General features: G+C 41.4%; 5 protein-coding genes across 10 annotated transcripts; 4 read left to right on the forward strand and 1 right to left on the reverse strand.

The window, feature by feature from the left end:
* Positions 1 to 11,446: 11,446 nt before the first annotated feature.
* LOC136674790 (5-hydroxytryptamine receptor 3A-like) lies at positions 11,447 to 14,097 on the reverse strand. Its single transcript, XM_066651006.1, has 9 exons — positions 14,016 to 14,097; positions 13,783 to 13,931; positions 13,647 to 13,691; positions 13,382 to 13,491; positions 13,035 to 13,204; positions 12,800 to 12,939; positions 12,060 to 12,270; positions 11,792 to 11,956; positions 11,447 to 11,676 (listed from the first exon to the last, which is right to left on the reverse strand). The coding sequence occupies exons 1-9, from the start codon at positions 14,095 to 14,097 to the stop codon at positions 11,447 to 11,449; spliced, it is 1,302 nt and encodes a 433-aa protein (XP_066507103.1).
* A 2,233-nt stretch (positions 14,098 to 16,330) lies between these two features.
* Positions 16,331 to 20,671, forward strand: LOC136687716 (5-hydroxytryptamine receptor 3A-like). The gene is made up of 7 exons (XM_066662252.1): positions 16,331 to 16,365; positions 16,445 to 16,554; positions 17,147 to 17,316; positions 17,465 to 17,598; positions 17,951 to 18,161; positions 18,714 to 18,911; positions 19,972 to 20,671. The coding sequence occupies exons 1-7, from the start codon at positions 16,336 to 16,338 to the stop codon at positions 20,220 to 20,222; spliced, it is 1,104 nt and encodes a 367-aa protein (XP_066518349.1). The 5' UTR covers positions 16,331 to 16,335; the 3' UTR covers positions 20,223 to 20,671.
* Positions 20,672 to 25,328: 4,657 nt separating this feature from the next.
* On the forward strand, positions 25,329 to 30,128 carry LOC136686720 (tubulin beta-4B chain-like). Its single transcript, XM_066660656.1, has 4 exons — positions 25,329 to 25,510; positions 26,873 to 26,981; positions 28,161 to 28,271; positions 29,067 to 30,128. The coding sequence occupies exons 1-4, from the start codon at positions 25,454 to 25,456 to the stop codon at positions 30,122 to 30,124; spliced, it is 1,335 nt and encodes a 444-aa protein (XP_066516753.1). The 5' UTR covers positions 25,329 to 25,453; the 3' UTR covers positions 30,125 to 30,128.
* An 897-nt stretch (positions 30,129 to 31,025) lies between these two features.
* On the forward strand, positions 31,026 to 56,887 carry dennd1c (DENN domain containing 1C). 4 transcript variants are annotated; one of them, XM_066660652.1, is made up of 23 exons: positions 34,889 to 35,191; positions 37,441 to 37,505; positions 38,295 to 38,338; positions 38,443 to 38,492; positions 38,639 to 38,758; positions 40,060 to 40,129; positions 40,419 to 40,499; positions 40,853 to 40,930; positions 42,953 to 43,006; positions 44,228 to 44,338; positions 45,949 to 46,049; positions 47,218 to 47,263; positions 47,528 to 47,629; positions 48,026 to 48,151; positions 48,274 to 48,375; positions 48,736 to 48,826; positions 48,924 to 48,964; positions 49,406 to 49,462; positions 50,009 to 50,056; positions 51,771 to 51,890; positions 52,744 to 52,829; positions 53,562 to 53,760; positions 54,086 to 56,887. In XM_066660652.1, exons 1-23 carry the CDS (start codon positions 35,175 to 35,177, stop codon positions 55,061 to 55,063), a joined length of 2,787 nt encoding a protein of 928 aa, XP_066516749.1. In that variant the 5' UTR covers positions 34,889 to 35,174; the 3' UTR covers positions 55,064 to 56,887. The 4 variants fall into 4 exon arrangements, with proteins under 4 accessions (XP_066516748.1, XP_066516749.1, XP_066516751.1 ...); XM_066660651.1 differs by lacking the exons at positions 34,889 to 35,191; positions 40,853 to 40,930 and adding an exon at positions 31,026 to 31,322; XM_066660654.1 differs by lacking the exon at positions 40,853 to 40,930 and having other exon boundaries at positions 34,890 to 35,191.
* Positions 56,888 to 60,699: 3,812 nt separating this feature from the next.
* Positions 60,700 to 111,244, forward strand: LOC136686721 (complement C3-like). Of its 3 annotated transcripts, XM_066660657.1 has the most exons (40): positions 60,700 to 60,807; positions 65,321 to 65,516; positions 71,156 to 71,324; positions 71,424 to 71,497; positions 72,011 to 72,099; positions 72,218 to 72,300; positions 72,382 to 72,469; positions 72,629 to 72,731; positions 73,149 to 73,269; positions 81,393 to 81,508; positions 81,587 to 81,733; positions 82,083 to 82,286; positions 82,368 to 82,559; positions 83,376 to 83,528; positions 83,636 to 83,765; positions 85,566 to 85,637; positions 86,126 to 86,240; positions 86,364 to 86,455; positions 87,073 to 87,212; positions 90,169 to 90,381; positions 90,723 to 90,786; positions 90,938 to 91,024; positions 96,543 to 96,746; positions 97,211 to 97,286; positions 97,411 to 97,570; positions 97,663 to 97,758; positions 97,856 to 98,006; positions 98,113 to 98,276; positions 100,830 to 100,988; positions 102,299 to 102,358; positions 102,771 to 102,861; positions 104,459 to 104,507; positions 104,657 to 104,747; positions 105,649 to 105,738; positions 106,329 to 106,434; positions 107,253 to 107,345; positions 107,446 to 107,520; positions 109,393 to 109,476; positions 109,579 to 109,714; positions 110,693 to 111,244. In XM_066660657.1, the coding sequence occupies exons 1-40, from the start codon at positions 60,737 to 60,739 to the stop codon at positions 110,853 to 110,855; spliced, it is 4,767 nt and encodes a 1,588-aa protein (XP_066516754.1). In that variant the 5' UTR covers positions 60,700 to 60,736; the 3' UTR covers positions 110,856 to 111,244. The 3 variants fall into 3 exon arrangements, 2 of the variants coding, with proteins under 2 accessions (XP_066516754.1, XP_066516755.1); XR_010800365.1 differs by lacking the exon at positions 110,693 to 111,244 and having other exon boundaries at positions 107,446 to 107,539; positions 109,579 to 109,634; XM_066660658.1 differs by lacking the exons at positions 60,700 to 60,807; positions 65,321 to 65,516; positions 71,156 to 71,324; ... (2 more) ...; positions 72,218 to 72,300; positions 72,629 to 72,731 and having other exon boundaries at positions 72,405 to 72,469; positions 110,693 to 111,240.
* Positions 111,245 to 126,125: the final 14,881 nt, after the last annotated feature.

Genomic DNA, 126,125 nt, shown 5'->3' on the forward strand with positions numbered 1-126,125 from the left:
ACCCTGGGGAGCTAGCCCTTGCCTCCTTTTCCACTTATTGGGGCGGGGCCTTGTACTTGGAGGTTCACTGCTGCTTTTTTTGCAGGCTGCACCGGGCTCCTGCAAGGGTTACAGCAACCCTTCTCCTCCTGCATCTTCCTGCTCCCATGCCGGCCCCCGTGTTGCCTCTGCTTCCACAGGCTTGCCACAACCTCAGGATGGCACCTGAGTACCTTGCCTCTCTCTGAGCTGGAACTTCTTTGGTCTGGTTTAAAGTCTCCTCAGCTGAAGCCACCCAGAAGATCACTTCACTAGAGCTACTGTCTCTGACTTTAGAACTACCAGGTGGACCAACGAGGGAGGAGTGTCTCACAGAGCGGACAGTGAGTGGACACAGGGTTTAAAAACTCCAGCAGCAGTGCTGTGTCTGATCCACTCACAACACACACTAACACATCACCACCACGTCAGTGTCACTGCAACACTGAGAATAATCAACCACCACATCACACCTGCTTTATGGGGGTCCTGTTCATTGAAAAACAGGAGGAAAGGGGGCTCCCAAAGTATGCAGAGCAATGTAGAACTACAAAGTGCTCCTTTGTGGTCAGTGGAGCTGAGAGAATGGACAACGTGTAGAAATAAGGAGGTTGTTTTGCGTGTGTGTGTGTGTGTGTGTGCGCACAAGTTAGAAACTGGCAGTGTTGTTATTTTGCTGCTCTTTTTGTTCTTATTATTTTAAACAATTCCACATGGAGCATGTTTCCGCACGTGTGTGTGTGTGTGTGTGTGTGTGTGTGTGTTGTACCCTCATGTGGTTTATATCTGTGGTTTTGTATGGGCAATGTGTATAAGCCAATAAGACAAGGCCAAATATAAATAAAAACAGAGTTGAATGATGTGCAAATCATTAAAACGCTATAGTACTTTAAAATGGTGCAAACACACTAAAAAAAATGTGCATAACATTTTTGAAATACATTTGCAAATTTTCTATTTAATGCCAGCAACCGGTTCCAAAAACCATTGGTTTGTGTTTACCACTATGTTCATCTCGTCTTCTTTAACAACACCGAGAGCATGAGGAGAATTGAGGAGACCAGTTGCTGTAGTTGTGAAAGTAAAGTGTTTTCTGATTCTTGCTTGTTATAAGATTTCAGCTGCTCAACAGCTCTAGGTCTCCATTGTAGTGTTTTAGGTTTCATAAATCACCAGATATTTTCAGTGGGTGAAAGGTCTGGATTTGTTTAGCCCCCAGACTTTTTCTAAAGAGCCATGCTGCTGTAATCCAAGCAGAATGTGGACTGGCCTTGCCTTACACAAAATAAACAAGGCCTTCCCTGAAAAAGATGTTGTCTAGATGGCAGCATGTTGCTCTAAATCCTGTATATATCATTCCCCATTAATGGCTTCTTCACAGATGTTGAAGTACCTCATGCCATGTGCAATAATGCACCTCCGGGCCAGTCTAATGTGTTTATAACAAACTGGATGGTCCTCATCGCAACATCCAGGATTTCAAAAAAGAATGACCTGATCACTGACCTGTAGCCGAGAAACCTCATTTATTTTTTGTAGACTTACACATCACCAGTCTTCTGTTCCCCATATGAACTGTTTTGGAACATGTTGCTGGCATCAAGGGTTTAAATGATTTGCAGGTCATTACTTTCTGTTTTTATTTACATTTTGCTCAGTATCCCAGCTGTTCTGTGAATAAAGTTGTGTGCGTATAAGTAATGTATTATAATGAATTCATAGGGTTTATAAGCGTTTTACCTGCAGCTGAGCTTTAGAGCTGTTATTTCTGAAGAGGTCAGTGATTGTGGACGCATCTGGACTCGGATAACACCAACAACTCCCCCCTAACTCCCCCAGTGTCTGCGAACGTCATTATTGTAATTTGTGTGTGTGTGTGTGTGTGTGTGTGTGTCTGGATCTGGATATTATTACCATCATTACTGGTGTGTGTGTGTATGTGTGTGTGTGTGTGTAATTTTATAGTGTGTTTATCCCAGCCGTCTGAAGTGTGTTCTTCCTTTGTTCTGTGTTGTTGCCAGGTGTCGGTCAGGAGTGGTCTCTCTCTCTCTCTCTCTCTCTCTCTCTCTCTCTCCGTGCTGTAGACCATGCTCTCGCTCCGATGACGTGTGTGACCAGGCGCTGCGGCTTCTCCGGGTGATTATGTAAGGTCAGGCAGCTGAATGCACTTAACAGAGAAGGATAACTGCTCCATTTTTATATACGTGACCCAGCAGACATCTACGGATAGATCTCTTCACCCTCGGGCCTCTGGGTGAGCGGGTTATGGGGAGGGGTCTCCCTCCATACATTACTTTTCTTTAGCTGTACACTTGGGCGTAGCTTTCTGAAATATATATTTATTCATTGAATTTGACAGTCAAGATGGTAATCAAAAAAGCAATTTTTTTTATTCCGATATTTCTTTATTATTTGCAGCTCCCCATTGTGTTTGCACTGGAAATTTGCCTCTATTTTTAAATTTGTCTCTACTCGGTCTGGTATGCTAGGTTTCTCTCTCTCTTTCTCTCTTTCTCTCTGTCTCTCTCTGTCTCTCTCTCTCTCTCTCTCTCTCTCTCTCTGTCTGCTTATGGCAGAGAAACAGTATCTGGAGGTTCTTAGACAAAAGTGAGACCTTCAGACATTGAAAAGCATGGACTGAGTTGAGGATATTGCTCTATTCCTGCTCCATAAGTGGGTAATATTTTCTATATTCTTTTTGCTTTAGTTATTACTTAAGGTGGAAAATGTCTATAATTCAGGAAAGCACTGACTGTACGAAAGAAAACACAGAGTGAAAGTGTTAAAAAGAACTAAACAGCTCAAGTTACAAATGAGTTTCTGTGGTAATTCAAATAGTGAATAAAAACTCAAACACACATATCCATCTTAAAATATGCAGAGCTTCCGAACATAAACAAACCAGAGATAACTGTGTTTCCCCACAACGGTTGATGTCCCCTTTAAGTGTAACCCAAATTCCCTGTACTGGTTTGTTGTGGCTGTACATATGTGGAGTTATGTGACCTATCATGTGGGTGGGCGACCCACTGGTCCACCCGTCCACGTCCCATCCGTCCGCTCAGTGGGGGAAAACTTCAACCAAGTGGAAGTATTCAGAGCAACCAATGAGCTACAGTCTGTAAGGGTGATTGTTGCTTTTCTTTCTTTTCACTTTCTCATATTCACCTCCTCTTTGTGCCAGAGCCCTTTCTTTCCTCTCTGTGGAACGAGGGAGAACAGAAGTAAAAGGAAAGTTTTGGAAAGATGGAGAGAGTCGGTTTTTCCTGCTGATCCTTCTTTGGCGGCTGATCGAAACGTTTGGCAAAGCGTTCACTTCCTGATCCAATACATGGACCACAACCAAGGCACATGCTTATTTCCACGGCAACAGCCACCCACCCACACAGACACACGCAAAAACTTTTTTCACACTCACAGCCTCTCTCACACATACACTCTTACATCTCATATACACTCCCATTCACACTTAATCACTTATAGTTACATACACCCTCATTCACTCAGGGAAATACATACTCACTCCCATTCACACTCACACATTCATACTCATTCATATTCACACTCACTCACATTCATACTCGCTCACTCACATTCACACTCAAACACTCATACTCACATTCACACTCACACATTCATACTCACTCACATTCACACTCACACATTCATATTCACACTCACTTACATTCATACTCACTCACTCACACACTCATACTCACATTCACACTCACACATTCATACTCACTCACATTCACACTCACACATTCATATTCACACTCACTCACATTCATACTCACTCACACACTCATACTCACATTCACACTCATACTCACTCACATTCACACACTCATACTCACTCCCATTTACACTCACACATTCATACTCACTCACATTCACACTCACACACTCATACTCACTCACATTCACACTCACACACTCATACTCACTCACATTCACACTCACATTCACAGTCACACACTCATACTCACATTCACACTCACACATTCATACTCACTCACATTCAAACTCACACACTCATACTCACATTCACACTCACACACTCATAATCACTCCCATTTACACTCACACATTCATACTCACTCACATTCATACTCACTCACATTCACACTCACACATTCATACTCACTCACATTCACACTCATACTCACTCACATTCAAACTCACACACTCACTCCCATTTACACTCACACATTCATACTCACTCACATTCACACACTCATACTCACATTCACACTCACACACTCATACTCACTCACATTCATACTCACTCACACATTCATACTCACTCACATTCACACTCACTCCCATTTTACACTCACACATTCATACTCACTCACATTCACACTCACACACTCATACTCACTCACATTCACACTCACATACTCATTCCCATTTACACTCACACATTCATACTCACTCACATTCACACTCACACACTCATACTTACATTCACACTCACACATTCATACTCACTCACATTCACACTCACACACTCATACTCACATTCACACATTCATACTCACTCACACTCACACACTTATACTTGCTCATATTCACACTCACACATTCATACTCATTCATATTCACACTCACTCACATTCATACTCGCTCACTCACATTCACACTCAAACACTCATACTCACATTCACACTCACACATTCATACTCACTCACATTCACACTCACACATTCATATTCACACTCACTCACATTCATACTCACTCATTCACACACTCATACTCACATTCACACTCATACTCACTCACATTCACACTCACACACTCATACTCACTCACATTCACACTCACACACTCATACTCACTCCCATTTACACTCACACATTCATACTCACTCACATTCACACTCACACACTCATACTCACTCACATTCACACTCACACACTCATACTCACATTCACACTCACACATTCATACTCACTCACATTCAAACTCACACACTCATACTCACATTCACACTCACACACTCATAATCACTCACATTCACACTCACACATTCATACTCACTCACATTCACACTCATACTCACTCACATTCACACTCACACACTCACTCCCATTTACACTCACACATTCATACTCACTCACATTCACACTCACACACTCATACTCACTCACATTCATACTCACTCACATTCACACTCACACACTCATACTCACTCACATTCACACTCACACACTCATACTCACTCACATTCACACTCACATACTCGTTCCCATTTACACTCACACATTCATACTCACTCACATTCACACTCACACACTCATACTCACATTCACACATTCATACTCACTCACACTCACACACTTATACTTGCTCACATTCACACTCATACTCACTCACATTCACACTCATACTCGCTCACATTCTCACTCAAGACACTCATACTCGCTTACATTCTCACTCACACACTCATACTCGCTCACATTCACATTCACACACTCATACTTGCTCACATTCATACTCGCATATTCATTCTTGCTCACATTCACACTCACACATTCATACCCGCTCACATTCCCACTCACACACTCATACTCGCTCACATTTAGGAACTGAATCACAGGGGGGAGCTATTTTGCTTCCCTTCAAGGACCTAATTTTTCCAGTGTGTTTGATTAGGTAGTTACCAGAAACAGTGAAGTGAAATGGGACAAACCTTGCCATAATGGTTAATAATAATAATAATAATAATAATAATAATAATAATAATAATAATAAGATGTTGATGGCGGTGACAGTCGATGTGTTCTGTTCTGATCATGATTTATCGATGCTATAAGAAATATAGCAACAGAGAATATGTTGGTAACCCCCCCCCCCCCCCCCCCCCCCAAATTGTTTGTTTGCTTTTTAGACATGTAACTACCAGTCATGCAGGAATCCTGAATCCCAGGCAAACACACACACTCACACACACACAGAGTAAAGCACAGAGTCACTGCCGGGTCTTTAATCCAGGGTTTATGAGGGTAGGATGGTGCTGACTCATGAGAAGTAAAATTTCAGTAATACAGAGAGAACTCCCTCAGACGGAGCAGGACACGTCAGTAGCCCCTTCATTTCATTAACCGTCATCTATGGAGGGTGGGTTTATCTCCGAGCCCACCGGGGTGAAGAAGACTGGGACATTTATGCTTATCCTGTGTATAAACTATATATATATATATATATATATATATATATATATATATATATATATATATATATATATATATATATATAAAGAGAGAAAGAGAGAGAGAGAGAGAGAGTCATGGAAAAAGAAGAGACCACCCACTGTTTTATTAAATTAGCCGCTCCTTGCATGTGGCTGCTGCGTAGGAAACCTGAACCAAGTCTTGTTTGACAGGGGAGAGGGTAGTACTACTGCTGTGGTCATCACTATCCTCTTGAAGTTAGTGATCTAAAAAGTGACATGAATCAAGGCCATGACTACTGACCACACTGAGCAAAAAAAGGGTCCAGTCCTGGCTTTACCGGCAGAGTGATACATGGGAGTGTAATCACCCAACTGCTGGGCAACAAGAATGTGGCTTACCTTCCTCCAGATGTTACATAGTGCAGTTTGTGTGTAGATGCTGAGGAATGGTTCGATGCTGCTTTAAAATTCAGTCTGATTAAGGTATCTCAGTAGGCAGCATATTTAAGGTGTCTAAGAACTGGGACAGACTGCATAGAGAGTGTGCACACTGCATCGAAGGAAAATCCACAAATCCAGGTGGAAACCAAAAGTCAGTGGAACTGACCATCTCTCTAGACCACATAAATATACACAGGGCATTCATGATCCAATACAAGTGTTATTTCAGGTCAGGACACACTCAGGATGACACTCTGTTCTCTCGGGCTGTGAGAGCCGTCACACTCTCTTGCTCTAATCCAGGCAATGAGGGCGGAGTCTATCAAATTATTAATGAGTCAATCAAATAAGGCCATAATTAGAACCTGCGGAATATCTTGAGCCGTTCTGATTCTGCTCCAGTTCTGACATCAAGCAAATTCTCATTGGAGTCTGTTCAATCACAGCTCTGGACCCACTTTTATGTGAGAGCACAAAGATGAGGTTAAATGCAGCAAAACGGACACAATGAGTGCGGAGAAATATGAGCACTGAGTGAAACCGGAGAATGGAGATGAAAGAGGACAGAGTGAAAATGGCTAAAACCCAGAGCTCCTGCTCCTTACTCCTGTTTACTCTGAGTCGGGGTGAACAGAGAGCGGCTCATCATTATTTAAATAAGCAAGCGCTGAAAGTGGGCATTGTGGACAGGGCTGTTTAGACGGGGAGAACTATCTCTATCTCTTCACTCTCACATCCTTGTTGTCATTAGTGAACTGGTCTCACAGAGTCATCAATCAATTTGATTGGCTCAGCTAAAAAAACTTTACTGTATTAACTGGATCATCCACATGTGAGTCTTCTCGAGTGTTGTGGTCCATAGACAAGAAACAATATCCACTCTTACACACACACACACACACACACACACACACACAGGACAGAAAGGAATGAATTCTGACTCAGTCTTTGATGGAGTGGGAGTTTTACCGAGGTTTTTCACCTCTGACACTGTTCTCTCCAGCCTTCCATCTGTTAGATTCATGTGCTTTACACTCTGTATATGTTCCTCAGTAAGGGTGAGAGACAGAGGGAGAGAGTGGGGGTGGGAAAGGGAGAACAAGAGAGTGAGCACAGTGTAAGAAATATGGTGGATGGTTGTCCTTGGCAGATGCTCTTATTCTGATCCTGTTGGGTGTTTACTGGTTTGTTTGTTTGTTTACACTGTGCATTTCAATAAACAGTTGGAGGCACATTTTCCTTTTCCACAAAGGGTTCTGTCTTGGATGATAAAATAAACCGAAGATGAAACAGGAGACAATGGTGGAGATAAAGAACCTGAAATTGCTTAGTATTTGTATGTTTGTGGTATACATTTGTATCAGTGTTGAGTCATGCTCCCATATTTCAGTTCTTTAGAGATGTGGGAAAACCGTTGTAAGTTATGGAGGTGCGGTTGAAGTAAGATTGTGCCACAGGGGTCCACGCCTACAACTAGAGCCAGCCTCCCAGACTCAGAGGAACTTCTGAAACTCGAAAGGTGAGAACATCTAGTAGTGAGGGAAACCTCCATGCATGAGAAACAGAGATGCCTTGCCCTTAAGAAGGGAACACCTGAACATTCACCAGAGAAGCCACCACCTTCAGCTTGTCAGCAGTGGGACAGGTGGGTTAGCTCAGTTGGAACATCGTCCTGTACAGGGATATCCATGTTTACAAAAGGGACATATCATCTAAAGTCCAACAAGGGTCTAAAAATCCAGTACTGTACCTTTAAAACCCATGTATACGTCCCTTTCTCCAGAAGGACTGTTGAACATCTGCAAGTGTTCTATACAGAAAATACTCAGAAAATAGACAAATTAAATAAAAGTCTCATTAGTGAGTGAGTGAGTGACCTTCTGAGAGTTTAGAGATTTTGAGCCTGAACTGATCAGACTCAGGTGACTGGTAGAGCCTTGGATGTTCAGATTACACAGAGTAAAGGTTTGTAAATATTTATAATATTATATTATTGTAATGTACAGTGTTACATTTGAATTTTCTAGGCCATTAATTAATTAATTATTTATTAAAACCCTGGGAATCTGAAAATAATATCTATCAAGGTTTAGGTTTTACAGTTTCCCCTGGTGGAGGATTGAGCTATTACAAGCCTTATATATTAATATCCCTTTATAAAGTCTTAATGGGACTTTAAGGTACTTAAACGTACGCTGTTCTGGGGAGCTACTGTCCTCACCACAAAACAAACTCCCTCCATTTCTTTTCAGAAGATTTGCATATTTTAAGGTGGAACGGTGTGTTTGAGTAAGATGCCAACTAACTTGTTAGGTTGTTGAACTTGTCTGTAAGTTGTTATTCACTGTGTGAATTACCTCATAAGCTCGCTTATAAATCAAGTTGTTTTCATTTTGTACAACTTTCACTCTGTGTTTAGGTTCATGCAGTTACCTCACCAAGCAAGAATAGAGCAATAACTTCAACCTTTTTCATGATTTTCAACGTCTCTGCCGTCCAAATGTTTCCAGATGCTGTATCCCGACCATGGCTCGGTCAGCAGCAAACGGAGAATAAAAGCCAGAGTCAGTTTGGAATGAAACCCTTAGTTTACAGAGCCAGGGCTGTGTGTAAACACCAGAGCTTTATCCAGAAACAGAGTGGAGAGCAGCAAACTTTTTTTTTAATTCACAAACATCAGCTTTAATGAGAAAGAGTAACAGTGAAAACTCATTTGCATATAATCAGTAGTTCTCGTTGATCCCATTTTAGGGATTGAAATTGTTTTACATAATACATTGCTTATATCTACAGTCTACAGTATGAAAATCTACTGCACAGTATTACTCCCTCAGTGATGAGGTATGGATCAGAACGGCTGAATAAATCTGCTCATGGATTTAATTACTCACCCTCAGGAGAGCCCACCTTTACAACACTTTACTCACACAAGTGTTCAACACAAACACACACACACACACACACTTGCTCAGTGAGACGCTTCAAACAAGCGCAATTTACCACAACACTGCACACACACACCGCTCCAGACCAACCTGAGGAAATAGAATGGTCTCTGTTTCCTTCCACTGCACTCTTCCAACACCTGGTCCTTCAAGGGTTCTTGACTAAAAACAAAGGTTCTGTTGAGAACCATGGGTTCTGTACAATACCATTTGTTTACTAGTTGATTCTTTGGCTGTTACAATAATGTGCTGCACACTGTTCTACCTCCAGCAGCTTTTTACAACAGACAAACCTTTCTTGGTGCTTTAGAGAACCATGTTCCACACGATACTTACACAGAACCATATTTAACACAATCTTTATCTGTCTGAAGGACCACCTCTCTGTGTAGAGCCATTGTCTTTACTGAAGAACCCTCATTTTTCAAAGCGTGGAGCCTGCTAGCATCTGTGAGATGACAAGGGGGGGGGGGTGTTTGGTTCAGACGAAGCCCCTGTGTTGACCTGTGTCTGGTTTTGAGGAGCTACTGCTCGGCAGAGCTGAGATGGAGAGCGGTCTGGAGAACTAAAGTGGTCCTCTGCTTGGAGGCTCTTCTGGTGAGTGAGGAAGCATCACAGAACGTGGTCAGTGCTGAGGGGAAACAGCTTCACTTTATTAGTAATTGGCCCAACACACACACACACACACACACACACACACACACATACAGTCTTGTATATGTGAAATATGAAGGCATTGCTTAGGCTTTTATGTACTGAAGACTTGCCATTAGTTTTCCATAAGTACAACTAAAAGACCCCTCTCCCACTCCCTAATGTTGTTTTATCACCTGATTTACGTGCAGGTGTTAGGAGGGAAAGGAAATGTACTGTCATAAGAATGAATACTCTACACATACCCAATAATAATAATAATAAAAATAATGTTTCTTTAGGGCGGTACGGTGGTGCACCAGGTAGTGTTGCAGTCACACAGCTGCAGGGACCTGGAAGTTGTGGGTTAAAGTCCCGCTCTGGGTGACTTGTGAGATGTCTGTGTGGGTTTCCTCTGGGTGCTTCGGTTTCCTCCCACGGTCCAAAAACATGTGTTGGTAAGTAGATTGGTGACTCAAATGTGTCTGTAAGTGTCAGTGTGTGTTGCCCTGTGAAGAACTGGCGCCCCCTCCAGGGTGTGTTCCTACTTTGCACCCAGTGATTCCTGGTAGGCTCCGGACTCATCGCAACCCTGAACTGGATAAGGATTACAGACAACGAATGAATTTAATTGTTAAATTGAGTGCAACAGTTCATTATGTTTTAAGTGAAAACCACTCAGTCCAGTTAATGATTCCGAACATTAGGGTTTACAGTGTAGCTTAACACTTACCCAAACTTTAACCCAATGCGATATATTCCTGGTACACTCCCCACAAACCCACAAACACAATATCCAGGCCAAATAAACAGGTGTCACCTGCCCCCTGCTGGTCAATCAAAGTTGTGAACATGTATTTTAGAACACAAAGCTGATTCTGATAAACGTATGTATCTATAATGTTTAGAAAATGTAAAATATGTTTATTTTAAACCCAGAAAATATGTTTAATTAAGAAAAGAAAAGTCAGGAAATCCCAAGCCCTCCCTATATGCCCCCAAGTGAAAACAAACGCTCTCTCTTTCTCTTTCATATTCTCTCTCTCTCTCTCTCTCTCTCTCTCTCTCTCTCTCTCTCTCTCTGAACTGATCAACCAGATTACTTAAGCCTGAATTTCAGGATTGTCCAGTAGGTGTGTCCTGTCCCTCTGCTCCTTTCCTATTGGACAAGCTTAACTTCAGGTATAAGTTATCTGACTAAACTGAGAAACCCTGCTGGAGTGCATTTCCTCATGCAGTCGTTCTCCATTTGCAGTAGAGCACAGCGCCCCCGGTGGCCAGGACCAGGCAGTGCACACAGAGGTAAGTCCGGTCTAGAGCCAAGCTCAGCTCTCTGCACATGCTCAGTGTGTTCCTCTCCTCCCTCAGGCTCTGGAGGAAGTGGCAAACCTGAGAGAGCTCCGTGTTTAGCGCACACACACACTCCTCCATCTTCACACACTCACACACACCACCGCCCCCTACAGGAGAGAACAGGGAGGCGTTAGTCTGAAGTTAGTGACCAAGCAAATACTGACCAATCAGCTGCACTTAGGGAGAGGGGAAGTGATCAGGACTAGTGTAATAGACACTCACTTTGCATCCGAGGCTCCTTCCACTGACGCCGCCCCACCAGCCGCCACAGGGTGGGGAAAAGGTGCTTCACCACCCATGAGTTTCTGTCGCTGGACAGCTGGAACAACACAGCTGTTTCCACGGCGCCCAAGGCCAACAGCACCAGAGAGCCGGAGAGGTAAGTTTCTGGAAGAGAAGGATTCTGATTGGTTGACCAACTGCAGATGTTCAGAAACCATTGGACGGTATTAAAAACACTGACCAACTCTTAGGTCTCTCTCTCTCTCACCGATCAGTGGAAGCTGGAGGGTGAAAGGGGGGAAGAGGGTGAAGATGGTGATGATGAAAATGAAGTGTCCAGTGTAGACGGCAGCCATGACGCTCAGGCGCTGTTTGAGGTAGACGGGGATGAGAAATGCCAGCAGGTCCAGAACCAGCACCAGGGCACTGGGCAGCAACAGGGTGACCAGGTAAAGGAGCGGAGACCTCCGTACCGTCACCTACACACAAACACACACACACACAAACACAGAGAGAATACACTATGCATGATGGTAGTAGTAAAGCCCCAATCCTCTCCAAGTGGTGGTACAGCTTTAGGTTCAAGTCAGAGTGAGAGCTTGTTCCTCCCTCAAGTCTGAGGTGTCATTCTAATCCTACAGCAAATCTGTTATCCAACCTACTCGTCCAAGATGGAGTCAAAAGGATCCCACCCTTCAGCCACAGTTGAGTTTCCAGGGTCAAGGCAATGTCATTTTAGCTTTGAGTCTACAAGGTCTAATTCATGGCACACTCAAGTCAAAGTCTAGGGTACAATAATGTAGTAAAGTCCAAACCAAGGTCTGAAGTCTACATTACTGCACCCTTGTTTTCAAGTACACACTTGGTTGTGGTGGGCTGGGGTCAGGATCGAGCCACATCTAACACCCCCAGGGCCCCCAGCTCTGTTCTACTATAATATATGCAAATACACATGCAGCTTAATTAACCTTTAACGAGTAGCTTTGGTGACCACACACACACACTGACCTGGACTCTGATGGCAGATGTGTTAAAGTGAGGGATGGGCTGAATATGAGGAGGAACCGAAAGAGAGAGAATCTCCCACTCTCCCCTGGAGAAAACACGGTCCCTCTCTCTCCTCCCCCAGTACAACTCCACCTCCATCGCTGAGAGAGACAGAGACAGAAATGCCATGAAGTAGATCATGTTACCAGATTTTGTGTGTGTGTGTGTATGTGCGCTTGTGTGTGAGTGTGTGTACCTGTGTGTGACTGAGAGAGGAAGGTGAGGTTACAGGTTTGTTGGTCCAGGGGAAAGTGGTAAAGGTTCAGTGGACAGCTGGACTCCAGAAGGCGGGGCTGCTGTAACTCCACCCACCCATCATTAGTCACTGACACAGACCTGGACTGAGGATCCTCATCAACATTAGCCCTACAGCAGAGAGAGAGAGAGAGAGAGAGAGAGAGAGAGAGAGAGAGAGAGAGAGAGAGAGAGAGAGAGAGAGTTATATCATAGTCTAATACTGCCGTCTACTGCTGAAAGTACGTATTTGCAATTTCAGATAGAGAGAGAGAGAGAGAGAGAGAGAGAGAGAGAACGAAGGCTTACGTCTCATATAGTATAATATCAGGCAGCCATATTCTGTTTGCTGGCACAGTAACTTTATGGACTCCTCCGTACTGAGAAGAATCCCACCGCAATCGCTCATCCCTCCATCCCTAGAGAGGGAGAGAGAGAGAGGGGACATCTTACATCTTACATTAGCCAGGGTAAATTAAGAGTCCCCAGACAGAAAGAGAAAGAGTGAAATGATAAACAGAGATTATTTAAACTGGAGTGTTAATCAGTGTGAGTGTTACACCTCACACTGTACCTGTGTGTAGAGAACATACAGCTGCAGACGCTCGTTCTTCTCATCCTGAAACAAAAGACCACTTGACATCTTAGATCTCTCTCACTCCTGTCCCTCTCTCTCTCTCTCTCTCTCTCTCTCTCTCTCTCTCTCTCACCACTCCTAGGATGCTCAAGATGCTGAGGTCCACTCTAACTGCCACACAGCTCCTCCAATCAGAGACTGGTCTGATCCTGGCTGTCTCCACCTCCATCACATTGTCCAGCCAATGGATGAGTGAGAGGTGAGGGGGCTCAGATACAGCACCTGATGGGCAAATATGCACAGTCTGAACAGGGGAGCCTTGCTAATCATGCAGACCTTTGGAGCTGCTTTATCTGAGTGTGTTACCATGGACCAAAGGTGGGGTCAGTAAAAGAAGTGCTGGCATCAGCAGCATGAGTCCAGCGTCCTCCTTCTGAAACACAGCCATCTCCTCAGTCTCTGTGAGGACACCACCATCAAAACAATCAATGTTCTGCACAATGTGTGAGTGTGTGTGTTTCACATTTTTCAAACAATCATAATCCTGTTATAGATGTATAAGTCTCGCCCAAAGACACTTATTGTAGCGTAGTGCGGTTGCTTGAGCTGGGAATCTTGTGTGTTGGGTGTTGGGTAGAAATAACCAAGGACATCTACAGTGCTTCACAAACCTCCTACATGTTTAACAGTCAAAATCATGATACAGATTTAGGCAAATATAGCAGGAGTCCTGCCCAAGTACTTTTATGAGTGGAATTTATTTTTATTTATTGATGGAAGTAGCCAGGTCATCCACTACCTCCCATGTTTTCCTAAGAGTCATAGCTACATGCTGTAATGTACAGCATTGGGAGTCTTGTCCAAAGACTCGTGGGTGTAGCATTGTTTGGTGGCCTAGGTTGAGAACTGAACCCTGATATGTAAAGTGAAGAGCAGTAGTGTTGCTCACTTTAAAACTGAAGCCATGAGACTAACATGTCTGACATGTAAAAGGAAGCAAATACTGTGAACCCAGTTAGCACTGTGCTAAGTGTATACCTGTGTGTAAATATGGCCTAAAATGTGTAACAGAGCAGAAATAGTGAAGGTAGTATACCATTGTCAATTCCCAAATCATCAATTGAGTTTCCAAAACATGCTAGACACATTAGCCTCATAGTCCTGTTGACAGAAGAGGTCATTTTTACACTCTAAACTCTCTTGTAATAAAACACAGCGGTAAATCTCAAAGCTTTCTGTTCCACTAAGATACTTTATAAGAAATGGAAGAGTACTCACAACACTGCTTCTGTTCAGAGCATCCTAAAGCATCTGAGGGACAGAGTTTGGACGGCTAGACGCTCAGCCCTGCCCCCAGCTGCTGGAGAAGATGAGGTGCTATCTCTTGGCATATTCCTGATAACCAAATTAGTACATATTCACACACACTTTACGCTTCCAGAGTTTGAATATCTAAACGAGCCATATACCACCTGGCCAGGAGTCCAGAACAGAAAAAAAAGTGAGGAGAAAGAGCAGTGATGTAGAACGAGAGATGAAAGAATGGAGATGCAGAATGGCTGCTTGGATAACTCTGCTAGCAGTTTTTCTGTCCTCCACAGGTAAAGAAAGATTATATGAGATTCTGTTGTAGTTGTACTGTGTTTATATTAAGATAATTAACCTTAAAAAATGCATATGTGGAAAATGCTAATGTTGCTATCATGGAAAGCAAATGCCCTTCAACTACCATTATGACCATGATGCTAGGCTAATTGGTGGCTACTGGTATCCATTCAATGCCTCGATTATGTAGTGTTACACCATATGTCTAAATCCAACATCTATAGAAGCTTCTAAAACTGTGTGGATGGCGAATGCTGAGGCAGGAGGAAACATTGTTCCTTCACTCCAAACACCCCAGGTTTTCCTTGTAGTCGGACCATGGGTGTGCACATATAAGCTAACCTGTTGTGCTACAGTGCCATCAACAACAATGAAGTAGACAATGGAATATGAGTGAATTCAAAGAATATAATAAAATATTTTTTTTTGTTTAATTAGAAATGAGCAGGACCTGAAGTGTGAAGTCACACATACGTTTTGGTCCAAAGTAATATTGCTTGGAAACATGTTATGAGCTAAAATTGCCTCATAACTTGTGGTGTTCCACAAGGATCAATATTTGGCCCTTCTCCCCTTATGATTTAATTATGTTATGAATAGTCTGCTAAGTATTTGTATTCAGAGTATTTTTGCTGTGTGTGTGTGTGTGTGTGTGTGTGTGTGTGTGTGTGCGTGTGTTTGTCAGTGTGCTGTGTAATGTCAGATATGATCTCTGCAGTCAATAACATAACGCAATTCTCCCCACCGTGGGTCAGACCTGTAAAAGACTGGACTTCTCCTCTTGCACTTTACCTGGACCTGCACGTCCTCAAAATTCTGGATGTGGTGAGTTCTCCCACAATCATATAGAAGTGTGTACTGCTGTGTGTTTGGAGTTGTTTCTGCTCTAAACCTAAACTCAGTTAAACTCAACTTAAACTGAAATATCAAGAATTTCATTAGAAAACAGTAGGTTATTTGTCCCTATGTACATTTAATCCTATCTCCATAGGACTTCTGAGACCGTTAAATCTGTTAGAATTTGACTACAGTATGCTAAATTATGCATTTCTTTGTTTGCCTTCAGAATGAAAAGGAAGAGATGGTTAAACTTCACATTCGTCTGAGTCAGGTAGGCACCTGCAGGATTAAAGCTACACCTGAGACTGAAGTCAGAGACCTGAGTTTTCTTTTATTCTGTCTTTGTGTAGAGATGGAAGGATGAGTTTGTGTGGTGGGATCCTTCGTGGTACAATGGTCTCCCTCATTTCACAGTGCCCACCTCCAGAGTGTGGACCCCTGACATCATCATCAGAGAGGCGTAGGTCAACATTTCACCTTTTCAGATAATGTATCTTAAGGAATTAATTGCAGCATTAAACCTCATAATTAACCACAATACCCTTTGATTTGATTGGTTTGAGGTAATATTTATTTTAAAATAAACTGAATGCACTGTTACTGCCAAACAATGCAATTTTATTCATGCAATTTTTAAAAGTACCTTTTATTCAAAATTATATTAAGATAAATAATGGTGGTTAGAATATCATTACCCACAATAATTATTCTACATAAACATAACTGCACAAACTCTTTATCTGGTATATACAATAAAAACATGCATGATATTTATGGAATGATGCTATTGTAATACAAACTGGAAATTGTAAATTTGTTACTTATTTTTGTTGGCCCAACCCCTTTGTAACAAATAAATGCAGTATTTTAAGGCAGTTAATGCTGGCTGTAGTTAAAGGTTATTCAAGGTTAACATCTCATCACTGGTGGGGTTCCACAAGGCTTAATGTTAGGACCATTTCTCTTCTTAGTATAGCTCTGTTATAAATCAATAAAGCAACTGTGTGTGTGTGTGTGTGTGTGTGTGTGTGTGTGTGTGTGTGTGTGTGAAGCATTGAAGTTCACCATCAGTCCTCAGAAGGGTACGTGTGTGTAGAGTCAACAGGGTGGATTAACAGGGTGGAGGACATAGTGCTGACTCTGCACTGTGATATGGCCATGCTCCTGTTTCCATTTGACCAGCAGAAATGTAACATTACATTTTACCCTCAGCAACACATAGGTAAACACCCCCAAAACATTATTAGTTTTACAATAAATAACAAGTATTAATTTACAATAAATACACTAGGTTATATTTAATGACTGCAGTGCTTTTAGTAAAGGTTTATAGCTGGGTGTTAATCCTGGTTTGGTTTCATTCTTCACAGAGCAGGATGTGTTACTTCTGGTGGACCCCAGGGGGCGCTCCAGGTCTGAAAGAAAAGGCCATGGTGAATGGGACTTATTGGAAATTAAAGTGTACACTTACAGCCAGAAACAGTATTCACATCTCAGTTTCCAGGTACACACACACACACACACACACACATTGACCCATTAATCAAATATTAATCTAATGGTAATATGTTTTGAACTGAAAAGTGTAATATATTTTAAGGTGGATTTGTGGAAACACTTTTTCACTACGTGCTGAACTTAACTATAACACAGTAGTGCATGTGTATGCTATTGTTATTTTAAGGTGGCATTGGGAAGATACAGTTTGTTCTATATGCTGAATCTGATGATGAATATGTTTCAAAGTGCAGAACATGTCCTGGTTGTGTTTTAAGGTGGAATTTGTCTGTTATAGTGTTGAATCTTTTATTGGATGTGTTTTAAACTGTTGACAGTGTTCTGATGGTGTTTTTAAGGTGGAGTTGGGAAGATACAGCTTGTTCTATGTGGTGAATCTGATGGTGCCCAGTGCGATGGTGATGATAATCGATGTGGCAGCGTTTGCCGTGCCGGTAAACTGTGCAGAGAGGATCTCGTTTAAGGTCACTCTGCTCTTCGGCTACACCATCTTTCTTGTCCTCATCACAGACATCCTGCCACCTTTCAGAGACTCCACACCAGTGCTGGGTAAGAGAGCAGTTGTATGGTGTTGGTGTTGGGGAGGTATATTGTGAGTAGACATACAAAGTCTGAAGCGGTTATTTATTGTTTTAGCCATATCCATCAACAATGTCTCACATTGATTTTTAATGACATTTTAAATCATTTACTCACTATCCAGAAATGTCAGCACTAACAGAATGTGATGAACTTGCTGTCTTAATTTTGCTTCTGTAGTATTAGCACTGGAGCTAATACTACAGAAGCTAACCTAGCTAACAAGTCATGGAGGCTGAGGAACACCAATTAGCATGGTGCTAACAGCATAACTAATTACGTCAAATACGGGAGAGGTAGCTCTAGCAGAATTATGTGGTTTATTACACTGCATGACATATCTTTACCAGTGAAAAATAGGCAACAATGTTAGCATAGCTAAAAACAGTAGCAGGAAGTTTAAACATATTGTTGCTCCAGTGCAAAATGACCATAGGAAACCTCACACACCAAACTCATCTGTTTTACTACATCTGGGATATGGATGAAACTATCTCCAACTGGCCTTTGTGTGTGCGTTAGGTGTGTATCTGGTGGTGTGTCTGATCCTGCTGTGTGTCAGCATGGGGGAGAGTGTGTTGCTGCTGACTCTGGGACAGCCAGACTCTCACACACACTCCACTCCTCTGGAGAAAATCATCCAGAGAGTTTCTCCTCACCTCCTGCAGACAGATGACACTAGTGAGCACCTCAGAGCTTACAGACGCCAAGTCAGCAGAGGTACGACCAGATCCTGTGTCTGTCCTACAGTACACACTCTCAGTTTGTGGTTTTAAGTGTACTAATATGAGACATACGTACATGTGTATTAGATGTGTGTAGGTGATATTTAAGGTGACTTGTGTGTGTGTGTGTGTGTGTGTGTGTTTGTGTGTGTATCTTTGTAGAACATTCAGCTGCTACTACTGCTATGCTAATTTCCTTAAAGTATAAAAGCAATATACTATAACAATAGCATGTTTGATTGCAATAGCATCCCAACTAGCAGGACACGTTGGCTAATATTACTCAAAAGTTGTAATAAAGTTTTAAAGAAAACAGTTTAGTCTAATGTCCAAAGGGTGTTTTTTTTTCAAACAGTAAAGATCATTAAAACCTTTGTTGAATATTAGACTAAAAGGTTTTATTTCAGTAAAGCACTGAACTGTGGATGTACATGTTGTCCAGTATCACTTAGATACATTTTATTTAATGTGTGGTTAGCAAGATTAGCATGATCTTATGCATCGTTTTAGCATGTTTAAGAAATGGAAAACCCAAAGTACACAATACCACAAGTGTAAACTTTGGGACTACTCCACCAGTTCAGAGCTGTGCGTTCCAAACTTTGACATTTACATATTTAACTAAATCTAATTAAATAAAATCTAATTATTTATTTGTTTATAAATTTATTTTTAATTATAAAATATTGAGCATTAGCACCAGGTGAATGGAGGTCCAAACTCATGGAGTCTGAGTTGCTGGTGGACATATGTTAATATGTGCAGAAAATAAGTTCTAAAGTTGATTTTAATATATTTTAAGCCATTTAATAAAATCCTAATAACCTAATAAAATCCTGGACAAATAAGGAGTAAGGATATGAGATGGTTGTTGTTTACATACAGCTGTGGTATTTGACACAGTGATCAGTCTGTTTAGTTTGAGGTGGACATTCAGGTATATTTAGATCCCATGTAGCTTTATGAACACAGTAGTGACCAACATTAAAATGTCACCATGAAAATGTCTGCTGTTTTACAGTTTTTAATTCCATTTCTACCCTTGTCTCCTACAGGGCTGAGGAGGTCTTTTGCGTTAGGTCGAGTTTATCCCAGGCTGTGTGGACGGTGCTGTGTGATGGAGCGACTGAAGGAGGAATTAGAAGACGTGACAGAGGAGCTGAGGAAGCTGAACTGGGTGAACTCTCTGCGCAGTTCTAGACTCCACCTGATGGAGGCGCTTGACCGGATCTGCTTCAAACTCTACGTCTGCACGCTGGCTACGTTCGCGCTCTCTCTCACATTACTCTGGACCCTCAACAGATAAATGGAGAAGAGCGGTCAAAAGGGACTAATGGCCAAAAGTTTGTGGACGCCTGCTCACTCAGTCTTTCTAATGTGATGGAGGGAGTCAATTGCTCCAATAACAGCCTCTAATCTCTGGCTAAAACCAGGTCCTAAGTAAAAGGGACTAGATTTGGAAAAACCAAGGCAACTCATAAACCTCCTAGTTAGTATTTTCAGAAATTCTGTAAGACATTTTTAGGCCTGTGATATTTTTTCTTCAAAATGTAGTCTAAAGCAGCATAGCAACTGTTGTATTGCTTTTGTATTGGTTTATTTGTGACAAAGCAAACAGCGATTCCTCCTGGAATGTATGACCACAAGTAGTTTATAACATTTGCTTCTATGACTTTAGGAACAACTGCATAAGAAAATAGAAGACCATGCTCCCAGGTTGAGGTCAAAACAGACACAGACATTGCAATAAAATAAAATTTTACAACCCCTTTTCCACATGTGAATACAGTTCTTCATGAAACCTCTGTGACCTTCTTTGGTCACAACACTACAATCCCCACAGCACCATTCTTCCCCTGTTCAGAAGCTTATGAACCGTATGCAGCTCATGCTCCAGAGCCACACATGCACTACAACATTTATATATGTGAGATACACTAAAGGAATTGTCTACAACTATTAATTTACAACTGAACACTGACATGAATTGAGGAGTTCTAGATTTCCTAACTCAAGATCTATTGGGATGCTGTAAAATAACCTGTGATTCCTTAAATTATCCTGTGATTTGCTGCTGTAATATGAAACCGAAAATGAGAAAGGTGTGATCTTAGTAAGCCCACGTTGTAAGAACATGTGCTAGCTGGTTTCAAGTTAGGCTTAGGCTCTAGGTGGATCGGTACATGGGCGTTTAGTGGAACCCTGGTGGGCAGCCTAAAAACTCCACATATGACGCCATCATGGGATCACAGAGGGTTGTCTTAACCTAAGGATGGTGTTTTGAAATGGGCTGACCACTTTGGAATCATGTTGAATCCACCCTCATCCCATTACTGACCCGGCATATGTGAGGTCAGCACTTAAGAAGTGGATGGAACTTGCTTGTGCCCAGCTGTGCTACTTATACAGGCCCCACATCTGTGTGCCACCTATATTTTTGTGACAGAACCCCTGGTTATTAGCATCCCATCACTGGATCTTCCAAACTCATGAGAAATTCAGCCCAATTTCAGTCTATCTTTTGTCCAGTGGATGTGTCTGTTGCCCTCTTCAGCAGCAGAGGCAAGGATGCCGCTAGTCATCATTGCTTTTTGTACAGGGAAGTTTCCGTGCCTTGGAGATGAGGAACAGTGCATGTAGAGCTGCTCTGAGGGTGATGAAGGCATTGCAGACAGGGAAAACTTGACACAGAAAAACATTCCCGGGTAGGAGATGTCGGAATGGTAAGACCATGGCCGCTGGAAGGAAACAGATGATGATAATGAGAAAGATGGTGAGCACAGTGTGGAAGGCTCGTTTTTTGATAGGATGCAGTTCTTCCCTGGAGGGACCACTCTGTCTGAGAGCTCGCAAAAGGAAAATGTTACAGATGAAGATGACCTGGAACGAGAACAAGAATATCGCAACAAACATACTGTCCACGGGATTTAACGACCAGCCCATGAAAAGAGCGTGACCCAGAGTAGTTAACCACATCAGAGCAGCAATAACAGAGCGATGATGGCCATGACTGAACTTCAGGAAGGTGACCGGGTGCGCCACAGCGATGTAGCGATCCATGCATATACACGACATAAAGAGGGGCCCTCCGGTCTCATTAAGACCCAGCAGGAAGAAGCCGAAATGAGCGATGACCACCTGGTTTAACAGGTAGTGGTTCAGAGCGTGCAGAGGCAGGGACAGGGAGTAAGAAGCGTCCAGCACGGCCAGACTGAGTGTGAACACGTCAGAAGTGGACCGCTCCACCACCCCACGCACCATCAGGTAAATCACATACACATTGGCAGGGAAACCTACAGTGGAAGTGAGGATCTCCATGAAGATCAGAAACAGCATGCTGAACCACGGGTCAGAACATGAGCTCGCAGACGTGAGGTTATTCAAATGAGCAGCCGTTTGATTGGCAGATGAAGAGTTCACATAAACACCATCCATGACTTAAAAAAACCTGTGGATTGGAAGATGAATGTTTCAGTCACTTACCAATACACATACCACAGCTAAAGGACCATCTGTAACTCATCAGCACAACTTTATCTAGGAGCTGGAGTTTAGAGCGAGGTTTAGGCTGGAGACTACTGCTAAAGTGAATACTAGGTTTAAAGCTAGGTTTGCAATTAGGTTTGGGTTAAATTGAGAGGTTAAAATTAACCTTCTAGTGTGTGTTAAGTTTAAGTTTGATTATTGAATTGAGGTCAAAGGTAACATGAGAAAAAGTGTCAAGTATGGGTTTTAAATTTGAGATTAAGATCAGAGTGAGTGTTAAATTTGGATTTAGATTGAGTTGACGAATTTAGCTTTAGACTGAGTGTCAGGTTTAGGTTTAGAGTGTGAGATAAGATCAGATTGAATATGTAGTTTGGGTTTAGATTTTGAGTTGAGGTTATGGTTAGCCTTTGAGAGTTAGGTTTGGATTTGGATTGAGGTGATATTATATTTAGTGTTAGACTAAGTGTCAGGTTTAGGTTTAGAGTGTGAGATAAGATCAGACTGAGTTTGTAGTCTGAATTATGATGTCAAAGTTAGTGTCAGTACGAGTGTGGAGTATGGGTTTAACGTTGAGATTAAGGTTAGAGTGCTAAATTTGGGTTTAGAATTTGATATTAAAGTTACAGTGTTAGGGTTAACATTAGAGTTAAAGAGAGAGAATAATCATCAAGCCACAGCTTTAAAAATAAACATGTAATACAGGATCACACCTAATGTACACACTTAAAAATATTGGTCCTTTGATAAATAAATTGGTTCTATATAGAACCCTGTACACTAATCTTTGGCATGAAAGGGTTTTTCTAATGTCACAATGCCAAGCTCATAATAATAGAAGAACTGGCTCTGGTGCCGTATAGAGCCCTGTTCTAAAAGATGCTATAATGAACCATCTATAGCACTTTCTCCATCAATCTGGACCCCTTCATGGTGCAAAAAAACCTTTTATGATGAAAAGGTTCTTCAAGTGTTCAGGGTTCTATACATAACCATTTTCTTTCCTCAAGAACCCTTGCAGAACCTTCATTTTTAAGTGTGTAGATAATCAGATAATCTAGATACAGTGTAAAATATCAAGATGTTCATATAGAAAAGGTAACACTGAAGAATGGTGTATAAAGATTACCTTGAAACCTGGGGGTCTGAAGTCAAATGGTCAACATGTGTCTGTGTCAATATCTCAGTGTTATTATACTAGACCCTCATTTTAATAAAAGCAAATGTAACCACAGTGAGGCAGGAGATTTATCTCAGCTCTCTAGTGTGTGTGTGTGTGCGTGTTTGTATATGACCACAGTTCTAACATCTGCCACACACACGTACAGATGTCATGACTGGTGAGTTCTCTCTGTGGTTTGGTCAGTCACTTTGACCAGTCTTTTTGTTTCTGTAAACATTCACTTTTGCATGCGACCGATCGGTCCACACCGAGACACCACGCTTCAGTCCCAATCTGTTGATTTCGTAAATGATGCAAATGCATGATGTAGATAGGTCTAACATCAACACAACCGCGGTTCAACACACTTAGAGGAAATCACTAACTACAAAGTCTCTTACACATGCTTGGAGGAGACCACTAATTGCTAACTCTGTTACATCATAGCAACATGCTCACAGGAGAATGCTAATGATAATTATGTTTCATCAAATTAACACAGTTTGAGGAAACCACTAATGGCTAATTCTGTGACAGTGGCAAAAGAGTATTCTAACTGCTAATTCTGTTACATCAGCTCAAAACACTTGTAGGAGAACACTAAATGCTAGCAGCATTAGCAGTAAGAACGCTTTCCTGTGAGACAGAAGTTCCTCTGTTGCCATGGCGACAACATCATGTTGATCATAGATTGATGACCATTGAAATGTGTCGACCAGGAGTGGACAGTTATATATTGCTCAGTATTATTTGCCACAACCCCACCCTGAAAACCGCCAACACTGGACACCCCTGCCCCCCATCCCCCATGTCCACCTTTTACTAGACCATTACTGTTCTCATGGAAACCACGTCACGTCTGCTGGGATCCTACTGCTATTAGTAAGGTCTCATATGAGCACACACAAATGTATATAGGCATTAAAGGATGGCACTAACACATAGGTAGTCTGCATTTGCAGGAACATTGCTGTGTGGATTTGATGGCAGTCATTTCTGAGCTGAAGTGCTTATGTCAGGTGATTGGTCCTGAATCATTAACACACCTAAATGTCATCCCAGAGGTAACAGATAGAGCTCTTTGTTCCACTGTCCCACTGCACAAAGGTGTTGGAGTGTATCTCTATACTCCTCTAGCATTGAGTGTTGACCACCACTGAGCAGGTATAATGTGGTGGTGGATCATTCTTAGCGCTGCAGTTACACACTGAAATGGTGGTGGTGTGTGTTCCACTGATGCAAGCGGATCAGATACAGCAGTAATCCTGGAGTTTTTTTTTTTTTGTAAACTTTGTGGACAACATCCCATGTGCACTGATGAGTATGATCAACACAAACTGTGTATCAACAAACGCATCAACATCTCTTACTTTACATGTAAAAGTGGACGAGGTTGGAGTGGACACCATGTTTAAAAACACTCCAGCAGCACTGCTGTGTCTGATCCATTCATACCAGCAAAACACACACTGCAGCACTGAAAATCATCCACCACTAAATCATACCTGCTCTGTGGGGGTCCTGTGAAGGTCCTGACCACTGAAAGAACAGAGTGAAAAAAAAAGGCTAGCAATGTATGCAGAGCAACAGATAGGCCACACTGTGTAATTGTACAACTACTAGAACTACTAAGTGCTCCTGTGTGGCGAGTGGAGCTGAGAGAAGAAGCAAGAATGTGACTTTAATGTAAAGATTGATCCCGCCTACTCCTCGGGAGCGCGCTCCGTTGCCATGGCGATGACGTCATTCTGCAGTAGGGGCAGCAGAGCGACGGGAGCGCGCAGACGTGCTGTTGTCTGGTCTCCTCATCCTCCTCTCCTCCTTTCCTCCTTCTCGTCGGTTTCTTCTTCTCCTTCTTCATCCACAGCTTTTCTCCAGCTCGGGTCAACATGCGTGAGATCGTGCACCTGCAGGCGGGTCAGTGCGGGAACCAGATCGGAGCCAAGGTAACATATTAATACATTAATATTAGTAATAACGGGATGTTAGAATATTAATGAGGAGCTCAGGATCACAGGGAGAGCCTGGAGCGCGAGGCACAGAGGTGTAGTCTGCACAGCGGCTGAGATGACGCTTCCCCATAATTATTTCAACAGGAGACCGTTATAAAGCAATTTTGTATTATTATTTTATTTTATTACATGATAAAACACATCTGGACATAAGTATGTGGACACGAGAGCTCACTCCAGCATCTACTACATGATTTAAGACAGTCTGCCATAAACATTTATCCCATGATTAAAGACAGGTGGAGGTGCTCACGCCCTGCTGGTGTCGTGTTGGTGGCTGTAGACAGGGGCTGCGGACCCCGAGCTGCTGGAGGCTGTGCATTGTGTCTGACCGCGGCTGAGCGCAGGGGTGTGGCTCTACTTCAGTCGCTCCAAACACGGTCTTTTATTCTGGAAATATCCCCGTTATATTTCCCCTGCTGCAAACCAGCTTTAGGTTATTAAAACAGATCATATACATTTTTTTTATACATACATCTTCCACTCTGATGTCGAAAGCCGGAATGTGTTTGCTTTTATATTTTCTTACGTTTAGCGTCATTTTGCCGACTCTAACCATCAGTCAGATATCTTATCTTTAATTGTAATAATATTTATATTAATATTTTATTTCATTAACCTGGGCATGAATATTTTCTCCTTGATTTCTTTCTTCTTTTTTGGCATATCCAAATCTACAAGTTAGTAATCCATTTTTTATGAATTATGTTTTAGTTAATTTATTTTTTTAATGCTTGTTTATTTAATTAATAAAACGAGCTTAGAATAAATGTAATCCATTTGTTTCATGTTTTGTTCAATATTTATTTTTGAACACATTCAGATGTCAATGGTACATTCATTCATTCATTCATTTAATATATATATATATATATATATATTTGAAGGGTTAGGTGTTGACTCCACTGTCATTAAGGAATTTGCTGGTTGAATATCTGGTTTTCAATACGCAGGCACGTTTCCATCTCTTCTCCATCTTCCAGGCCCCACTGGGCCTTTATTTTTTTCAGCTCCAGCTGTGGCATCAGGCCTGGAACGACAAGACTTCACTTCATTGTTCTCTCCTCCCCCCCACCCCCACCCGCCCCCAGACCCTCCCTCCATCAGCCCCTCATTCACTCTCACATCACACCAGTTCACTCCGTCACACGCTCAACACTCACTCATCTGCAACCAGAGAGCAGAGGAATATACACATCGCAGCAGAGTGAGAGAAAAAGAGTGATCTCTCTCTCTCTCTCTCTCTCTCTCTCTCTCTATCTATCTATCTATCTATCTCTCTCCCTCTCTGTCTAGTTCTGGGAGGTGATTAGTGATGAGCATGGGATTGACCCAACTGGAACATATCATGGAGACAGTGACCTGCAGCTCGATCGCATCAGTGTCTACTACAACGAGGCCACGGGTAAATACACGCCATACTACACAGAAAATACAGTTGCCAATGCTACACAGAAAATCTAGTTGCCATGGTTACGGAGCAGTATACTTGTGTATTACTGAACATTGGTGCAGCACTGTCCAATAACACAGACTTATCTGCACTCAGGTAGCACCAAACAGATCACTCGTCTGGATATCACCATCTGTGGCTGAGGCTAATTTACTCAGACACAAGGTTTAAACCACAAAAAGCACCCCCACTCTCCCCCCTGCCCCCCAGGACCAATCAAGCATAAACAACGCCAGCCTCATCCAGGACGCCCTCTAGTGGTCATTGAGGATATTATAGTGTTAAATCCGGCGGCTTTGCTGAGTAGCTAGTGAGTAACGAGGTGTGATTAAACTAGAAATGACATTTAAGTGATGTGAACCCACACTGCGGGCGTGTTTCTGGGTGAAGCTGGCTATTGGGGAGGGTCTTTGAGATAACTAAGTTACATTTATAATTATAGCCCACTTTTATTGTTCTTTTTATTTTCTCGGATGGTGTTCAGTGTTGAGCTGTGCCTCAGTGGCCCACTGTCCTCCACACGGCTGTGCACTCTGTAGGAGGATTGTCCATAGAGCATTGTCCATTGAGAATTGTCCATAGACCATTGTCCACAGAGGACAAGGGAAGAGGAATGTGCTGATTACCAGTGAACCCTCAGCATCTTAGAGTTATCACTGCTGTCACTGAGGCCATGCCTCATTTATGGCACAGGATAAATTAGCTGTAATTATGTAACAATGTAATTATTACATATAGATATAAAATTATGTATATAACTGGCCTAATAACGTCATCATACACTCAACACACACCTATCTACAAACAGGAAAATACACACCACAGAATGTGATTTCTCCTTTTCTCAGTTCTGTCTCTCTTTACCTTTTTTGCTTTTTCATTATCTTCTATTCTGTTTTTGTTCCCTTTTCTCTCTCTCTCTCTCTCTGTCTCTCTCTCTCTTTTATTTCTCCTTATTGTATCTCTCTTCCTTTTTTTGTCATTGTCTTTCTCTCTCCTCGTCCTCTCCTATGTCCTTCACGGTCTCTTTCCGTGTGTTTGGCCTAAACGTGCTTCCATACTTTAGCCCTGTAAGTGTTCTCAACCAGATCAAATGCTGTTCAGTGCTGATGTGGTTCTCCATATTCTCAGGTGGGAAGTACGTTCCTCGTGCTATTCTGGTGGATCTAGAACCTGGAACCATGGACTCTGTCCGCTCTGGACCTTTCGGACAGATCTTCAGGCCGGACAACTTCGTCTTTGGTAGAGTACAGGAGCTCCATTTTGTTTAGGACATTCTTACAGTTGGATCATTATTGAATCAACATATTTATTTATCACAGGGCTCTCACAAATGATTACAAATGTAATAAAATTAATCATTACAGGATGAAGTTTGTTAAAATGTACAAGATGTTCATAAAAATATAATGAAATAAATATTCTAATATAGTCTAATGTATTTAAATCTGCAGTGTGGTCCTGTTCATTCACACTGAGGTTATAAGGAGTGTTTCAGCTCAGAATGTGTTCAGTGTAGAACACACCACTTAGTGGCACCAATGCACTGCAAGCAAGTAAACCAGTCAAATCCAGCACTAATTACAAATGTCATGTAATCTTCTGGATTTCTCAAAATGTCCAGCCCCTTTACCATCAACCATTTTTACTCAGTTCTCTTTCTGTTCTGATTTAACTTATTTCTCCGCGCTTATTGAAACACAGGCCTAGCACTGTGATTGGACACACTCAGACGAGAGGGGGGGGGCATTCTAAAGTCTCTGCACTTGACATCAGAAGCAGAGCAGAATCAGAACACCTCGTTTTATTCTGTGATTTCTGACTTAGGCAGCTTTCAGAAAACTGACTGGGTGGTGGTGTTTCACAGTGTGTGTGCATTCTGATTGCTTACCCTCATTTAAGAAGTAGGCGGGGATGAAACATTCCTTAAAACTTCAGAGCTAAACTGATTTAGGCTGAATAGAGGGATGCATATAAAGGATTTAGTGTTAGGGTTGTTTTCAGAGCAGTAATAGACTCTTGTATTTCTTTTCTAAGGCCAGAGCGGTGCTGGCAACAACTGGGCGAAAGGTCACTACACAGAGGGGGCTGAGCTTGTAGACTCTGTGCTGGATGTGGTGCGAAAGGAGGCTGAGAGTTGCGACTGCCTGCAGGGCTTCCAGCTCACCCACTCCCTGGGAGGAGGCACTGGGTCGGGAATGGGAACCTTGCTAATCAGCAAGATCCGTGAGGAGTATCCTGACCGCATCATGAACACCTTCAGCGTGGTGCCCTCTCCCAAAGTGTCCGACACAGTGGTGGAGCCCTACAATGCCACTCTGTCTGTGCACCAACTGGTGGAGAACACGGACGAGACCTACTGCATCGACAATGAGGCTCTGTACGACATCTGCTTCCGCACGCTCAAGCTGACCACACCCACTTATGGAGATCTCAACCACCTGGTCTCAGCCACAATGAGTGGGGTCACCACCTGCCTCAGATTCCCCGGCCAGCTCAATGCTGACCTGCGCAAACTAGCCGTCAACATGGTGCCCTTCCCCCGTCTCCACTTCTTCATGCCTGGATTCGCCCCTCTGACCAGCAGGGGGAGCCAGCAGTACCGTGCGCTCTCAGTCCCAGAGTTGACCCAGCAGATGTTTGACGCCAAAAACATGATGGCCGCCTGCGACCCTCGCCACGGTCGCTACCTGACCGTCGCTGCCGTCTTCCGTGGGCGAATGTCCATGAAGGAGGTGGACGAACAGATGCTTAACGTCCAGAACAAGAACAGCAGCTACTTTGTGGAGTGGATCCCCAACAACGTCAAGACCGCTGTCTGCGACATCCCACCTCGCGGCCTCAAGATGGCAGCCACCTTCATCGGCAACAGCACGGCCATCCAGGAGCTGTTTAAGCGCATCTCAGAGCAGTTCACTGCCATGTTCCGCCGCAAGGCTTTCCTGCACTGGTACACCGGAGAGGGCATGGATGAGATGGAGTTCACCGAGGCTGAGAGCAACATGAACGACCTGGTGTCCGAGTACCAGCAGTACCAGGATGCCACGGCCGAGGAGGGAGAGTTCGAGGAGGAAGGAGAAGAAGAAGCCGCCTAATCCCTTCTCTACTGTTTCCTTAGTCTCAACTCTTCCAGCATCTTCCAACTCTTCTTCAGTCACTTCATTTTCCTTTCTGTGCTTTCTTTTCTTCACCCCTAGTTCTGTCTCACAGTCTCACCCTCTGGATCTTGTTTGTGGTGTTTTGTGAAGGTGTATCTGTTCAAGACAAAAAGAAGCACGCTCTTGCTTACACACTCTCACTGCAGCAGTGGTAAAGAAGGGTGATGAGTCGATGTTCAGTGTCCAGAAGAAGAACCTCACCTACTTTGTCAAGTCGATCCCCAACAACTGGAAAATGACAATGCGCAACATCCCTGACATTGGCCTCATGATAATCAACCACCTTCATCAGATGCTTGGTTGAGGTGGAGCACCGTGACTGACCCGGTGTCAGAGTACCAGCAGAACCAGGACGCCATGGCCAAGTAGGGCAAGTTCATTGAAGAGGACGAAAGAAGAGGCGACCTATTCCCTTCTCCATCTTCTCTTTTACCTCTCAGATTCTCTTCCAGCTCCTTCCATCCCTTCAATTAATCGGTTTCCTGTTTCCTTTCCCCTACCTACTGTCCCAATCCCTGCCTCCCCAGACTCCCTACCTCTCTCTCCCAGTCTCCATCACTCGTGGTGTTTCGTGAAGGTGTATCTGTTCAAGATGAAAGGAAGCAAACTCTTGTGGACACATTCTCACAGTGGTGACCCTTGCCCCTCGGTCCATTACTTGTTTTCCTCCCATCATCTGAACCACACATTTATTTCTTTTCACCATTACAACAACATTGGATTCAGCTTAGAGTGAATAAAGTTGTGCGTGAACCCAAGCGTGTTATGCGTCATCTTTATCTAGTGCCTTCTTCTTACTGTATATTTTAAGCTCCACCTTAAATGATGCAGGAGTTAAATTCTGGCGCCTGAAGTATTTAACGTGGAATATAAAGTCTGAGCACATCGTGGTGGATGAAAAGCTAACTTTAGCTTTATCAAGCCCTAATGTCTTTGTTTTGCTGTTGCACTTCCGGACTCTGACCACTAGAGGCTACCGTATGCATACAACCAATGGCAAATGTAAAATGGCAGCTCTGTCTGAAAGAACAGACGTTAATGGCAGCAGCAGGGATTATATTTTCAGGAAAGATGCTACTTCACAACGTGGAGGAAGAAATATTCCACTCCCTAAGATTGTTGACCAAGTTGGCAGGTAATCCTGGTGTAGTGTTGGGGCTGCTACTGTAAATAACACACTGTATTGTTCAGATACTTGTGAAAAATGTAGTATTTTCAAATGAAGAGTCCTTAAATCTTTGCTGATTCTGTAAGTATTGTGAATATAATAAACCAAAATCATGAACCCAGGCTACTGAGCAACCCATATATGACTTCAGAGGCCAGAACTGAAGCTGGAAATAAAATCAAGAAGTAAAATAGTGAGCTGATGAGAAATATTGATTTCTAACACTGGGTAATAGTGGCTTAGAGTTCAGAGGAAGTGGATGTGGGAAAGGAGAAGTGGGTTGACTCTAGAGAGTAAATAAATAAAAGGTCAGTAAAATAAAGATCTGTTTGATCTTATTTGACAATGAATGAAGCACTCCCACCTTCTTACAGCCATTTTAAAACTTCATTATGATACGCTGTATGTCCAAATATTTGTGGACACTCCTTCTAATATTTGTTAGATGCACCCAAGCATCACAACGGCACACAAGCCTAAGAACACCAAACCAATGTTAAACCTGGACTAGAGGGCTATAACACCCCCCAGCATTGGTCTAAATAGCAGTGGGACTGTGATGGAGCTTCATCCACTACTAGGGTGATCAGATCTAAGATGGTGAAAAAGAGGACACATCTCGGGTGGGTGATCAGGTCCGTTGTATGCTTAGCTGAACCTATGTGTGTTTTTAGGTCCTTTACACCTTTATTTGCTACACAAAACATGGAAATTTCTGTTTTAATTCATCCGAGAACTTACTTTTACGCTTTGGCATAGCTGGTCGATATGAGGGTAGGTACATGAGCTTTGCCTGACAGGGCAAACAGGGAATTTTGACGTGCAGACTGACCAATTAAATGTTTACAGAGAATATTATCGACCAATAATGGTAGCTCTGCAGTCAGACCATCCAATCAGAAGATTTTAGGCTACTTCACCACTCCCTCTTCTCACTCAAGCGAACTGAACGGAGTAGGGGAGGGCGGGACTAGTTTGTGATCGAAACGCTTCTCGAAATTCTATGTATGCTCTAGAAAAACAAAATAAAAGAGGACGTCTGGTCACCCTATCCACTACCTTTGGGATGAGTGGTGTGGGAACCAGAACTAATCTTCCGACACCTCACTGATATTTATGTGCTTGTCATCAGATCCTCACAGCAATGTTCTAACATCTAGTGTAAAGGCTAGGATAAGCAGGGAGACTATTCCACAAAGCAGGATTTCTCAGTTAGCCAGCTAACTTAAGCCTGTCCAATAGCAAGAGAGCTGAGTGTCATACCTATTGGATAGCCTTTAACTTTGGGCTTAAGTTAGCTGGCTAACTGATAAATTCTACTTTGTCAGCCAAGTCAGGGCCTCGGAATAAATTCAGAATCAAAATGAACTATCATATTAGTTCATGAATCATTAATATGACCAGAATATCTGTTTGATTACTCTGAACTTTAGCTTAATATTATTTTTTTAAAATGACTAATGCTTATGTGTTGTAAATGTATGCTTGATTAAGTAAACAAAACCTGGGTCTTTAGCATGCAGCAATGTGATTGGGGGCTTATGCTCATGTCACCTAGGAAACTTAAGCCAGAACCAAAATGCATTAGCATGATAGCACTGGACATGAGTCTTAGCATAGTTTTGGATTTAGATGGTTTTGCTGTCAGGTCAGGTGTTTATAAGATGTTTCTGAACATTAAAACAAGTGCACATTGTAGTTCTCCAATTACAGATTGTGGTTGCTCTGCATACTTTGTATGATTCTATGAATATTCCAGCAGCACTGCTGTGTCTGATCCAGGCTTACCAGCAGGTTAGTGTGACTGCATTGCTGAGAATGCTTCATCACCTTAACCATACCTTCTCTATGGTGCTCCTCTGAGTGTCCTAAGCATTGCAAAACAGGGTGAAATGGAGTTAACAAAGTATGCAGAGCAACAAATGCCAAGATTCTTTAATTGTAGAACTGCAAAGTTCTCCTGTGTGGTCTGTGGGGGTGAGAGTGTAGAAAAAAGTGTTCATTTTAATGATTGACTGATGTGGATAACTGATTGGTGTGGATGATATTTTCCCCTTCTGTATTATATTAATTTAGCATCTTTTATTCACATCAGACTTGTGTAGGAAGTGGAGTTGTTGAATTTCTACAAAAAGAGTGAGTGAGAGAGAGAGAGAGTGTGCAGAGCTGCAGTGCAATAGAGGAAGTCTATTCCTGTCCTCGATTTCCTCTCCACACTGACAGTGAGTGTGAAGGATACAGACTGAAATATAAACATATTTATTAATACACTCTGATACGTAAAAAGACATTACACATTATACACTGGAAAAAATGATGTACTTAATTTTTATATAGTTCGGATATCAACATCATTTCCACACTGAATAAATATATCACACCTATGATGTTCTGCTTTGGAAACGGCTCTGTTGATGTTATGTATACATTCACATGTTTACTTTGCATTCAGTGAGTGATATTTTCAGTGTTCATTAGTTCATGTATTCATGTATTTTTTTTTTCATTCATTCATTGTAACCACATTTACATTTCAGGGTCACGGTGGGTCTGGAGCCTTGCCTATATCATTGGGCACAAGGCAGGAACACACCCTGGACAGGGCATCACACACTCACCCAGTTACTCACACAATCACACCTCTGGACAGTTCACATATTCACCTAGTCATTCACACACTCACACCTGTGGATAGTTTCACACACTTACCCAGTCACTCACACCTGTGGATAGTTTCACACATTCACACCTGTGGACATTTCACACACTCACCCAGTCACCCACACACTCACATCTATAGATAGTTCACACATTTTCCCAGTCACTCACACCTGTGGACAGTTTCACACACTCCCCCAGTCACTCAAACGCTCACACCTGTGGATAGTTTCACACATTCACCCAGTCATACACACACTCACCTGTGTATCTGCACAGCCAATCCACCTACCAACACGTGTTTGGACTGTGGGAGGAAACTAGAGCACCCAGAGGAAAACCACACAGACACAGAGAGAACACACTACTCTCCCCTCAAGGTGGGGTTTTAACTCAGATTCCCACTAATAAATGTAGCACCACTGATGCCCCAGAGACTCCTAATTATGTTACAAATGTAGGCAAATGCAGTCATAGTTAGGAGTGGAGAGAAGCGTGGTTATCCACTACAGTAACCATTACAGACTGCAGACATCTTAATTCAGTACTCAGTGATTTTGTGGCAGAATGTAGTACAGTGGCCTGTGGAGTCCCACAGGGTTAAATAATGGGCCCATTAATTTTCAGCCTATTAATGCTGCAGCTAGCTGAAAGAACACTATGATCATCATTCATCGCATTTTCTCTGTAACTTTAATTTTATATGTTTTGCTTATTTTCTTTAAACTTTAATTAAAAATGAGTTTATATCACATAAAAATTAAATAAATAAACCCAATAACAAGTTGCTTGTGATTTCAGAAGGGAAGCAAGCAGGGCAATGATCATAACTACCTTGTGATAAAAGGGGAAGAGAGAGAGAGAGAGACAGACTGGAGATGTGAAGAATAGGAAACAACCACGCATGTCACAACGACACACACACACACACACACACACATTTTCACCCTGATCAGGAAGTAAATCTAAGTGTCTGCTGCTTATTCACCCAGTTCTGTGTGGGTCTCTGTGTGTGTATGTATGTAAGTGTGTGTGTGTGTGTGTCTGTCTGACTATGTGTATGTGTGTGAGTGTTTGACCAGCTGCTGTAAGCTGCACAATGATACTCTCGGCACTAAATCGCACATAAATCACTTATGGACTCCATCCTCTGGCTACAACATGGGATCCAGACTCAAGTAAGTCAATCTCTCTTTCTCCCTCTCTCTCCCTCTGGTAAAGCTCCGAGGTTGCATAAACAGTTAGTACGTTTTTATGTATGTACCACGTAGGCCTCTGTGAACTCATTTAAATATGATTATTAAAAATGAACAGTATTTAAATGTGTACGTTTCATCAGTGCTTCATTTCCTGGAGCTCGTACACTGTCGCTGTGTCATACCCGCAACATATGGCCACCATCAACTCAAAACCTGTTTTTTGTTTTGTATACATACACCGTTTGCTTCCCTTTAAATTGTTTCTTTAGATATGGTCCACATTTATATGGACTGCATTTTAAAAAAAAAATATTTTTTGAAAAATATTTTGGAAATATCCAGAGAACGTCATTTAAATATTTGTTTAATTTTGTACCACATTGTCCTTTAACCATATCATATACTCTACACTGTATGTTTGAACTTCATTGAGGTCCCTTGTCTTTTTTTTTTTTTTTTTTTACACCACTTGGAAGCACCAGCAAAATCCACACACTGTGGAGCAGTCGTAAAGGTCTAAAAATTTATTTGACATACTCTTCAAGGTCTAACCCACACAACACACTGTGTTGAGCTTGTATGGGCAGCATGTCCTGTCCATGAGATAAATACAGGTCCCATGGATGGATGATGCCCTTCAGGATCAGTGGTGGGACCAGGGTGGTTTAAACCTAGGGCCAACATGAACATCCCACTGTGAGCCCATGTTGGACACAATGTTACTGGAGCACTGTGTGTAAACAGACTATTACTGTTTAATGGTTATTGTCTTACTCTGTTGTAATTGTCTTATTCTTGTGGCTGTTATTGATGATATGGATGTGGTTGATTAAAACATTAAATTTAGGCATTTAGGGCACAGTAATAGAGTCCCTACCACACAGCTCCAGGGTCCTGGGGTCGTGGGCTCAATCCCTGCCTCTCGGGTCACTGTTTGTGAGGAGTGTGGTGTGTTCTCCCTGTGTCTGTGTGGGTTTCCTCCAGGTGCCCCACTTTCCTCCCACAGTTGAAACACATACACGTGTTTATGTGTGACATTATCCACAAGTGTGAGTGTGTGAAAATGTCCCCAGCTGTGAGTGTGTTTACTTCATTGGCTGCTTCATAATGGACTTAAGAGGAAACTCAGTCAGAGAGTGGTGTTGGCTGTAGGACTTGAGTTCAGCTCTTGTCTGAAATGTGTTTGATGATGAGAGGATGTTTGTTTTACGAATATGGCTCCAAGTGCATGATGGGAGGATGTGGCCTAGCAGAAATTTGGGTATACCCACACATACACACACACACACACACACACACACACATAGAATTGTAGACTGGTATATGTATGTATGACCACAGTCAGAATTTCACTGACTAAAATAAAATTAAGTTAGTTGGAAGCTTAAAGATAACGTATAACTAAATTAAAACAAATCAAATTAATTTAGCACTTAACCCCAAGGCTGCATCAGCATTGTGCAGCTGACCTTACCTGATCTGGAAGCAGTTCCACCTTCTAAAGCAGGGGCATAGCCATGAGTGGGCCTGGGTGTACCTCTGGCCACCTAATTGGGGCCAAGCCCACCCAGCCAGAGCTAATTCCCTGTGTGTGAGAGTTCATGTGCAGGGACAAATATTCCTTCCTGACACACACACACATATTCCCGCAAGTCCCTGGAGCACAAGACCCAGCGTAAAGCAGTGCAATGGCTCAGTCAAAATCCCTTTTCCCAAAGTGAACACAGTACTGGGGTCATATTGAAAAGTCTGTGACCTGCTTTAGTCAAAAAACCACAAGGATCCAAGCCCACAGCATCATTCCTCCCCTATCTAAACAGCTCTGTGTAGAAAGGCCAGTTTCAACACCTTTAAATGATAATTAGCTGCTTGCTTTTGGCCCCAACCCAAGTGCACAGCAGTGAGGAGCAGAAGCTGTTTTATTTTATTTTTTTTTTAAATTTTTCACTCTCTGATTGGAGACCCAGGCAAGGGGGCTATTCTATAGTTTCTGCACTTGATGCCAGAAGCAGATTTTATCCCATGTTTTATGACTTAGACAAAAAAGACTGACTGATGACCTTTTATAACACACGTAATCTAAGACTGTTGTCAGTGAATTACTGTTAAATCATTACCATGTTAGCATTAGCATGACAAGTTCAAATAACTACCAAATGTAACCAAATGTAAAATAATGATTGTATTTTATTTATTTGTGACTTGTTTGTGTTGTTTTATATTTTTAGAGAAAATCCAGAAAGTACATTTTACTGGTTCTTTCAAGCCTCGTGTCCAATTGCCCGAGACAAAGGTGAGCACACTGACACTGCAGAAAAAAAAAAAAAAATCTCCAATATTTTGGGTCCTAATAAATCAAAATTATTTGGATATTAACCTCTATTTAGACAGTAATAACACGTACAAACACAATTCTCAGTTGTGGTGCTGTTAAACTTCACATTTCTTTCTTGTACATGACCCACTCAGTAAACCACAGGGCTTTGCAGGTCACCATAGCAACAGTGGGAGGTCGGCTAGCATGCCAGGATTAGCTGCAGCTAGCATTAACTCAGTAACATCCCTGAAATAACAAAAGGAAACCAAATAATTAGAGGCTCAAATAAATCTGATTTTTAATAAAATAGGGCTCAGGAGTTTGAGGGTTATTTCTGGAGTTATCTGCTGATACAGCTTCAGGGTTTCGCTGCACTCTGCAGCCGTTAGCGTGCGCAGGAAGGTGCTGTTTGTGCGACAGTGTTAGAAACTCGATGACTTCATTCAACCACATCCTCTGTGCGCTGGCCTGTGGCCTTAAGCCAGAACTTCAGGAGAACTTAATGATGGTTTAATTGATGTTAAGGTTTCACAGCTAAAGTGTTCTGGAAAACAAACCTGACCCACTGGACAGAGTAAATATTCCTGACACACAAACAAGAACAAGTGAGCCTTAGATATTCTAACTCCATATACACTGTCTATATGACTGTTACCATGTTGGATCATTGCTGTGGGGCTTTGATGGCATTCAGCCACTGAAACATTAGTGATATAAGATTTATGAAATATGATCCACCATGTGTGTGTGTGTGTGTGTGTGTAGATCCTGGGGTATTGTTTCAGTTTCCAGAAGACTTCAATGATGAGGTTAGTCGCTAAAAAATAATTTTGTAGGGTTTATTACATTCCTTTATATTATTCATACCCCCCCCCCTCTCTCTCTCTCTCTCTCTCGCACACTCTCTCTGCAGGAGTGTCTACAGTCACTTCCACGTTTTTGCTTCCCCTATGATATAGAGAGGTAACAGTGACTCACACATTCATTCACTCACCCATTTTCACTACCATTTACTCACACTGACTTTCAAAGACACAGATCTTCATTCTGTAAACTGGTTGTGTTAATGAATGTTTTTTAATTGATTGATTGGTTGATTTATTGATAAGGGTGAGGGATGGAGTAGCTGTGCAGCACTTCACATTCGTACTGACAGATCTTGAGGGATGTCAACGCTTCGGTTTCTGTCGACTGACCTCCAGCTCCCAGACCTGCCTCTGTATCCTCAGGTAATTATGATTTTATTTCATTTCACTATTCAAACCACACACACAAATACACACAAGTAAATAAAAACACACATATTTGCACCTCATATTTGGTGTCAGAAGCGTTGATTATACACACACATCAAATCTGAAGTGTCGGATTGCAGCAATATTCAGAAAGAAGATAAAGGTTATAGTAGTATTTAGACAGATATGGGCAATATTTACTGATTTGTATTTAGAAGTGTTGTATCTCTCAGTATGCCGTCTTTGCCCAGCTATAATCCAACCCACACCTTTAATGAACACCTAAGGTGATGGTATGAAATTACCACCCACACTATGACCCAGGCCTTTTTGACGTGTGAAAACAGACCTCTCATCTCGGCGCTGACCGCAGTGCTTCCACACACAGATTAATTGGTCATCTACACCAAGACGACAGGGGGACTCATCACTGAAGACAACCTGCTGCTATTCTGAGTGACTTCATTACAATCTGCATGACACCACTGCACTCTTGGGGGATGTCGACGTGGTGTTAAAGGCAGCCATCTGCCAATAGTGCTGCACTAACATGGTGATACTCATGGAGAGCATCGCTGCTGATTGAATGTCCGCTTTATTGAATGTCTGTTGTGTTACTCCGAGCATGTCAGACAATCGGTGGTTTGTCCCTCTTCATGGTTTGTGTGGGCCTCTCTGATCCTTCGTGTAGCATGTATTCGTCTATTCACTGCCTTTAACACACAGCTGATTTGATGGGCAATACACTGATAAACCCACCTCACTTCAGAAGCCTAAAATGCAACTCATCTCGAACACTTCCAACTGTTCAAACTACTTTCAAAATGTTTTCCGTGGCAGATGTTGCTGGCAAACTATGCTACCAACACAACAGCAGGAAACAGAATGGAAGGCGATGCAATGGGGATATCTTATATAGTCAGTCAGGTACAGTAAGGCCTGTACTTGCCTAAGTCAAGTGTTACTGGAGCTACAAGGCCAGTTAGCAAGGGTAGTTAACAAGTAGTAGAAACCTAATAGCAGCACCAACTTTCATAGTGTTTAATTAATCCCAAATGTTAAATATTAACATATTAACATAATTATTATTATTATTATTATTCATATATTTCAATTTATTTCTTATTCTGTACCACACACTAAAATGAATAAACATTAACTAAAATAAGCTGTCTCAGTTACAAACAGCAGCAGCCATTTTGAAGTCAAATATTTAAAGTTTGAAATCAGAAATTTGTTTTTAACTCTTGCCAAAAACTGAGGTGCTGAACTAATTTGCATATTCTGTTTCTCAGTTATCTGCCCTGGTTCGAGGTCTTTTATAAACTGTTGAACACTCTGGCAGATTACATGACTAAAGGCCAGGTAATGATGATTTTAATCATTTTCTACATCTATTAAACTGCTGGTTTTAAACTCCCATATTCCAGGTAAATTTTGTGTGGTTGGTGTAGCATGTTATGTGACAGAGTAGGGTTCTGTTCCCAGCTCGGGTAACTAGACCATGTTACATGCAACACCAACTGGTCCTTTGGCAAGACTCCTAAAACTGAAATAGTCTATGACTGCAATAGTAGTACAAACACCTGCCAAAAGCCATGACTGTAAATATAGTGTATAAACTGTGTCTGTGTATATCTCTGAACCTGAACAGACCAAAGAAATGCAAGAGCTGCTATCAGCGCTTTATAAACACCCTGTACCATCGACTAATGGTTCCTTCACTCTACATCTGGTAAGTCCTCTTAACTCTGACCCAATGATAACAATGCATTCAGACCTTCCTCGTAGATTTGTGAGTTTCCAAGTTTACTACAAGGAAGTTGCTATTCAGTGACTCAACAGCAGGAAACAGAAAGTTTCTTCATCCAGAACTTTCTTTGTTTTGGTGCAAGTCCACTTGACTATGTCAATGCACATGTTCTTTGGACACCTTTAGTGATTTGATAGACACTGCCCTTATTTATCAAACACAAATTGCAATTTTGTTACAAACAGTTGAGGATGTCTGAATGCACCGTGAGAACCTTGTGATGTAAGAGATCCTCACCAAATGACCAATGAGGTTCCTGTATGTTCTTCTGTGAGGGAGAACAGCTGCAAATTGGGAGTGAGGTGCCATTGACCTGTGGCCACACACTGTCCTCAGAGAGAAAAGGGTCAGGGGTGAGTCACTGACCCGCCTGAATGTGATTAACGCTGGGAAATCCGGGCTCAACTAAACCTGAAACTAATCCTAATCCTGGTCCTAATTTTGAGGCAGACCAGGCCTGTGTAAACTAACCTTAGTGAAGCTAGGCTTAATCCAGGCTCAGAGCTTAACTAATCCAAAAACAAAAATGTTTGTGAAACTGCCACTAAACCCAGCAGCTGAAACTACACACTAACGCTGTCTGTTGTGGTCAAAAGGGATCAGTGGAACTGTTAAATAGCTTAGTTTCAAATTAATGCATATTTGAGCTGAATCTGGAGGCTGGGTCCAAACAGTCAAATGAAACGGTCCATTCCTGTCTGCTGTCATTGATTTTGCCCGATCCACATGCTAGTCATCTAGGCTAATATTTTTAGTGAGACTAGGAGTAACTCATCATGCCAAATCAATTCACACTGTAAATTGTGGAAGAGGACTGAAGTTCTTGTGTGTTTCAGAGATTTGAGGTAAAATGCAGTGGCAATTTCAATAATGAAATATGTGATGAAAATCAAATGAGATCTAAATAAAAATAATCATGTGAAGACAAGAGATAGTATGAAATATTTTTCTCATTTTGTTAATCAATTAAAAACAATAGTCACATTATTACTAAAACAATAACGTAAAAGACAGATATATAACTCATTATTTCTGATTTGTAAATGGAAAATCACAAGGAATTAAAAACAGGAAAATGCTCTGTCTGTTTGCAGTTGTCAGGGCAGTGATACTCAAAGAAACAATTCTCTGGGAGTCACTCATATCAAATGTTGGCGAATGATACAGAGTTGAAAATCTTGTCCACCAGCACCTTGTGGACAATATTAATGATTAATATATGCAAAATTTATTTGAACAAATAAGTGTCCACATTCCTTCCAAAATTTTGCATGTTAACGTGTTTAAATATAACATCCCTTTTAAACTATTTTTATTAAAGTTAGTAATAAATAATCACTTTAAAATATTGAAATCATTTAAAAAACATGACTTCAGTTTGATTTTTATATTTAAAAACTATAATGTTTTTTTTTTGTTGTTTGTTGTAGTTGACTAAAATCAGACTAAGTCTAATAATTATTAAATTATTACAGTGAGACTAAAACTAATATGCATTTTGATTAAAATTAAATCTAAACCAGCCAAAATAAACACTGGGAAAAGAGTCTCTGAACTAATGAAGGACGTTTCATTCGACTGCTCAGGATCTGTAACCAAGGCGCCATCTTGTGATTTGGCTTCAGTTAGCCCTGAAGATGTGTATAACAGAAGAGTTGTGTCTGTATTCTGCCCATGAACAGACACACCATGATCCCTTCACCGTGTCCTAAGTGCAGCAGTGTGAGAAACAGAACACTCCAGTCATAATAAACACAGCTGGCTACACAGGCCACGAGAATTAGCAGACGATGCTACACATCGTTCTTCACAATGTCTCAAACTGTGTTCTGATTGGCCAGTAGCTCACCAGTAGGTGACAGACTTGTGGTGTAAACATACAGTGACACATCAACCCTCCTCACAGTGTCACTCACTTAGCTTCCATTTAGGACACAGTGTAAGACTGTAATGATTTCAAAATGGTACCAAATTAAATCCAATTGAATTACCAATCCTTTTATTCTTCAGTCATTTATTTATGGAGCTCGTTTTACGCTTAGTTTTTGTCACAAAAAAGCTTTACCCAGTTCCAGGTCCGAGCTCCAAGTGAGCACCACAGTGAGACAACAGTGGCAGAAAACACCCCCTCAGATCATGAGGAAGGACCACTGAGAGGACTCAAGAGTTAGAAATATGTGTAATTCAAAAAATGTTTTACACTGGAACTAAATAAAAACTCATATCAGACCTGAGACTGGGGGATAGTTACAAACCTAAAGGTCATCTTTCTGACCTCCTGTCTCACAGGGGTGTGACCAGTAAATTGGGTCCTGTGTGTTTGGGGAGTGTTAGCTTCTCGCTAACTCTGAATTTCTCTCTTTTCTTCTTTTCAGATCCCATATTTTATAGCTCCAGATCCAAAGGCTTTACCATCTATACCAGAGAGTGTGAGTGAATCTGCCTGTCTGTCTGTTTCTGTCTGTCTGTCTGTTATATTGTCCGTCTATCTTTTATCCTTCTGTTTGTTCATATGCAGGCCACATTATTAGAAATGTAGGTATTGTTTTAGATGTTGGTTATTGATGCTGTGGTAGTTTAACACACCATGGGTTCTCTCTACTTTATCTCTAATATCTAGAAGAGTGCGTTGGTCTGGATGTTTAGTGAGCGTCAAGGTCAGCCGTCTAATCACAAACTGACCCTTTAGAGTTGACACCTACTAAACTGGAGTTTTAGTTAGTGTTAGTTTAGGTTTATTGTTTGTTTTAAAGTGTTTTTATGTAGCATAAAAACATGACACATTCTCCCGATCTTTTGTTATTTTACGGTAACCAGCGCAATATTAAAAATGAACAGTAGTCATTTTATACAGCAAAAAAACTCCTTAAAACATTAGTAAAAATAGCAAGTGTGGAGAATAAATAGAGAGTTTAATATTCATCAGGAGAAAAGTGCTGCAAAAGCATGGGCATCAATTTCTTCTTAGGGATAATACTGTGTGTGAGTTTTAGTTTAGACGATTTAAATACGGGGTTGTGTCAGTGTTAGAGATTGTGACTGTATCGTATTAATACTTAATTTTTTGGTTGTTTTTTGTTGAACAATATGATAATTGTCATTTTTAATAAAATACACCAGTTACAATAATATGACAAATAGGGTGTGGATCAGATTTAGGGTTAGAGTAAGTTCAGGGTTGGGGTTATAGTTGAACTAAGGTAAGCCACACTTACATTTAGAGTATTTAGCAGACGCTCTTATCCAGAGCAACTTACAAAAGTGCTTAGTGTTCAGACAGAGTGCGTATCCTTGCTACTACAAATAGACTAGAGTCTAAACTCTCTCTGAATTCAGACGCGGCCAGAACAAGGGCCAGTGCTGGAACCTAGAAAGCGGAAAACGTAGTATTAATGCAATACACAGCACCTAGTCAGTGCTATACCTAGAAAGTTTTAATTGCAGTATTATGGCATGCACTTATTAATGCTCACTTAAGTGGGTAAAAAAGAGATGGTCTTCAGTCTGTGTTTGAAGACTGTGAGAGAGTCCACTGTTCGGAGAGGCAGTGGAAGTTCATTCCACACTAAAATGAATGGGAGTCTATGTAAAGTCTGAGTAATATGTGGAAGTAAACGTATGTGTGTGTGTGTGTGTGTCCGTGCGCACAGAGGAACCTGACAGAGCTGGTGGTAGCGGTGGATGTGGGGAATCTGCTGCAGCTCTATGCCAGTATGCTGTTTGAGAGACGGATCCTGATTTGCTGCAGTAAACTCAGCACGGTGAGAGTACGAACACAGCGCCCGAGCCATTAATTAAAGCTAATAATACACCAGAGCTAATCTGTAATCAATGCACCCTGGGTCAGCTTAATTAATCCATTATCTTCTGACAAGATCTAAAGTAAAATGGTATTAATCATCACCAATTTGGCTGAGCCCTTACACAGTGTAGAAACAAAGAGGCGGCTTTACCGTTTTGGCTGGTTAGTGTTGTAGGTGTAGTTCAGATACCGAGAGAGCGGCTGAATTGATATGAAACTGATCTTACAACCCACCCTTAGATTCTTCCCGCGAGTTTGAGGAAGCATATCATAACACAAGTCGAGGGATGGAGGGAGGGTCTTAGGGTGGGGTCTTATGGTCAGCAGGTCAGCACTTGGAAGAGAGATCTCCTCCTCCTGGGAAAGCTTGGGTGGTGCTGGAGGTGGTGTAGTTGGTTCCATTTAGGGTGGGTCCATTTACAGGGACAAACATCGCTGTCCTTCAGTTGAGACCTAAAACCTAGGTCCAGACTCTCTGGGGTCATTTAAAGAAACCTGGGCGTTTCCTCTGGACCACAGTTCGGATGTGTCTCCATCGCCAACAGCCCAGCTCGGTCGATATTTCTTGCCTCCTTGCTACTCCACTCAACTGCAAGTGCCTCATCCAGGTAGAGGCTGGAGACTGAGGGAGCATGAGGCAACTTGTTAATGACCCAGAGAATGGAAAGTTCTTTTCAAGAGGTTTTTAGCCATCCCTGAATTAGGATTATTCCAATTCCAATCTTTTTCACTGTTTCTGGAAAACTCTCAGAGGCACAGTGGTGCTCTCACACAGCTCCAGGGTCCAGTGTATGTTCCTGCTTAGTGCCCAGTGACTCTGGGTACGCTCTGGACCCACTGTGACACTCAACTGGATAATACACTGACAGACAATGAATGAGTGAATGAATGAATGGAATATACAGAGTATGTGAAGATTCAGGCAGGATTTTTAAATAACATCAATAAATCAAAAACAGAGATACGAGGTTTGGTCCCGACAGTCACGGTATGTAGCTGTAAGTCAGTATATGAATTACATTAATTAATTACTATAAAATCTCATCATATTTTACTTTAAATATGAATGGACAATAGATAGATAGAAGAAATAATTAACAATATGATCTGCTTCAAGGGGCGGCACGGTGGCGCAGCAGGTAGTGTTGCAGTCACACAGCTCCAGGGGCCTGGAGGTTGTGGGTTCGATTCCCGCTCCGGGTGACTGTCTGTGAGGAGTTGGTGTGTTCTCCCCGTGTCCGCGTGGGTTTCCTCCGGGTGCTCCGGTTTCCTCCCACAGTCCAAAAACACATGTTGCAGGTGGATTGGCGACTCGAAAGTGTCCGTAGGTGTGAGTGAATGTGTGTGTGTCTGTGTTGCCCTGTGAAGGACTGGCGCCCCCTCCAGGGTGTATTCCCGCCTTGCGCCCAATGATTCCAGGTAGGCTCTGGACCCCCCGCGACCCTACATTGGATAAGCGGTTACAGATAATGGATGGATGCATGGATCTGCTTCAAGTCGTTAATTATTATGTTCCCCTGTTCCCCTGTTCCTCTGTTCTTCTGTTCCCCCGTCCCTGTGTTCCTGTAGCTGACAGCGTGTGTTCATGCCTGTAGTGGAACACTGTTCCCCATGTTCTGGCAACACATCTTCATACCTGTCCTACCTCCACACCTGCTGGACTACTGCTGGTGAGATGAACCCCCCCCCACCACACACACACACACACACACACACACACACACACATTCAGGAGTGTGCAATTCTGGAAATGCGATATTTATTGACTGTTGTGAGTGACATCACTCTCACTCACAATGGTCTCTCCTGTGTTTGCCATGGCGACACCCACTCTGCAGGTTCGGTTGTGTTCCAACACCCACCCCTTAATCACAAATCTCCATCACATGTTCACAGAGCTCCCTGAGACCCTTGGTGTGACTGGTGTGGAGTTACTTACTGACCACTGACACACGCTGACCACGGACACACGCAGACCACTGAGACACGCTGACCACTGACACATGCTGATCACTGACACACACTGACCACTGACACACGCTGATCACTGACACACACTGATCATGGACACACTATGACCACTGACACACACCGACAAATGCTGATCACTGACACACGCTGACCACTGACACACGCTGATCACTGACACACGCTGACCACTGACACACGCTGACCACTGACACACGCTGATCACTGACACACACTGACACACGCTGATCGCTGACCACTGACACATGCTGATCACTGACACACACTGACCACTGACACACGCTGATCACTGACACACACTGACACATGCTGATCACTGACACACACTGACACACGCTGATCACTGACACACGCTGACCACTGACACACGCTGATCACTGACACACACTGACACACGCTGATCGCTGACCACTGACACATGCTGATCACTGACACACACTGACCACTGACACATGCTGATCACTGACACACACTGACCACTGACACACGCTGATCACTGACACACACTGACACATGCTGATCGCTGACCACTGACACATGCTGATCACTGACACACACTGACACACGCTGAACACTGACACACGCTGACCACTGACACACGCTGACCACGGACACATGCTGATCACTGACACACACTGACACACACTGACCACTGACACACGCTGACCACTGACACACGCTGATCACTGACACACACTGATCACTGACACACGCTGACCACTGACACACGCTGACCACGGACACACGCTGATCACTGACACACACTGACCACTGACACACGCTGATCACTGACACACACTGACCGCTTTAACATCTATTTTAACATTGGTGGTCTTCTTTGTTTTGCAGTGCCCCAATGCCGTACCTTATTGGAGTTCACTCCAGTCTAATAGAGGTACTTCTATACACACTGTCCATTCACTCTCTCTCTCTCTCTCTCTCTCTCTCTCTCTCTCTCTGTCTCTCTCTCTCTCTCTGTCTATCTGTCTGTCTATCTATCTGTGGGGTTCAATTCCCAGCTCAGGCAAGAATACCTCCTCACACTAGTAAAATCTTCCGGCAAGTCTTCTAACACTGCATCAGCCCTCCCAGCTGTTAGTGGTGAAGTCAGTCTCTCTCTCTCACTCTCTCTGTCTCTGTGTGTGTGTTGTCTCTCCAGAGAGTGAGGAGTCGAGCTCTGGAGGACGTCGTTATTCTGAATGTAGACACAAACACAATGGAGTCTCCTCACGACGATCTGAAGAAGCTGCCCCCGGACGTGGTGATCTATCTATTAATAATGTTTATAGTACACATCTCATTTCTAATAATCACTCATTAATCACTAATATTTACTATATCAGTCAATCATATTAATACTCCATTAAATTATAAGCCAGTCTCTCTTATCAGCGTCCTCCAGTCACTGTTTAAATTATCCACCAGTCACGCTTCTGAGTGATCCTCGTTAATGTCTTTGAGTTACCACTGATCATATTTACCTGTCCATTAATCACTACTACTGATTATTGATTAATAGGCAATATTTCACTCACGCTGATTTCACGAATTAACTTATCATTTTTAAAGGTTTTAAATATCCACCAGCTGCTTTCATTACTGACCACATTACTTTTATTGATCATCCGTGTGTGTATGTGTGGGTGTGTGTGTAAAGGTCACAGCTCTGAAAGTGCGTTTGAAGCGTCAGGCTGCTTCGCCAGGGTCAGGTGTGGCTCGAGCATTTCTCAGAGCTCAGGCTCTGCTCTTTGGAGGCTACAGAGACGCTTTAATATACCCTCATGTGAGTATATCTCACACACACACTGTCTCACAGAAAAGGGTATGAATCCTCAAATGTGTTTTCATTTTATGCTGCAGTTTAATGTATATCTGGTTACAAGAATCCTATATATATGTGTGTAGGAAGAACCTGTGTCATTTAGTGAAGACCTCTTCCTCATACACAAGTCTCAGAGTATGAGAATTTTCCTCCAGAGCGCCATCCACCTGCAATTCTTCAAACAGGTACACACACACACACACACACACACACACACACACACACACACACACACACAAACTCAGGTGATCTGAGTCCTAAACTGGTAACATTCTTCTTCCACAGTGCCATCTAGTGGTGCACTGTTGGATTTTTGACGCCCTTCTCCAGTCGCTCGTTTATATATTTTACATTACAGATTATTAAGTTAAAATATTACTGAAAATTAAACATAAAATATATATGTTTAAATATATTTAAAAACACTAAATATACACATTATATTCCATTATAATACACTTATTAAACTGTGATGTTCTATACTATTGTATACTGTTATATTATAAATTACATATATATTATATGTATTAAATATCTGTTTTCAGTTTATTGACGCACGTCTGGAGATGCTGAATCAGGGAAAAGAACCTGATGATCTGTTTGAGGAGGAAATCCTGCAGTGTGGCGCTTCATCAGGTGTGTGTGTGTGATCTTTTATAATGTGTGTTAGGATTTTTTATTTTTTTTTGTGTGTGCATTCATTCATTCATTCATTCATGTTTTCCTGTTTTAGGGGGCTCTAAATCATACCAGCAGTGGGTGGGCAACATCAAGGTTGGTTTTGTTGTACATCCTGTTAACTATAAAACTCAGTCACATATACAGTGGGAGATGTGCACCTCTTCCACAGTGATAGGAAACTGTGAGGTGTGGGGGGATTTCAAGGTGTTTCAGAAGGTGGTGTTATTTCTGATGGTGTTTATCTGGTGTGGGTTTGGAGAGCGGCAGTGTTAGGGCATTGGGTGTGTCGTTTTCACAGCTTCAGTAAACATTCGTCACTGAATCAACTCGGTCACTTCAGAAAGGCTTTGTGTAGGTTATCAGGGCTTTGTTCAGACAACCCCCCCACTACATCCTGGCCAGAGGTTCTGTAATGCCTTAATACTGTTAAGATATTACTGTTTATTACTGTCATATAGTTAGAGAGAGAGAGAGAGAGAGGTGGGTCCAAATGTTTGCCCTGTTCAGACTTTCAGTAACTGAACTGTCTTACAGAAAGGAGGAGGTGCTCTGCTGCTGACTGTGAAATCCAAGGCTCAGATGTGTAAAACTGTGAGTAAACACACATTCACACACACACATCTTCACTTTGTTAACCACCCTTCACCCTGTCTTCAATGGTCAGGACCCCCACAGGGCAGGTATGGTTTGGGTGGTGGATCATTCTCAGCGCTGCAGTGACACTGACAGTGTGCTGGTTCGTGTGGATCAGACACAGCAGGTCTGCTGGGGTTTATAAACTAGTAGACTGAGAATTGTCCACCAACCAAAGAAAATCCAGCCGACAGCGTCCTGTGACCACTGATGAAGGACTAGAGGACATCTAACACAGTCTGTGCAGTGACTGTGGGAGTCCTGAGCATTGAAGTTAGGGGTGAAAGACAGCAAACAAAGAATGCAGAACATACTTCAACAATGTAATTTCAGAACTACAAAGTGCTCCGGTATAGTCAGTGGAGTTGAGCAAATGGACAGTGAGTGTAGAAACAAGGAGGTGGTTATAATGTTATGGATGATCTGTGTACGGATGGAGTTGAATGTAATTCCGATCTTGGAAATCTGAATGAGTTTTCTGACTATGGATCTGCTCTGTTTCAGGCCACGTATCAGACCAGACTTGGACTGAAGAACTTCATTTTACCAAAGGTATAGTACAAAACATTTTCAGGACAAACGTGTCCAAACAGGGACAACGACCAGAGTTAATCTTGTGTGTGAGGATAGAAAATGGCCCTAAACATCTCAGTTAAAGTTCTTGAGCTTAAAACTATGACTAACTTTGAGTAGGTTTGAGTAGGGTGACCAGACGTCCAGGGATTTTGTTTTTCTAGAGCTTACATAGAATTTCATGGAGCGTTTCGTTCACAAACTAGTCCCAGCATCCCCTACTCCGATTGGCTCGCTTGAGTGAGAAGGGGGCGTGGTGAAGTAGCCTAAAATCTTCTGATTGCACTGAATCTTCTGTCTGACTGTAGAGCTACCGTTATTTGTTGATAACCTTCTCTGTAAACATTTAATTGGTCAGTCTGCACATCAGTATTCCTTGTTTATGTCAGGCAAAGCTCATGTACCTACCCTCATCTCATACCACCCCCCCCCCCTCGCCCCCGCCCAAACACGTGTCCTCTTTTTCACCATCTCAGATCTGGTCACCCTAGGTTTGAGCCTAGAGGTGAACACTGTGTGTGGATGTTAATGTAGGTGTTTGTCCTTGAGCCTCATAAAAGGTGAATGCATATTTTATTATTTGTTAGATTTTACTGTTTATTAAATTTCTTTACAAAGTGATTATCTCAGTTAACACATAAGACACATTCCAGTTGTGTACTACTGTAACTGTTTAATATAATACACTGCATGTACTAACCTTAAAAGTGGGAGAATATTAACCTCCTACTGTTTCTTACTAACAGGACATGTTGAACTGTTGCTATGACAACACACCCCACACCAATTCTGTCCGCCATTTTGTTTTCAAAGGCTAAAACTCAAATATCTCTGTCCACACTATGTAGTGCATATTGTAGGTCATAATATAACAGTTTCTCATTAAAATAATGCATTGTGTGACAGATAATAAAACATTTTATATTTGATATAAACTTCACATCCACCAGCCTAACATTTAAAGCACTCTGTGTGTAGTAGTGTTAGTTTTAAAATGTGTCAAGTGCACTAGGGCACTATTTCAAATCAAATTTATTTGTATAGCGCATTTTACAACTGATGTTGTCACAAAGCAGCTTCACAGAATTCCAATAAGACAAAGATTTGACATGAAATGTAAAAAAATGTAAAAACCCCCAAGTGAGCAAGCCAGGGGCGACAGTGGCAAGGAAAATCTCCCTCAGCTGAGGAAGAAACCTTGGGAGGAACCAAGGCTCACAAGGGGTGACCTATCCTCCTCTGGTCAATCTACTGGTAATAATAGTTAGGAGTCCGTGAGAACTTCAGTGTAGGGGCAGCTTCAAGGCACTTGGTGGTTGCTGGAGCGTGGGCAGCTGGTCTGAAGCATGGAGGAGGAATTTGGGACAGAGAGAAAATTTTCCATCCTCAAGAAGCTCCTCCCTTTCCGTTTCCCATTGTATTGTGGAACAAGTATCCATCACTGTACTAAAAAAATCATCTGGTTCTAAGTGTGCACTGTGGATTCACAGTATACTCAACTTTAACACTTTAACCAAACTACACACTCAAACAGATGGAGTTAGTTTTAAGTGCACAATTGAGACACAGCTACAGCTCTGGTGATCTAAGAGTGCCTCAAAGCTTTATGCTCATTTGAAGGAAAAATAAATAAGACTTTTATTTTCTAATATGGCAATCTCTCTCTCTCTCTCTCTCTCTCTCTCTCTCTCAGGATCACAAGGATCGTAACTCTCTCCAGAGGGGCGGGTCTGTATGTGGCACACACACATATCGCCTCATCCAATCAGACTGCCTTCAGAACCGTCTACCAATCACACAGCACTTCGGCAAGGTGATTCCGCCCACTCTGTGATCGCCTTCTCTTCTTATGTGCTGTGAATATACTTCATATTTATGAAAGTGATTTTTTTTTTTTACTTTTACTTTTCTATAAAGGAGAATGAATTTCTTTGTAATTCCTGAATGTACCAGTTTATACTCCATAGAGCGGGTCACCCACACCGAGGCGGCCTCAAGTGAAATGGGGTCTGACACATTCAGGACAGTAGATGTCAGTGTAGCAGTAGTATTTATATTCAGTTCAACTGGAAAAGATATTTTAAAGAAACACCATTGTGTCCAGATGTTTGTAGACACCCACTCTGTTCTCACACAGTTTTAACAGTCTCTATAGGAAAGACTGTAAAGCCTAAGGTTACAAAGTCAGGGCTTGAGTGGTATATACACACCCACCACCCCTCCCAGTATAAGCCTGTGGAGCAGTGAAGTGGGGTCCAGTCACTACCTGTGGGGTGAGCTGGAGTGGAGTTTATCATCCATAACTAATCCTTCAACACCAGCACCTGACCTCACTAATGTTTATATGGCTGAATGCCATCAAATCCTCACAGCAGTGTTCCAGTATCTGTTGGCAGTACTTTCCAGCAGCTGCAGTAACAGGGGTCACATTCGCGCTTAATAGCCTTCATTTCAGGAGAACCCTTTGACCAGAGTACAGAGGTGTGAGGTCATTACACTCAGGTGTTCTCGGCTGGCAGGGCCTGGAGTTGCCAGTAGAGGTCAGTAGAGGGCTGACACTGATGTTATAAGTGAGGGTGGTGATGTGTGTAATGGTGAAGTGACTGTAGGTGATCTCTCTGTGGAGGAGTGAGTTCTAATGTAAACTGGGTTTACTGTGGTTTCAGTCTCGGCCGAGGAGGCCAGTACGAAAACAAACCAGCCCCCAGACAGAAGACCCTCCACAGGACAACTGCAGCTACGGAGAGGAGAGGTAGGCTTCAGCTAAAAGATTAAAGTTATTTATTATATTATTATTATTTTATAATCATTGATGTTGTTGTTGTTAATAGAAATACTAATATTAGTAATAGTAGTAGAAAAATACTATTCCTGTGAATATTAATGTTAAAATACACACACACACACACATATATATATATTTTTAATATTTTAAAGTTTATTATTATTATGGTTCATATGTTTACTGAAGTGGTCCTTTATTGTAGGTGGAGGTTTAAATGAAAGGACTGTTTTTTTAAGGGGTAATTTTTAAAGGTGGCGATCAAAAGATATTGGCAATTATCTTAATGTGGCAGTGTTTTGTTTTCCAATGTAAACTGTACATGGGTGAGCTCTCGCTTAATCACCAAATAGCAAGATATTAGCAGTCAACAGCTCTAACATAGCGACACCTTGGCAACCAACACCTTTACCATAGCAATGCCTTAGCGACGACCTCACAGGAAGTGGGAACAACGCAACCATCTCGCAGTTACTCCTGGAAACGCAGACCTCTAATTTTTACTATTGTTTGTATAATATTTATTTAGTATAAATATAACTCTAAATACCAGGATAAGTAAAGACCCTGTATCAGTCGCTGCAGAGAGAAATATGAAAAAAAAAAAAATAATGTCAGCGGTCACTAAAAACAGGTGAACAGAAATTCACAGGACTCAAGGATAACAGTAGTGTGTTTGTGTGTGTGTGTGTGTGTGTGCAGTCAGATAGAATCAGGCTCCAGTGCCGGGGACTTCCAGGACGACCCTGATCTGCCGGAGGTGCCTGACCTGGAGGAGATGGATCTTCTGGGGGAGATCTTCGACACACTGAGCTCTCAGAGCTCCAGAGAACCAGGAATACTCTACAGCACACGCAGTCTGGACCTGTTCAACTCTGACTGCACTGACTACATCACCAGAGTGAGAACACACACACGCTTTCTCTCTATTGTGCGCTCTCACACTTCAAGCACACATATATACATCGTACAGTCACTCTCTCGCTCTCCCTCTTACACGCTTTTTCACACGTCACTCACACACTCTGTTTCCCTCTCTCTCCTTTTTCCATGTTTTCCTCTCTCTTCTCTTTCACTTCCCCTCTTCTGTCTCCTCTTCTCTCTCTTGCTCTCTCTCTCTCTCTCCTCTTTCACTTTCCCCACTCTTCTCTCTCTTTTCACACTGCGTTGTTCCACTCACCCACAGAACCTGTTCTTATCTCTGATGCCTTATCTCTGTTTTCCAGAGGAGCTTGGCCATGCCCAGTCAGGAGAGTTTGAACCTTTCCATCGGCAACAGCGGCAGCCTCATGAGCTGGGAGGAGGGGCCAGACTTGGAAGGGGAGGGGCCTGAGGACAGCATCAACCAATCAGAAAGGAAGGAGCCTTCAGGGGAGAGAATGTGTGTGGATCTGGGAAGGCTGGTGGACGATTTCACTGATCTAGGTGCAGAGCTTAAAGAGGAACTTAGCGACCTTCGGCTGTTAGAGCAAGATGGAAAGTGGGTGGAGCCAGTTAAGCAGGGCGGTGCCGAGGAGAAGCAAAGAACCAAGGAAACCAGTGACGACAAACAACAGAACCATTTTGAAGAGAAGGAAAACCTAGAGGTTCCAGCACAGACAGAGAAAGAACTTGAAGAACCTGAGGCATCCTTAAAACCACAAGGAGAACCTGAATCATTTGGGGCATCTTTAGAAGAACAAAGAGAACCTGAAGTATGTGAGGCACCTTCAGAACCACAGCAAGAACCTGAGGTATCTGAGGGACCTTTAGAACCACAGCAAGAACCTGAAGTATCTGAGGCACTTTTAGAACCACAGCAAGAACTTGAAGTATCTGAGTCACCTTTAGAACAAGAAACTCAACATAGAGCAAACATCTCCACTAATGAGTCCCATCCAGATCAGAGACGTGAAGACCACCACAACCCGGATGAAGAACGTTCCGTGCAGAGTGTGCTGTCCACTGTGGCTTTGTTCCAGTCCAGGTCCTTGCAGACCCACCTTCCCGAACCCACGAGGTCTGGACTCAGCCCCAAAGGGTCGGACACCTCCCTGAAGACTTCCCCTAGAGGACCTCGGAAGATCCAGTCATCATCCAGCCGGCTGATTCTGCCTCCGAAAAATGATGACCCCAATACAAACCCCCCCCTCGACTCAGCATCTGAAGACCAGAACCTGCCCCTCATTAAAGTGTCTGAACTGAAGAAGAGGTTTGAGCAGTGACCAGGAATGCAGCCGGAGGCGAAGCCAGTTCTGGACACTCTGATCTTACAGCTGTGGCTGGAGTGTGATCTCAAAGACCAGACCTGAAACATCTGAGGATTTTGACTTTATCAGATTTTTGGGTCCACTTCTCTTACAGCTTACCGGCTGACCGCTTGATCAGGGACTTCTACCACATACAAGACAGGGCGAAAGTCCAACACCCATTTATGGAAATTCCAGTCAAAACAGCCTTTAAAGCAGGACATATATATACCCCCCTTCTCCAAATGAACACAGTTCTTGTTCTAAATGAAACGTCTGTGACCTGCTTTGGTTAAAACACCACAAGAATCAAACCCCACAGCAGTGTTCTCCCCCTGTCTAAACAGCCCTGTTCAGAACACCCGCTTTCAGCACCTGTTTCTTTAAATGATAATGAGCTGCTCGCTGTTCACCCTGACCCTGAGCGCACAGCAATGAGGAGCAAGGAGCAGAAGCTCTGGTTTTTTAGCCGTTTTCGCTCTGTTCTCTTTCTTCTCTGCTCCTCAGTTTTTACAAAGTGCTCTTATTTCTCCGCACTCATTGTGCTGGTTTTGCTGCGTTTAACCTTGTCTTTGCACTCTCACATATACACAGGTCCAGCACTGTGATTGGACAGACCCTGACGAGGGGGCGGGTCAATTCTAAAGTCTCTGCACTTAAACCCAGAAATGGAGCAGAATCAGAACGGCTCGTTAAATCCTATGTTTAGGGGATTAAATGGGATTTATGAGACTTAGGCTGATCACAGACAAATGATTGGGTAGTCTTGTTTTACAGTGTGTATGTAGGTGGGATACAGTTCCACCATAAATGTGTACATGCACTGAACAACAGGTTTTTCATAAGATGGCTCTTCATAAGCCTTGAGTCTTTCAGTTTCCCCCTCCTTAAGCATGGGTTATCCTCAGAAGGGAGCCTTTAAAAAGTATGACTTGTAATTAAAGGAACACTATGTTGTATTTTTACCTTAAAATTACAGCTTCTGAATCATTGTGATGCTCCACTGAGCTGACATAGGGAGAACAGAGCCTCTGTCGATGCCAATCTGGACTATGCACTGCAGAAACTGCACTATGGAACTTTGGAAGAAGGTAGAAATAGGAACACTAAGTTCCTTTTTAAAGGACCACTAAGTAAGATTGGGTATTTTTACTCCTTGTCTCCCCCTACATCCTACAGTTGCCAAGTGTAATTCACTTTTACAGCACTGTCCTGAAATTAAGTCAGAAGGAGGCCGTGGTTTCCTACCCTTCCCCAAAAGCTACATAGTGCAGTTTCTGGAGTACTGTGCCCAGAGTAGCAGCAACAGAGGCTCTTTTCTCCCTATTACAGCTCAGTGAAACATCACAATGATTTCAACATTGTAATTGTAACATGGAAATACTGCCTTGTGTTGCTTTAACGGGTGTTTTGACTAGAATTTGCATTGGAGTAAATGGAGGGTGGTCTCTGATGTGGCGCAGTAGCGCAGGGCCACTTTATAAATGTAGGGTTACAGACAGTAGCCCTTCTGCCCTCCCTATGCATGAGTAGATGAGCTAGCGTCTCCACCTGTACACAACAGGGTGGAGCTACAAGGGAGGGATTTCTGATAAAGTGGCCACTAAGTGTATACGTGTCCGCATCATTTCCCAAAAGCTTGGAGATGTTAATATGTTACTGATTAGGGCCAGTTCAGTGTGATACTCAGTCAGTCTCTGTTTAGGAGCCGTTGGGCACACAGGCACTCCGTGGGACTGACCTCACTGGGCGTTCACTGTATTAAGGAGTGGATGTATGCCTTTGTTCATTTTTAAAATAAAAGCCTATTTCTATATAACTCCGGTCTTATGTCGTGTTATTTCACTGACATTGATAAATTAGCCCACGGCACTGGGCCTTGCCCTGGGCAGCAGGGTGGGCAAAGAAAGTAGGACAGTAAACATTGACTCAACCCTCAGCCAAACCTATGGATCGATGTGCTGTCCACAAGCAGAACCTGCAACTTATCCGTGACATTTACAACTATTAGAAACTGAAATCACAAAAATTAAATCTTGCTTAAAGTCACAAGGATTTATTAATGGGCAGCCAATCAGAACAAATCTTATTTACATATTGTCACAAGAAGTTTTGTAGGGTCTGGTTTTACTCCTTTGTGGATCTTAAAGACTTTGTTAGTATTAATGGGTTTGTTAGGGGCAGTGCATGCCATAATTAATAACACATTTAAAGTTAGATTCTACAGCGTGAGAGATTCCTGCTGGTGTACTGTGGTCATGGAGGGGGTCTGTACGCCACGTTATACACAAACCATTAGTGTAATATTGCAATAGTACCACAGTATGTTTTGAGGTTTTAAAGAGGACAGACGAATATTCATTTATCAATGTTCTACAAGCTAAAATAGTTCAAATCTCCCGTATCATCACTGTCCAGGAAAACATCTCCAAAAATTCTCCAAAACTTTACAGAAGAACTTAACTTTCAATGGAACTCAATGTAAAAAAATTCATTCTACATAAATTTGGAACATTTCTATTGACACTGAAGGTTAAAGACATCTGCTGAGTTTAAATGATGCAGTAAACAAAAGCTATGTTTATAAATGGAGACTGAAGATCCGGTATTCGATCAGGAACTCTTGGTCTGTTCAGAATTCAATGGTGTGTTACACATTTGAACACCGCCCCTGGGTTTGCACCAGTTTTGATGGGAACTGAAGCTGTGTCCCGTCACAGAGCTGCTGTCTGTTTTAAACAGGACTTCTTTAGCTTGACATGCCCACAGATGTCGTGATGGTTCATGCTAAAGAACGTACTATTCTTCGGTTGAGAACGAATCTTTCATTATCTGGAACCTGTTTACGCTGATGGAAATTCACAGAAAGATTCAAAATTTGGTTCACATAGGAGAACCAGACTCATTCTATATTGGTGGAAAAAGGCAGTCAGTCTCCCCTCTGCAGTCCTTGCTAAGTTTAAAAAAAACTTGCTGACCTGTGTTTACTTGTGTTCAGGTTTGTAAGTTTATGCATTCATCCTCTGAGTGTCGATAAAGGACATTTTTGTATGCATCATAAATATCATTCTAATAATGGTAGACTTCATCAAATCTTTTGAATAACATATGAGACACAGACTGTAGGTGAAATTTGTTGTTTTATAATTATATATAAATATATATATATATATATATATATATATATATATGTGTGTGTGTGTGTGTGTGTGTGTAGTACAATCTTTTTATTAACTACAATTAGGTGTGTACTGTGCAACACAATCTTTCTGTTGTTTGTGTGTCTGTGTGTTTAGAAGGCTCTTACCTGCTGAAGTGAGACATGTGGCAGAACTTATTTTGTTTCTGTGTGTTCCACTTGTTGGTGACACGCCCGGAATGGGTTGAGGGCAGTTCTCAGAAAAAGAGAACTGAAAATATGTCTTATACCCTTACAAGGCTACAGAAATAAAGGTATAAAAAGTGGACCACCCTGCAGCAGAGCAGCTCTCAGACATGGGGTAATTCTTCTGCAGAAGAAATAAAAGACTCCTCGTTGCATTAAAGCTGACTGTTGTGCTGATTCAATAGGAATAGTCTTTTATAAATTTATAAATTTCCACGACATACACAAACAAAAGCAAACTTACAGACATAAAATGAGATGTGCATCTTGTATGAGGATTCTTAAGTGAGTGTGTTAGAGGTGAGTATAGAGTGAGGTATTGAAATATCTAAAGTGTGTAGAAAAAGAATGATGAAATAGAGACTAATTTGTATTTTGTATAAAAATATTACTCAGTTTGTCCTTTCTTCAGAAGTATAACATGGGTTCAATTCAGAATAGCTATGGTGTAATTACAGAGTCCTAGTAGAGCTGAATTTCTAGATATAGTTTGTCCACTATTATATTTGAACGTCGATCTTCTCTTCTGTGTAGTTTCATTATTGGAAAAAGTTTTTTTTTTCATTCAATTATTTCTTTAGGAAACTGATTATTTATGCCATATCTGGTTCCCTTTAAGGTGGAGTGGTGGTGCAGCAGGTAGTGTCGCAGTCACAGCTCCAGGGACCTGGAGGTTGTGGGTTTGAGTCTCGCTCCAGGTGATTGTCTGTGAGGAATTTGGTGTGTTCTCTCCGTGTGGGTTTCCTCCGGGTGCTCCAGATTCCTTCCATGCTCCAAAAACACACATTGGTATGTGGATTGGTGACTCGAAAGTGTCCCTAAGTGTGAGTGAATGTGTCGCCCTGTAAAGAACTGGTGCCCCCTCGAGGATCTGTTCCCACCTTGTGCCCAGTGATTCTAGGTAGGCTCTGAACCACCACGACTCTGAAATGGATAAGGGTTAAAGACAATGAATGAATGGTTCCCTTAAGCTCCTTCCCCTGGCCTTTTATATTTATTATTATTTATTATTATGATATTATTATTTTTGTTTTGTTTATAACATTCAAATTTTGCGATTATGGGTCTTGTAGATATTTTGTTCTTGGTATCGCATCTGTGAACGTGATGGAACATAATAGTGTTCACCATTTCAGATGGAAGTTTAAGGGGAGGCTGCAAAAACATTTAAAAGATTTTCTATGGGACATCTGTGTTTACTCTTTTTCAGTCCCAGTAAATATAAGGTTTTCTTCAGGCTACAGCACCCGATATCCAGAATAGTCTCCTTTAGTGTTTTATTTTCTTTTGTGATTGTTTCCATTATGCCTGATAGTGTTGAGTGTAGTAAGGTGTTTTCAGTGTTTTAATGTGTTGGTTTCTGCTTTCTTAAGTCCAGACTTTTCTGCAACTCTTACAATTCTTTATGAATTTGCTTGAGAAGGTTTACTTTATTGTTGATGGAATGTAGCAAACCCACCTTGACTGGTGTTGTGGTTAGGTCATTGGTATCCATGGCAGAGTCTTCCTTGCATTTCCTGGAGTATGATGAATCATCCATTTTTCAGGTCTATCAATGTATACTCTATACAAGCAAGAAATTGCTCGAGATCCTCCACTTTGAAAGGGCAATATTTATTTTGTTTTCTTATTTAACACACTGTTTGATTTGTTCAAGTCCTAAAGCTCACTGAGGTCTGTAAGTGATACCTTTCACCTGCAGATGAATGTGAAGTTTAGACTTGTGCCAGTCTCTGTTTCAGAAACACTAATTTCAGGATGATTCCATCATTTTTTCCCTTCACTGTGAAAATCTATGTGAACTTTCTGAAGTCTCTCAATTTTTGTCAGGGGCCTTGAAATCTGGGTGATACATGAATGCATTAGAAACTTCATATTTGGTGTTTGTCCAGGGTTATTTTACAGTGTGAGATCACACCGTGCGTTAAAGTGTTGTCAGCAGGTTCTCTGTGCAGCTGCGCAGCTGGTGTCAGGAGGAACGCGTTGAAAAACATGACTCAAAACATGATCAGTGAGGAGACAGTAAGAAGTAAACCTCAGGTGGAGGCTTATCTCAGTTGGTAAAACAGCACTGAGACTTTGCACCCCGTATCCCCCCCACCACGTTCCAGTCTTACATAACCACACTGATGGGAAGAGGTGGACCCTGTAGGTGGACCCTCAGAAGAGAGGGGAGTGTGAGATGTGTGTGTGGGTGTATGTGTGTGTCCATATTAAAGCTGTGTATCTGCACAGTAACAAACACTTGTTCAGACACCAGCAGGATGCAGGTGAATCTGCTGTGGATTGCTGCTGCTCTCCTGTCTTCACCACTGCTCACATTATGTGACCCACTGTGAGTATATCACACACACACACAAAAACGTAGAAAATGACCATAGTAACCAGGATTTTCTTGCCCTGAAAACTATAGTCATATTTTACGGAATCTCTTTCATGTGTTAATTAATTCTGAATAAATGGAACTAATGTCACTGAAAGTCAGTGTAGCATAGGCTTTTATCCTATCTCATCCATTCATACTGGGATCAATACAGCATCTACACTTGAAATACTTAGAGAAGAGTGGTGGAATTCACAGAACAGAAGCTTGGCTATTGTTAGTCTCAAAGTAAAAGGTTTTTTAGTGAATAACATTAAGTAAAACAAGTTTTTTTTAAAGCATTTTAACCAACATGCTTAAGCCATGCACACGTTTATACATCAATGTATTAATTCACTGCAGTAATATTTGTATTTACTGTAGAACTACTCACAGCAGCAACTAATACCGCACTACTACAGCCACCAGATTATGAAGTTTCTTCTTCTTCAAATTTTCCCTTCCACCTAAAAATTGTGCAGAAAATACAAACACTCCACATTAAAAATATACCTGGCTTCTTATTTGAATGTTATGGTCCACCTAAAAGTTATGTTCAAAGCACCTACAGAACACATCATCAGCCTGAAATGTGTGCATTGCCACTGCAGCATTTAATGTGGAACAGTGAAACCGAACAATCTAACAACTTCACGTGAGTGATTTACTGAAGGCAATAAATGTTTTTTTTTTTTTTTTAAGCTAGATAGCTACTTACTTAATGCCTTCTCTGGATTGTGCAGGTGCTACCTTAATGAGGATGCAATCCACGTGACCAATAATGTGCGTGAGGCAGGCAAAGAAGACGTAAAACTTAACAAGGAATGGGATGGTTCAGTGTAGTGGTGTTTCAAGTAGTAAATGTTTGGACCCAAACTATTATTTTTACCCTCTTTTGGGGGGTTCAAGTCTTAATTAGGGGGACAGACCATCCCAGATCCCCCCATTATTCAAAACCTGACAGTAACAATGCAGTGCTGTCATTAGCAGGACATTGTTGAAGAGATATTTGGTGAGAAAACACTAAACGCCACAGGGAATGCTTTTAAAAAATGTATTCCCTCAGAATAAAAACTCTTGTTAAGAGTGAGTTAAGAGTGGTTTGATCCATTAGACAGAGGGGAGGGGCTTCCCTATAAAAGAGCAGCCAATCAAGGAGGACAACTCGTGCTGAATAGAAGCTGGGTTTAATAATGGAGGCAAAGTAGAGGCTGTATGACCTTGCAGTCTGAGGCATATACCTGTACTGATTGAGAATATGGTTACTCTTATTCACAGTTGAGTCCGAGGTGAGTTTAGGTGGTGGAATGTAAATTATGAAGTGAGATTACAGGTACTGATTGTTCATAGAACATTGTTTTATGTTCTTTGTTGAATATAATTAATTTAAATTGGTACTTGTTGACATTGTTTAACCGTCTTTTGGGCCTTTTGTGTAGACAAGGAAAATAAATGCTCCACATTACTATGATGTGTCGGTGTCTTCAATCCAATCACAGATAAAATCTTGAACAACACAACACAGAAGTAAAGCTCACTCCCTGTTGTTTTTGTGTATCTACAGAGTAAACTGGGATAACAGTTGTCCACTACATAATCCAGCCCACTCCCCGTTGTTTCCCCGTAATTACTTTGTATGAAGCAGAGCACTGTGAGGAATTACATAATCCAGCCCACTCCCCATTGTTTCCCTGTAGTTACAGTGTAAGAAGCAGAGAACTGTGAGGAACTACATAATCCAGCCCGCTCCCCGTTGTTTCCCTGTAGTTACGGTGTAAGAAGTAGAGAACGTTGAGGAACTACATAATCCAGCCCGCTCCCCGTTGTTTCCCTGTGGTTACGGTGTAAGAAGTAGAGAACGGTGAGGAACTACATAATCCAGCCCGCTCCCCGTTGTTTCCCTGTAGTTACGGTGTAAGAAGTAGAGAACGGTGAGGAACTACATAATCCAGCCCGCTCCCCGTTGTTTCCCTGTAGTTACGGTGTAAGAAGTAGAGAACGGTGAGGAACTACATAATCCAGCCCGCTCCCTGTTGTTTCTCTGTAGTTACGGTGTAGGAAGCAGAGAACGGTGAGGAACTACATAATCCAGCCCGCTTCCCGTTGTTTCCCTGTAGTTACAGTGTAAGAAGTAGAGAATGGTGAGGAACTACATAATCCAGCCCGCTCCCCGTTGTTTCCCTGTAGTTACGGTGTAAGAAGTAGAGAACGGTGAGGAACTACATAATCCAGCCCACTCCCCGTTGTTTCCCTGTAGTTACGGTGTAAGAAGCAGAGAACGGTGAGGAACTACATAATCCAGCCCGCTCCCCGTTGTTTCCCTGTAGTTACGGTGTAAGGAGTAGAGAACGGTGAGGAACTACATAATCCAGCCCACTCCCTGTTGTTTCCCTGTAGTTACGGTGTAGGAAGCAGAAAACGGTGAGGAACTACATAATCCAGCCCGCTCCCCGTTGTTTCCCTGTAGTTACGGTGTAAGAAGTAGAGAACGGTGAGGAACTACATAATCCAGCCCGCTCCCTGTTGTTTCCCTGTAGTTACGGTGTAGGAAGCAGAGAACGGTGAGGAACTACATAATCCAGCCCGCTTCCCGTTGTTTCCCTGTAGTTACAGTGTAAGAAGTAGAGAACGGTGAGGAACTACATAATCCAGCCCGCTCCCCGTTGTTTCCCTGTAGTTACGGTGTAAGAAGTAGAGAACGGTGAGGAACTACATAATCCAGCCCGCTCCCCGTTGTTTCCCTGTAGTTACGGTGTAAGAAGCAGAGAACGGTGAGGAACTACATAATCCAGCCCACTCCCCGTTGTTTCCCTGTAGTTACGGTGTAAGAAGTAGAGAACGGTGAGGAACTACATAATCCAGCCCGCTCCCCGTTGTTTCCCTGTAGTTACGGTGTAAGAAGCAGAGAACGGTGAGGAACTACATAATCCAGCCCACTCCCCGTTGTTTCCCTGTAGTTACGGTGTAAGAAGTAGAGAACGGTGAGGAACTACATAATCCAGCCCGCTCCCTGTTGTTTCCCTGTAGTTACGGTGTAGGAAGCAGAGAACGGTGAGGAACTACATAATCCAGCCCGCTCCCCGTTGTTTCCCTGTAGTTACGGTGTAAGAAGCAGAGAACGGTGAGGAACTACATAATCCAGCCCACTCCCCGTTGTTTCCCTGTAGTTACGGTGTAAGAAGTAGAGAACGGTGAGGAACTACATAATCCAGCCCGCTCCCTGTTGTTTCCCTGTAGTTACGGTGTAGGAAGCAGAGAACGGTGAGGAACTACATAATCCAGCCCGCTTCCTGTTGTTTCCCTGTAGTTACAGTGTAAGAAGCAGAGAACGGTGAGGAACTACATAATCCAGCCCGCTCCCCGTTGTTTCTCTGTAGTTATGGTGTAAGAAGCAGAGAACGGTGAGGAACTACATAATCCAGCCCGCTCCCCGTTGTTTCCCTGTAATTACGGTGTAAGAAGTAGAAAACGGTGAGGAACTACATAATCCAGCCCGCTCCCCGTTGTTTCCCTGTAATTACAGTGTAAGAAGTAGAGAACGGTGAGGGACTACATAATCCAGCCCGCTCCCCGTTGTTTCCCTGTAATTATGGTGTAAGAAGCAGAGAACTGTGGGGAAATACATAATCCAGCCCGCTCCCGGTTGTTTCCCTGTATTTATGGTGTAAGAAGGAGAGAACAACACTTACTTTGTGGTTTCTTTTTAAATATTGAATAAAAACATTTGTGTAAAGCTTTGCATTTCTTATTATTGTGTTATGAATATAGAGCCAATGCTCATCATATTATTCAGAACCATACAATGGTTCTGAACATAAGACAATTAGAAACGTAATAAGATCCTGGAATGTGAGTGAAGCTTGCCTGCTGAATACAATCATATAACAAAGTCCCCAATTGTTAAAGTACCAGTAGGAACAGGTAAGTATTTCATATAAGTTTTAATCTGTTTGTTATGGGAAGGAGCACTGTAAGTACCAGTTAAATGCCATTTTTAAATGCTGAGAAGATGCAGTAAGTGTCAGGGGCATACAAGTAAAAACACGTGCTGGTAAGTATTTTAGATGCACACTTAAATACATTTTAAAATGCGAGAAGACGCATTACGTGTCGGAGATATGCGTAAAAATTCTGGCTGGTAATTATTTTAGATTCACTGAATTGTAAGGGAGCTATGGGAAGGTACATTGTAAGTACTCGTACACTTTAATACATGGGAAAATGCACCATAAAATGTGTGAAGATACGCAGTAAGTGCCGGGAAAGTAAACATTAACACACGGGCTGTATTATAAAGGGTTACCAATTATAAACTAACCTCAAACATTCTCTGCAACTACAGCACAGTGGTGATGCAGGGTGGGTGAATGGGGGAGTGTGTGAAATATTCCACAGATGTGAAACTGTGAGTGACTGGATGACTGTATGACTGACTGGGTGACATAGATTAACTACAAACCTAAAACTTTTACATTCACCCTTCCAGCAACGTCCTGATGGCCCCAAACTTGCTGAGGGTGGGCAGCTTTGAGAATGTGTTTGTGGAGGCACAGGATTACGCTGGAGGAGATCTCCAAGTGAGGATCGTTGTGAAGAACCATCCACATAAAACCATCGAGCTGGCATCTAAAAGTGTTACCCTCACTGCCGCAAGCAACTACCAGGCTCTGGTGGCCATAAAGGTGAGTGAACCCGGACTATTTCAGTACATGATTTATGAGCAGTGCCTGCTTCAAACTGACCCCTAAATCTGTACGTCAAATATCCCCTTCTGTAAACTCTATGCACAGATCTATGACTATGCAACTAATCCCCACTTCCCAGCTAGCAAGGTAGATCTGGCCCAAGTCTGGCTGCACGTTGGCACTGTCGGCTGGCAAGGCGATTGCCATTGCAGTTAGCACACTACACTGATCAAAGCATTTTATTAAATACTGCGTATTAATCATATGTGGCCCACATCTAAAAGTAAAAGAAAATACTGGTAACTGTCTGGAAAACGATGTAATAGATGTTAAATAAATTAATCATTATTTTAACTTGTTACATGCCATACAGTTAAAGGTAAGCTCTGTACTGTACTATTTTAGAATATTGATGTAATGACTGGGACACGAACGACAGAAATGATTATGATAAATAGGGTTAATAAGGAGACAGTGCGGTACTGAAGGGAGGGAATTGTTATTTAAGTTTTTGAAGACGACAGCTTTAAAATGAATAAACTCTGAATGAGAAAACGGAAGGTGGCGGAAGTGAACCGCTGTAAAAACACAGAAGAAGAAGAAGATGAAGATTCGCGCTCTTTTCTGTGACCGCGGCGCGCGAGCAGCTCTCACCGGCCTCAGGCAGCAGCTTCATCCCGTAAGTATTTCAATTTAACCTGATATTTTCGGATACATATGTATTTTGGTATCGCCCAAATGTAGTTAACATCGTTAATGTTACGTACGTTATTCTATAAACTGCTTTACGTTACATACGTAATATTGAACCGTTTTTTTTTTTCAAATGACAAACTGTTTAGCTAACCTGTTTAAGTCTAGCTAACTCTTTTTTTTCCTCTGACAGAAAACATTTAAATTACATGACAATCGCTCATACACAAGTTATTTTAATTTGAGTAATTATGTGGTTTGATGGTTTATTTTACAAGATTACAAGGTTTTTGTGTCACATAGAACCGCATACCCCAGTATAAGAATTAAAATAAGAAATAAAACCGCTTAAACACATTAAGAAGACATAAGGTACTAGCTAAGTAGGTTAAAATACATCCTCAATCTCAGTGCTGGTTTTTGGTGTATTGTAATGTTTTAAATATATAATTCGACATACACTAATCCTTTGTTAGGGAGTAGCAGTGATTAATGGGTTGAAGGAGGTTATATTGAAAACGATTTTTACTTTTTACTGAGAGAAATAAAAAAATAAACAAAAGCATGTGAAGTAGTTTATTTTTGGAGCTGCGAAGTTAGTTAAAGTTTTAATAATTAACGATGAACATGAACTAATTCATTTCCTTTATGTAATTCTGTAAAGATAGACTGCAGTAAGAAAACTTGAATAATGTGAATAATGCAGGTGGGCAGGGAGAAAAGCAGATAGGAGGTTAATTTAAGTTATTTAAATGAGATCTTTAGCATCGGTTGTAGCATAAACGCTTGTACTATCTTTTACATTTGAAGTTCTGTAGTTAATGAATTTGCCTACATAAACAGTTTAGTTTTTGTTAAATATTTTTAAATAAAATATATTGAAGAGAACAGAACATGTACATAATCTCTATATGTTTAATTATAGAGCTGGAATTCAACAAGGAGTACAACTGAGGTAACTACACTTGAGTGTTCTTTCACTACACTGCACGTCCTGAAGATCCCTGTTGTCCAGGCTGACAGAGATGAGGATACGGCTGATATTTCCATCATTGTTGAGGGCAGTGAGGTATTGACAAAGTGAGACAACACAGCAGAGGCTTGCAAACCGTTGATGGAACTGATGTATGCCATGAATAAGTGTCAAATGTGTACTTCCACACATTTGAGGAAACTCAAACTATTTTAAAGTACCTTTCTGATTTTTTTCTTTTTTTTTTTTTTACTTTTCCAAACCTACTGGTGAATTTTAAGCCATTTGTTATATGGCCTTAGCATAGTATATTTTTAAAGAAAAGTCTGGATTTAAATGGCAGTTCTTAGGGTGTAAAACCAATTGTTTTTTTGAAAAACACTATTTGAATGTTAATTGGATTTAGGAAATCATGACACTGCCAATTTCAAATTTCAATGCCAGTTACAAATGTTTTTTCTATTTATTTATTTTATGTATTATCTGTATACATAGCAATTGCGGTATGTTTCCATTGTTTCAAGGTTGTATGAAAAGCACACTTACTAATATTACATTGTCAGATATGTTGTCATTGTGGTGGTACCCTCAATTGTACATATTTGTACATTTTAATTGGGGAACATGATTTTATTATAACTGTAGATTTTAAAATGTATTGATTTCATACACCCTGTTTCATCTCCAGGACTTTTATGTTTTTTTGTTATATGACATTTCTATATTGGAATACTATAAACATGTATGTCTCCCACTGGAGAAGAGAATGCAATGTACCTTTAAGGAACAAAACTGGACTTTTAAACACTAGCAACACCACACAGATATACAACACCACATGCACATGCTAACAAGGCTAATCAATAACCCACAGATATGCTAATAAGGCTAATCCACACCACATGGATATGCTAACAAGGCTAAAAAACACCACAGGCACATGCTAACAAAGCTAAACAAAACCACACAGATATGCTAACATGGCTAATCAACACCAAACAGATATGCTAAAAACGCTAATCAACACCACATGAATATACTAACAAGGCTAAAAAAACACCACACGGATGTGCTAACAAGGCTAATCAACACCACACGGATATGCTAACAAGGTTAATCAACACCACACGGATATGCTAACAACGCTAATCAACACCACACGGATATGCTAACAAGGCTAATCTACAACACGCACATGCACTAAGAGCACTAAAAAATTCACTTATACTGGAAGGGGGCCTTTATTTTTACTGACGTAAGCAGAGAATTTGTCTGGTGCCGGAAAACTGTGTCTTTAGTTTCATACTGTAGTTATGAATCTAATTAGCATGCTGCAAACATCTTAGCATATCTTAATCCTCTGGAGACTGTGGTCCGGCTGGCAGGATAAATCAGAACTTGTGTCAAAATAATAACGCAACTTAATAAACATACCCCCCAGAAACCGTAAAGGGTCTACTTTTCAAATATATATTTTCAAATATGATGTAGTTTTTAGCTTGTTGTTATAGAATGCTAAGTAACAAGAGGCACGTCTTGAATACCCACCCATTCATATTTATATGGTAATAGCATGTTAATCCGGCTGCTCTTATTGGAGGATTACGACCACAAAACAATATGTGGAAATGCCCATTTTAGTCATAAACAGAAACACATAGCTGTGTTTTCACACTGAGTGCAGAGCTCCAAAACGGCACAGTCACGCTTTTCAGCTGCCTGTAGAGAAACTGTTTCATTTTGTGAAATATATTTGACTCATTTCTCTGAAGCATGTTTGACACAGATTAGCATCGATGCTATGCTAGTTCAGTATATATTCCAGTGAATTTGTGAAGCTGATGGTAATTGCACAGAAGGGCATAGTACAGCTGATAGAGATAAAATGGCTTGTACTAAAGGATGTACTCTGCTGCTTTCAAGCAGTTGTCTGAAGCTCATACTTATGGTTTTGTTCCTCCAAAGCAGTCTGTGTATTTGCTAAATAACTAAAATACTGCCATTTACAACGAAAACCTCATGAATATTCAGTGTGTGAGCCACATGTATTGAGAATAACAAGTGTCATGTAATATTAGTAGCAAAATAGAATTAAATATCAGAAAGCTGTAATCACCGAGGGCGGCACGGTGGCGCAGCAGGTAGTGTCGCAGTCACACAGCTCCAGGGGCCTGGAGGTTGTGGGTTCAATTCCTGCTCTGGTTGGCTGTCTGTGAGGAGTTGGTGTGTTCTCCCCGTGCTGCGTGGGTTTCCTCCGGGTGCTCCGGTTTCCTCCCACAGTCCAAAAACACACGTTGGTAGGTGGATTGGTGACTCAAAAGTGTCCGTAGGTGTGAGTGTGTGAGTGAATGTGTGTGTGTGTCTGTGTTGCCCTGTGAAGGACTGGCGCCCCCTCCAGGGTGTATTCCCGCCTTGCGCCCAATGATTCCAGGTAGGCTCTGGACCCACCGCGACCCTGAATTGGATAAGCGGTTACAGATAATGAATGAATGAATGTAATCACAGAGGGCAGTACAGTGGCGCAGCAGGTTGTGTCACAGTCACACAGCTTCAGGGACCTGAAGTTCGAGTCCCGCTCTGGGTGACTGTCTGTGGGGAGTTTGGTGTGTTCTCCCTGTGTCTGTGTGGGTTTCCTCCCGTGGTCAGTGTGTGTCACCCTGCGAATGACAGGTGCCCCCTCCAGGGTGTGCCTTGCACCCAGTGATTCCAGGTAGGCTCTGGACAGCCGCCATCCTGAGCTGGATAAGCAGTTTTCTTTTTAAAGAAAACTTCATAAATGCTCACAATATGTTATTTCACTATATATCAGCACCTTTGAAAGTAGGCTTTTGGGAAGTCCATGTTTAGAGTTAATTTAGGGTGACCAGACCTCCTCTTTTACCCGGACATGTCCTCTTTTTTAGACTTAAAAAAATGTCCAGGTGGAAATTCACAAATGTCCGGGATTTTGTTTTTCTAGAGTTTATATAGAATTTCGAGAAGCGTTTCGTTCACAAACTAGTCCGCCCTCCCCTACTCCGATTGGTTCGCTTGAGTGAGAAGGGGGAGTGGTGAAGTAGCCTAAAATCTTCTGGTTGGACGGTCTGACTGTAGAGCTACCGTTATTGGTCGATAACCTTCTCTGCAAATATTTAATTGATCAGTTTGCACGTCAGTAGTCCTTGTTTACGTTAGGCAAAACTCATTTACCTACCCTCATTTCGAGCAGCTATGCCGAAACATAAATGTAAGTTCTCGGATGAATTAAAAAAGAAATTCCCATGTTGGCCACGAGGGGCGAGAGCTCATCAACCCTCACCCCCGGAGGCGTGTCCTCTTTTTCACCATCTCAGATCTGGTCACCCTAGTTAATTGAAACAAAAAATGACATACAGAAAATTACAAAAATGACAAAAAAGATAAATGACATACATACTTCTCTCAATTTTTTTGTGCTGAATATTAGCATGTGTAGCTTTTGAGAACAAACATTTCCCAAAATGTAGGTTAAATTTGTTAAAATTTCAAGACATGTCCGATCACCTTAGATGTGACTGAGTGCAAAGGATTAATCTTCAAGCATTTGTCTCAGGTTGAGTTGTTTTTTTTAATCTCAAATAGATCTATAGAGAGTTATCTTTTAACTTTAAAAAAGCAAGGATAAATTAGCATTATTAGCATTACAAATGATCATGCTTTAAACGTTACACACTGCTATCATACAATGTCAGAATCTACATATATAAATTTGCCAGAGATTACAACATGAGGTAAGTACTTCACAGTTCAAGTATACAGTAAGCATGAAGCTAATATATTTCACATATTGCTAGCTAAAGATGTCTCTCAGCTCCAGTACAAAGCTAAACATTAAATAACTGGTCATATTTGGCAGGGGGTGAATTTAAATTGCAGTTCCTCCCAGACTAGTCCTTTAAAATCTTCAAATCACAGATCCCAAAAATAAGCAAGTTGTTTTTCTGTGGTTCAGATTCCTGAAAACAAGGACGACTTCAGCTATGACCCCTTAGAGAAGAAGTACGTGTATCTGCAGGCCTACTTTCCCACCGGAGTCCTGGAGAAGGTGGTCATGGTTTCATTCCAATCTGGCTATATATTCATCCAAACAGACAAGAGCATCTACACACCCAGCAGCACAGGTACAAACCACTCAACTCACCGGTAAACTATAAAAGTTGCCTCCACTGATTTTAGAAAGAGTTGTCCAGTTTGTGTTTGTAAATCTTGATCTTCCCCAGTTCAGTACAGAGTCTTCTCATTGACTCCAGATCTGCAGCCACTGGACCAGACTGGAATCTTCATTGAAATCATGGTAAGTCCTCAAAAAACAAATCTTATTGTATTTTCAGAATGTGCTACTGACCACAGTATCTCTGAGTTTTGGTGAATGTGCTCTGAATCAGAACAAAGAATAACACAGTCATTCGGCTTTTAAGAGATTAAAAAAAAGTTCCACAATTTTCTGCTGTATTTTGTGGTATGTTTTTTCCAAAACACTACGACATACCATTACCTTTAAATCCAAGCAAACCTTTGCAATTTAGTCTCATGCTGACATCATTACACCCTGCTATCATACAGTGTCAGAAACCACATAAACAGGTCTGTCTGAGTTTACAACTTGAGAGAAGTCTGCCACAGAAATCTGTGGCCACAGGGTTCAGAAGTTAAGTCCATTTTAACACTCTATGTTGCTTTATGTTCTACGTTGATCCTGGCGCTGGCTCAGCTGCTGTAAAATGACCTTTAGAAAGTTTGGTTAAAGTTACCTGATGTTTGTATATGTCACATCTAATTAGTAATATTTCTATTTTCACTTTACAAGAACCCCCAAGGAATCACAATTCACCAGGACACAATCTTCCCTAAACAAGGGATTCTGTCTGGGAAATACAGTATCCCTGAACTTGCCAGGTTAGTGCACTGCAGTAATGCTTTCTCATTATGGACATCACAATTTCAGAGACATGCCACAGTATTATGTGTCAGCTAACATTTGATATTGTGAATTTAAGTGTATTGTCCTCCTCAGCCCAGGAATATGGACTGTGGCCGCACGGTACAAGAACCTTCCTCAGAAGAACTTCACGGCTGAATTTGAAGTGAAAGAATATGGTGAGGATCTTTTGTCTAAAATATAATGACATGCTTGCTGTGTGTTTACATGTGTCCTGACTTGTATACATTGCTTTGCAGTCCTGCCGACCTTTGAAATCATCTTAGAACCAAGAAAGTCTTTCTTCTATGTGGATGATGAGAAGCTTCAAGTGGACATCAGAGCCAAGTAAGTGGAGCACATCCAAAACTAAACACTGTCAATTACGGTGTAACAACATGATCTATTCAAGCATTTTACAGCAGAAGAGTGGATTAGATTGTGACTGTTGAAGACCAGAAAGCCACAGAAGTACACAGAAGTGTAACCACTGTGTATTATTTGAAGGTACCTATTTGGGAACAAGGTGGAAGGAGTGGCGTTTGTGGTGTTTGGTTTGATACAAGGTGACTCCAAGACAGTCCTGGCAGCCTCTTTAGGAAGAGTTACAGTGAGTTCTCAGAATTGATTTTACACTGTGAGGAGCAATGAGCAAATCTGCCCAACCAACACAACCAGCCCAGCTGGGTCCCAGAAAGTGTAATCTGTTGGTTAAAATATGGTCCCACATGTGGATACCTTCCAGGGTCAGAGATGGGACAAGGATATGATGAGTGTATGGCCCATCTATAGTGATACACTATGAGGGCAGAGAGAGTTACTGGGCTGCCCACATATAAGTGGTAGAGGCAGCCCACCTAGATCCCACTAAGAGCCCATGTACCAACCCAACATGAGCCCATGCCCATCTTGAGTTCTACCCTTGTGTGCCCCAGTATGGTGTGCTGGCTGTGTGACCTCTGCTCACTGAATGCTTTGTTTTCCATTTGTGATTCAGCAAATGTAAGACTGTGTTTTTTGTTTGTAGATCCATGAGGGAGAGGGCATTGCTGAGCTGACAAAGGACATGATTCTGAAAACATTCCCAAACATCCAAGAGTTGGTGGGAAACTCCTTGTACATATCAGTCAGTGTTTTAACAGAGGGTGGTAAGAAACTGTATGTGTGTGCCAAGAACCTATCACATTGACAGGATCAGTTTACACACTCACATTGTGGGGACCAGGTTATGGTTAGTGTTAAGGTTGAAGGTAAGTTTTAACCTGGGGTTAGTGTTAGGTTTTGTGTTATTTTTAGGTTTAAAGTAAGGGGTACGGGTTAAGATAATTGTTAATGTAAAAGTTAGTTTAGAGTTATTACCTCCTATGGAAAATTAAGGATCTTTATAATTGACAGATACAAATTGGTCACTAAAAAGAAATCCACAGGACACAAGGATAATGATATGCCTGTGTTTGTTCATGTAAAATGTGAGGTGAAAAATACAGAAAACACATTTACTTCTCAGAACAATATTTGTTTTTTTTTTTGTGAAATAATAATAATTATTATAATACATTATTCTTATATAGACACTTACAATAATTGCTATAGAAACATTCAACACACAAACAATACAGGTTCAACAATTACAGAAAAAAAAGAGCAGTACAATTACAAGAAACCTAAAATTAGCAAATTAGGCCAAAGGGAGGTCATAAGCAAGAGAGAAGAGGTGAGTCTTATGACTGAATTTGAATATGGAAAAAGAGGGAGATTGTTTAACCACAGTTGGGAGGGAATTCCATAGTCGAGGAGTAAGCCTAGAGAAAGCTTGATCACCAAATCTACAGAGTTTGAATGATGGGACATGTAACAGCCCAGCAGTGGAAGATCTGAGAGTGCGAGAAGGTTTGTAGGGAAGAAGGAGATCAGACAGATAGGGAGGTGCCAGATTGTTTAAAGCCTTATAGGTATGTAGGAGAATTTTGAATTGAATCCGGTTATTAACAGGGAGGCAGTGAAGATCCTGCAGAACAGGTGTAATGTGGTTTTGTCTGCGAGTGAGAGTGAGTAGCCGAGCAGTAGAATTTTGAACCATTTGGAGCTTATGGACAGAAGAAGAGCAAAGGCCAGCCAGCAAGGACTTACAGAGGTCTAGCTTACTGGAAATAAATGTGAATGAGGAGCTCAGCAGCAGACTGAGAACGTGATCATCATATCTATAACTATATTGTGCAGGTGGAGGAATGCAGGTTTTACCACAGAGTTTATGTGGGCTGTGAATGAGAGAGTAGAATCGAGGAGGACACCCAGATTTTGGACCGGAGTAGAAGGAGAAATCTCTACATTACCAGTGTTGAGGGAGAGAGGAGAAATTTGGTTCAGGACTGACCTAGTGCCAGTCAGGATGATCTCAGTCTTATTGCCATTTAGCATGAAGAAGTTTGCTTCATCCAGTTGTTGATCTCGATTAAGCAGGTTTCTATATGAGCAGTGGGTGGATCAGTGACAGAACTTGTGCTAAACTTGCCTAAGATAGATCTGGGTTTCTTCATTGTAACAATATGTTAAAATAACATAATATATGGCCAAGAGGAGATATATATATATATAATGAAGAGAAGAGGTCCTAGGACAGATCCTTGTGGAACCCCTTGTGTAATAACAGAGGTGAAGGAGGTATGGCCACAGAGTTGATAAACTGTTTTCTGTCTGTTACGTAAGATTGGAACAAGTCCGAGGCAGTACCGACGAGGCCAAGTTCATACAATTGTGACAGAAGAATGGAATGATTGATCGTGTCAAATGCAGCACTAAAGTCCAAAAGCAAAAGGATGCTGAGGAAACCAGCATCAGCAGCTACCAGTAGATCATTTACAACCTTAACTAAAGCTGATTCAGTGCTGTGGAAAGGCCAGAAACCAGATCATGAAGGTTCAAAAGTATCATTGATTTCAAGATACTCTTGGAGTTGTCTGGCCACAGTTCTTTCAAGAACCATAGACAGAAATGGGAGATTAGAGATAGGGCAATAATTACTGAGGTCTGAGGGATCAAGACCGGGTTTCTTAAGTATGGGCATGACAACAGCATATTTATAAATTGACAGGACATGTTCAAGGTGGAGTGATTGGTTGATAAAAAGTGTGAGTGTGGGTAGACAGGCTTTAGTGAGGGGATCAAGAGCATGGGCCATGGTCTTGGAACAGATAATAATGTTAGCAATGAAAGAAGAGTCAACACTGTTAAAAGCAGCTAAGGAAGGGGAAGATAGGCTGGAAAGAGAGGAATGGACAATATAGGACTAGTGTGGTTCAGAAATCTGCTAACTTTGTTTCAAAGTAATGTAAGAAGGCGTTGCACAGTGCAGGAGAGGGGACAAGGGTATTATCTGGGGATTTAAGGAGCTTTGTAACTGTTGAAAAGAGGTACTGCTGGTTTAACCTATGGTGATTATTGATGGCATTGAAGAGGTAGGTTGTCTTAGCAACATGAAGAGCATCCCTATAGGCAAATAAGTGCTGCTTGTAGGCATCCGCATGAACAGTAAGTTTAGACATTTTATAAAGCCATTCTAGCTGATGGCCAGCCTGCTTCATTGTATGGAGATCAGCAGTGTGCCAAGGAGAGGGAGTAGAGAAGGTCACCATTTTTTTCCAGAGGAGCTAATGTGTTTGGAGATTCAGAGAGAGCAGTGTATAACATTAACATGTGCTTCCAGAGATGAGGGAGCCGAGTCAACGGGAAATATTGAAGAAACAGATTGATTAAGAAGAAGAGGATCAATAGTCTTACAAAAAGAAATAAATTTTTTGTGGGAGCGGTGAGCAACAAGTGGATGAGGAACTGTGCAGGCCTAAGTGAGTAACTCAGAGAGTTGGGTTTGGTTTAGGTGGACGGTAGAATAATATCGATCCCAGTCGATCCCAGGTGGTGGTGGTGGTGGGGGGGGGGGGGGGGTAGCTTGATTCAAAGCATAAAAATCACTAGCTTGTTACCAAGTTTCGATTATGAAAAGTATGTCAATATAGTAGTTTAGACTCATGAGGTACTGTTGCTTTATTAGAAAGGGATCGAATATTAAGTAATGCAAAAATGGTACCGGAGTTAGCAGAGGGAAGAGAGTGCAAGTTATGTAGATTAATGGTACAAGATTAATGCTTCAATGGGTGAAAAGAAGTCCAGAAAGAGCAAATATTTGTCCCAGCTGAGTAGTGGATGGTTCTGTTATGATGCTGTCTTGAGTTCCAATGCACATAGTGATGGTAAGATAAAAAGCCAGCTTTACTGGCAGCCACAGCTGCAGATTTGGATAGGCAGTAGTAGTTACTGAATTTGCATAATTCAGTGTCTGTATAGGAAATAAACTGTGGATAGTAGCAGGTTTCCACACTGTCAGATGCTGCTGTATTGACAAATTAATTTGTTCTGACACATAAAATGTGTTTTTTCTTCTTGGAATGCCCCCTCTTCCTTAATTGGTGGTAAGGACAAAAGAGGTCAAGCTGAGTGGTCTCCGGTTTCTCAAACCTTCCAGAGATCACCAAGAATTGAGAAGTCTCTTACCAGTCCTATTGTTCAGTCTTCCTCATGCACTTCTGAGAAGCGTGTGTGTTTTTATTGTATGCAAGCTGGTCACTTGATTGTGGACTGTATAGTCTAGAATTTAATATATCAATATCAACCTAAGAATGTAGCTTATATGTCTGCTGCCACTGCTATTGCATCAGAGGATCTACTAAGTCAGGAAAAATGTGATGTTACTTTCCAGCCTTTTATATTGAATGGTTGTGTTTCCCTGTCTGAAAATGATGAGGGTATTGTGGTAGTTAAGCTTTTAAGTGATACAGGGGCAGCACAGTCCTTTCTTTCTAGGAATGTGCTTGATTTAGGTGAACACTGTTTTTGTGGTTGTTTGTGGGATTGATTTGTCCTTCATGTGTGTTCCATTGCATTGCATTCATTTATATTCTTAGTTGGTCAGTGGAATGGTTATAATTGCTGTGAGAAATAAATTACGTGTTTAAGGGGTGGATATGATACTAGGTAATGACCTTGCTTGTGGAAAAGTGTTCCTCATCCCGGAGATTGTGTCTGAACCTCCCTTAAATGAATTGGATGAACGACAAGAAGAATTTCCTTCTGTTAAGTTCCTTCCTGTGTGTGTGTCACAACTCGATCCCAGTGCTCTAGTAAGGGGGTACTTGATCTTGCTAACTTATTTAGTAGTGGTCAGGGAAAGGATGAAGATTCCTCCATTTCTATACTGGCAGACAACTCTGTATGTGAAAGGGACTGGGGGGGTCTTGCTGATTGTTGTATGTTGTCCCTTCCTGTTAATCGGGCTGAGTTGGTGTCTGCCCAAGATTAGATCTCTCTTTATCTAAATGCAGGTCTGCAGGTTTAATTTGGGTACGTTCTGTTGCTTACTATTTACAAGACAGTGTTTTAATGAGAAAATAGTCACACTTGTGTTGAACCTTGCTCATAATCATATAATGGCTGGACATTTTGGTGTTAATAAAAACCTATAATGTATGGTCTGCAGTATTTCTTTTGGCCAGGACTTAAGGCTGACGTAGTGAAATACTTTAATTTTTGCCATGTTTGTCATGTCACCGTTAAACCTAATCAAGGTATTCCCCCGGCTCCACTGTGTCCAGGGCCTGCTGTGGGTGAGCCTTTTGAACATTTATTGTTGGACTGTGTTAGTCTTCTTCCTAAGACAAAAAGTGGTAACCAGTATTTACTGACTATCATGTATTTATCTACTCGTTTTCCAGATGCTTTCCCACCGCGTACAATAACTGCTAATTCCAAAAGCCTTTTTATGGTTTTGCTCTATTTTTGGTTTACCTAAAAATATTCAAACTGATCAGGAAACAAATTTTACTGCCAAGCTATTTATTCAAGTGCTTCAGCAACTGCAAGTGGAGCATTAAATCTCCTCAGCCTTTCATCCTCAGTCTCTTGAACAGTTTTAGCAAACTCTCAAATTTTAGTTGCGTATTTTCTGTTTGCAAACTGGGAAAGAGTGGGATGACAACACAAAAGCTTGGTCATGTGGCTGAAACTCCCTCAGTACTGCTTCTTATCAAAACATAACTTCAAAGAAGACTTTGCAGATGAAAGAGATGTCTGTGCCGCTTCACAGGCTTTATGGAGCTTCTCACAAAATTTACTGACATACTCTAACAAACTACCATGCACTGAAAATCTTTCAGCCAACAGCTGGTCTTTTAACAGCTTTTAACAGTCCCCGCACTGTATAAGCGAACACCAGTTGAGGTGGACTAAAACCTCTTTTTATTATTATTATTATTATTATCGTTACACTTATATAGCGCCTTTCTAGACACCCAAGGACGCTTTACAATCTACACTGCTCAGAACACTCAATTCACACACACACACTGGTGAGAAGCGGCAGCCAAACGCGCACAGCGTACTCTCAACCAGAAACGACCGTCCACCTGGATGACTGCATCGGGCACTAGGATTTCACCCAGGACAGAGCGCCAATCCATCTGGGCTCACACACATATTCACACTCATTAACTCACAAACCAGGACAGTTATTACAGAAGCCAATTCACCTACCCTCCATGTTTTTTTTGGACTGTGGGAGGAAACCGGAGCCCCCGGAGGAAACCCACGCAGACACGGGGAGAACATGGAAACTCCACCCAGATGGGACTTGAACCCAAGATCCCAGCGCTGGGAGGCGAATGTGCTAACCACCAAACCACCGTGCCGCCCACTCTTGACTCTTGACTCTTGTATGACCTCATGATTAGCAAACATTAGGAGAGGCAAACATTGTTGCCGGTTTCTGGTTCTGCATGAGAAACTGAATGAGGTCAATTATGTTGTGTCTACTCCTGATCGTAAAAGGCAGCAGTGAATGTCATGTTAACATGTTGAAACAATATGTTCCACGTGAAGAATACGCACATTCTCAGCTATTAGGTTTGTCTACGGCTTGCATTAAGCCTGCTCTGGTTGCTGTGGTACCTGAAGCAGAATGTGAAGCTGATGATGTTGATGATGATGTGTTAATGCCTTCCTCTGTCATTTTGTCTGCACGTCTACAGAACTCAGAGTTGCTGTCCACCTTTGATATATGTCTGCAACTTCTCCCTGAAGATGCTCATTCTGGTTTGAAAGCACTGTTTCAGCAGTATTCATAGATGTGCCATGCCAAACAAATACTCAAACATGATATTGATGTTGGTAAAAGTGTTCCAATTGAGCAGAATAACTACCATGTGAATCCAGCCAAACGGGTTATTATGCAAAATGAAGTAGAGTATTTTGTTCAACATGGGTTAGGATTTCCAAGCTCCAGCCCATGGAGTTCACTCTGCCTTCTTGTCCCGAACAAGATGGAACATTTAGATTCTGTACTATTAACAGAAAAGTGAATGCTGTTACTGTCTCTGACTCCTTTCCTTTGCCTAGCATTGAAGATTGTATTGACCGGCTAGGAACAGCTAGGTTTGTAACAAAAGCCTGCCTGACCTTGAATCTTGCTAAATGTGAATTTGGTATGGCTACCATCTTGTACCTTAGCAGACATGTAAGTCAGTTGAAAGTTCACACTTCAAGTCATAAAGTGCAGGCTGTACTTGATTTTTCTGCTCCACGTACTAGACGTGAACTATGTAGATTTCTAGGAATGGCTGGACACTACTGTTCTTTTTACGATTTTTTCTGTCATGGTGCTCCCTTTAACAAATCTGCTCAAAGGTTATGTGAATTATGTGTGGACTAGTGATTGTCAGAGGGCTTTTGACAGTGTGAAAGCTGTCTTGTGTAGTGCTCCGGTTCTGGCTACTCCTGATTTTTCATGACCATTTAAGCTTGAAGTGGATACATGTGATAATGGAGCAGGTGCATACATGCTGTATGTTTTTATTCTAAGACCTTCACTAGGTAGCAATTGAGGTACAGCAACATTGAGAAGGAAATGCTGGCATTGCTTCTAGCTCTACAACATTTTGAGGTTTATTTCAATTCACACTCCTCTCCTACTATAGTATATACAGATCATAACCCTCTTGTTTTGTTGTTTAATGCGCTGGGCACTGTTGATTCAACCATTTCATATAGTTGTTGAACACAAGAAAGAGTCTGATAATGTTGTCACTGATACTCTATCATTTTCTCTATACCCCAAGATATTTTTTGTTGGTGGGGGGTGTAATGGCTCATGTATTTTCCTTGGAATTACTACTGTGGCTTGCCCTGTGCTACTGTGTGTGTGTGTGTCTGTCTTTTTCTCTTGCTCTACCTCCCTGTCTCTAGGTGGAGCTCTCATGTAGTGCTGGGTGCTGAGAAGGCCCTCTTGTGAGTGGCTATATAGAAGCAGGAAGCTGAAGAATGTCCTGCTCCTCGTGCCATTTGTGGGCTGCCATGTTGTGTAGCTTGGTTTTGCTTGTATCGGCTTTTCTCCTGGTTCTTGATAGATAGGGAGTTATGTATATTTATTGTCCTTTATTTGTTTGTATAGGTAAGCTAGTTTTGGGGTTGGAGTTAGTGTTGTGTTCTGTTTGTTATTTTGGCCTTGGCTTACCCCTGGGGCCATGAGCTTAGTTTCTGTTTGTTTTTGTTGTCTTGCTTGATTCTGTTTGGTTTTGCCTATTATACTTATTTTGTAATTACACGTGTTCTGTTGAATCTAAACCATGTAGTATATTTCAGTCTTTGTGAATTATTGTTATTTTATTATTTATTTTGGAAATCGTTTCCTAGACTGAGACGTAACAGTCAGTACGCACACTTCTTTGACAGATATGTATAGCCTTGGCTAGTGTGAGGTCAGTCCCTTTAAGCAAGGAATGTCTGACACCGTCACTACTTATTCCAATGACTAGTCTTTCTCTAATAAGTTCACTTTGTAATGGGCCAAAGTTGCAGGTACTCATTTACAATTCGACTGTTTCTGCAAGGTTTAGGCATCAAGAGTTGAAATTGTGCATCTCCATTATCATGTTTCTTTCTGGATTGCATATTTCTCTAAATTTCCATAGTAGGCATTAGGGATTTAATTTTGTTTTTGTAACCAAAAGTGCATTAACACAACTGTGTACATAAATTTTCTAAACATTTGTATTCAAAGAACTAAAATATCCAATGGCTTCCATTTTGGTTACTGAAGTTAAGGTTAGGGTTTGTCACTCATACTGGAATGTCACTCATACTGGAAACTTTTAAGACAATAAGATCATTATTGTGACATTATTAATATTATTTATGCTCAAATATGATAGTTTTTTTTTATCCCCAGGGAGTGAAATGGTGGCTGCTCAGAAGGGAGGCATTTACATTGTGATGTCTCCGTACACCATTTACTTCAAAAAGACACCCAAATTCTTCAAACCTGGAATGCCTTTTGATGTCAAGGTGTGTGTGTGTGTGTATACACATTTATTATTTTATTATAAACCTTGCAGTACCAATCTGAACTTGTGGTTTGAGTAGGTTTATGTGACGAAGCCAGACCAGACTCCAGCTAAAGGTGTGGATGTGGTGGCACACCCCGGAGGGCAACCAGGTCGAACTAAGGCCAATGGTTTCGCGAAGGTCACAGTCAACACCCAGGGAACAGACAAGAGTCTAAAAGTCACAGTGAGTCTATTTATGTGGCAGAAACTGACCACTTATCAATAACCTATAAACTTCAGTTTGAAATTTATAAACCATTGAAGAATGGAAGAAAAATGTTCCACATGCTGAAAGATAATTCACAGTCTGTATTTAGCTGTAATTCAAATATGAAATCTGGCAGCATGGTGGCGCTGCAGGTAGAAGAGCTGCCACACTGCTTCAGGGTCTTGGGGTCCTGGGTTTGTCCCTGGCCTCTGTCTGTGAGAACTTATTCTGATCAGGAGGACACAGTTACAGAAAATCAATGAATGAATGACAATATGAGCATTTAGTTTATTCAAAACCATGCATTGATTGCGCTCTCTTGCAGGTAAAAACCAGTGACCCAGGCATAGCAGACCACAGACAGGAGGTAAAAGAAATGATTGCCCAAGCCTACACACCTAAAGCAGGCTCCAGCAATTACCTCCACATTGGCATTAGTGCTGAAGGACTACAACTTGGCGAGAATGTGAAAGTTTATCTAAATTTCTACAAGAGCCCTGGGGTCCAAAATCAAGATATCACTTACTTGGTTAGTACTTTCTAAAACACACAAACACTCAAAAATAGTCTCATGAGTCAGTAACAGCTCTTCATATTCTTATCCTCTCAGATCCTCAGTAAAGGGCAGATTGTCCAAGCAAAAAGGTTCAAAAGGCAAGGACAGTCTTTTGTGACTCTGTCCTTACCAGTCACCAAGGACATGATTCCTTCTTTCCGCGTGGTGGCGTACTACCACGTGAAATCTTCCGAGGTTGTGTCTGACTCTATCTGGGTTGATGTGAAAGACACCTGTATGGAGACAGTAAGACAGCCACTGCATTTTCATAAGTTAAAAGTTATATGGTGACGAGCTGTGAACGAGAAGGAATTAATTTTTGTGACACATCATCATATTTTTTTTAAGACACAATGTCAAAGAAATAAAATCATATGGTTAAAGGTGTACTACATAAGATATATTTGTAAAATATAGTGTTCCTCTGCTGCTGTGAATCCCCTGCAAAACCTAAACTGTTACATCAGATTTGGCAGGAGGTTTTTAACCATGTGAAATATGTTTATTTACTATTGTAAAATGCACAGGCTTAAAATATGTCGTCTGCATGGACGGGTCATCTGACCTGACCTAACATTAGTAGGGATGTGGCTCACCGTGTCATGTATAAAGATACAGTGTCAATTACTTGAAACTCACTTTTTACCTAAATCTAATTCCAAGACGTAAAAGACATTTCTCTTTTAATTCTTCAGAAAGGAAATTGTTTGCAATCATGCAACAAATCCACTCAGGGAAATGAAAGGCAGCACAACCCACATTACAAAATGTTCTTCAACACATTTTATGCATATTACATATTTCCACTAGAGATGTCGCCATCTACCCAAATCAGTAATACCTTCAAAGTGCAGTCAGATAGTGTAAAACCAATGGAACAAAGCTGTTGTCTATGCCACAAGTTTCCTCACATATCAGGAGTTCATCAGAACATACCGAACCAAGGTACTCCTGATTGGCTTGCCAACTAGTTTTAATACATCAGTATAATGTATGATATATTTAACCCAGCTCTACTGTCTTCAGACTGAGAACTGTGGTCTATTAATCTTTTAACTCCAGCTTAAAGTGGAAGTCAAGGATCCCAAGAGCACATATCAACCTGGAGAGCTTTTTGGTCTAAAGATAACTGGAGATCCAGGTGCCATAGTTGGTCTGGTGGCAGTGGACAAGGGTGTATTTGTTCTCAACAAAAACAGACTTACACAGGACAAGGTAAGGGGTGTTATCATAATACACTGTGCTGTAAATACACAAATACTTAGAACATGGGAGCTTGAGGACTAATATTGGCAATGATTGCCTTATACTTTTACCAACAGATCTGGAGCATCATTGAGAAGCATGACACTGGATGTACAGCTGGCAGTGGGAAAGACAGTATGGGGGTTTTCTATGACGCAGGTCTGCTGTTTGAGTCTGACAAAGCTGGAGGCACAGAGACTAGAACAAGTACTGTGAATGTTCTGCTTTTCTCCAACTAATACTATGATAGCCCCTTCCAGGGTGTGTTCCTTCCTTGCACCCAGTGATTCCGGGTAGGCTCCAGACCCACAGCAACCCTAAACTGAATAAGTGCTTACAGACTGAAATGAATGAATGAATAATACTATGATAAAGATATAGTTTAACCTCCTGGAATCTGAGGCCTTTCATCCACGTCTGAGGTGATCTGACAGGCCTTGATATTTTAACAAATTTCACCTACCTAAAAAAGTTTGTTTTCAAAAAAGCTACTCATGCTAATATTCAATACAAATCCAGAAACAGTAATGTAAGAGAAGTCTGTCACTCATCTGTTTTTTGTTTAAATTAACTGTAAACATGGACCTACCAAAAAACTATTTTCAAAGGTGCTGATATATAGTGAAAAAACACTCTGTGAACATCTATGAAGAGTTCTTTAAAGTCTGAACTCTGTAGACATGGGTGATGGCTACACATTGGTGTTTAAAGCTTTCTAATATTTTAATAAGTTTTCCTTCTATTTTGCCATGAATCTGATGTAATGCTTTATTTTTCTATACCTTTGGCTCACACATTGACAATTCATGAGATTGGTGTGAATAGGGTGAACATATTTTGTTTTCCAAAAAAGAGGACACTTGGGGAAGACAAACACATGTCATCCATTATGGACATATATTCCTTTCCATTCAACATAAACAAAAATAACAAATCTGCTCACCTTTGAATAATGTCATCAAAATGAACACTTCAATAAAGGATTTAGGGCTTGTGGAAAAAAATGGGACAGGGGAAAGCCCAAATCGCCCAAAATCCCAGACATTTTTTTTTTCATATTTAGAAATCCTGTCCGGATGCATTTTTTAGGTCTCAAAAAGAGGACTTGTCATTGGAAGAGAGGATGTTTGGTCACTCTAGGTGAGAAATCCCCTCCCCACCGTCAAAGATAATGGCCCATTAGCTCCTACCACATAAGTGAGACCAACGGAATCATTTGTAAACTGTGGTATTTATTATTTATACAAAGACTTCTTTGAATCAACAAAGCCATATATATGAGCTTCAGATGACTACTTGAAAGCAGCAGAGAGCACCCCAACTTTACTACAAGCCATTTTTCCCCTCTATCAGCCGAACTCGTGCCACAGCACATTTTAGAAATCAGTTAAAGTCAGCTTTACAAAATCCTTCGCTAGAACATAGTGCTGAAGTAGTGTAGCATCAAAGCTAATCAGCATCAAACGGTCTTCAGAAAAAAAGAATCAAATATATTTCACTTATTCCTCACACAATTAAGCAGTTCCTCCTCAAGCAACTTAAACGCATGACTGTGCCGCCTTGGAGAGCCATGCTCAATGTGAAAACACAGCCATGTGCATTTGTTTATATGACTTTTCACCTGTTGTGATCCTCCAATAAGAGAAGCCAGATTATCATGCTCTTATCATATGAATACGAATGAGTGGGTCATCAAGGGTTGTGACATGTGCCTCTTGTTACTTATTGTTCTAAAACAATCAGGTAAAAATAAATTTCTTTTCAAGAAAACTTAATGTTTGTTAAGTTTCTAGAACAAAATCTTACTGAGTTGTGTAAGTGTTTGGGTGCAAGTTCTGTTTTATCCTGCCGCCGAGAGTGCTGACTCCACAGGGTTAAAAAATAAAACACAATTGCAAATGGCTCTACAGTACTTAGTCAATATGATAATAACATAATGATTATAAATAAATAAACCTAATCATTAAAGAGTGCAAGTGACAATAATGGACCTTTTTTCCTGACTAGCACCTGACTGTCCCACTGCACCAAGTAGAAGACGGAGAGCTCATACTGTTCTAAGGATCAGTCGCACACTGGGTAAGCATCTGGACTTGAAGTACTCATTGTATCACTACAGAAATAATAACATGTATGTCCATAGACCGGGGGCTCCCAAGAAGTCAAGTGGCCCTGTCATTGGAAGATTGCCAGTTTGAGCCCTGGTAAATAGCCACCCAATTTTGGCAGTCACATAGAGCACAAATGCCTTTGCCCCCTCCTTCAACACACAGCTCAGTGCAGATAGCACAGGCATCTTCAAGTGGATGGTTGACCCAGACAAGGCAGTAAATGTTCTCCTGTGTGTTTGGTTGTCTGGTGTCTCAGTAGAAGTATGTGCTTGTCCTCCTCGACATGAGTGATAAGTGAAGTTCAGGGGGGAAATTAGGCAATTTGTAGCCAGTTTTATTTGAGCTCTTAACCCATTTCCTTACAGCTAGCAAATATTACAGGTTAAATGATCAAGTTATATCTATTATCATCCTTTGCCTACCTTGCCAAGCTCACTCTGTGTGTTTGTCATATAGGTGAGGAAGATGATGATATGTATGAAAGTTCTGACCAAATTACATCAGGTACGCTGTTCCGTGAGAGCTGGCTCTGGGAACACTGGGTTCTGCCAGACTGCCAGGAAAACCCATGGTAAATGCAAATTATACATTCACATTTTCATAGTATTGTTTCTTTTATTTAGCTCATTGGAAATGGTGTACAGTGGTAAATGCAACTGTATCTGTGTAAATCTATCTTTCCCTATTCCTCCAGTGATACAACAACCCTCAGTCTTAATAAGCTTCACCTGGAAGATTCTATCACTACTTGGCAGATCCTAGCCGTCAGTCTGTCTAAGACCCATGGTATGTGTTTAAACAATGGTGTTTAAACATTTGACCTTCACCGCAAAAAATATATATACAATGATAATTCACAGGTCAATCATAACCTACTCACTGTCCACTCTGTTAGGCACTCCTACCTTGTGGATCCATCTTGTAGATATAAAATATATAAATTTGGAGGCAGTAGCTCATCTGTTGCTAGACAGTTTGTGTTGGTCATCCTCTAGTCCTTCATCAGTGGACGCAGGACCCTGTCAGCTGGTTATTTTTCGTTGGTGGACTATACTCAGTCCAGCAGTGACACTGAAGGATTTAGAAAGCAGCACTGCTGTGTCTGATCCATTTGTACCAGCACAGTACACACTGACACACCACCACAAAATCAGTGTCACTGCTGCTCTGAGAATGATCCACCACCAAATCATACCTGCCATGTGGGGGTTCTGGGTGTTGAAGAACAGGGTGAAAGGCTGTTAACAAAGAATACAGAGCAACAGATGGACAGTCTATAATTGTATTACAGTAAGGACTACAACACGTTATAGCTGAAGTAAAATTTGCAATCCCTCAAAGCGTGCCTTTGATAATGACACATGAAGGGCCTGTTGATTAGAGTGAATGCTGTTTCTCTCCAGGTATCTGTGTGGCCGATCCTTATGAAATGATTGTTAAAAATGACATCTCTTTGGACCTAAAGCTGCCTTACTCAGCAGTGCGCTACGAGCAGTTAGAAATCAAAGCCATTCTGCACAACTTCTCCAATAAGAAACATAAGGTACATTTCTTAAGTGAAAAATCAGACTCATGGATGTATTAATTAATTTCTACCCTTGGAGGCAGTGAAGCTCTAAGCTGTGTGCTTGTCAAGCTGTATATTGGTGGTGCTTCAGGTGGTGTCACTGCCACAAAGCACCATGGCTTTTGGGTCCTGGGATTCATTCTCAGGTCAAGTGACTGGGCAATAGATATGCTTCAGAACTGGTGTGTGTGTGTGTGTATGTATATATATATATATATATATATATATATATATATATTCATTCATTCGTTATCTGTAACCTCTTATACAGTTCAGGGTCGCGGTGGGTCCAGAGCCTACCTGGAATCATTGGGTGCAAGGCGGGAATACACCCTGGAGGGGGCGCCAGTCCTTCACAGGGCTATATATATATATATATGTGTGTAATATATATATTATGGCAAGCCAAACAGGAAATATTTAATGAATTTTGATATATATAGAAAGGGGCGGCACGGTGGCGCAGCAGGTAGTGTCGCAGTCACACAGACTCCAGGGGCCTGGAGGTTGTGGGTTCCATTCCCGCTCTGGGTGACTGTCTGTGGTTGTGGTTGGTGTGTTCTCCCTGTGTCTGCGTGGGTTTCCTCCCACAGTTCAAAAACACACGTTGCAGGTGGATTGGGGACTCAAAAGTGTCCGTAGGTGTGAGTGAATGTGTGTGTGTGTGTCTGTGTTGCCCTGTGAAGGACTGGCGCCCCCTCCAGGGTGTATTCCCGCCTTACGCCCAATGATTCCAGGTAGGCTCTGGACCCACCGCGACCCTGAATTGGATAAGCGGTTACAGATGATGAATGAATGAATATATAGAATGAAAGCAGATATATATATATATATATATATATATATATATATATATATATATATATATATATATATATATATATATATATATATATATATATATATATTAGAATGAATGAATATATATATATATATATATATATATATATATATATATATATATATATATATATATATATATATATATATATATATATATATATACAGAATGAACGCTGATATATACAGAATGAACGGCGATGTATATTGAATGAATGCTGATGTATGTATTGCTGAAGTATTACATTAAGAGGTGCAAACCGGATTCCAAAAAAGTTGGGACACTAAACAAATTGTGAATAAAAACTGAATGCAATGATGTGGAGATGTCAAATGTCAATATTTTATTCATAATAGAACATAGATGACAGATCAAAAGTTTAATCTGAGTAAATGTAACATTTTTAAAGGAAAAATGTTGATTCAAAATTTTACAGTGTCAACAAATCCCAAAAAAGTTGGGACAAGTAGCAATAAGTGGCTGGAAAAAGGAAATTGAGCATATAACGAACAGCTGGAAGACCAATTAACACTAATTAGGTCAATTGACAACATGATTGGGTATAAAAAGAGCTTCTCAGAGTGTCAGTGTCCCTCTGAAGCCAAGATGGTAAGAGGATCACCAATTCCACCATTGTTGCGCAGAAAGATAGTGCAGCAATACCAGAATGGTGTTACCCAGCGTAAAATAGCAAAGGCTTTTAAGTTATCATCATCAGCCATGCATAACATCAAAAGATTCAGAGAATCTGGAACAATTGCTGTGCATAAGGGTCAAGGCCGTAAAACTCTACTGGATGCTCGTGATCTCTGGGCCCTTAAACGTCACTGCACCTCAAACAGAAATGCCACTGTCAAGGAAATAACAGAATGGGCTCAGGAATACTTCCAGAAAGCATTGTCAGTGAACACAATCCACCGTGCCATCCGCTGTTGCCAGCTGAAACTCTACAGTGCAAAGAGGAAGCCATTTCTGAGGAATCCATTTCTAAGCAAACTCCACAAGCTCAGACGTTTGCACTGGGCCAGGGGTCTTTTAAAATGGAGTGTGGCAAAATGGAAGATCTGTGGTCAGATGAGTCACGATTTGAAGTTCTTTATGGAGCACTGGGACGCCATGTCATCCAGACCAAACAGGACAAGGATAGCCCAAGTTGTTATCAACGCTCCGTTCAGAAGCCTGCATCACTGATGGTTTGGGCTTGTATGAGTGCTTGTGCCATGGGTGGCTTGCATGTCTGGAAAGGCACCATTAATGCAGAGAACTATGTTCAGGTTCTAGAACAACATTTGCTCCCATCTAGACGTCATCTCTTTCAGGGAAGACCCTGCATTTTTCAACAAGATAATGCCAGATCACATTCTGCAGCAATCACAACATCATGGCTACGTAGAAGGATCTAGGTACTGAAATGGCAGCCTGCAGTCCAGATCTTTCACCTATAGAGAACATTTGGCGCATCATAAAGAGGAAGGTGCGACAAAGAAGGCCCAAGACGATTGAACAGTTAGAGGCCTGTATTAGACACGAATGGGAGAGCATTCCTATTTCTAAACTTGAGAAACTGGTCTCCTCTGTCCCCAGACATCTGTTGAGTGTTGTAAGAAGAAGGGGGGGGGGGGATGCCACACAGTGGTAAAAAATGGCCTTGTCCCAACTTTTTGTGGTTTGTTGACGCCATGAAATTTTGAAACAACATATTTTTCCCTTAAAATGATACATTCTCTCAGTTTAAACTTTTGATCTGATTTGTGTTCTATTCTGAATAAAATATTAGATGTTGGCACCTCCACATCACTGCATTCAGTTTTTATTCACAATTTGTTTAGTGTCCCAACTTTTTTGGAATCCGGTTTGTACATTGGAGATTTGAAAAGGGACAGTTTCAAATATGTTGGTTGATATGTCACCTACATGTTCATGTGAAACAAATCTAAGTTGAATTTGAGGGAAATCCATGTGTTCTAATGGTCATATAACAGATCTCTGTGTGAATTGGATACTGATTCCACTCTGTCAGGGGTATGTTCACATATGAGGCAATCTTCACATTTGCTGATGGTGATATCTCTGACTTCCTGTCCTCACTAGGTTCGTGTGGAATTCATTGAGGTTGACCATGTTTGCAGTGCAGCCAGCAAGAAGGGCAAGTACCGTACCACAGTTGATGTGGAGGCGATGAGCTCTAGATCTATCTCATACATTATCATTCCTATGGAACTGGGGAACCACTGGATTGAGGTGAAGGCTGCAGTTTATGGCTCAGTTCTCGCAGACGGAGTAAGGAAAGTTCTGAAGGTGGTGGTGAGTGTTTTTTTTTTGCACTGCTGGGTGTAGTGCAGGGGTAAAGCAGACTAGGGGTCATTTTACAGGTAAACCTGTTACACCAACAAGGATCAATATGCAAAACTCCAACAGCTTCATTGTGTAGCATGATTTGAGTTGTAGGTCACTCTGGATAAGGGCATCTGCAAAAAGTCTCTTTTAAAGCTCATGCTTAGAGATGCTGAGGAAGTTTACTCTTGCTGACCCTGATGCTCATAAATATCTAAGGTGATGTGATTCCAAGTTTTAAGCTCAGATAGAAAAGTGCATATATCTGAACATGATGAAAGCAGCCAGTACATTATGGTCCTCTGTTTCAGTCTGAAGGTGTGCTAACAACCATTGAGGAGATGAATGTGGAGCTCAACCCCTCTGAATTTCCTGGTAGGTGTTTTAGTTGTGTACAGCCGCATACATTGTCAAATGGACACATCCTCTTGAGTATACCCTCAAAATGATAGTCGGTGTTCTAGTTTTTCCTTCATCTATCTATGACTTCCCTGTTGTCTTGCTCTTTTGCTCTTGCTGTGATAAGGTGGAGTACAGACTGTGCATGTGAAGAGTGACATACCAGAAGGGCAGATTCCACACACTCCTGCTCATACATTCATCACTGTGTCTGGTAAGGGAAACTATGTATGTATGTATGTATGATTCATTATTGTTATTGATTGCTAAACAGACACAAACTTCATCTAGAGGACCTAATCAGTCAGGAATATGTATCTACTACAATGTTCTGTCTTGAAATAATTATAAACATTTTCGTTCATCCAGAGACAAAGATTAGGCATAGTTGCCTGGACCTCTACAAGAATTATGTTATCTAGAGTGATGGAGTAACTTCCAGTACATTGGAGATGAGTTTGTATGGGGTTTGTGACCCATTACTAATCTTCAAACATCTGTGCCTGGCCCCACTATTGCTCTAGTGGCTAAATACCATCAAATCTTCACACTAAGGTTTCCCAGAAGATTTAATACTTTTACTGCAGTAAGGGGTGAGAGGGACAGGGCAAACTTAATATTAGTAGACTTCAAAAAGTGGTCAAATGAAAACGCTGAGAAAACTGCTCCCAGTGACATTAGGAAAAATGTCAGCTTTAATACTGGAACATATTTACAGCACAAGCCTCATCACTGAACTATGAGAGTCAAATACACAAAAACAAAATTATCAATCATTAATCGCAATCATGGTAAAATGTGCAATTAATCGTGATATTGACTTGTGCTCATATTGCCCACCCTTACTCCATAATGTACCACATGCTGTTTACCCTCAGACAGAGCTTAGGAGAGTGCAGGAGCATTAATCATGACAGTACAGGAACAAACAAACAGTGACAGATTGAACAAAACAATAAATGTACCAAATTAGACATGCTCTAAATTGCAGACTATGCAAGAACATCTGCAAGAACTTTGAGAAGAACGTTTTAAAGTCAACAAACTGCAGATGAAAGATACTAAAATCCTAACACACATTGGAACATCTGGATCCAGACAAATTTACATTACATTTACAGCATTTAGTAGATGCTCTTATCCAGAGCTTCGAAATTCACACATGCATAGGTTAGGGTCCAAATTCCCTCTGAGCTCTGACACTTGTCAGAACAAGGGCTAGTGCTGATTGTGACGATGCTTCACTGAATCCCTAAGAAGGGGACACGAAGTCACCGGGTAGGTCGTGGTCGGGTGAAAAATGAAGATGGGTGTAGATGGAAAAACGATGGTTCCTGGGTATATGGTGCACGGTGGGTATTTTATATTAGAATAAGACAGAACAGAAACAAACAAAAACTAAAATAGAATAAATGGGAGTCACAATGGTAGACCTGACTTACACAGCACAGGTAAATATAGCTCCAGGTCACAGACAATTCTAGCTGTTTCCCCTTCTTATGTGATTGGCCCCGCCCCTGGACTGAACCATGGAATCCCAAGGGTGTGTCCAACCACACAAGAATAGGCTACACTTATTTCAAAAAAGAAACAACAAAAAATAACATGAGATAATACAAAATAATATAAGGCCTAAACGAAAAATAACGATTAGTGCACATACATCCTCCGTATCTCTTTATCAGTTTGTGATCAAGACTCCCCCTCCCTACAAGCTAGCCATGGGCCCTACAGCACTCCCATAGGTGGGCTCTGTCCAATCAATCAACCTCCCCTTACTCAATTAGCAAAGAGACAAAACATACAGGCTACTATCACCTTCACATACACAGTCACTCTAGTGATGGGCAACATTTGCCTCATCACACTGATACCTAGAAAGAACAAAACATAATAAATGTAATACAGTCTAATCAGTGCTCAAACCTAGAAGGAAAAACTAGTCAGTGCTAATACCTAGAAAGAAAGGAGTTAAGGGCAAATAAGTACAAAAATATGTTATGGTGAGCACTTAGATTAGTGCTCACCTCATTGGATGACAAAGAGATGGGTCTCCAGTCTGCGCTTGAAGACCGCAAGGGAGTCTGCTTTTCGGACTTCCAGAGGAAGTTCATTCCATCATCTGAGTGCCAAGACTGAGGAGAGTTTTGACGATAGTCCTCAACTTTAGAGAAGGCAGGTCGAGCTGTACTTGAAGCTCGGTGGGCTCGGGGTGCAGTCAGACTCTTGACCATTGCCATAAGGTAGGGAGGGCCTGGTCTGTTCTTGGTTTTGTAGGCAGTATGAGAGTTTTAAACCTGATGTGGGCAGCTAAAGGAAGCCAGAGAAGAGAGCGCAGCAGTGGAGTGACTTGGGTGAACTTTGAAAGATTGAAGACAAGCCGTGCAGCTGCATTCTGGATCAGCTGAAGGGGCATAATGGCCCACAGAGGAAGACTAGCCAGGAGTGAATTGCAGTAGTCAAGCCTTGAAATTACTGGAGACTGGTCTAGCACCTGAGCAGCCTCCTGAGAAAGAAAGGGTCCGATCCGCCGAATGTTGTACAGTAGGAATCTTTGTTGCAGAGTGAGCTAATTAATAAGTCATGTATTAATTACTGATTAATTATTGATGAATCCTCTGTTCGGGTAAAACCTTTAACTTCACTCAAGTATAAATATGCAACTTCCCGAGATTAAAAGATGAGTTCTTGGACCTGGATTTTCACTTGACGTTTATGAGCAAATTCAACACACAAACACAGAACACTGGTATAATATAGAAAAGTTATTTATTTGGGTAACAACAGCTTTCACAACATGGGACTAATATTAAAGTTTCCTAGACGGGGCTAATTGGTGAACCAACCCCTTTTATGGCCTTCAGTAATGTGCGTTGGAAGGAAATTAATGTGTATAGTGTGTTAACTGAGACTGTTAAGAGATGGAATATAACTGGGAACTAAAAGAGGTGTGTAGTCATTAAAGATAAATTGTATTTGGCATTCCCCTGAGAGCAGGTATGAGAGCCTACCGGACGACTGAAGGATGCGCTTTTCACAGCGGTTCGCTCCAGATGAAGTTCCAGTCTGAGGTGGGGATCCTGGCATTGACGACCTTCAGCTACGTATTCAGGGAAACTGTCGGCTGTCTCTCAGAAGTTGTGATTCTCGGTTGAAGGCCTTGAGCCTTTTCGGGTGCACCCACGACACCCTGGGCTGGCTGGTCTTTTAGTGCTCTGGACGGTGGATTCAGAGGGACAATACAGTGCTTGTTCCTACGTGAATGCTGACATCCAGGGATTATACTTCTGTTCTATAAACTTATCTCAGGTGTGTTCACTTGTTTGGCCAAACCAAATTTGCAAGCCATGGATCAGTTCTAGCAAGGGAGATTTTGTGAAGCAATAATGAATGAGGAAACAAAACAATAAAAAATGTTTCTGCAGAAGGCTCAATACTTAAAATAGAGTCAGTCCTTTTCTGAGATTTTCTTGGTAGAGTCTGAGTCTCTCTGAAACGAGTGGATCGCTGTATGGATCCTCAAGTTGATTCTCTTTGTTGAAGATTGGTTGTTGCTGTCGCTGATGCCATTCTCCACTTGACCCTCGACTCTCTCAAACTTGATCTGAGCTTTCTGACTCACTTTGAACTGTGCTTGCTCTAAACTCCAGATCTTTGAACTCAACTCAAGATTCACTCATGGGGCTCCTATTAAGGCTTCTGTAAACCCCACCTCAAGGGAGGAGCCTGTGTTATGACTGGACCTTGAGGTTTCCGCAGAGCTGATTATGATTGGTCCACAGTGTTTCAGTCACAGCTTAGTCCTGATGCTCTGACTTCTGGATTTGGCAGGAACGGAGACAAAGGACAAATAACTTAGTCTAAGTTACAAATTATTTGGAGATTTTGTGAAAGAATCATGTCTGTTTAGCTCAATATAGTCTCTGTGTGTTATTCATAGCACATACAAAACAGTTTTAACATGGATACAGAATAATACATGAAATGAGAGAAGGGTTTCTTTCAATGTCAAGCACCTACAGTTCATCCACTTATCCATGGAGTGTTGCCGTGGAAATAAAACATTCATCTTTACAAATCCAGGTTGGATTATATCGGGAATTTCAGGAACATATATATGTTCATAACATTTTACCACCTGGAATGACAAGAATAAATTGTAAGACGGAGTTGTCACAGACACCAGAACAAAGGACTCCTTTGATGTTGCATAGCGTTGTAGTTTAAGGCGGCCACTGGAGGGCGCTTTCATTCCATGTGGTTGCTGTGGAAGTTTCATGGAAGTTTATGTAGGATCTCCTGTAGATTTTTGGTCATGTTTTGGTGTCATTTTAATTGTCGCGTGAAGTCTCAATGTTATGTTGTAACATATATTGCTTATAGAACATGAGAAATATAGATTTCTGTTTCTTTTCTTTCTAATGTTGAAGTGTAGGAATTCCATTTTTGAATTGTCTTGATTGAATCATTACATAACAATGGTTTAGTTGATCAGACTAGTAGACGCTTGGTGTCGAGTCACCATGTGTCCTATGAGTGAAGTTCTGTGTTCATGAATATAGATTAGTTCCATTCCAAAGTGTTGGGGGAATTCCCCCTCCCCCTTTTAGGCTTTGATCACTCTGGTCCTTGTAGAGAAGGAAGTTGACGACCTGGTCAAAGGTCTGTTTATCTGATCCTTGAATAAACAAGAGGTCCTAGCTGGAGACATCTCAATGAACTTGAGAGAGATTTAAAAAAAAAAAATACATACATTTCAGAGACTGAGTCCACTACATCTGCATGACAAAGTCAGGTTAGCTATATGGATTGTGAACAATAGCTGGTCAACCAGAATCACACCAAGGCTCCTTGTATTTCCAGATGGAACAGTTGAGGAGTTCTCAAATGAGATAAGATCTTGGTGAGGGCTGTCCATTCCAGGGATGAAAAGCAGCTCAGTCTTGTTAGGATTGAGCATCAGGTGGTGAGCTGTCATCCAAGAAGAAAGACAGCTGATCTTGTAACAGCAAACATCCATTTGATAATAGAAGTTGAATGGCGTGCCCAGATATCAGACACATTTGGGCCAAATTTGTTGGCCTGTGTTGTGGAGGACAGAGATATGCGAAATGTCGATTCAGCTCAGATTTGTTCTAAATCACACTTGACGTCTGGCTCATATAAGAGGACCTGTGGCTGAGGTTAGGCATCCAGACTCAACCTGAGTCAATGCTGTCAACTCAACTGTTCCATCTGGAAATACAAGGAGCCTTGGTGTGATTCTGGATGACCAGCTATTGTTCACAATCCATATAGCTAACCTGACTTTCAAGTTTTTGTCCAAATGTGGGCCATAAGAGAACAGCAGGTGTGCCCCATTTAGGCCAAACGTTCATTGTTATCTGGGTGGTAGCATACAGCAAAGTGTTATGAACAGCTCTTGGTTGGACAGAGAAACAAACCTCTGTCCAAGACATGACAGACTGAGTTTTGATTTCCTGCCAAAGCAAGAATGCAATAATTTACCTGGATTTACAAGTGGATAAAAATGTTTGTCTATTGCTGTTAATGTAAATGTAGCAGTTGTATCCAAAGGAATTATGACTATATAAATAAGAATTTCTGTTTGGAAAAACAGATAAGTGTCAACTTTCTAAAAATGTTACAATGATATAGAAATATCAATAAATAAATTCAATAAAATCATCTATCCACTCATTTATATTTTGGATTTGTTTGCCCTTCTTCAGGTCAAGAGGTGATTCAGACCATTGAGCAGGCCATCAGTGGAGACTTCATGGGACGACTGATCGTGCAGCCACTCGGCTCTGGAGAACAGAATATGATCTTCATGACACTGCCCCTTATCGCCACACACTACCTGGACACCACCAAGCAGTGGGAGGCAGTCGGCATACAACGCCGTGAAGAAGCTGTCAGGTACCTCAAGACAGGTGAGGGAACTTCTCTCAAACTTTACTCACATAGCTGTTGGTTTTTGGCCTTTCACCAGGTGGTCACCTGTTTGGTCTCCAGTAATGCCTCAGTCATCTGAGGCCATGAGTCCTAGGGCAATACTTTGGACCTCACCTTCTCTGGATGGGTGGGATTGCCCCAATATCCTCTCATTCATGGCCAGCACTAACGTTTGTCAGCTGATGTGACAGACCTGGGAAGTTGGTGTATTGGGCTGTCCAGTTATGCAAAAGGCAGTACACATGAAATATTTAGGAGGACGCATTTGCATATCATCAACTTCCCTTAGTGTTCATTGCACTTTGTCCGAAGGGAGGTGTTCTGATAACAGCTAATGGTGTAGATTTGGGATAATGGATCTTAAGTTAGATGACAGCAATCATGAGTATTTCATGCCAGTGAGACTGACACCTCTGTCCTGTTCCCTTATTTTTTATTCTAGGTTATGAACGCCAGCTGACTTTCCGTAAACATGATGGATCCTTTGCTGTCTGGACCACCCATGCAAGCAGCACATGGTAAAGGGATCATTGCAGCAGGATCAATCCCTCCATTACTCTTTAAATAAATCTTCCATATTTCCACAGTCCCTAATTTCTTATCCTCATCCTCCTCCTCTGTTTGTTTGTCTTTCTGGTGAAGGCTGACAGCTTATGTGGCCAAGGTTTTTGCCATGGCCAGTGACATCATTACCATAAGAGAGGATGTTCTCTGCAGTGCTCTTAAGTGGCTGGTTCTGAATAAACAGGTGCCTGATGGCATGTTCAGAGAGGATGCGCCTGTCTTTCAAGGGGAAATGATTGTAAGTTGAAATCAGCTCCTGCTTTTGGCGGAACACAAGTTTTGGAAACTTGGCTTGTTGTACAAATGGTATATTTTTCCTTGTGACTACAGGGCGATGTGAGAGGGAAGGATGCAGAGACATCTCTGACAGCATTTATCCTGATTGCCATGCAAGAAGCCAATGAACTTTGTATCAGATCTGTCCCTGTAAGTCAGATTTGGAATGTGACCAAGGATCTGTTTATTTCATGGACAAATGAATGATGCACTGTTTTTCTCATTGCCCTTTGTCATGTTCACCTAGAGTCTACCAGAGAGTATGAAAAAGGCCATTGGATTTCTGGATCTAAAAATGCCCACTCTGACCAATCCCTATGCCGTTGCTATGACGTCCTATGCGATGGCCAATGCTGGCAAATTCGACAAAGAGCTTCTGATGAAGTTTTCCAGTGGAGGTCAGTACATTAAATCTAATCTACAATTAAATCTAGATATCTGTAATGTCTGCAAACTTAAAATATTGGGAAGGGGTTCAGAAATGCTTTCTGTTGTGCTCTACAGATGGTGCTTACTGGCTACATCCTAGAAATCATCAGTTCTCTCTGGAAGCTTCAGCCTATGCCCTTCTGGCTCTTGTAAAGGTGAAGGATTTTGAGGCAGCAGGAAAAGTTGTGCACTGGCTCAACAGGCAGACCAATCCTTATGGAAGCAATGGCACCACACAGGTATGTCATACACATGCATAAGGCTGAATATCAGAAATCAGTACATTATTTATTTTCGTTACACTCAGCTTTACCATCAAGGCTGCCATTCCATTCATTTTATAGCACAAGCTGAAAGTACTGTCACTTCAGTACCATCAGATATGGAATGATTCTACACTCTGCATCCTGGTGCAAATAAGGACTCTTCAAATCTAGACTGATTCAGCTTGTCTTTGTTTGATGTTCCACAAAAAGCCACACCCAATGTTAGTTTAAGTTGTATAAAGTATACAGTAAAACACTGTTCCAGAGTCAGCAGGAAAGGTATTTTTGTTGTTAATGGTATCAAAACTTTCTGAACTCTATTCAGACCTACTCATTTGTGCTAAATTCCCAGCTAATCATCTATGCTTTAGGACATCCTTCAAAAATTCTTCAAAGTTGTAAGAAGGTTATTTTGTAGGCTCCCAGAAACCATTCAAGGGGTGTTTTTTCTTCAGGATAAAACCGACACAGGATCACAGATGTTTTTAATGCAAGGTCCTCTGCGTGTCATTTCTGAAGCAGGTGTCCTCTTAATTTCTTGAACATGTTGTTATGCAGCAGAACAAATGAGAAAATCAAATGTTTAGGGGTAGTCAGTTGTTAGCTGCATTCTTGATGCTACATAAAAATTAGTATTATTATTAATAATAATAATAATAATAATAATAATAAAATTAATAAGCATAATCATAATCTTATTATTAGTATTAGTAATTATTATTATTATTATTATTAGTAGTAGTAGTAGTAGTAGTAGTAGTATTAAGTTCAACACATATAGCGCCTTTCCCAAACCCAAGGACACTTTACATATAGCTTACATATATATCTACAAAAAAAATCGTAAATTGAGGGAAAAGGGAATAATTTAGTAGTGATTTGAAGGAAAATAAAGTCGGACAGTTGCAAAGAACAGGAGGAATTGTAATAAATCTTTATTTACACAGTAATCCTTAACAGTTATATTAAGTCTATAAGTCAACTAATAAGTCATAAGTCACTGGATCGATCCTTGATGATGCCTCAGTTGTCTGAGGCTGGGGATCCTGTAAAGCACAATGATCCTTGCTCTCTGTGTGAGTATGTGTGGCCTTTCCTCTCACTTTATCTCTTTTCTCGCAATGCTAGCTCCTACACTGTCAGAAAAACTGTCACAGTGAAGGTACTGTTGTGCCTTCCCTGGGGTGTTGTGGGTGATGAAGAAGAATCTCTGCCAGACACTGTCTAGAGTTTTAAATACATTTTTATTTCACCAAAGAACAGCATCTGTCCAGCCATAAGAGCTGGGAGAGAATCAGCCAATTCCATTAATCTGTAATCATCTCTCTTTGTGTCGAGTCACCTCTCCTTATGTCTAGTCATCTCTTGCCTCTCTCGGCTCTTACTCCAATCTGTATGGATCTTTACCCTTCCAAATATGGTCAATTTGTCACAGAAGTAGTCTGGTTTACATTTTCACATTCAAAAGCAGAGAGAGAGAGAGAGATTTATAGTTTCCTGTCCTTATCGGTAGTTTATCCTAAACATTTCTTTCTTTGGAACACAAACACAGAACATACATATAAACTCAGAGAAGATAAACATTTTCTTAATGCTGCTCTTAACATATGTACATAAAATACACATCAGTACCTTTTGCTGTCAGTGTGGTGGTAACCTCAAGGGTATGTATTCTGTTGTTTTATTTGGGGAACATAATTGTATCTGATTTTATTATAAAATAGTGTTGATTTCATACGCCCCATTTCAGGATTCCAGGATTTATATAATGTTCTTTTATTATACACAGTTCTATAAGGAAAGTTTACAAATATTCACCTCTCCTTCTGTAGTGAAGGCAACTGAACTTTAAAACCACTGCTGTACATAAAGGTTCATTACATGGTTTGTACCTTTAGTTACAATAATGTATCTGTACTGTACCTTTTTTTCTGAGACTGCATGTCTGTAGTTTCCATTCTCCTCCAGTGCATTAAGCTGTTCAAGGCTTTTGTATTAGCAGAGATTTTAAAACATTTGTGGTATGCCCTCGCGCATCTCATATGTTCTCATATGAATCATATGTTCACTTCAACCATCCAGAAGCTGGGGGCACTCTTTGTGGTCAGGGAAGACTCTCAGAAAGGGTGATATTTGGGCGAGAATAATGTATAAAAGGCATTGCATCCCAAATGTACTAGATTGTGATTTTAGGGTAGTTTCAGAAGGTTTAATTTTGACATTTGTAAAAAGCACTATAAAAATAAATTAGACTTGACTTGAATTTTGACTTGAAAATGTCTCATTGTGACTCTGCACTAGACCAAAAGCAACCCGTCCATAGAGGCTTGGAACAACACAAGCAATAACATGTGTCATGTTTTGTACTTGTGTGTGTGTGTGTGTGTGTGTGTGTATTTAAGCTTTTAGCTGAGGCATCTCATCCAGTTTGTTAAACAAATCACATACATCATGTTGTGGACATAAGAACTGAGTTCAACCGAATGGTAAAAATTAACACTACCTTCTCCCGTATCTCTTACCCAGTCGACTATCATGGTCTTCCAGTCTGTGGCTGAGTATTACAAACAAGTGAAGAGACTTCAGAGCATGGATTTGGAAGTGGTGGTATCTGTGAGTGGACAAAATCGTCCCAAAAAATGGCTTTTCAGAAGAGACTCCTTACATCTCACACGTTCAGACAAGGTCAGTTATTACACCAGATCCTTTCTGCTTTTGCCTTTAAACATTATTGATTAGTTTGTCCAATTTCAAAATTTAATGTCATCTGTAGATTATTTCTTAGCAATGATGTGAAAAAGATGATGAAAATTCTCAGCCAACAGCGTCTTGAGTCATAAATGAAATTTTATTACGCAAAAGAGCAGCGTCTAACAAGTAAAGCTTCCTGTAGAGCTTGGAGAGAGTTGGCCAATTCTTTCTCTCCATTCTGACACTCAGGCCCACTCAGGCCCATGCCTTTAAAGTCCCCACTTCTGGAACCAATTAAATATTTCCCAGAAACAATAAGGCATTCATGCATGACACACACTGAGTAACCCATACATACATTGTATACACATTTCCAAGTACAATACACTTCACATGTGATATGGGTCATGAATTTGAATGTAAAGCCACTGTCCATTCATGTCCCTTCTTCTGACAGTTACTTCTCTATATGGTGAAAAATGTGCTCTGAAGCGATGCAGATGGAACAATTCAGGCATTTTTCTTTTGAGAGATATTTTATATTATGTTTTCCAGATTATTTTGTGGGCAGGGCTAAATTTGGATTATGTGATATCATGTCTGCCACAGAATCAGTGTTAGCAATACATTTACATCACTCACCTCAATAAAGACACTGCCTTCTATTCAGCCTCGAAAGCCCTGCTGGAATTTAGGGTTAGGGTTCAGTTTGAGTTTGTTTCTGAGGCAGATGTTTGTAATCAGACACTCACTGATGAAACTCCTGTATACAGACTGTATCAGCCATGGGCACTTTACTGGCTTTCACAAATCTAGAAGTGGCACACTGGCATCCATCATTAGATGTATTGGGGCAGCGTAGAACATGGGTCATCTGTACAGAAGCACACAGTTTGTTTGTTCTCCAGATCACAGACTAGAGTTTCATTGCTGACCACCTCTCAACTCTTGTAGCGGCATCCAAACCCAGGCCAGCCAGACACTCAGGGGTTTTATCCAGAGGTTCTACTTAGCATTAGCAACCTGCTAGTAAACCTGCTTATGTATGTTGCCATGGTGATGCCACTGTCAGTCATTCTGAGATGTGACCTGCCCTCGCAGCTCAGAGCAGCAGCACAGAGGGATATTTATATATATATAAGTTGTTTAAACTGCTTTACTGTATAATTGTTTATAGAATATATTACAGGAATAAACACATTTTGTGATTATATATGTTAAGATAAACATACTGTACATACTTATAAACTATTCAAATTATCATCATGTATTCAAAGAAGATGTTTGTGCCTCTACATCCACAGATTCAGCTCCAGCAGGAATGTAATGTAACTGCAAAGGGAAGCGGTGTGGGATCACTGAAAGTGAGTATTCACACACAGGCTAGAAGCACTCCACTGACAAATGCTTGTAAACAACTATTTGACAAACACTGAAGGGGATTAACAGGAGGTCCCCCTCAGCTAGGCCTTATGTTTGAACATTTAATAGCATTCAGCCACATTAATGAAATCAGGTACTGACGTTGATTAAATAGTTTTGGATCCCAAAAGCCACTGGATCTTGTTCCATTCTTCCAGAGAACATAAGTGCACTGCAGCACAGCTCAATGGTGCAGGATGCTTTTCTATAGACATTTTACAAGTAACTGAACATCAGTTTCCACAGTGGGTTCACCTTAATGTAGCTGAATTGACTCATTGTAGATGGTTTTTACAAACCAATGGAAGTGTTTGTATTCTTTAGGCTAATTGCTAACAAACATTCGTTATACAGGTACAGACACTATACTACGCTCAGCCCACGGAGAAAGAGAGTGACTGCAAAATATTTGATCTTATTGTTAAGATGGAGAGACAACAGGAGGGTAAGATTTACTATTACCTCAATGCCTCAGCACATGTTTACATGCAACTTAAAGGGGGCATTTTATGAAATCCCTTGTATCCCTTGTTCAGTACATGTTTACATTAACCCACTGGAGTCTGAGGTCTTTCAGCCATGTCTGAGGTGATGTGACATGCCTTGACATTTTTACAAATTTCACCTACCAAAAAAATGTTTTTTTCCCAAAAAGCTACACATGCTTATATTCAGCACAAACTGAGCAACAGTAATGTGAGAGATGTGTGTGTGTCACTCAACTGTTTTTTGTTAAAATTAATTCTAAACATGGACTTCCCAAAAACCTATTTTCAAAGGTGCTGTTATATAGTGAACAAACACATTGTGATCATTTATGGCGTTTTTAGAGCTCTGAACTCTGTATACAAGGGTGTTGCCTACACACTGGCGTTTACAGCTTTCTAACGTTTTAATTTTTCTTCTATTTTGCTACAAATCTGATGTGACACTGTTTTTCTCAATACCTGTGGCTCACACATTGACTATTCATAAGATTACAAGTTAGAAATCCCCTCCCCACTGTCAAAGATAATGGCCCATTATTGCCCACCCCACCTTGTCAGTGTGACCAACAGCCACAATAAAGTTTATACTACCCTTATGGGTCTGATTTAGCGGGTTCAATTATTATTATTATATCTATTATTACCGCTGCATTTAGCCTATGCTGCATTCAGCCTATGCTGCATTCAAGATTTGACAGAAATGTCACGTTTATGTGCCGCCACCAAGGCCCTGCATTTACAAGTACTTCTATATTTATTTCCGAAATGATTTACTGTTACTGACTATCTGTAGTGTTTCTGCTTCTAAACTGCCTCCACTTTTCAAACACAAAGCCAATATTTCCTCTCATTTTACTCCGTCTTTGGTCATGGAGATTTTTACAAGGGCAGTGGGGCTTTTTGGGTCCAATAAAATATAACATTAACTCTGTTCACTTGGACATTTTAATGGCTGCAAGACACTATGTTTGTAGACCTGGCAACATGCTGTAATGTGATTGGACAAAGGGCAGGATCACAGACAGGACCTTGGAGGAAAGGATCACAGGAGCTCTGCTCCGGACTGGGCATTTCTCAAAGAGAATATACTGCTTCAACAATGCTATTAGAGGCAGCAATGTTAGCTTTGACGGTTTCCTTAATCTATGATCACACGAGTGTGAGAGCACGAAGACTAGGTTAAACGCAGCAAAGCAGACACAATGTGCATGGAGAAATAAGAAAAAACAGAAAAAGAGAAGAAAGAGAACCAAATGAAAATGGCTAAATACCACAGCTTCTGCTTCTCACGGCACTGGAGGTCGGGATGAACAGCGAACAACTCATTATCATTTAAACAAACCGGTACAGAAAGAGTCCATTCTGGACAGGGCTATGTAGACAGGGCGAGAATGCTGCTGTGGGGTTTTGACAAAAGCAGGTCACAGACACTTTATTACGACTCAGAACTGTGTTCCACTGTGAAAAGGGATGTGAATATGATTGTTAAGTATGGATGTGACCTTAATCTATTTGTCTTTTATGGTATATTGTTCATCTCGTCTCATCTCTTAGCTTCATATCCAGCAGCTTCAGAAAGTTATTGGCTCACCATTGAAATCTTGTGAGTAAATCCCTCACGTAAACAACATTCACTGAATACAATTTTGCATTTAAGGCAAGGCACTTATAACACTTTTCATATAGCAATTTTAGTCTGTTAATAACTGTATGTATAAACTTTCTAATTACTTTTTCAATTTTTCTGTGTAGCTATAAGAGTCAAACCCGTGATGCCACGATATCTATTTTGGATATCGGCCTCCTGACAGGATTTTTGGTGGATGAACGTGATCTCACAGATGTAAGGAATCACATGACAGATGCCACAGCATTAAAAACCCAGTAGTAAAATACCAGACTAAACACAGACACACTAATATTCCACATATTGTTCACATTCTCATCTCCATACAGGACCATACAGGAGCTCTGTGTAGTTCTAAAATTACAGACTGTAGTCCATCTGTTGCTCTGCATACTTTGTTAGCCCCCTATCTCCCAGAGTAGGTATGATTTGGGTAATGTGGTGTATCATTCTCAGCGCTGCAGTGACACTGACCTGGTAGTGGTGTGTTGCACTGGTACAAGTGGATCAGACGCACGTCTCTGTTGGAGTTTTTAAAGGGGACATATTAAGCAAAACTTACTTTTTGTGTGTTTTGTATTTCCACTTGGGTCTCTACTGCTCCTATAAACATTCCAAGCACAAAAAAAACCCATCCATCCTCTTTCTGAGAGTCAGTTGAAAGATTTTGGTGTCAGGAATCATGCTTCTACAAGTCATTTGGCTCGCTCCCTTATTTTGACTTCACAATAAGGTAATTTGCATAGTACCACCACTTACCTGCATAAACATGGGATGGATGAGGTGTGGCCAGCAACACCTTATTTGCATAAAAGTGACAGAGCCATTAAATGGCCCATTCTGAAAGGGACTGAAACTGGCAAGAATAGAGCTGGTGAGATCTCTTTATGTGAGAGTAATTTTGTGCAAAGTACATCATGAACATATTTTGTATCGCCCATAGACCTATTCTAACTTGTTTAGAAAGAGGTATAAGATTTAAACCCTCCACTCACTGTCCACTCTGTTAGACAATCCTTCCTCGTTTGTTCACCTTGTACATGTAAAGTCAGAGACAGTAGCTCATCTGTAAAATGAATGAATGAATGACTGACAACTTTCTTTGTGTTCGTAACAGCTGATCACTGGGACAGACAGATATGTTCAGAGATTTGAAATGGACAAACAGCTTTCAGAACGAGGCTCCCTCATCCTCTATCTCAGTAAGGTACTGATGAAGACTCTCAGATTTACATCCATGACTGTTGTCTGTCTGGATCAATGGAGGTCTCGTAGGCACAGTGTGTCACATGTATCCAGCCAGAATGTTTCCCTTTTCTATGTAAACTGGGCGGTTCCTGATTAAACCTCATAAGATTTACTCGTAGTAAACCACGATGAAAGTCTTTGACCAGATTTGATATTCAGAACACGTTTGGACACTTTCAGATTGTAACAACCATAAACTTGAATGTAACTCTACAGTGTCACTAGATAAACAAATAGATACTTTATTGATCCAGGAGGATATTTAGCAGCCGGTAGCAACAAACTCAACATAGTAGACTTCACAATGGAGAGGATGTTTACCATGTCCTTTAACAATAATACATGCAATCTAACATTTAAAACAATATTTCCATTTGGTTTACGTGTTAGATTTGAACATTATTGGACAAGTGCATATTTTATGGCAAACCCAACCACACCAGGTTCAAGTATTAACCATTTCATATCAATAACATATTTAGCTGTGGTCACTTTTAATTATGATCAACATGCTTTTGTTTGTTAAACTGCTTCATTGCTCCTCATCAGGTTTCTCGAGGGGAGGTCAACAAGATCTCATTCAGAATGCATAAGATCTATGATGTGTCTATGCTTCAACCTGGTGCCATCACCGTGTATGAGTACTACTCCCCAGGTGGGTTAAGAATAAACAAATGGTCAAGTCTACATGAGTCACCCAGTAATCAAATTCCTATATACGTATTTCATTATTAACACAGATGTTTTCTGTATAAAAATTAATAAAGAATTTATTAAGTTCCCCAAAATGGGCGCATTTGTCATTCCATGAATATAGCAATGACAATAGTGTTCAGTGTTTACTCGACCTGGGGGATCTTTCTTCATCCAGTTCTGTTTAGGCCACATGCAGAGAAATTAGAGTAAGGGTAGACATGCTCCAAAATTCCAGAGCTAAAGGTCTTTTTATTAAATTATTTGAGATATAATAATAGGTTGCACGGTGGCACAGCAGGTAGTGTCGCAGTCACACAGCATAAAGGGCCTGGAGGTTGTGGGTTTGATTCCCGTCTGTGAGGAGTTGGTGTGTTCTCCCCGTGTCCGCGTGGGTTTCCTCCGGGTGCTCCGGTTTCCTCCCACAGCCCAAAAACACAGGTGGTAGGTGGATTGGCAACTCAAAAGTGTCCGTAGGTGAGTGTGTGAGTGAATGTGTGTGTGTCTGTCTGTGTTGCCCTGTGAAGGACTGGCGCCCCATCCAGGGTGTATTCCTGCCATGTGCCCAATGATTCCAGGTAGGCTCTGGACCCACCGCGACCCTGAACTGGGTAAGGGTTACAGATCATGAATGAATGAATGAATGAATAATAGGTTGTAGATTTGCTGTGAATTAAGCACATGATGCCTCACGTGACCATAATCAGATAAATAGTGAAATCTGTGAAATTGTATTAATTATGTCTGTGTAAACAAACCCAAAGCTATGTGTTTTCTCAGAGGAACGATGTGTGAAGTTCTACCACCCTCAGAAGAAGAATGGAGCACTGACGAGACTTTGTGATAAAGATGGCCTGTGCTATTGTGCTGAAGGTAAGAACATATTACAGCTAACAATATGCAAGCAAGTTGAATATATATCATGAGACATTTTCCTAAAGCCAGAGGCTAAACACTAAAAGTCTTTTAACAGAAAATTGCAGTCTGCAAAAGAAAAGGAAATTCGAAGAGAAGGATCGTGAAAAGAAGGCCTGTGACATGAATTACGGTAATATAAGGATTCAATGGTGAGACGAACACAGAGTAAAACAACGTTTTTTTTTTTGGGATAAGCCAGATGCAAAAAAAACAAAAAAAAAAAAACATGCAAACATGCAAAGTCAAAGACACAAGTAAACAAACATGCATAGAATCCCAAGGGCATTACCAAATACAAAGTCCAAGTCCAATAACAAGAATACATACAACCATAAACTGCTCAGGGTAACAAACAAACAGTATATATAGTCTAAAAACAGATATTAGCATTCCTGTGACAGTGTCTTAGAAAGCATGTCTACAGCCCCCGACAGGGCTGTGTGTTAAGCCCCATACCATACTCACGCTACACATGACTGTTCACCCTCCTACCCCAACAATTCCATAATTTAATTCATAGATGACACCACAGTGTTCAGTCTCATCAGCAATTGTGGTCAGTGGTCAGCAATTGTTTGTTGAATTACTCATGTGACCAGTTTAATGTGGATTATTGGATTATTTCAGTATAAGTAGCCAGTGTTGCACTGCTGTTGAATTTAACACACAGCTCTGCCCAGAGAAATTTGACATCTATGGAGACAATACAGGTTTTTGGTTTATTAGTTGAGAGTGATGATTCGCAGGTTGGTTAACTATAAAGACCCATACTTTTTTGCCACATTTTAAAACCAGCTTTGAGAAGGGAGTCCAACAAATAACGTGCTGTTCCTTAACCTGTGCAGGTGCTCTCCGTGTTTGGCTCCTGTTTTGGACACTGGAGCGAATTTTTAAGCCTTCATTTATCCAAGCATCATCCCAGTAATATTAAGCTATGTTATATTTGATACACCTTAACTGGCGCAAAGGTGTGTATGCCAATATGAGGTAAACGCAGTGCCAGAGCGTGAAGTACATAAATAAGGATTTTCTTTTCTAATCATGTATGTGTGAGGAACAACCTTTGTTTCCAGATGTTTTCCTTGAGCGTATGGATTTGTTAAATCAAACTCACACTTGATTTAACATAATGAAGTATTTATTAACCGAGGAAAATTAGGAACTGGATAATAACCTCAAATAATACTGTACTGTAATGAGGAGAAATTTGAAAAGGGTTAAACCAACACATTAACACAACGACTGTCAAATTTACTGGAATGGGATTTGTTTCTATTCCTACTAATAGGGGTTTTGGGCAAATAATAATCTAAAACTTCACTATAAGTGCACTCTTGTACAAAAACAAATAGTTGCATTTCATTAAATTTTTTATAAATATATTGAAAACAAAAGGTGCCGATTTTAATGCAGTTCAGTAAAATGTTGATTTCTGCTCAGAACCTTTTGTTTTTCTGTAGAATTTTAAGGCTTTTTACTGATTCCTTGATGCGAGTTGTTCCTTATATGGTGGCCATTTGAAATTGAGTGGAGAAAACCTGCACGCCCACCCAATTAGCAAACATTTGGTACTCACTCACACACTCATTCTACTAAAAAATCTGGTATTTAAGCAGCATTTATGAATCTGGCAGGAAGTATTCGGGAATGTCAGTTTCCTTGTAAATAACGAGCAGTTTGCTCATGTTTTTTACGAAGACCTCATGAATGAGGCCCATAATGTCTGTGTATGATATATTTATACATAGTCATATTCACAATATGGAACTGGGAGGTCACTGGTTTGAATCCCAGGACCTGCAGGGGGGTCATTTGAAGCAACAGCACTTTCTCCTCCCTCAACATACATGTGTGAAGTGGCCTTGAGTAAGGCACCTAACTCACAGCAGCTCCCTGTCCACAGTTCTGTTTGTGTGAATAAAATATCTGCATTTCTTCTTCTTAGTAATGTTTGTTATAAGTGTAAGAACTAATCAAATGTAATTTGTTCTCTTTTTGTCAGTTTATAAAGTCAAAGTTGTGAAGACTGACTTAAGTCCAAATACTGACTACTACACCATGAAGATCGAACAGGTCCTGAAAAAAGGTACAACTTCTGTTGGTTTGTTTACTGTTCTGTCATTCTGTCAAAAAAGTGTCTTTCAAACTGGATTATGTCAGAGGCTAATGTGAATGTTGTGTTTTGCAGGCACTGATGCAGTTGTGGAAGGACAAGAGAGGAGCTTTATGGGCCATTCTAACTGCAGAGAGTCATTTGCATTTGAGGATGGAAAGTCGTACCTCATCATGGGACAGAGTGCTGTACTACCCAAGAAAGGCGGAAGGTAGTGTGTGTGTGTGTGTGTGTGTGAGTGAGTGAATGTCTTGTGTTTGTATGTGCGTGGATGAATTTCTTAAAGGAGCCCTGTCATATTTTCATTCATTCATTCATTCATTATCTGTAACGGCTTATCCAATTAAGGGTCGCGGTGGGTCCAGAGCCTACCTGGAATCATTGGGCGCAAGACGGGAATACACCCTGGAGGGGGCGCCAGTCCTTCATAGGGCAACACAGACACACACACATTCACTCATACACACAGACACTTTTGAGTCGCCAATCCACCTACTAACGTGTGTTTTTGGACTGTGGGAGAAAACCGGAGCACCCGGAGGAAACCCACCCGGACACGGGGAGAACACAAACTCCTCACAGACAGTCACTCGGAGCGGGAATCGAACCCACAACCTCCAGGTCCCTGGAGCTGTGTGACTGCGACACTACCTGCTGCACCACCGTGCCGCCCTCCTGTCATATTTTTAATTTAAAAATCATATTATACCTCTTTTTAAACAAGTTAGAATAGGTCTATGGGCAATACAAAACATGTTCATGAAGATATTTACACAAAATCACTCTCATATTAAGAGATCTCACCAGCTCTATTCTTGCCAGTTTGTCTTTTTCAGAATGAGCCATTTAAGGGCTCTGTCACTTTTATGCAAATAAGCTGTTGCTGGCCCCACCCACTCCATGTTTATGCAGGTGAGTGGTGGTGCCAGTGTGGTTCTATGCAAATTTCCTTATTGTGATATCACAATAAGGGAGCGAGCCAAACGACACGTAGAAGCATAGTATTCCTGACGCCAAAAAATCTTTCAACTGACTCGCAGAAAGAGGATGGATTGTATTTTTCACGCTTGGAGTGTTTATAAGAACACAGAGTTCCAAGTGGAAATACAAAACACACAAAAAGTTAGTTTTGCTTTGTAAACATGTTGTTTATAATGTGTTTGAGACCTTGTTGTTTTATCTGTGCCAGACCGCAGTACATCCTGGGCGAGAAGACGTGGATCGAATACTGGCCCACAAGCATGGAAGGTCAAACTCAGGAATACAAAGAGAAATATGTGGGCATCACTGGACTTGCTGTGAATCTCATGATCTATGGATGCTTTACATCTTCAGAGACTGACACTAATTAATCTTCTCTACTGAATATTCAGCTTGTTTCTACATTTACCCTCACGGTGACTCCAAATTAATGTTAAATTTAAGTTTTCCTATTGATTCAAGAGGAACATTTAATCCCAAAGGTAAAAGACTCTGAGCTGTCTTATGTAAAGCAGGTTGTTAAACCATTAAATAAAATGTCCAAAAACCATGTCTTCACTGAATATTTTTAAGTTAAATATCATCATTTACAGGAACTAAAAAGTATGTTTTATATTTTTATTTAATAGAATATCATCATGAACCATCATTGCCAACGGTCCTATAAACTACAGAATTGTCCTGTATTTGGACACTGAAAGACATCTTCCATATTGAACCGATACAAGACTCATTCTGTGATATTTTTTGAGGTTTGAATTAAAGTGAACGTCTATGATTGGGCAGTTGCAGTTTTCTCTGGTTGTTTACATTCAGAAGACAAGTTTAACATGTCTGTATGTTACCACAAACTCATTTGTTACTCGAGTTGTTCAGTTAATTAGCACTGTCAATAATGCGGTTAGCCATCTCCCGAATTTGGAGACATTTCCACATTAAGTGATCCAAAACAGCAAAAATAGGTCAATATTACCCACCTATGGAGCAGGAATAGGGCAATATCCTCACCTCAGTTCATGCTTTTCAATGTTTGGAGTTGTCTGTGTTGTCTAAAATTTCTCCAGATGCCTTTTCTTTTCTATTTTGTAAACTCATCAGATCAGTTTCCAGCACAAACCGACTGGAGAGCAGCAAGTGGTGAGGAAACATCTTCAGAATTTTATAAAAAGTGTTTTTGATTGCAATCAAGAACTTTACTTTTAAGACGATGATTTGTTTGAGACAGAAATACGCTGCTCTTCCACAGCTGGATGTAGGGGCAGATATTCCATGCTTCTCATTGGCCGTCAGTCAGTTTTGACGGAAGCACGCAATGACAATGATTTTTGACACCAGTCACTTATATTAAGCCAATCAGCAGCCAGAGTTCACTGTCCATCATTTAGCACTGCAGTAGGTGGGAATACGTGATGTCTTTACATCAGTTTTTACAGAAGCTGGAAATAATTAATGATATCACTATTTTGAATTCCATTTATAGGAAAATATCTATTGATTTGTAGAGTCCAGGACTTCTCAACCACAGGCAGATGGTGGAAAGAATACTTTGAGGATATTCTCAATTCCACCAGCACGCCTTATACAGAGGAAGCAGAGTTTGGGGGTCCCTGGGATCCATGGGTACTGGGCTCTTTGCTATGAGCCATCCAGACCTTATAAAAAAAAAAGCAGGAGTCTGGTTCATATGACTGGCAGTAAGGGTTTCTGGGTTTCTGTACTCGGACTGCATTCCCCGTGACCCAGACCCGGATGAGTGGCGGACAATGGATGGATGTATAAACGGAGTTGTGTATATATTTATGAATACATTCATTCATTCATTCATTGTCTGTAACTGCTTATCCAATTCAGGGTCATGGTGGGTCCGGAGCCTACCCGGAATCACTGGGCGCAAGGCAGGAACACACCCTGGAAGGGTGCCAGTAATTCACAGGGCGACACACACTCACACCTACAGACACCTACCAATCCACCTACCAACGTGTGTTCTTGGACCATGGAAAACAGAGCACCTGGAGGAAATCCGTGCGGACACGGGGAGAACACTTTATCAATACAGTATTCCTGGATATGTAATAATAATAATCATTATTATTATTAGCACACACACTATCAATTAAACTCAACTCATCAACTACAACAAAGTAGGGTTTCTTTTCCTGCTGCTCCTGATTAGTTGGCTTTTCCCGCCCTTTCTGGTTGCTCAGACAGAACGAGTGGGAATTATGATTCATCCTTCTGAATCGAATCTTTGAAGTGTTAAACTGATTCATAAGCAGTGAACTGACACAATGGCATTTCATTTGATTCCTAGAGGAGATAGACTTTTTAAAATTAATTCTTTAATGAAATGGTAGGAATATCATGCTTTATTTAATGTTCTTTTTAGCATTGGTACATTTATAATAACAACGCTGAAATAGGCTCCAGTTTTTCTCAGCCACATTGCATGATTTAAATGACATCAGATTTATGATTTTAAAATATGGGAAATTATTTTTTGGAAATTCACTAGTGATTCGTAAGATTCAGGCAGATATCCTTGTGAATCTCTTCGCCGGTTTGAATACATGAACCTATGAAAGTTCCTATGAAATACTTGTTCAGGAAACATCAAACAAAAAAAATGTTAGAATTTATGTTTGAATATTATGTAAAAATATTAAACATTAAAAAGCACCTAAATATGAATATTTTACTGTGGTGACACATCGAGCTGTCAGTCAAAAAAGGCCTGAAAAGAGTTCCCAAAAAAAAAATCATTACACATGAATGTTTTGATGTTAGAAGGCTCATGGTCACTCATGGTCACGCTCCCACAGTTCCCCATAGTCCAGTCCACAGTCTATAAATGAGACTGAGTGGCCTGCTGCGCTACTGAAGCAGGTAATACTGTTCTTGTTATTATAAATGTCTCTAAAATGTATATACACGTGGAGATGATGACGTGTCAGCACGCTGGCATTATCACAGTTTCCTTGGGTGTCTAGAAAGACGCTATATTTATTCATGATCTGTAACCACATCCAATTCAGGGTCGCAGTGGGTCTGGAGCCTTCCTGGAATTATTGGGCGCAAGGCCTTCACAGGGTGATACAAACTCACTGAAACATTCCCTCACACACTCACACTTTTGTGTCTCCAATACACATACCAATGTGTGTTTTTGGACTGTGGGAGGAAACCAGAGCACCCGGAGGAATCCCATGCGGACACAGGGAGAACACACCAAACTCCTCACAGGCAGTCAACCGGAGCAGGAATCGAACCCACAACCTCCAGGTCCCTGGAGCTGTGTGACTGCGACACTACCTGCTACTCTCTCTCTCTGCCTCGGGTGAATTAGGGTTAAATCCAGAATCTCTGACACATTCAGGACAGTAGATGTCAGTGTAGCAGCTTTTTTATTCATTCTTAGTGCAACTGGAAAATATTTTTTAAAGAAACACCATTGTGTCCAGATGTTTGTAGACACCCCTCTGTTCTCACAAAGTTTTAACAGTCTCTATAGGAAAGCCTGTAAAGCCTAAGGTTACAAAATCGGGGCTTGAGTGATATATACACACCCACCACCCCTCCCAGTCTCAGCCTGTGGAGCAGTGGAGGGAGATCCAGTCGCTATGTGTGGGGTGAGCTGGAGTGGAGTTTATTATCCAGAACTAATCTTCCAGCACCTGACCTCACTAATGTTTATATGGCTGAATGCCATCAAATCCTCACCGCAGTGTTCCATTAACTGGTGGCAGTGCTTTCCAGCAGCTGCAGTAACAGGGGTCACATTCGCGCTTAATAGCCTTCATTTCAGGAGAACCCTTTGACCAGAGTACAGAGGTGTGAGGTCAGTACACTCAGGTGTTCTCGGCTGGCAGGGCCTGAAGTTGCCAGTAGAGGTCAGTAGAGGGCTGACACTGATGTTATAAGTGAGGGTGGTGATGTGTGTAATGGTGAAGTGACTGTAGGTGATCTCTCTGTGGAGGAGTGAGTTCTAATGTAAACTGGGTTTACTGTGGTTTCAGTCTCGGCCGAGGAGGCCAGTACGAAAACAAACCAGCCCCCAGACAGAAGACCCTCCGCAGGACAACTGCAGCTACGGAGAGGAGAGGTAGGCTTCAGCTAAAAGATTAAAGTTATGTATTATATTATTAACTTTTATAATCATTGATGTTGTTTTGTTGTTGTTAATAGAAATACTAATATTAGTAATAGAAGTAGAGAAATAATATTCCTGTGAATATTAATGTTAAAATACATATATATTTTTTTTAAATGAAGATACCATATTATTAATAAAATGTGATTTATATTCAAAATAAATCATAAATAAAAAGAAAAATTTATCAAAATATGTTAATTCATTCATTATCTGTAACCCTTATCCAGTTCAGGGTCCCGGTGGGTCCAGAGCCTATCTGGAATCATTGGGCGCAAAGCTGGAATACACCCTGGAGGGGGCGCCAGTCCTTCACAGGGCAACACAGACACACACACCTACGGACACTTTTGAGTCGCCAGTCCACCTACCAACGTGTGAAACCGGAGCACCCGGAGGAAAACCACGCAGACACGGGGAGAACACACCAACTCCTCACAGACAGTCACCCGGAGCGGGAATCGTCCCTGGAGCTGTGTGACTGCGACACTACCTGCTGCGCCACCGTGCCACCCCATCAAAATATGTGTTATCTTTAAATATGTATTCATGTTATTATTTATATTGTAATAATTATTAATTATTATAATTATACTTTATTATATGCGATTGCGCGGATAACCTGCTGCGGTCGCGTCTGTTGCACACACCTGAGTGTACAGACGGAAGCCAATTTTGCTGCAATGTATAACTTTGTACGTGACAATAAAGATCCTATCCTATAATAATAATAGACCTCTAGTTTTTACCATTGTTTCTATACAGAAATTTTACACAGAACTCTAAATACCAGGATCAGTATCAGTGTATCTGTCACTGCAGAGAGAAATATATATAGAAAAAAATTATGTCAGCGGTCACTAAAAACAGGTGAACAGAAATTCACAGGACTCAAGTATAACAGTAGTGTGTGTATGTGTGTGCAGTCAGATGGAATCAGGTTCCAGTGCCGGGGACTTCCAGGATGACCCTGATCTGCCGGAGGTGCCTGACCTGGAGGAGATGGATCTTCTGGGGGAGATCTTCGACACACTGAGCTCTCAGAGCTCCAGAGAACCAGGACTACTCTACAGCACACGCAGTCTGGACCTGTTCAACTCTGCACTGACTACATCACCAGAGTGAGAACACACACTCTCTCGCTCTATCTCTCTTTATTGTGCTCTCTCACACAAACACACATATATATGTACAGTCACCCGCTCACTCTCCCTCTTACATATGGTTTTTCACCCTTCACTTACACACTCTGTTTCTCTACTCTCTCTCTCTCTCTCCTCTTTCATTTTCCCCACTCTTCTCTCTCTCCCCTTCTCTCTCTTTTCACACTGCGTTGTTCCACTCACCCACAGAACCTGTTCTTATCTCTGATGCCTTATCTCTGTTTTCCAGAGGAGCTTGGCCATGCCCAGTCAGGAGAGTTTGAACCTTTCCATCTGCAACAGCGGCAGCCTCATGAGCTGGGAGGACGGGCCAGAGTTGGAAGGGGAGGGGCCTGAGGACAGCATCAACCAATCAGAAAGGAAGGAGCCTTCAGGGGAGAGAATGTGTGTGGATCTGGGAAGGCTGGTGGACAATTTCACTGATCTAGGTGCAGAGCTTAAAGAGGAACTTAGCGACCTTCGGCTGTTAGATGGAAAGTGGGTGGAGTCAATTAAGCAGTGCAGTGCCGAGGAGAGGCATAGAACCAAGGAAATCAGTGATGACAAACAACAGAACCATTTTGAAGAGAAGGAAAACCTAGAGGTTCCAGCACAGATGGAGAAAGAACTTGAAGAACCTGAGGCATCCTTAGAACCACAAGGAGAACCTGAAACATCTGGGGCATCTTTAGAAGAACAAAGACCAGAACCTGCCCCTCATTAAAGTGTCTGAACTGAAGAAGAGGTTTGAGCAGTGACCCGGAATGGAGCCAGCACGAAGCCAGTTCTGGACACTCTGATCTCACAGCTGTGGCTGGAGTGTGATCTCAAAGACCAGACCTGAAACATCTGAGGATTTTTACTTTATCAGATTCTTAGGTCCACTTCTCTTATAGCTCCACCGGCTGACCGCTTGATCAGGGACTTCTACCACATACAAGACAGGGCAAAAGTCCAATGCCCATTTATGGAAATTCCAGTCAAAACAGCCTTTAAAGCAGGACATATATATATCCCCCTTCTCCAAATGAACACAGTTACACCTGTCTAAACAGCCCTATTCAAAACGCCTGCTTTCAGCACTTGTTGTTTAAATGTTCACCCCAACCCTGAGCGCACAACAGTGAGGAGCAGAAGCTCTGGTTTTTTAGCTGTTTTCACTCTGTTCTCTTTCTTCTCCGCTCCTGTTTTCTCAGTTTTTACTCAGTGCTCTTATTTCTCTGCACTCCTTGTGCCTGTTTTGATGCGCTTAACCTCATCTTTGCACTCTCACATAAACACAGGTCCAGCGCTGTGATTGGACAGACCGAGATGCGGGAGCAGGGCAATTTTAAAGTCTCTGCACTTGAACCCAGAAATGGAGCAGAATCTGAATGGCTCGTTAAATTCTATGTTTAGGGGATTAAATGGGATTTATGAGACTTAGGATTTAGGAGCCGATCACAGACAACTGATTGGTTAGTCTTGTTTTACAGTGTGTATGTAGGTGGGATACAGTTCAAACACATAAATGTGTACATGAATTGAACAATTTGTTTTTTATAAGATGCTCCCCTTATGTACAAGGGGTCATAAGCCTTGAGTCTTTCAGTTTCCCCCTCCTTAAGCATGGGTTATCCTCAGAAGGGAGCCTTTAAGAAGTATGACTTGTAATTAAAGGAACACTATGTTGTATTTTTACCTTAAAATTACAGCTTCTGAATCATTGTGATGCTCCACTGAGCTGACATAGGGAGAACAGAGCCTCTGTCGATGCCAATCTGGACTATGCACTGCAGAAACTGCACTATGGAACTTTGGAAGAAGGTAGAAATAGGAACACTAAGTTCCTTTTTAAAGGACCACTAGGTAAGATTGGGTATTTTTACTCCTTGTCTCCCCCTACATCTTACAGTTGTCAAGTGTAATTCACTTTTACAGCACTGTCCTGAAATTAAGTCAGAGGGAGGCCGTGGTTTCCTACCCTTCCCCAAAAGCTACAAAGTGCAGTTTCTGAAGTACTGTGCCCAGAGTAGCAGCAACAGAGGCTCTTTTCTCCCTATTACAGCTCAGTGAAACATCACAATGATTTCAACACTGTAATTGTAAGATGGAAATACTGCCTAGTGTTGCTTTAACGGGTGTTTTGACTAGAATTTGCATGGGAGTAAATGGAGGGTGGTCTCTGATGTGGCACAGTAGCGCAGGGCCACTTTATAAATGTAGGGTTACAGACAGTAGCCCTTCTGCCCTCCCTATGCATGAGTAGATGAGCTAGCGTCTCCACCTGTACACAACAGGGTGGAGCTACGAGGGAGGGATTTCTGATAAAGTGGCCACTAAGTGTATACGTGTCCGCATCATTTCCTAAAAGCTTGGAGCTGTTAATATGTTACTGATTAGGGCCAGTTCAGTGTGATACTCAGTCAGTCTCTGTTTAGGAGCCGTTGGGCACACAGGCGCTCCGTGGGACTGACCTCACTGGGCGTTCACTGTATTAAGGAGTGGATGTATGCCTTTGTTCATTTTTAAAATAAAAGCCTATTTCTATATAACTCCGGTCTTATGTCGTGTTATTTCACTGACATTGATAAATTAGCCAACGGCACTGGGCCTTGCCCTGGGCAGCAGGGTGGGCAAAGAAAGTAGGACAGTAAACATTGACTCAACCCTCAGCCAAACCTATGGATCGATGTGCTGTTCACAACCAGAACCTGCAACTTACCCGTGGCATTTACAACTATTAGAAACTGAAATCACAAAAATTAGATCTTGCTTAAAGTCACAAGGATTTATTAATGGGCAGCCAATCAGAACAAAGCTTATTTACATATTGTCACAAGAGGTTTTGTAGGGTCTGGTTTTACTCCTTTGTGGATCTTAAAGACGTTGTTAGTATTAATGGGTTTGTTAGGGGCAGTGCATGCCATAATTAATAACACATTTAAAGTTAGATTCTACAGCGTGAGAGATTCCTGCTGGTGTACTGTGGTCATGGAGGGGGTCTGTACGCCACGTTATACACAAACCATTAGTGTAATATTGCAATAGTACCACAGTATGTTTTGATGTTTTAAAGAGGACAGACGAATATTCATTTATCAATGTTCTACAAGCTAAAATAGTTCAAATCTCCCGTATCATCACTATCCAGGAAAACATCTCCAAAAATTCTCCAAAACTTTACAGAAGAACTTAACTTTCAATGGAACTCAATGTAAAAAAATTTCATTCTACATAATTTTGGAGCATTTCTATTGCCACTGAAGGTTAAAGACATCTGCTGAGTTTAAATGATGCAGTAAACAAAAGCTATGTTTATAACTGGAGAGTGAAGATCCAGTATTCGATCAGGAACTCTGGGTCTGTTCAGTATTCAATGTTGTGTTACACATTTGAACACCACCCCTGGGTTTGCACCAGTTTTGATGGGAACCGAAGCTGTGTCCCGTCACAGAGCTGCTGTCTGTTTTAACCTAGACAGCACCAGAGCCACTGATAAATGGACAGAGCCATGCTTTATCCACTGTTTACAGAGGGGTCAGATCTTTTGAGATCACTCCTCGAGTCGCACTGACCACAGCAGCAGAAATTACAGACTGAGCATTTCCCTGCTTTTATTTCCACCGTTACAACGGTAACTTTTTCATTTCTGTGCTCTTTCTTGAGCTTTTCTTTAGCTTGACATGCCCACAGATCATGGTTCAAGAACGTACTATTCTTCGGCTCCAGCTGGGAACGAATCTTTCATTATCTGGAACCTGTTTACATTGATGGAAATGCACAGAAAGATTCAAAATTTGGTTCACATAGGAGAACCAGACTCATTCCATATTGGTGGAAAAAGGCAGTCAGTCTCTCCTCTGCCGTCCTTGCTAAGTTGTTTGTGTGTTTGTGTGTGTGTGTATGGTGGAGTATACTTGAAGAGATTCAATCAGTGCAATTATTTTGCAATATTGGCACTCTTAGAACATCTCTTAGCCAATCAAAATGCAGAGTCAGGACAAACTGTGATAATCAATAAAGCACAATCCAGTTCCACTCTCCAAAATAAATAAGATTGAGAATGAGAAGTGGGAAAAAACAATGAGTTTCAAGTTACAGTTCATCATTCTTTAATTGTCAGTTATTACATATCACAAAATATCACATCTTAATTTGACTCACTGATAAATAACAAAACTTCCTTCAGATAAAGCAAAGGTACAGAGTCTGATTCCAGATCAGTCTAATGCTTCGAGGTCTGGGTGATATCAGTGCAGGTTCAGGAGGGAGTGAAGACCTTCTATTTCTTCTGGAGTGTGGGAAATAATGCAGAAAAATAATAGACCAAGACGGTTTAATTGGACGTAGATGCTGTTGTAGAATTTTTAGTGTTCACACCATTAGCAAATATCAATACCATGGTCCAGAGCAGATCTCAAATCTTTTTTCTTTGGCAGATGCTGAGGTGAGGACAAGTCTGTTTAAATTTATAGCTTGTAATTTCCTCTTATCCTCAGTGTCATCCTCTTCTTTATCTTCGATATGGCACTACAAGACTAATGTTGCTAGCAGGTTATAATTGTTCCTCACACGCTAGCCTAGTGTCCTGCAAACCCCATGCGTATATCATCACACATTCACAATGTCGAAGACTGATAACGTGGTTTCTGACACTTTGACACACAATAATTTTCAAAAAATATCTAAATGACTGGTAGATTTTAAACTATGTGGCTACCACTGTTGTATTTTATTATCTATTAAACATGCTAACATTCACTGGTCTTCTTTTATAGATTAAAACATGTACAACTTTAAAAATGCACAAAAATATAATTATTAGAGAGCGCTATAGGCAATGCAAATTTGATTTTATTTCAAATCAAATTTGCACACTCACCTCATCTCAGAAGGGTGTGTTTGTAACAGGACAGTGTTTGGCTCAAGGTAGTTCACCCTTCACCTTTATGTTTACGGCATGTATAAGACACTCTTTTATCATGTTACAGGTGTTGGAGTCTTGCCCGAGGACTACTGAAGTAGCTTGGATCAATATTTCCTGCCAAACAAAGGGTCAGATGAGTCTCTCCTCTTTGGGCAGGGGTATAGTGAGCACCGGTCTCTCTGGCTGGTCGCTCTCGGCCTGTTTCCGCTCCTCAGCGCTGGGACGGTACGTCCCCTCTGTCCCCCGTCTCTTATGGAGGATGCAGGACATCACCAAAACGAGCAGAGCCAGCAACCAGGAGACAGACACCAGCAGACCCCAACCTTCCCCATCCTGCAGCTTGAGTACAGCCATGTCCTCTAACACACACACATACATACACAAGAATTAGTTCACTAAACACTATGCATTTGGCGAGTACAGTGAAATGCAAAGGTTTAAAACACAGTTTACAATGTGAAAACAAGTGAACACATTCTTTATCTATGAGAATTTGATCACTGCCCACAACAAATAGGTGGCAGTGGAGCAGTGGGACTCCGTTCTCCTGTTCCCAGTGAACACCTTGTGGATTTAAGGTGGAAAAGAGTAAAGACCGAGAGTAAAGAGAGCAGTGTCTTGTCTTTAAGTAAATATTGTCAGTGTAAGCTTCTTGTGTGTTGTCCTCTTAAAGGATTACATTAACGACATGCATTCTCTCAGCTCCACTGAGCACCCAGGAGTGCTTTGTAGTTCCACAGTTACTCTATACTCTGTTTACCCCATTTACTCAGGTCTTTAATGGTCAGGACCCTCACAGAGCAGGTATGGTTTGCGCGGTGAATTATTCTCAGTGTTGGTGTGTATTGTGCTGGTGCAAGTGGATCAGATACAGCAGTGCTGATATGTGTGCATGTGTATCTGATTAAGACTCACCCCTGTGTTAAAGCTGTCGCTGAGTCATCCCAGTTACATTAGTCTGACCTGGAGATCAGGTGAGAGAGAGACAGACTGAATCAGACCTGTGTTTGGTGGCGTCTGGACACTGGGGCTAAAGTGGTTAATGATTAATAGGGAAGAATAACAAGGACACAAAGGAATACACTGTTGGTACCAGAATGCCCCCCACCAGCCACCCCCATTTCTCTCAAACATCAAACAAATACCACACCCTTTATGCTTTGTTTACTTTAAACGGACCCATTTTCTCAAATTTCTACCTCATCCTGTAGTGAAGGTGAAAGTGACCGAAAGTCAATTTAAAACATTGTTCAAAAGCAACTCGCACGGACAACATGGTTGACTCTGGTGGCAAATGGAACCAGATGGCTTCCATTAACGGCTCTTCAAAGGAGGACATGAACATGTGAAGAAAACACATAAATACTGTCTCATTAATACAGTTTAACAGTATTAATGAGACAAGATCCATTCATGCGGAAGGATACGTGCAGGCAGTAGTGATATAAAGTAATGCCTGATTAAAACGTATTAATTAATTTCGTCCTTAGTTCATCATTAGATATGTATACTATGCATGTAGACGTGTGGGTCCATTCACTGCCGTTGTAAACATTATAGACTTCACTGTGAATTCAGGAGCACTTTATAGGCTATCTGTTGCTCTGCATACTTCACCCTGTTCTTCAAAGATCAGGACCCCCACAGAGTAGGTATTATGTGGGTGGTGGATCATTCTCAGCGCTGCTGTGTTGTGCTGGTATGAGTGGATCAGACACAGCAGTGCTGCTGGAGTTTATAAACCCCGTGTCCACTTACTGTCCACTCTGTGAGACACTCCTCCCTCGTTGGACCACTTTGTAGATGTAAAGTTAGAGACAGTAGCTCATGTCTCTCTAAACAGTGTGTGTCGTCGTCCTCTAGTCCTTCATCAGTGATGTAGGATGTTTTTGGTTGGTGGACTATTCTCAGTCCAGCAGTGACACTGAGGGTTTTAACAACTCCAGCAGCACTGCTGTGTTTGATCCACTTGCACCAACACAACACACACTAACACACCGGCACCACGTCAGTGTAGAAAACAGGGTGAAAGGGGCTCATAAAGTATGCAGAGCAACAAATGGACTGCAGTCTGTAAGTGCTGAACTTATGAGTTTTAATGTTTTGACTGATCGATGAGTGCAAAGTAAAAACAATGAGAGAGAGAGAGAGAGAGAGAGAGAGAGAGAGAGAGCGAGAGGGACACGCCCACGGAGGTGGTGAAGGAATGTGGACCATGTTGATCATCCTGTTTGGTGACGTTTTCACATTAGTTTCACACGTGATTTCGCCGTAGGGTTCAGTTCTCGATTAGTGATCTGCTTAAACACACACAGCTATGTACTGATATGAGAGAGAGAGAGAGAGAGAGAGAGAGAGAGTAAATTCTGCTGTGATCCACTAATCCCAAACCTTTAACCCTAGAAACCAAAACACCAAGGTCCCTCTTTGTTTTATGTTATCCATCTGATGCAAGCCAGTCCCTACAAAGTCATAAAAACAAATACAAACACATAGGGAAGACTCACCTGAGCCTCAATCAGTCACACCTGACTCCAGGTAGAGAAGCCCGAGACCCGAGGAGGAGCGCCTGATGAAGGAGAAAGGAACGCGTGCCACCCTCACGTAAAACAGACGCCGTTTCTCTCCGGATTCATTCCCGCGTTAATCCGCCCGGCGCTCCCTGCTCTCCCTGCGCTCCAACTCCTCATCACATCCGCACGCTGCCACTGACAGCTTATCGCTCGCGCACGCGCGCTACCTGCTCGACTCGAATAAAATGCGGCCCCACATGGACATCTCTCTCAATCTCTCTTCTTGTTCTCTCTCTCTCTCTCTCTCTCTCTCTCTCTCTCTCTCTCTCTCAATTTAAGTGAAGGTGCTTTATTGGCATGACAAATTAGTTACATTTGTATTGTCAAAGCATGGGTTACGATTTTAAAACTTTAAGAAGAAAATAAACAATCAAACGAGTAACGTATTAGAATTTTGGAAACGGTAAACATTTAAACACTAGTAACACTATAAAAGTAATATATCCATATATAGAGAGAGAGTCAGAGTTGTGTGTGTGTGTGTGTGTGTGTGTGAGTGTTTACACTGTAAAAATAAAATTGCTTCAATTGGTAACAAGTAATTCAATTACGTTTATCCAACTTAATTTTTTAAGTTTTTTAAAGTTAAACTTAAAAAATTAAGTTGGATAAACTTAATTGAATTACTTGTTACCAATTGAAACAATTTAATTAAGTTGGATCAACTATTTTCTTTTTACAGTGTAACATGGTCACTCACTGACCCTCTCACGATGGCAGGTGAAGATGTATCGGGCTGCGAGAGTGCAGCTCTCTCTCTGTTCTCCCAGCAGAGTCTGTCTGTGGGGGTCAGGCCTGTGTGTGTGTGTGTATTCTCCCAGCAGATACGGGAGTCTGTCTGTGGAAATCAGGGCTGTGAAGGATGAATGTTTATCACTGAATTTCATGTAGAACTCTTTGTGGATCTCAGTGTACTTTGGGTATTCTGTGAGGAAGTGCAGCTCTGTCTCAGGTCAACAGAAGCCACACTGCTGGCAGAGTCTCTGCTCCTGAGGCAGCCAGATCTCTCTGTATCTGTCCGTCTCTATGGCCAGGCCATGCTGACTGAGTCTGTACCTGCTCAGGGTGATTCTCAGGTCTCGGTCAGTCACTGTGCTGAGGTACTGTGCTACAGTGTACTTTAGGGCCAGAGAGCACTGCATTTACTCTGTGATTTAGTTTGAGTTTCCCAATAGTGTCTATATTGTTCTTTTATTTGTGCAGTAATTTGGTTGGTTCTGATCAGATCTGCTGTGTTCTGGTCCTAAGCTGGCTGAGGGTTAGTGTGTGTTAGTGGGGGTGTCTTAGTGTGTGTTAGTAGGGGTGTGTTATGGCGCTTTTCCACTGCATAGAACCTACATGACTCTACTTGACTATGCTTGGCTCTTTTGCTTTTCCACTGACCAAATCTGGTCCTGGTCCCTGGAACTGTGTAGGTTTCAGTCCCAGCTCCCCCGAGGTTCCAAACGAGTCAAGTAAGTACTAAATGATGAGATGTAAATCACCATGAAATGCAGAGCTCATTCAAATCCAGCACAAACAGCTGCTGGTGAAATCTCATAAATTACAGCAGCTTTCACATTTATTTTTATTGGACTCACAACGGCAGCTTGTACCTTTACTTCGAGGGGTTCTGAAGAGGTTTAAACACTCCTTGGTCGGTGGCCAACAAAAATTTCCAGTGAAAGCAGAACGTGCAACAAGTAACTGATCTGTGAGAACTGGGGCGCGGAGCCGTGTTCAGCCCAAAAAACAAAATCAACAACGATGAGTAAATGGCACCTAACTTTACTACTGCCGTTGTTGTGGTTTTTGAAAAGCCAGCGATTCCTGTTAGAGACGGGGTTTTGCAACATCACCAGGTCCATTTTGCGGGGGAACCCTGCCAGTGGAAAAGCGACGAGCTTTAAATTAGCCAAGCTGTGAAGAGTCGAGTCAAATAGAGCCGGACACATGTGGTGGAAAAGCGACATTAGTGAGTATTAGTGAGGGTGGGGAGCTGTAGCTCAGGACAAGCTGAGTGAGAGGACTGTGTTCTTTGCTCAAAACTTGGTGCTGCAGGGCTTTGTAACGGTATGAGTGTGAGTCGCTGTGCTTAAGGTGTGTCCATAATTTGATTGCTCTTGTTTGTATCTTTACAATTAATGGATATTGGCCTAATTCTGCCCTGTACGTGTTGTTTCTGGTGCTTCTGCGCACCTGTTGTTGCGCATCAGGTGTTTGTCCCATTTGCTGAACTCCTGATCAGGAAGCAGACCCCACACTTCACTGCCATGAAGGGCAATGGGTTCAATTACAGATTCAAATAGCTTTAGCCATTTCTGATTGGGATTTCTGCAGGAATGTGTTGTTTTATGGCGTAGAAAGCTCTGCATGCTTTTCCTCTTTCTCTCTCTCTCGCTCTCTCTCTCTCTGGTCCATAGCTCTTTACAGTTAAAGCCCCATATACAGCCCTTAATAATGCCATTAAATTGTTTCTGTAGGTGTTGTGGGACCCTTTTAGTGGTCTTAGGGTCTTTAGACCTTAACTGGACACTACAGACATGGCTAAACTCACCCTCCCCAGCAGCAGCACTTACAACAGTCATCAGTCTTCATCTGTCCTCCCTCCCTGAGCACACAGCAGGAAGAGAGGGAGAGGGAGATAACAGTACCAGGCCGGGCCAGGAGACGAGGCCAGACCAGGACTCGGTAAAACTCCTTAAAACCCTGATCATCGAAGGACATTAGATGTTCAGTCAACAGTTTCCACTTAAAGGACAACAGGAAATTCTCTCTCTCTCTCTCTCTCTCTCTCTCTCTCTCTCTCTCTCTCTCTCTCTCTCTCTCTCTCTATGTTCTCTCTCTTGTTCTTTCTTTCACATTGTCTTTATTTCTGTCTCTACCTC

Source organism: Hoplias malabaricus, chromosome 2 (assembly GCF_029633855.1).
Source record: "Hoplias malabaricus isolate fHopMal1 chromosome 2, fHopMal1.hap1, whole genome shotgun sequence".
In the NCBI taxonomy this organism is placed as follows: domain Eukaryota; kingdom Metazoa; phylum Chordata; class Actinopteri; order Characiformes; family Erythrinidae; genus Hoplias; species Hoplias malabaricus.

Coding starts and splice junctions, on each gene's coding strand:
- LOC136674790 (XM_066651006.1), bottom strand. CDS start 14,097: ATGGCTGTGTTTCAGAAGGAGGACGCTGGACTCATGCTGCTGATGCCA. Junction 13,205..13,381: donor GATATTATACTATATGAGAC/GTAAGCCTTCGT, acceptor TCTCTGCTGTAG/GGCTAATGTTGATGAGGATC. Junction 12,271..12,799: donor CATCTGCCATCAGAGTCCAG/GTCAGTGTGTGT, acceptor GTTTGTGTGTAG/GTGACGGTACGGAGGTCTCC.
- LOC136687716 (XM_066662252.1), top strand. CDS start 16,336: ATGGTTAAACTTCACATTCGTCTGAGTCAG. Junction 16,366..16,444: donor TTCACATTCGTCTGAGTCAG/GTAGGCACCTGC, acceptor GTCTTTGTGTAG/AGATGGAAGGATGAGTTTGT. Junction 18,162..18,713: donor AGACTCCACACCAGTGCTGG/GTAAGAGAGCAG, acceptor TGTGTGCGTTAG/GTGTGTATCTGGTGGTGTGT.
- LOC136686720 (XM_066660656.1), top strand. CDS start 25,454: ATGCGTGAGATCGTGCACCTGCAGGCGGGTCAGTGCGGGAACCAGATC. Junction 26,982..28,160: donor CTACTACAACGAGGCCACGG/GTAAATACACGC, acceptor CCATATTCTCAG/GTGGGAAGTACGTTCCTCGT. Junction 28,272..29,066: donor GCCGGACAACTTCGTCTTTG/GTAGAGTACAGG, acceptor TTCTTTTCTAAG/GCCAGAGCGGTGCTGGCAAC.
- dennd1c (XM_066660651.1), top strand. CDS start 31,168: ATGCATACAACCAATGGCAAATGTAAAATGGCAGCTCTGTCTGAAAGA. Junction 48,827..48,923: donor GCAGTGTGGCGCTTCATCAG/GTGTGTGTGTGT, acceptor TTCCTGTTTTAG/GGGGCTCTAAATCATACCAG. Junction 50,057..51,770: donor AGAACTTCATTTTACCAAAG/GTATAGTACAAA, acceptor TCTCTCTCTCAG/GATCACAAGGATCGTAACTC.
- LOC136686721 (XM_066660657.1), top strand. CDS start 60,737: ATGCAGGTGAATCTGCTGTGGATTGCTGCTGCTCTCCTGTCTTCACCA. Junction 86,241..86,363: donor GACTGCCAGGAAAACCCATG/GTAAATGCAAAT, acceptor CTATTCCTCCAG/TGATACAACAACCCTCAGTC. Junction 102,359..102,770: donor GCGGTGTGGGATCACTGAAA/GTGAGTATTCAC, acceptor TTCGTTATACAG/GTACAGACACTATACTACGC.